Source organism: Carettochelys insculpta, chromosome 24, assembly GCF_033958435.1.
Source record: "Carettochelys insculpta isolate YL-2023 chromosome 24, ASM3395843v1, whole genome shotgun sequence".
NCBI classification, from domain to species: Eukaryota; Metazoa; Chordata; order Testudines; family Carettochelyidae; genus Carettochelys; species Carettochelys insculpta.
Window position 1 is genome coordinate 5575247 of NC_134160.1, and position 141231 is coordinate 5716477.

Sequence of the window (141231 nt, forward strand, 5' to 3'; positions counted from 1 at the left end):
ATATTCACTGTCTAGCCATCCCCAACCTTTGAGACAGCAACCCATTTTAACAATTCAGTAAGACTTTGTGACTCAAGGTAATTCAAAACTGGGTGGCAGGGAGAGGTTGTCCCCCAGGGATTTTGATTCTCCCCCGCCAGGCTTAAACCCCTTGCAGCACCAGACCTTCCCCACATGAGTGTCACTGCTCCCACTGGCCAGTAAACCAATTAACCTGAGCTTTATTTCAGTGCAGCAGGGCAGGGACAGGGAGCCAGAGAAGTGAACAGCAGCAGCACCTGCAAATGGCTCCTTAAAGAGCCACATGCAGCTCAGCTCAGAGCTGCCCAGCTGGTGATCCTCAGACAATCTAATGGTGACCCATGTTTGGAAATCTCTGTAGATACTTTATCTTGTCCTCATCCGAGTTCTTATTGCTACAACAGCTCGCTGAGACAGCCTCCCTCTATGTTGGGCCTTCAGTATCAGAAGCAACTCTGTCATCTTGGCCCAAGAGCCCAGTTGGCCATCAGCACTTGAAGGCCTCGGCAAGTCTTGGTGGTGGGTTTCCTCACTCAGAGCCATGGGGCAACCTGCCTCTCTCCAAGGCGTGTTTAGAATTTTCCCAGGCTGTCCCTGAGGGATGAAGAAACATAGGGAAAAAGACAACCACTGCCTCTCTCACTCCAGCCTCTAAACTCATCAGTGCATAAATATGTTTAATAAAGGAGCACTTAGGGCTTAATGGAAATTTTCTCTTCTCTTAGGATTAGTTCTGGGTCAGTGAAGTACCATTCACAGCTCCCAGAGACTGATCAGGCCTGACAGGGTGGGTTCCTTGGTTGAAGTTGGATTTATAAATAAGTCTGGGAAACAGCCCAGGAGGCTGGGAGGAGTTGGTGCTGCACACAAGAAGCCATTTACTAATGGATCAAAGTTTCCTAGCTCTGAGGGATGGAGCATGGGGGAGTGACCCCCAGTGCCCTGCCGTGTTGGGTTGCATTAACGCCACCTCTGCCTCCATGTGTCATGGGGGTTTCTATGCTGTGATGAGCTAGGCAGGGAGTGGACGCCAGCCTTCCCCTGGAATGCTGGTTGGCCCTTTGGAGGTACAGGAGTCTGAATGGACAACTCAGTGTAGCCCAAGGAGATACTTTCCCTTTCCAAGGTTGAGTTAGGCTGTGGGAGAGGGCTCCCTGCAAGCTGAGCACTGGGGCAGCCGCCCAGGAGAGATTCTGGTGCTGCCCAGCTGATTAGCGAAGTGCCCACAGCAGGCAGCCAGTGATATTATTTGTGGTGCACATGCCCATGTGTCTTGGTGCACATAAAATTTATTCCACCCACAAATGGCAAAAATAAGCATGACCCCTAGTGAGATGGCCTCCGCTTGTGCCTCACTCCTCTGGCAGTTCCCCTTCCTCTGGAATCCCACAGACACAAGAGCCACAGGGGCCTCCCCACTGAGTCCCGCCTCTTGCAGGGCTACTGGCCCTCCATGGTGAAACCAAACCCAGCTGAATGAACACAGGGCAGGGCCCTCATGCTTCCAAGAGCCACAGGGGGCTGCAGCCCAGCCTGGTGCCCACAGGCAAGTCTCCACTAGTGGCCTAGTGTCAGGGCCTCTTTTTTCTCTCACCACCACAGTGGGCTCTCTCCCTTCTGGGCCCTCAGCAGGTCATTAACCCCAGAGGGGCCAGTGTGGGTTTTATACCCCATCCCCAGGCTCCAAGGGGCTGCCTTGCTTCTCCCCTTTGGCATGACTCCTCCATGCCTCACACTGGAGACATGGGGACCCTTCCCCTGCTGGAATGACCCAGGAGCACCAGCAGCCAAACTGCAAAGAAAGGAAATTACACCAGCCAATAGAAACTCTGCCTCCTCCGGCTCCTGCCTGTAACACCCAACTAAAGGAGGGCCCTGAGCCAACCCTTGGAGCCACGCAGACCTGCAGCTGGGCTGGGGCATTTGAGAATCCAGGGGCCAGGCTTCCAAGTGGATCAAAAAAAAAAAAACCACCTCCCATATTTCCACCCATTGTGTCCCATCCAAGGGACAGAGCTGACACTGCTTAGCTTGGGAAGGCCTCTTTGAATCCAGCTGTATCCTATGAGATGCAGGACAGAGCATGCAGCACAGGGGAGGGCATGCAATGCTCAGGCTGTGGGGATGCAGAAGGAAGGTGGCTCCATGCCCACTGACAGAGTTGTCCTACAGCTGCAGCTGTGCCAGCCAGGATGCCAATCTCAGCTAAGCACTTTTGCGAGACCTGCCTGAGTAGTGAGCTTGGAAAGACGCTTCCCTGCCCTGCCAGCCTCTCTGGTCCATGAGAACCAGGCAAAGGTTTGTACAAAGACAGATCTCAGATCACTCGTCTGGGTCACACTTCTTGGGAAGGTGGCGCTGGCTGATACCAGGCAAAGCCACAATTCCTGGAGCCCTGTTACAAGCCTGAAGGATGTGCACTAGAGACGGGTTGGAGCAGCAGGCAGGAAGTGGGGTAGGAGCTGTAGTGGGAAGCAGACAGTTGAGCTCCAGGACAATCAAGAACACTGAATAACCAAACACTCCTATGACAAATGGATAAAGGCAACCGCAGCATGGGACCAACCCTCCCTCCCCACTAGGGAGCCCTCTGCTTTGGCCAACCCCTGTCAGGCCTGACATCTACCAGAGAGCTCGCCAAGGGGGGTGTCAGACAGGAGGTGTCTGGGGGCACCACAGAGAAGGTCAAATCAGGGCAAGTTGCTTAGCAACAGGGCTACTTACTGCCCAAGACTGGGGTCCTCCTCCCTACGGCAGCTCCATGCCCACCTCCACAGAAGGGAGGGAATTAACCAAGCCTTGGGCAGCAGCCAGGTGAAATGCAACCCGGAAGGCTGGGATGGTTTTGGAGGCTCCGTTCCCTGTCCGCCCACCCACCGGCCTGGACACAAGCGGCAGGGACCTGTGAGAACAAAGTTCCCCTCCAAGGTGAAGCTTCTGCAGCAGCAGCCCCAGGACCCACAGCTCAAGCCCCTGCCAATCTGGCTTGGATGCAGAGAGACTTCACGCCCAATGCTGGCACAACCTGATCTCTTGGGGCGTCTCTTTGCCAGTACAAACTGGACACGGTTGGCTCAGCTGGCGACGCCCCTTCAAACTGCTCCGTGGCTCTAACCCGCCTCCAGGGAGTCGCTCCGGCCAGCCACTTGGACCCAGCCTGTGCCAGGCCCCCAGCTCCTCTCTCCAAAGTCACTCGTTTACAAGCTGATTAATTACCACGTAACCGGCTGTGGGTAGCCATGGTGAGCAGGCTGCTATTTACATGGCACAAGTCACCACCCAGCTCCTTCCCACTAGCACAGCCTCAGCCCAGGGACCCTTTGCCCTGGCTGGGAAGTGAAGCGATAATGGTCCAACGAAGGGCCAGCCTTAATTGGGTTAAAAGCAGCTGCAGCAACACTGGGCTGGGGCGTTTGCTAGGCTTTGCTGAAGTCAGCAGAGTTGTGCCCTTTCCACCACAGAGCAGCATTACCCAGGCCATGGGGCAGCAATGGGGGTCCTGTCTGAACACTGGGGGGAACCTGAGCTCTCAGGATCACTGCAGATTAAGCAGTCAAACCCCAGCCCAGCTGTGGCATTGTCCAGTCTGGAAACCTCTTGGGTGTCTCCAAAGACACCCCAGGCCAGGAGAACACAGCAGCCAAGATGGGTTGGGAATCTACCCCTCCCACCCAGGGAAGGACCAGCCAGGTTCTCTAATGGGCTGTTTACCTTCCCCCTCTCAACAGAGCTGTGGCCTGCACCCTCCTGAGTTTGGAAGGGAGCCAGGGGTGTGGGGAGGGGTCTTTGAGAGCTGAAGCTTTGTGCAAGGAGGGGAGAGTTAGTCAGCTGCTCCTGTGAGCAAGACTGTGCATTTGAGGGCAAGGGGAGCTCAGAGAGCTGGTGCCTGGGGCTTGGGCATGTAACTTAGCCCTGAGCCCATGGTGAGATGCTCGGATACTACAGTGACTGGAGCCAGCTCCTGACACCTCCACGTGGCAACTGGGGTAGCGCGAGGCTCTGCAGGTTGACCTCCCTCCCAGGGTCTCCTGCAGCTCTGCAGGCAAATCCCTTCACTTTGTTCAAAAGGAAGAGCCCAACACAAGCAGCACGCCTGGGCTGGCTGCAGACAGCTCACCCCTTCCTACTCCCAGCCCCTCTGCAATATTAAACAATGCAAGTGCAGCTCAAGGCACAAAATGCACTTATGTTTTAGTTCGGGACCTGGGCTGAGGGCTCTCCCCCGCCCCAGAGCCGACCTGTCCATTACAGCGGAGATGGAGCTGCTCACTCCTCAGCAGTTTGAGAGGGGTCAGTGCATTCCCTGGGCAGTGACCCACACCTGCGCTCGGCAGGCACAGCACTCAGCCTGGCTCTGTGGTTTGATGGGAACTGCCAGCCCTGCAAGGGCCCTAGGGCAAGGGGGGCCGGAGATGGGAAGTTAAATGCTGGGAGGAAAAAGGAATGGAGGAGGAGGGGCAGGCCGAGAGCTGGCTGAGGGGCTGAACCAGCAAAGTTAGCCTGACTTTGTGCAAGAGAGATTGTAACAGCAGAGGCTGCAGCCCAGGGCCATGGGGCTAACCCCTGTACAGGTGGCTGGCTGGCAGAGCTCTCTTTAGTGTTTTTTTTCCATTCATGTGGAGTAAATTTTATTTCATGCACCCAGGTATGCATGGGTGTGCACCACCAGTAGAAACACTGGCTGCCCCCGCCTGTGGGCACTCTGCTAATCAGCCAGGCAGCATTTGAATCTCTCCTGGGCGGCCACCCAAGGGCTCAGCTCAGAGAGAGGCCTGCTGGCCAAACCCACCTAGAGGCTACTGCAGTTGGGTATCTTCTGAAATCCTGGCACCTGGACCAGAACCGGGCCTCACTGAAGTGAGCTTGTTTGTCTGGCAGAGGGGAGTCCAGAGCTGAGGCCTGCAGAGATGGGACCTGTGCATCAGTCTGGGACCCGCTGCAGCTGAGAGCTGCGGAGGGGGAAGGCGGGGGGGGGGGGGTAGAACCTCAGGTCCCCCTCCCCCCTGCCCACACAGAAGACACATTTCTCCAGGGAGCTGCCGAAGCTGCTCTGGAGACCTCAGGACAGCTGGCCCGGGTCAGTTCTGGGGTTGCCAAGCCCCATCTCCCAGCAGGCAAAGTCCCCCGCAGCTCCTGTCAGCCACAGAGCTGGAGATCAGAACTAGCCCTGGCCCCGGTTCATACACTTGGCCTTTTGCTCCAGGCTGGCAAAGTGGGTGCGGCTGGAACAGAAGCACCTACCAAGCACAGCCAGCTGATGGGCGACCAAGAAACCCTTCTGGCAGGTCTCCGACCCCCCTGGGCAGGGCAGGTATCCCCAGGAAGTACTAGAGACTACACAAGCTGCAGGGAGCGGCTAACTCTAATGTCTTGGGGAGAGGAGGAGCATGTTGCTGCTGAGCCAGGCTCTGGCTAGACAGCTCCAGAGATGCCAGGCTGGCATGGAAAGCCCCAGCTGGTGAGCAGAGGGCACATGGCACCTTCTGCATGGGCCCAGGCTGAAGCACAGAGACTGGATTCCATGAGAAGTGGGGCCCACTGATGGCCCTGCTACTGTAACAGGGCCCCTGGGTGTTCCCTCCTCCCGTGCAGGGGTCTCCCCAGCTGGCATCAGCCCTGGGTCCACCACCAGGGCCATGCCCAGAGCACTTTGCAGCAGGATTGTCCTTGCTCAGGGAGCAGCACCACATCAGGAAATTGGATGAACCCTGCTGCGCTCTTCAGGAACAGGGAAACCCACCCGGCTGAGTTAGGTCGTTGGGCTGAACTAATTTCCCGCAGAGACAGCGCTATGGGGATGGACGAACTCTTCAGGCAGCCTAGCTCCAGCCTCTCAGGGAGGAGCATTAACTCCAGCGAAGGGAGAACCCCTCCCGGCTCCTTCGTGAATGAAACATGTCCTCTGACAGGGCCCTGTGCTTCCTTGGTAATTAGCACTGCCGTGGTGCTTGGCTGGGCGACTGCTCCCCCTGCTCCAGGCCTTTTGTCAGCACTCCACGGCCCCGCTCTGCAGGGGATGCGATCGGGCCTGCGTGGGGTGGGGATGCTCCTTAGGCTCCCATTGCACTGGGAGGACCAGGGAGCTGAGAATAAGGCAGCAGCGTCAGGGGTGGAGCACGGGAAGTCCCTGCATTTAGCAGAGGGGAGGTTTGGCTAGTGTCTGAAATCAGCATGCACTAGCAACACCCCTAGCGCCTGGTAGGTGCACATTGGAGCCAAGCCCCCGCGCCCCCTTCCTGCACAGACACCCTTGGAAAAGTAATCCACTGCTGCTGTGTGACCAGGCACCAGCCCCACCCTGCCACCCATCTTTCACGAGTCCCTGACTGAGGACAGATGGGCTGCCTGGCACCTTGGCTCAGCCATGCAGAGCAGGGTTCTCTGGCAGCTGAGTGCCTGGGCGGCTGCCCAGGAGAAATTCAGGTGCTGCCCAACTGATTAGCGGGGGGCCCACAGCGTTTCTACCAGTGGTGCACATAAAATTTATTCCAGCCTGTCAGGGAAAAAAATTAGAGGGAATTCTAGATGGGAGCCCCCAGCACCAGCAGCTCGTGCTTTGTCTGGGAGCCAGGCTGCCTTTCCCATTGCACTGGGAAAGTAACTTCATGCACCCGTCAGTGCTTTCAGGGGTCTGTCTTGTAATGTGTGACTGATGGTCCCCACCGGGGGGAGGATAAAAGCCCTATTACTGCTAACAGCCCGGGGAGCATCCTTAGCTCTCGTGACAGGGACTCTGGACTCCTGGGTTCTATGGCCAGTTCCGCAGTTGACTCGCCTTGAGGATTTGATTGGGCCACCAAACCCTCCCTCTGTGCCTCAGTTTCCTCAGCTGCAGAATGAGACCCTTACGGCTTGATTCAGCCCAGAGGCACGTGGAGTCGGTACCCCACTGCTGCAGAAAAGCCCCTGCAATTCACCAGTGTTTGGCCATCACGCTGAGTGGGGAATGTTTGTAAGGGGGCACAAAGGACTCAAGCACCATTTCAGCCAGAGGCACCCACCTGCGGTGGGACGCAAGACCCACCCTTCGTAAGCCGTAAGTAATGGCTCAGCCAGGCTGGCATGAGCTGTCTCCCGTCTCGGCCAGCCAGAGTGAAACAGACCATGTCCTTTGCTCTAGCCCTGGTCCTAGGGCAAGCACCAAGGAGCCCTTCCACGTGCAGCCCTATGAGGTGGTACTGCCAGCTGCAGCTAGCCTAACCCTTGCGTTCCCCTATCCAGCTGCTTCGCAGGTTAGCTGAGCATTGGCAGGCTCTCTCCCCGGTCCAGCGAGGCCTGGCCACGCCCAGCGTGAGGGCCTCCAGCCATCATCACAGCAAAAAGGGATGACACATGGAAACCGAATAAGGCACCAAACTAGAGTGAGACCTAATCTGAATTGTTTTTTATTTAACAAGTGCTTTTCCAGCCTTTGTGGGTGCAAATGCGCTGATCAGCAAGGGCTGGGCATACAACCAAGTCACCAACATTCCCAAGCGTCTGAGATCAAGGCCCCCTTGGAGCTGGAGGCCCGCGCCCAATTCATAGAGGGGAAATGATAGTGAGTAGTGGCAGGCGCACCACAATCCTGGGCTATACGGTACTCGTGACCACGGAGGGATAGCGAAGCATCACTGTGGCAGCTAATAGTGGGGAAACTGAGGCACAGTCAGGTGACGTGCCCTGGCCAAAGTCACCGATGGAGCAGAGCTAGAACCCAGGAGTCCTGGCCCCCCGCTTGACTCATGCGGGCACATGCCCAGGCAGGTGTTTCCCTGGGGCAGCACCGCCATGCCCGGCACTCCAGATGCACGCAGGGAATTGTGCCTAAAACCGGCTCCACAAGCAGGTCGGGGCGGGGGTGGTGCCGGTGCCGCTAGAGGCCCAAAGCTCTCAGCTAGATGCCTGCTTATGTCCCACCCAGCAAGTGCCACCCACATTGCCTCTTGCTCCCACCCACCCAGAGGCAGGACAGCAACAACTGGCTTATTCTACATGCTCCATTTCCCACGAGGTCGGCTGGTGGCTGCAGACCTCAATGCGCTTCTGACCTCTCTAAGCCGCAGAGAGCTGCCCTGCCCCGTTCTCCACAGACATGCGGGCGCGGGCAGCATGGCACACTTTTTGCTAATGGGGAAACTGAGGCAGGCCAGCGACCAGCCCAAGGGCACAGAAGATGGCGATGGGCAGGGCCCCAACAGGAAGAATCCCTCAGAGATTCCCGGGGCTCAGATGGATGCTCACAGCATCAGGCTAAGCCCTCCCATGCCCGGGCAGGCCTTGCGTCGAGGACGGCTCTGGGCTCGGCTGGCACGACAGCTCTGGCGCAGTGCCAGCATTTCAAGGGCCCGTCTGAGTCAAACCACATTGATGTGGGGCAGGTGGATGCACCCACAGATATCAGGCTTCGGCAGGGCGTGGCCCAAGGGGACCTCGCTATGGGAGAGCGGAGGGAGACAGACATGCACAGAGCCTGGTATCATGGAGTAAGGGCGGGGGGGGGGCCATGGTAGGGGGCACATTGAATGTCTGACATGGGGGGGGGACTTGGGTAGGAGGCCAGCCAGGCCGAGGGAAACTCGCAAATGGGGCACAGCACACAGCCCCTGAGGAGGGAAAAACCAGGGGAAGGACAATAGAGACACTGGAGGAGTTGCAGGCAGCCCCCGCAAGAGGTGAACCAGGCAGGGAGCTCCCAGGGGAATGGAGTCCAGGCCTGGTGCACCAGCTCAGCCAGCAGCAGCTACTGCAGCCTGTCCTCCCCTCCTACCTCACCTGGCAGGAAACTTCTCCTGCACTTCCAGCCCAACCGCTGACTTACCTGCATCTTACACCCAGCCTAGCTGCTCCGCTGGAGCATTTCCCTGGCTCCCGCTGGCTGGCGCCCAAGGCACTCTCCAGACACAACTTGCTCAGCACACGCCTTCCGGGAAGGATGGGTAACTTCTGCCCTTTTATAGACACTGCCAGCACTAGCTCCACCTGCTAGGGTGGAGCTTGGAGCAGTCCACCAATAGAAAATGAAAACTGGCAGCTCCTTTGACCCTATTGGCTAGGAAGGGCAGGGAGGGCTACCCACCCTATTTAAAAGGCACAGGTGGGCAAGCCTGGGGTGCTGTGCAGCTGCACTGTCAGGGGAGGGTGGCTCAGCTGGCTTTGAGGCAGTCAGATCTGATTCACCCCAGTGGACCTGAGGTCAGAGACCAGCCAACAGCCTTCAAGGGACAGCAGCGCATCTACAGCTCTGGGGCCGGAGGGTCTCCGTGTGGGGGTGTGGCTCTGGAGGGCTGCTGGCTGTGGCTGCTTTGCTAATCACCTGACTCCCTCCTGGGCAGCCGCTTACAGGGAACACTGGCTGCCAGTGCATTATGGGCCACCACTGGGAGGACTACTTGTGTCACTGCAGTGCATGCGGGGAGATTTAGCATGGCTACCTGTAGCGGCAGCTGGACTCCATGGCCACCCGGCCCATTGTACTGGCGATGCCCTGGGTGGGTGACATTGGTGAACAGGGCCCTGTTAGAACCAGTTACTGGCCCAGAGAGTGGAAGGGCAGGGCAGAGAGGGCTGCTGGGTGCAGACACAAGCGCTGTCCAGTTTGAGGTCCCCAGCCGCCTTCCCCTGGGATTTAGGCAGGGCAAAGGGCCCAACGCCTTTGAAATAACCTTTCTCCAGAGCCCCCAGCCCCCAGGAACAGCCACTCAGAGACTCCAAGTCCAGGCACTGCACCCACAGCATGTTCCCCATCTGACCCCCTTCTCCCTGACCTCCATGCCCTGCACCCCCAGGCCCCAATCAGCCAGCGGGTTCCCCTGCACAGGGCAGCCTCCTCGGGCTCAGCCCCCAGGGGAGGGGCAGAGTTCTGGGCACTGCTTCCATGATGCAGGGCTTGGGCCGGGCACCTCGCAGCCATCCTGGACGCTGCAATGGGAGCTGGTGAGCCAGGGCCAGGCTATTTCCCCCTTGCACCACTGGGGAATGGCACAGCCGTGGGGGTGACCCCCCTGAGGGGGCTGGGACCGGGTGTTCCTGGGGCTGGGGCCTGTGCTCACCCCACTTCTGAGCTGGGTGGTGCGTTGCCCTGCCTCACCCTCCCTGGGGGGCGCCGGCTGGGTGTGGATGGAGCAATCACATGACACCACCAGGAACATGCATCTTCAGGGGTGCAAACAGCCCAGCACCCGCAGGGAACCCCAGAAAGGCCCATGTAGGTTTAAGACCATGCCCATGGCGATTGCCCTGCTGCTGGAGACGTAGCAAAGGGCTCAACCCCATAGCGTGGGGCTCAGCCGCAATCCCCACCCCCATCCCTGCCAGGACCTAGTACCCCCAGCCACAGCCCTCACCTTGCACGTTTGTGCTCCTTGCATGCAGCACTGCAGAGCTGAGCACCCCCAAGGCCCTCGCCCGCCCTGAGCCCATTCACCTCCGTTTCATGCCGCCCCACAGACCTGCCCCGCTCCGGGCTCGTTGCCCGGGCTTGCAGCTGGCGTGGGGAAGGTGGCTTGAGCCCAGCATGTGCACGACGGGCAGCCTTGCAGCCGTCTTCCCCTGCCAGGTGCCAGCAGCGGCTTCGCAGACAACAGAGGCTGCTGCCGAGTGGGGCCGCCGGTGGGGCGGAAAAGCCCTTCTGGGAGCAGAGCTGCACAGTGGCTGACTGCTACTGTGCCCCTTCGGTGCCAGCCCGCACCACGGCCAGTCACAGAGCAAATGCGCCGGGGGCGGGGGCGGAAGGGGGGCCATGAAGCCAGCTCATTCTGGCCCCTGAAACTGCAAGCGGCAGTGGAGTGGGACCAGTGAGGGGAATGTGGGTGTGCGCAGGCAGCCAGCAACACGAAGAGCAGCTGCTCCTGTCTCCTGTGCCCGCTGCAGGCGATGGGGCCCTGGGGCCGCCACGCGCCAGCAGTGGGGAGCATGAACCCCCCCCCACACACACACCCTCCGCGCTCAGCTTGCCCAGTTGGCCATGTGGGAAAGACACAGGTCAGGGTGCTGGGCCCGGCTTGGCCATTGCCTCCACGTGGCCCCCTTGCAAGTTGCTACTTTCTGCCTCAGTTTCCCCACCTATCCAACAGCTGCCTGGCTTGCCCCAGGACCAGGAGGGCTCATCACCTCATGCAGATGAGATATGCTAACGAGTGGCTCCAGGGTGACCCCCCAGTGCCCATGAACCCATAGGATCTGCAGCCCTAGAGCGAGGGCAGACGGAAGGTCCCCGTGTTCAGCCGCCCCAGGAGGTGTTGCCTCTCCCCGGCCCAGAATAGGAGCACTTCACAGCAAGGAGAAAATCAGTGGTTCCGGGAGGTGACAGACACAGCCCTGGGGCCTGCGCTGCCTGCTGTCCCAGCCAGCAGCAATAGCTTCAGCTCTGTGTCACCCAGCCCAGCTGCTGCGCTCCACAACCCAGCAAAGGGGACGGCGGAGGAGTCGGGGGTGGCGCACAGCCCCCCCCGGTACCAGAGGGAAGGAGGGTGTGAGGCAGGGCTGAGCCCTCCCCCATCCCGCCCAGCACCAACGCTGCAGGGGGGCTTCCGTGTTCCTCGTATGACAATACCGCCGTTACACCCCACCAGCCCGCGAGCGTCTCCCCCCCCACGCCTCGGAAAGCAGGTGGGGAGGCTGTGGCACAAGGGAACCTCGCCCGTGCTGCAGGGAGCGGGCTGGGGCTGAGGGGCACTCCCCCACCCCCGGGTCAGGCCTGACCCCCAATGCCCCCTGCCCCACAGTGCTGCACTGAGGGGCGAAGGCTCAGTTGGGGGGCGCTCTCCTGTCAGCACTGAGCCCCGAGCTCCAGGGCAGTGCTGGCTGGTGCAGGTGCAGGTGCAACTGACGATTCAGCAGGGGGTGCCCTCCCCCCCCCCAGGCGGCACCAGCCCCACTGCCCCCACCTAACAGCAGCAGGGCCCCAGCCCAGCACTGGACGCACCAGCTTTCCTGCTCCTGGCCAGCCTTGGGGCAGCACTCCTGCGAAGGAAGCAATGCGCTCACAGCTCACTGGCCATGCTGGGGGGCATCCCACAATGGGGCTCCGGTGGGGCAGGAGTGGGGCGTCAAGGACAGCATCCCTCTGCCCCCGTTTCCCCCAACAGAGCTCCATGCCCCGGGAAGCTGGGGGTTGCCTCACTCTCCCCTTTGGCGCGTCCAATGGCACATCCAGCACGACCCTCACGCCCACCCTCCCCAGCCGGGGCTGGATGCACCTGGGCAGCCTAGATTGAGCCCCAGCCTAGACAACTGCAAAGGGACGGCGGCTACAAGGGCACACTCGTTTCCTGCCAGGCTAGGCCTGCAGAAAGCACCTGCCACCCTCTCTGCAGAGCGCCAGGGCACCTCCCCTTCCTACGCCAGCCCTTGCGACTTTACAGAGGGAGAGACTGGGGTGGGTGTTACCCACACAAATGTCTTTCTCCCTCCTGCACTTCAGGGACACACACCCCTTTACCCAATTCCTGTTCGGGAAAGTTGGTGGAGAATACGGGCAGCCAAAGGTGGTTTGGATTGAACTGATCTAGCCTAACACAGCAAGAGCAGCAGACAGGTGGCACTGGGACAGCGGGTAAAATGCTCAGCCTGAAGCAACAGGAGGGAATGGAAACCCAGCCCTGGGACCAGCAGGGGTGGGTGTTCGCTGAAGAGCCCCCTCTCCTTGCTAAATGGGTAGTGGAATGGGGCCCCTACCAATGGGGACAAGATTCTTGCCAGAGGAGGGATGCTCTTGATCCTGCTCGCAAGGGGCTTGAACCATTCGGTAAGGACATGAAACCAAAACCAAAGAAACAGGCTGTCAAAGCAGCTGCCCCCGGGCCTTGGGGAAGACTGTGGCTAACCTCTCCAGCTGGGTAGCGCACCGGGGAAGGCACCTGGAGGGCTATAAAATCAATTTGGCCATAATGAAGGACAACCTGGCTCACGGGGCAATGCAGAGCAGCCTGAGGCAGCAGCAGGGGCACCCCCGGCTGGGTCACAGGCCAGGGGCATATGCAGGCTCTCTCCACCCAAGCAGCAGGAATTGGCTGCCTGGGGCTCTGCTTCCCCCCAGGCTCACCTGGCACTGCATAACGCTGGCAAGGTGCAGGAAGGATTCTCGTGGCAGCAGCAGCAGCACCCACTCCAGCCCTGCGCCGAGCCCAGTGCTGCCCTGCAGGCGATGACCCCATCCCTGAGCCCAGCAGACTCTGCCCCTTGCCCTGCAAAGGAGGCCAGTTCCCCCCGGCAGCCAAGATCCACAGAGTGAACTTTTATTTGCAACAAAGACAGCGCCTGCCCCCGGGACGGAAAAGGGGGAGCAGGGAAGGGAGGGCCCCTCCCAAGGCGGGAGAGAGCCCCGTCCCGCCTGGGGGAGCAGGACAAGCGGAGGTCAGAAGGGGAAGGACAATCGGAGGAGCAGCACAGGGTCCGGCGGGCAGGAGGTGGGGCGGCTTCGAGGGACAGGGGCGTCGTTCCCAGGTGCACACGGTGCCCTGTGTGAAGAGATGCCCAGGTACAAAAGAGTTCGGCGCCGGCACCCCTGTGCCCACAGCAGCACTGCCCAGAAGTCAGGGCCCGCCAGCGCCCGCAGCCGGCCGGGCAGGGCGGGAGCGGGCGGGAGGCCGGCCGGCGTGCGCGTGCGTGTCCCATGTCCCGGGCGTGTGCCCCTAGATCCGTGGGGGTGGGTGTGTCTCCTGGTGGGCGCGTCCCCTCGGTGGGGACGGCAGGAGGGGAGAGAAAAGAAAACCCACAAGAAAAGGCGCAGGGAGGTCGAGGTGCGGGGGCGGGGGCCCGCCCGGCAGAGGGAGCCGAGTCCCACGGCCGAAGGAGGACAAACTCCCACCCCAGGGAACCAAAATCCTCTGGTCCTTTCCTCTGATTCGCCGGGGCCGGGCGTGGCTCCGCCCAGCTCACACCTCCGTCTGGAAGTCCCCTTCCACCACCTCCAGGCTCAGGCGGGGGGGCTCCCAGCTGGCGCAGTGCAGCTCCAGCGTGTCCCGCCGCTTGGGGGGCAGCGAGCTCAGCGTCATGGACTTGAGGGTGCTCCAGCTCCTCTGCTTCTGCTGCTGCTCCTCGGCCCTGGTCACCTCCTAGGAAGGGCGGAGGCAGGAGAAGCAGCTCAGAGGGGACAGAGCCACAGGGCTGGTCCCTCTGGGGCTTCGCTTCCCCCCAGGCCTGGTGGGGAAAGGGGTCCCCGCTCGCCCACCCTGGGGCTGGCCAGCCGGGTCTCTGGCACCGCCTGTGATACGGTCGGACTAGGAGAGTTTGGCTACTCAGCCTGGCAGTGAAGTGCGGGGGGTGGGAGGGCAGCCCCCTATGCCAGCCTGGGAGTGCGAAGGGGCTTTGGACCGGGCGGGAACCTGGACGCGGCCGGTGTAAGGGCTCTGCCTAGGGCTGACCCAAGCGTGCACCGCATGGCAGCCCCGGCAGGCAGCACGGCCCCGGCAGAGAGGGAGCAAAAGGCTGCCAGCGGGACGTCTTGCTCCCCCTTCACGCAGCCCCGGGAGCCAGGGCCGGGCAGGAGGGGGCTGGAAAGTGCTCCACCCTGCCCTGCCCCCTGCGCTGCCTGGACGGGAGGCCTGGCCAGGCCGGAGGGATAGACAGGACAGGGGCGTGCTGGGGGGCAGGTGGGCAGCCCCGGCGGAACACCCTCGGGCAGGGCAGGCAGATGGGGGGGCTGTGCCTAAGGATTGGCACACAGGCCGGGGGGTGCCCCAGAGCCGGCCGGGGGCGACGCACACGAGATGAAGGAGCAAGCCTGGCAGTGGCAGGACGGCCTGGGAGGGGTGAGGGCACAGGACACTGGCGAGGAGGGCGGCTGAGGGGGTCGCGGGCGGCAGTGCCATGGGAGGCCTTCCTCCGCACGGGACGGAGCGAGGCCGAGGATGGGGATGATGACATGCCGGGGTCCCTAGGACAGGGTCCGAGGGCAGCAGCTGAGCGCGAGCGCCCTGGCCCAGGGACGGGAGTGGGGCAGCCGGACGCGCGACGGGGATGGCCAGACACTTACGCTGGACGTGTTCTTTTCCCCGGCGCCCGAGGAGACGCTCCACCGCTTCTCTCTCTGGGGAGACACAGGACAGGCAGCGGGCGTCAGATGCCCCAAACACCACCCGCTCCCCTCGGCTCGGCCCCAGGCCACCGGCTACTCCCCGCAGCAGGTGCCTGGCAGGTGGGACAAGCCCCCAGGGAGTCCCCCCCGCCTGGGGAGAGGGGCGGCTGTGAAGCACAATAGCCACCTCTCGACTGGACCCTCTGCCTAAGCCCAGCCCGACGGGGTCCCTCCGGCTGAGGGAGAGGGAGGGACCGGGGCGAGCCTGCTCCAGAAAAACACCCCAGCCCTGCATCCCGGCCTCCCCGAACGCAATGGCCTGGGAGCGCTGGCTGAGCAGAGCCCTGGCTCTCCAGCTGGGGTCGGGGCCCCACAGGGGGTGGAAGGCCGGCGTGGGACTTGTTGGGACCAGTGTCCAAGTCTGAGTTCCAAGCCCAAGGGTTCACCCCTGGGCAGCGGGGCTCAGGTTACAGTCTCCCCTCCTGCAGGGCCAACCCCTTGGGCTTCCCTTTGGCCCCTGGCCTGGGGCATCGGGGCTTGGGAAGCCTCAGGCTTCATCCCCCCTGCAGGGCCGCTGCAGGGAGAGGGGCGGAATCGCTGTCTGTGGGGAGCTCCCAGGGACACCAGCCCCAGCTTCCCCCAGCAGGGGGTGCCGGACGGCACAGCTCACCGTGCACCAGCCAGGTACAGTTGGCAGCACGGTGCAGACTGGGGTCTGCCGTCTCGCACGAACAGGGGGCCACAGCCGAGGGCTTCCACCACGGACAGCCACTGGCAGCTGCCCAGGTCGGCAACGCATCCCTGGGCCCACCCCGCCTGCTGCTCTGTGGGGCTGTGGGACCAGAGCTGCCCCCCCGGCCCTACCTTGGAAGCATTGGTGGCCGGCGCCCGGTACCGGTCCATCGTGTGGAATTTCTGGTTCAGCTCGTGATAGAGTTCGGAGTGGCGCTTCCTCGTGTGCATGACTTTCTGCAAAGGCAGAGGGGGGGGGACGTACGCAGCCTCGTCAGCGCCGTTCCTTGAGACGCAGCACCCTCCCGGCCCCCGGCCCACCCCCTGCTACGGGAACAACAGCTGCAACTTGGCTCGCTCCAGCAGGGGCAGCTCGCGCGCTGGATTGCCGCCGGGCCCACGCAAAACGGTAGTTCTCGCTGGCGTGTGGCTGACACTCCTTGGCACCGGGGTGGCCAGAGGCGCTCCAGTGCCCCCCACCCTTGGGACTCCCTGCCCCGCACCCAGCAGATGGGAACAGTCACATGTGTGCAGTGAGTCCAAATCGCAGGGCGTAAATTACTCCCCTGAAGCGACAGTGCCTGATTGGAGGCAGCAGCTCTCCCCATGAACCCGGCTAAAATATTCCCAGCACCCCGCTGGCGTTTTAATCAGCCGTGAGTGCTTTTTATTGCCTGGTATAAAAGGCCTTGGAGCTCAGCTTCTCTTCCATCAGCGTCTGCTCAAATCAGGCAGGGCTGCGGCGTGCGAGGGAAACAAATAAGGAGATTTGATTTCCCAAGTTCAAGTGAACTCCTTGCTGGGCTCCTCCCCAGCCCCCATCTCTTGGTGGAGACCAAGCACCAGCCGCCTCGATGCCCCTGGCTGCTTGGGGCAGGGCGGCGCCCGCCAGGGAAATGCTGCCCCGAGAGCGCAGGCGGCGATGGCGCTTACCTCGAAATCCAGGTCGGAGTATCGTAACCTCTTCCTCTGGGGGTGAAAGAGACGCGCCGGCCAAGCCGAGCCAGGGAGAGTGGGAAAGAGAAAGATCTTTATTGGTTTATCCGGCATGGGTGGGGAAGGGCCCACGTCGCGGCCCGGCCCAGCCCGGAGGCCAGGAGAAAGAGACTAGTTTAGACCTGCCCAAAGGGGACGCTGTTCTCCCTGCCTGCAGCAGGAGACCCCCGCTGGTGAGAGCTCGGTCCCAGGAGTGGAGGGCAGCAAAAACTTCCCCTCTTGGTGGGACAGTGACTCCCTCTGCCCTTGTCTGCAGGGATGGACCTTCCCCGCTGTGCTATCTAGGCTCCTCCCCTACCTTCCTTTGCATATGGTAGTTAGCCACACAGCCTAGCTGACACCTGTGATGCCCAAAGTCTTAGGGGGTGGGTACCACTGCCATGGCAACCGTTACTATAGCGCCTGTCCATCTTTGAATGCACTTTGCCTTCCAACCCCCCTAGGACGTGGGTAACGGTGGGCTGTTGCCCCATGATAGCGCTGGGACTTAGGGACTCGCCCCCCCATTGCATCCTGGGAATCAGAGCCAGAGTTCCCACCACCCAGTTGAGAGCCCCAAGTGTCGGGCCACAGCAGTAGCATCTTGTTGGGGTGAGGATCCTTCCAGCCCTCGGGGCTTTGTGATTCCTTATGAGCAACTGGGAGGGATGTTTGGCGCCTGGGAAGGCCCCAGATTGGATCTGCTTTAGAAGAGAATCCAGCAGGGGAATGTTCGGGCTCTGTCACCAAGAAGGTTAAAGTGATACTAACCGGTGACTAACACCTGTCACCGGAGGAAGTCCAAGCACCGGCCAACTGCTAACTAAATCTCCCCAGCCAGTCCAGAAGCCTCATCCCCAGCTTGCAGTGGGGTAAACTGAGGCACGGCGTAGCAACGTGACTGGTGCAGAAACGAGTGGCGGAGCCGGGAAGAGACTCCCAATGGACCCTGCCCCCAACAGCAAACCCTTCGCCACCCTTTCGACGTGTCACACGGACACAGGGTGTGCAAACATCCCCCTGGAACTTCACAGCCAGCAGTTAATTAATACACACTATTCCCAGAGTGGGCTGCTGGCCACGGGGTGACAGCGGGCGGGGGCGGGGCCCAGCCAGGGGAAGGCTCCCCTGGGTGCAGCGGGAAGTTGGGAAAAGGACTGAGCTAAAGGGAAGGGAAATCCCACAAGTGCAGCACCCTGGCTCCTCCCAAGGGGTGAGATGCCCCAGAGCTGGCAAGCGACGGCTCCAAGCTGGTCACCGCACAGATGTGCCGGGGTGGGAGGGAGACAGTCCTGGGCACAAACAGATCCCAGGTCCCTGGCACCTCACAGCACAAGCAGCCCTGAGACGCAGCTTCACAGGCCCTGCAGGAGAGAGAGCGCTGTGCACACACCCATGCTCACACCCCTCTGCTTGTGGCCTCGCACACGCGTGCATGCGGTCATAGCATTTGCTCAACCGTCCGCTGTCCCTCTCATGTGCTCGCTGCTGCCTTGGGCATGCGCATCCCTCCTGTGCACTCAAACACCCACTGGCACACGTGCATTCACTTGCACAAACACACACTTGTGCAGTCCCTTGCACGCACGCACCCTCCTGCTCTTCCCTCCCCCCAGGAGCGGCAGCCTCTTGGCCCGGGGCGGGGGAGGGGAGGGGGAGCTCACCTCGAGCGACCCCACTTTCATGGCGGAGCCTGGCACAGTGCGGGGCATGGTGCGGCTGCGCTCTGTGAGCTCTGAGGCCAGGATCTGCCGCACGGTGGGGTGCTGCTTGAACTGCAGGCTGTAGGGGTGCTTCACCGTGCTGTAGGGCTGGTTCAAGTTCACATTGATGCGGTCCACCGAGACGAAGCCGGGGTAGGCCTCCGCCTCAGCCGCCCGGTGCCCTTTGCCCACGCGCGCCGCCTCCTCCACCTTGATGTTCAGCTTGCCCTCGTCCCGGCCGAAGGGCTTGAGGCTCACCGTCCGGCGGGGCAGCACCATGTAGTCGCTCTCCAGCGCCGGCTCCGGCGGCTGCATCCAGCCGTAATCCGCCTGCCGCAGGTTGCTGTCCGTGCACAGGTAGACGGGCCCCCGGCTGTCCAGGTTGACGTCCTTGGCAGGCGGGTCGCTGAGCTCGTTCAGCCCCTTGTGCGCCAGTTTGGGCACCTGCACCAGGATGCTGGTGGGAGGGATGTTCCCGGGCAGGCTGGAGAAGCCCAGGCTGCCCTCGGAGCCGGGGTGGAGCTTGGGGTCCTCGTCGCCGTCCAGGGAGATGCGCGACAAGGCGCCTGTGATGGTGGCGGGGTTGCACGCGTTCACCTCCTTGAAAAGGACTAGTGGGATGGCGAGAGGAGGCGGACACGGCTCAGCCGCCGACAGGCAATGTGCAATATATCTGCCCACCCCTGGGGTTCCTGGAGGGGGCTGGCTCTGCTTTAAGTGGTATTAATACCCGGCTGTTACCCCACAGCACCCCGCTGGCACAGCTCCACTTAGCTCCTCCCCCTTAATAAGGCCCTCCCCTTCTTGCTTAAAGGGGTGTGCAGCTCTGGGGCCCTGTCCTCCCACGTCCCCCTCCCAAGCCCTGCCCCCGGGAGCAGACCCGGGCCTCACCTGTCTGACACGCCAGGTCAACGTCCTTTTCAAAGTCTGTCTATAAGAACAGAGAAAAGGGGCAGGAGGGAGACCCAGAGGGATTAATGCACCGCAGGCAGCGAGCGGGGCTGAAGGAGCCATGCAGCAGGGCTTCGGGGGTCCGTCTGCACTGCAGCCAGGAGGGCTGACTCCCAGACCAATGCACACTCACAGTGTAACCACGCTGGCCAGCCACTGAGTCCAAGCCCACCTGGGCTGAGGGCGAGTGCATCGCGTGGCCAGGCTGAGCTACCCCACCGCCAGGGCCGCAGGGTTCCCATTGCTCCAGCTGCGCTAGCCTGGCCAGTCTGCATGGGCCCCAGGCTGCCCAGCAGGGTTCCTGATAACTTTTTCCATCCATGGGTGGAATAAATCTTGTTCTGTGCACCGAGGCATGTGCAGACGAACACCACCAATAGAAACACAGGCTGCCAGCTGTGGACACTCTGCTAATCAGCTGGGTGGCACCTGACTCTCTCTTGGGCAACTGCCCAGGTGCACAGCTTAGAGGGAACACAGCTGCACAGTTGCCTGGACCCGGTCCCCCGGTGTCTGCTCACCCCATTCCACCACAGCCCCGGCCCTGGGCCGCCCATTTGCCCCACAGAATCTGCCCACCCCGGGTCACCCCTGCCCAGGTCTTCTGCTATCTGTTCACCCTGTACCACCCCAGGCCAGCCCCTGCGCTGCCCACTCCTCCCAAGCTGCCCGGCCCTGGCCCTGCGCTCCCGGCCGATCGTTCACTCACCATGATCTGCAGCTGGCCGTTCTTGCAGGAGTCGGGCGAGTTCTCATTCTCGTTGCTCTTGCACACGCCCATCTGGCACTTTACCACGTCCTGCACCTGGTGAGGCAGGGGCTGTGGTTGCTGCCCCATCTGGCCAATCCTCACCCTCTGCCAGATCCCCCCTGTCCCCAGCCAACCCCGGTGCCCTGCCAAGATCCACCCGCCAAGCCTCATTGCCTGCCTGGGTCTGCCCCTCTGCGCCCAGCCTGGTGCTAGACAGTAACTGGGGAGAGGGGCAGCCGGGACCCTGGGCCGGGCTTGACAACCCAGTGCCAGCTGGAGCTCTGGGGGAGTGGAGGTTTGCCCGCAGGCCACTGACCTAGTGCAAAGGCAGCGCCCCCTGTATTCCCCCTACCCAGGGGGAATTTCATCCCCGGGCCACCGCAGAGCCGCCTCTCCCTCCCCTGCCCTTGTGTCACCTCTGCCCTGCAATGCCATAAGCACCTTTCCCACGCCCCACTGTGGAGCACCAGTGCCTGGGTGGGACCCTTCCACCAGCCACGAGCTAGCCAGCTCGCCCTCCACCCAGACACCACACAGCTCCTGCTGCCGGGGGAGCTGCTCCCTTGCAGGTATTTATAGACCAGCCTCATCTCTTCAGAGACGCCTCTTTACTAGACTCTATAAACCCTGACCCCCTGCCCGGCTTGGTATTCCACCAGGAGGCTGCTGCGGGTAACCTCCCCAGGCGGTCACAAGGACAGAGCCGTTCGGAGCTCCTGGCTGGTGACCGGCTGGGCTGGAAGCTCGCAAAGAAGGACCTCGCTCTCAGGCTGGGTTGACAGAGCTGCCGCTCACAGCGCAGCGGGGAAGAGGGAGATCCGGGCCGCAGAGGGACAGGCTGGGAAGGACACAGTGCTCTCCGGAGGGAGGGAGGATGGGCAGAAATCCATCCCCGCCCACCCCCGGAGCTGGGCAGCACCAGCAGGCTGCGTTCCACTCTGGGCTGGGCTGTCACAGCTGCCCGCAGCCGGGTTACGCGAGGCAGGTGTTTGGCTGGCTGCCTCCACAACAGCAAGTCGCACGCTGCACACCAAGGGCCTCCTTCCCACCACCCTGCCCCTGCACTCCCACCACGGCTTTGCACAGGAGGCCAAGCCAGCCCCCGCCCTGGCAACAACGGGCGCCTGGTTCCACGGAGGCCATCCTAGATCTTCGGGTGCCCTATGCAGCCTGAGCACCTGAACCTTCTGGGCTGGGGAGCAGGGCGGCAACTCTGCCATGGCAGGGCTGTGCTCGGGCTCGGGGGCAGGCGCAGGGCAGGGAGGCGGTGGATGGGGGAGCAGTGCCCCACCGGAGCTGCAGGCTGGGAAGCAGCCAGAGCAGTGGGTGCAGGACTGGGGGATTTGGCCATTGGGGCTGTGGGCACAGTGTGTGTATGAGCGGGGAAGGCTGAGGGGCTGGAAGATTGGGCCAGGAAGCAGGCAGACGGGAGGCCAGGGAACCGGAGCTGCTTGAGGCAGCATTGTCCTCCGGCTGTGCTCGATGTACATGGGCGAGCACGGGGCTAAGTGGTACCCCAGATCCAGTGGTGCCCTACACAGCTGCGCATGCTGCGGCTGCTGAGGGACGGCTCTGGGGTCAGGCCCAGGGAGCACCTTTTGCTGCACAAGGCGTGACACCCAGTAGTGCAGGCTCCCACGTGTGCAAGGCCGGGCGGTCGCACGTGCAAATCTACATGTGCACGTCTAGAGGCAGGCTGAGCCACGGGTGGAGAGGGAGGAGGGATGGGAGCCCAGTCCCTGCTCAGACAGGAGTTAGAACAACTTGGCTGCATGTGTGCCCTGATGGCAGGGTGGGGCGGCATGGAGCAGGGCAGGGTGGAGCAGAGCAGGGCAGGGCGGAGCAGGGCAGGGAAGCGCAGGGCTTGCAGCCGGGCCCCACCTCTCGGCGCAGGAAGCAGTGCACCGTGATGATGACGAAGCCCTGCACTGAGTTGAAGACGGCGAAGAGGACCTGGAAGAGGATGGAGCGCCGGTCGGTCATGGCGAGCACGGCCGACATCCAGGTGAGCGCCAGCAGGGGCAGAACCACGCAGGAGCTCCACAGCGACGCCCTGGGCGGGGAGAGGGAGGGACGGGGGTGCAGTGTTATTGGATTCGAAAACAAACGCGCAAAACATTATTGCAACCACCGTCCTCGGTTTGCACCAAACCCTGGGCCACAGGAGGCGTCTCAGGAAAGCTGATGAGTCACTGAGGCTGCTGCCTTTAAATCGTTTTCACATGGGGAGTTGTATGTATTGGCTCTGGGCTTGTAGCTGAAATTTCCGTCTCTGGGACTTCTTGTGAAAGGTTCCAGGTCTGGTGAAGCCAAACTTGCTTCCAGTCCACCCGTGAGCAGACACACAATGGCAGCTTGCCCAAGAGGACACAGACGGGTGCTTCCACCCAGGGTGGACCAATGGAATTCCCTCCACATGGGCCAGGGTATAAAGGTGACCCCGAGAGTTCCTCCATCTGCCTTCACTCCAGCTCCTCACTTCAGGAACATCTCGGCTACGCAGAGCCCAGGAGAATGGCCGACCCATCCTAACAAAGGACGTACTCCAGAGCCTGCCAAGATAGCAGCCTGCTCCTCTGCTGCGAACCTGCCCCAAGAACTTTGTGACAGGGGTCTGAAATTTAATTGCATTAATGATTTTACTCTCCCCCGACTCTTTCTTTTGATTAATAAACATTCTCATTCCAAAGGACAGGCCCAGCGTGCTCTTTTGGGTGGGATCTGAGATCTCCATTGACCTGGGAACGTGGCTGCTCCTTTGGGACTGGAAGAACCCGTGTGGATTTGGTGAGACTGGTTTTCAGACCCTCGCATCGGTGCGAGGAGGGGACGGGTTGTGGCACAAGGGATGCTGGAGTGAGCCAGAGAATGGCTTGTGCCACTGACTTCTCGCTGGCCAGGGTGGCAAGTGAAGTGGTGGGTTTGGTGCCTGAGAGGGGAGAACCCCCTGGCTCTGGGGCTGTACATAGCTCTGTTTGACACAACGTGCCCTGGTTTGGGTGCCTGGGGAAAACTCCAGCATTGCAGAGGGTGAGACAGACACGCGCCAGGGCCAATCGCCGGGGCGGGCGCTGCTGAGAAAGAACAGCGGCTCTTCCCAACGGAGCTGGAGGAGCCCCAGGGTTGGTGCTCCGGGGGCACAGCCAGTGTCCACAGCGCTAGGAAAACCAAGTGCCTTCCGCCTGCCCTCACTGCGGCGCCGCTGGAGAGATCCTGCCGGTCACACCTGGCGGTGCCAGTAGGATGGCACAACCGTGGCAGTCCAGCTGGTTTGGGGCCTCTCTGCCAAGGCTGCCAAAAGGGCGCCAGCTCCCCCCAGGGGGGCATGGAGAGACCCAGCAGGCTCCTCCCAGGTAGGCCAACACCGCTGCTCCCACACCGACCTGCATTGGACCAGGCTCTGGATCCCGGAGCCGTTCAGTGCTGCCTTCCCGAGCGGCATTCAAGCCCAGACTGCTAAAGGGATTTAGCTCTAAATCGACCAAAGGGACTTGAACTCCTAAGTGCCTAATCCCCTTCTAGAAAGGAGCCTGAGGGTCCTAAATCCATTAGGCGCTGCAATGCTGAAATCCAGGCCAAAGAGCCCTGCCCCTTCTTGCACGGAGGAAGACGGGGAAGCTTAACGTCCGTCGGGTGACCCAAGCACGCGAGCTCCTGCAGAGAGGCAGGGCGCACAGCTCACGAGCTTCAACAACCTCCTCCTTCTAAGGGCTCTGCTCGGGAAGTGCCTCTTGGAGATGGAAGAGGGAGAAGGCGCCGGGTTTGGATGGGAGAGCCTGGCTGCCCATGCTCGGGGCTCAGCTCTAGGTGCACATGGCACAAGCCAGTCACGCCAGGGCTTGGATTGCAGCTGAACAGTCCTCTCCCTGCTCCCTTCTGCCTTGGGGAAGTTGTGAGCTGGCTTGGGTCTCACACTGAGCCCCACTTCTGCACCGCGCTGCCAGATTTACGAGGCAGAGCTCGGCCCGCGTCATTTGTGAGCTCACCATCTCCCCCCGTGCGAAAGGAGTGCCACGAGGCCTTTTGCACGGGTGCGAAACCTTGGGCCAAGGGCAGGGTTGGAGGAGGCCCGTTGCATCTACACGGGTGTGGCTACTCGCGTGCGTGAAGTCACTCCGGATTGGCACCGTGCGAGAGAGAATCGGGCCCCCGGGCGATACCACCAGGAGGGTATTCCTCCGCATTTCTGGTGCCTGTTTGTCCTTCTTCCCCTGAGCCCTGTATGCCTGGGACAAGCCCCAGCGGGCGGCTGCTGTTAGCCAAGCGCCATTCAATTAGCCCGAGGATGCCGCCGCACCCGCATCTCTCGCCGAATAACCAGAAACGGTTCTGGGCCGGACGGGGGGAACAAGATGACGTATCACAGACGGCCGAACCAGGAGAGCGGCCTGGGCTGTGGAGGTGGCTGGCCAGCCCCTCTCCTGGTCGTGGACTGCAGGGCGCAGAGCATGGCCCCAGGCGGGGGCTGCAGGGGAGGCTCACTCCAGGCCTCTCCTCAAAGGCTGCAAGGGGGCCAGGGGGTGGGGTGAGGAAGGGGCAGGGTGCGTGCAGTGAGGCTGGGGGTGCCTGGTGCATGGGGCAGTGCGGGACACTCAGGGAGGTGTTTGGCAGGGGGGTGGCGTAGCCTGAATCCCCCCTTCCTGCATTCTCCAAACAAGCACAAGTACTTGGGGCTTTAAAGGAGGAGGATTCTCCAAACTGCTTCGGGGGGATTTCCCCAGCAACGTGAGGTAGGTCCAGCATGGCTGTGCCCCCCCCCGCCCCCCCCGCGTCTCCAGCTGCCACTGCCAGGAGCCCTGCGCCGAGATCGTCAGTGGCTGGGTTCTCCCACAGGCACGGCCAGAGCCAGCCCGCCACCCGCAGAGCCCAGGCCGGGACTAGAGTCAGCTTCCCTGGCTCCCTGCACGCTGCCCTGCCCCAGAGGGGAGCCAGGCCCCCGGGGGACATGCCCTCAGCCACCTTCCTGCTGGGACTGCCAAGGAAGGAGGCAGCATCACCCGGGCGGGTTCCAGTGCCAGAAACCACGTGGCCATGGACTGGGCCCCCCCAAACTCCACAGGTTCAGCCCCCAGGGACGGGACGGGCAGAGGGGGCAGCGGCTCTGTAGGGCACTGCCAGCCCTGCTGAGCCCCAGAGACGGCGCCCGGCCCAACTCCCCATCTCCCATCACCACGTGGGCCACAGGCTCCCTGCAACCAGGAGGGCACCCGGGCAGAGTCAGGCCCCCGGGGATTCAGCTCCTCTCTGCTGTCTTCCCACACCGGCTGCCCAGTCCCCACTCCCCAGCTGCTCTTCTCCCCACAGATCCTGCTCCCCCCCCATCCCCTGGGCCGGGAGCCCGCCCCTGGGATGCCCTGCGAGGTCTCCACATAGCAAACACTCAGGGAGCCCGTCGGGGGGGACACCACGGCTGCTAACGGCTACAGAGCCAGCGCTCCCTGGTTCTCACCCCCAGTGGGGAGAGGGGTGGGGAATGAGCCCCCCGGCCCGGCCCTAGGTGGCACGTTTTCTGATGAGCAGCAGGGAGCATGCAGAAGTGAGGCAGCCCGAGCCCCAACGCACAGGCAAAGCAGGGAGCAGCAGCCGCACAGGCAAAGCCCCCAGCTGGCCAGCCAAGCGTCCTGCGCGGGCAGGTCCCGGGGACTGCTGTGCGCGAGAGCGAGCGAGCGAGCGCGCGAGCAGAGAGGAGGCAGAGACTAACATGGCGCCGCCGGCCGTGGCGGAGGTCAGGGCCGTGCTGGACACCACGCCGCATTTGGTGCATTTCAGCAGCAGGCGGCCGCAGGCGGGCTGCTTCCAGCTGTGGGCCCCACCCCCCAGGAGAGCCGCGGGCCAGGGGGCGGGAGGCAGCGGGCCAGGCGGGAGGGGACGGACGGACACAGACAAAGCAAATGGGAGAAACAGAGAGAGAGAGAGAGAGAGACGATTAGTTGCAGGCCGGCAGGCTGGGTGGTTAGTGACTAGCGTGGGGCTGGCAGCTCTCACCAAGGGGCTCTGCGGTGGGCTCCCCGTTCCCTGTCTGAACGGCAGCCCCCCAGCGCTCCTGCTCCCCCCAGCCCAGCACAGCTCTCAGACAATGCCCGTTCCCACGGAGAGGCTCAGCCAGCTGCCCTGCTGGGAACAGGGGCAGGGACCGGGGCACTCAGGGTAGCAATTGGCACAAACAGCCCACCTGCTGCTGTCAGCTCTGTGCCAGTCTCCCCTGGCCCTGGTATTTCCCCAGCTGCTGGCTAAGCCTGCTGGGGTGCTGCTAGGCGGCTGGGACGTGTTTCACCTTCTGGGGGTGTCTTTCTGGATGTGGGGGGGATTATCTGCCAGGTGGGGATGGCACATCATTGGGGCCAAGGGGCAAAGGGCACCTCTTGGAAATCCATTCTCCACTCCCTGCTTTGCCAGCCGAGAAGGAATCCTGCTGAGCACTGGGCAGACTTCACTTCACTTGTGAGCAGCTGCAGCCGAGCCCAGGTGCAGTGACACAGCCCAGGGGGCTCTTAACCCCCCGACCTTTGGCTCCTCAACACAACAGGGACACGGACTGCCTGGCAGTGCCCCAGCTCCTCTGACTGCCCCTGGGCCGCCAAAGGAGAGAGAGCAGCAGCTCCGGGGTACTTACCCGGCTCGCTGCTTTTTGGACTTATCTGAAATGCCGTCGCGAGACATGAGCTTGTTGAAGACAATGATCCCAATGAGCATATTGACCTGGTTGGGAGAGAGGGAGAGCGACGGCGCTGCAGGGTGGTGACCCCACACGGGGGATGCAGAGCTGGGCAGCGTCCCCCACATGCTCCACCCCACCCCAGGGGCAGGGAGGGACCGGGCTGTGTGGGGAGCATGGGAGAGTCGAGAGAGGCTGCGAGGAGAACGCCACAGCTGGGGCTGGGCGGGGAATGGGGCCAGGGTTCCCTGTAAGCTGAGCGCTTGGGCAGCTGCCCAAGAGAGTCAATTATCACCCAGCTGATTAGCAGAGCGCCTGCAGCCGGCAGCCTGTGTTTCTATGGGTGGTGCACATCCGCTCACACCTCGGTGCACGTAACAAATTGTATTCTGCACATGGATGGAAAAAATTAGAGGGTGCGCTGAACGGGACCCTGGGGGAGGAGAAACAGGGTCGTAGGGGCCAAGGGGCCAGAGGTGTCAGAGCCCAAGTGGGGAGAGACAGAGAGACAAGACTCGGCTCTTCAGCCAAGGCTGTCGCTCACACCTACCAGCACGATGACAGCAGCAGGGCCCACGAAGGCATAGAGCAGCCCGCCTTCCAGGGAGAGCCAGCAGCTGCAGAGAGGGGGACAGGCAGACGGAATTACCCCACCCCATCCACACTCTGCTCCCCACCCTGACCCGGGGCACCCTGCCTGTGCCGCAGCCAGGGCTGTGTCCTTCCCAGCGCAGAGCCCCTTGTACGCCCCCCAGCTTCACTGCAACACTCACTAGCTCGCTGTGCCGTAGCCTTTGGTCCGTGTGAAGCCGACGGAGACCGCAACCACCAGGGCCGGCAAACCTACGGGGAGAGGAGACAATGGCCAGGAGCTGTAGGGGGGCTCAGCACCCACCTGCTCCCCGCACACCAATGGGGAGCCCCCTCCATAGCTTCCCCATGGACAGCTGTGCAGCATCCCACCCCGTGGCGAACAACGGAGTAGCACGAGTCGCTGGCAGCAGAGCATGGGGGAAGAAACGCCCCGGCCCCTACCTGACTACACACCCAAACCAGCAGGCGCGAGCAGGGTCAGCACGTGCGGTGGGTCTGTCTCTGAGGCACCCGCGGGGGCCCGAAAACACCCAGCAGCTCTGTGCGGCCCAGCACTAGCACAGCTAGACGCGCAAGAGCCCGGCAGCCCACAGCACCTCCGGGTTCACTCTGCCCCAGGGAGAGTCGCGGCTCGGGGGCCGGGGCCGGGCAGCTGTGTGCATGGTGCAGCACAGAAGAGGATGCTGCTAGAATTAGGTCCGAGTCACGCCCCAGTTTAGAACCTGGTACCAGTGTGGATCCAGGTCCGGACCAGGGTGCTGCTCTGGACTGCCTCCCCGCCCGCAGGAACATCCAGAGGCAGCCCAAATTGCTTGGACACGGCTTGTTCATTGGGCATTCAAGACTGGATGGGGTGATTAACTCCTGGGTGTAGAGTGCAGTTATCCCCTCAGTGGGGAAGGAACACAGTCCAGTCATCCCTGGAGGGAGGACGCCAGGCGGCCAGCCCCAGCTCTGCCTCTGATTAGCTGCATGGCCTTGGGCGAGCCACTTCCCCGCTCAGTGCCTCAGTTTCCCCACCTGTGACGGGACGGTGATACCGCTCACCCAGAGACAGAGTCTGAGCGTACCAGGTGCTTCCCTCCACCCTGGCCGTTAGACTCCGCCCCTTTCCCGAGGGGGACCCACAGCTGGTGGGGGACGGCGAGTGAGGCATCTTACCCCAGCCCAGGCACAGGAAGCGTTTCCTGACCAGGCGCGTCCGGATCCGGCCGATCACAGCCAGGTAGGACTGCCAGGCCTCGGTCAGCACCCAGCAGAAGGACGAGAGGAAGAAGAAATGCAGGAAGGCGGCCGTCATGGTGCACACGCCCTGTGAGGAGAGACAGAGACGCCAGTCACTTGGTGCTTCTCAGGGTCCAGCACTCCCTGCCACTGTTAACCTTGGGCTGGATACTCTCTGAACCCAACAGGAAGGAGCAGCATAAGCCAGCGGGGAGCCTGACGCAGAGCCTGGCAAGAGGCAGTGTTCCCTCTCATTTTTCCACCCATGTGTGGAATAAATTTTATGTGCACCAAAGCACGTGGAGGTGTGCACCACCCACAGAGCCAGGCCGCCGGCTGTAGGCGCCCTGTTAATCGGCTGGGTGGCAGCTGAATCTCTCCTGGGCGGCTGCCAAACACTCCGCTTCCAGGGAATGCAGGTAACAGGTATGATGCTGGCTGACCAGACGCCAGCTCCAGGCGAGGATCCTGTGCCGAACGCTGGAAACTGCGCAGCACGACTCAGTCTGGCTCGTGGGAGCATGGTTCAAGCTGGGACTCAACTGTAAGAAAGCTTGTGAGTCACAAACAACCTGAATCAATTCCACCGAAAATAACAGCCCCGGGGCTGATTTCTGAGTCTCTGAGATTGTGTAAATCACCAGCCAGGAGGGAGATATTAATTAGCAGAGCCCTGCAAATCTGCAGCTGTCTGCTCTGTACCCGCAGCCCTGGATGCAGCTCTCTGCAGAGCAGTTTTGCAGCTGCAGATGCAAACACCCGCTTTGCATCGCGAACCCTGCAAATTCACGCCTCCCCACAGGTCCTTTGTGCAACTGCCAATGTTGTATCTGTGCAGGACTCTAGTAATTAGGGTGACAAGAACTAGGCTGAAACTTTAAGGCTTTTGTCTGGGGTTTTATAGCTCTCCAGCCAAGCACCCTGAGTTTCAGACTCAGCTGATGGGAGAAATCTGCTTGCATCTGTGCAGGGAGCAGGAGGAGGGCAGGATAACAGAAGTGTTTTGCCCTCTTGCAGAGGGTCGGTAAGGAAACTCCAGATGCATCGCTCTCCGCTGGTCCAGCTGGAGCTTTCGTTTCAGGGAGATTAGCCCAGGGCACGGGGAGGCTGTCGATGGACGCACAGCCCCGTGGCAGTGCAGGACCCTGCGTGGGGGACAGTCACCCGCCCCCACCCTGCTGCAACATGCACTGGTATCTGTAGCAGCTCCTCAGACCAGGAGCTCCCGCCACGAAACCATCCTACGAGGGCCTGGCTGCCCTTAGGTTTGCTGTGGCATTCTGGGTATTGGCTCCCCACTTCACAATGTTCTCTAGCACTACTGCCTGGTGGCCCCGTCCTCCCATCTCTGTCACTCCCCTGCCTCGCGCCGGAGCCTGCTGGTGTGGGACCAGCCCGCAAAGGGCCCTGTCTCCAGAACACCAAGAGTCGCTGCCCTGAGGTGACCCGGCGGGTGCAGGAGGCTGCTGCTCATGGGCGTCCTGGAGGGCGCTGAGCTGCCTGGACCCGGCAGGGCAGGGAGAAGGGAATGCTGGGATGGCAGCTGGGCCATGCTGCCGGGAGCCTCCTTGCTGTAGGGCAGGTAGCGCAGAGACAGCCTGGGCAAGTGACTGGTGAGGGGTAAGAGGGTGCGAGCCAGGCCCGTGCCTGCGGCTGGAGAGCTCTGGGAAGGCACAGGAGGCTGCGACAGGTCTCAGGAGAGGTGGGTGGTCGTGTTCCCAGGGCCTGCTCAGTGAGCTCCCCCAGGGACAGGAGCCTGAATGTTCACAAGGAACCCACTGCTGCCTGTGGCGATGGGGAAAGGGCCAAGGGGAGACAGAGATGGAGCTGGTCCCAGGAGAAAGGCCCCCGGAGTGACCGAACGCAAGCCCTGCGCTGAGCAGGCCAGGGAAACCGAGACAGGCCTGGGACTGGAAATCAAGGGGCCCAGCCTGTGTCAGAAATTTGGGGCCTCTGCCATTTTCTCAATAGTTATATCCATGAATTCACCAATGCGGATTCACCTGGGGTGGCCAAGCAAGTGAGTGCATCCTCTGTGTCCCACGACAGCAGAGAGAGCTGTACCTAGAGCCCAGGGGATCCCAGAGCACTTCACTGGCTATATGGGTACAGGAGAGATTTCCGTCAGCACAGAAATGCAGCCACCTCTGGGGTGGAGCACAGCAGCGCACAGCAACACTGCAAAGCAATTGAGTCCAGGGAACTGCTCAGCCAAAACAGGAGGACGCAGCGAGGGAAAGGCCACATCCTGCCGCTCCAATCAGCTCTCTGGCTGTAACGCGGCAGGGAAATGTCTGTCAGGTGCCTCTCTAGCACTCTGCACGCCCCTCTTCAGGAACACAGCTTGTCCTCACTAGGCGCCCAGCCAAGCAATGCCCCCGGGCAGCTGCAGTGGAGACAGGAGCCCAGGAAGCCCTAGGCTGGACTCTAACCTTACTGAGCATATGGGACTGGCCCACCAGGATTAGCACATTGGAAGCCAGGATGGAGACACAGAAGTTCAGCAGGATGATGGAGCGCTCCGACTTGATGAACCTGCAGAGAAGGCAGAGGGAGACAGGCTGAAGGGATCCAGGGGCCAGGTCCCTGGCGAACACCCCGGCCTTGTTTCTCGACCCAAGGTGCAGAATGCAGGAGCTGCTATGACACAACAGACTACAACTGATGGCCTGGTCGTGGTGGTAGCTTGTCTCCAACAGCGGCCAACGGGGACCATAGTGAGTGGACTGTGTTAGCGGGCAGAAAATTCCTTCCTGACCCCCTGCTGGGGCTCAGGTTGTGCCCTGAAGCATGAGGATGGAGAGTTTATTTTATCCTAGGGTACGACTCCAGGGGCTACCTCATCCACATAGCCAATAGCAACGCTGGGATGAACCACCTGCAGTTCCACCTCCCTGCCCCCTCCCTTCCTCGGGAAGACAACATGCTATGCCAGCATGACCTCCCTAGGCCTTACAGCATCCCTGTGAGCTTCTCTTTCTGCTGCAAAATGAAAGTGTGACTGCAGTTCAGGTAGCAGACCTGTGCCTCCTTTAATCAAGCTGGTAGCCAGGGTCCCTGGTGGGTTGGTGCTCTAGTTACTCGCCTGGCTAACACGGGTACACCGGGCCCTGCTACAATCACACCGTCGCTGTGGAGTGCAGATGTACCCATGAGGGATATAGGCCCTGCTTCACCTCTGGCAGAACCACAGCTGCTTCTGGAATGTGACGTGGCAGCCATGGGAGGGTGCCCATCCCCACGGCCCACACGCAACGCAGGGAAGCAGCCTGTACAATCTCCCTGAACTGAGATGTAAAAACATTCTTGACTCACAGAATTCCAGGGCTGGAAGGGACCTCAGGAGGTCACCCAGTCCAGCCCCCTGCTTCAAGCAAGATCAACCCCCACTAAGTCATCCCAGCCAGGACCTGTTCCAGCCGGGACTTAAAAACCTCGAGGGATGGAGAATCCACCACCTCTCTAGGCAACGCATTCCAATGCTTCACCACCGCCTGGTGAAGAAGTTTTTCCTAATATCTAACCTACACCTCTCCCTCTTCAACTTCTGACCATTACTCCTTGTTCTGCCATCTGACACCACTGAGAACAGTTTCTCACCCTCCTTTTTAGAGCTCCCCTTCAGGAAGTTGAAGGCTGCTATTAAATCACCCCTCAGTCTTCTCTTCTGTAATCTAAACAAGCCCAAATCCCTCAGCCTCTCCTCATAGGTTTTGTGCTCCAGACCCTTAATCATTTTTGTTGCCCTTCGCTGAACCTGCTCCAGCAAATCCACATCCTTTTTATACTGTGGGGCCCAAAACTGGACACAATACTCCAGATGTGGTCTCACCAGTGCCGAATAAAGAGGAATAACTGCTTCTCTTGATCTGCTCGAAATGCTCCTCCTAATGCACCCGAGTATGCTGTTAGCTTTCTTGGCTACAAGGGCACACTGTTAACTCATATCCAAACTTTCATCCACCATAACCCCTAGGTCCCTTTCCAACGTACTGCTGCTGAGCCAGTTGGTCCCCAGCCTGTAACAATGCTTGGGATTCTTCCGCCCCAGGTGCAGGACTCTACCCTTCTCCTTATTGAACCGCATCAGATTTCTTTTGGCCCAGTTCTCCAATTTATCCAGGCCCCTCTGGATTCTCTCTCTACCCTCCAACAGATCCGCCACTCCCCCTAGTTTGGTGTCATCCGCAAACTTGCTGAGGGTGCAGCCCAGTCCCTCATCCAGGTCTTTAATAAAGATGTTGAATAACACCGGCCCCAGAACCAAGCCTTGCGGCACTCCGCTTGAAACAGACCGCCATCCAGATATTGAGCCATTGACCACTACCCGTTGGGCCCGACCATCAAGCCAGCTTCCTATCCATCTTATAGTCCAAAGATCCAATCCATATTTCCTTAACTTATGGACAAGAATGCCAGCGCCAGTGGCAAAGAGTCCCACAGGTGAACGGTCCGGCACAAGGTGGGGAAACTAGCTCCTCTTGGCCTCCTGTTGCAGAGGAGTCGAGCGCTTTTCCTGTCACTCCCAGGACAGAGCAGCGAGCCTCACAGATCTCCAGGCCAGGCATCTGCTGCTAAACCTTCACCCTGTCTCTTCCGCCCCACCACCGACAGACATAGCCGCACGCACTTCCGTATGCACCACCCCGGTCCCTTTGCAACCCTAGTGGGGTGGGAGTGTGTGGAAGGGAGCCTCGGGCCTGTACAGCCCCTAAGCGCTGTCTATGGTTTTTAGGCACCACCGTCCAGTAACCGCCCTCTGACCCTCCCTCCCATCGCTGTCGACTCCAGGAAGGGGATCTCAGGCCTTCCCATGCCTTAGCTGCAAAGCAGGGCCTGATTCTGCTGTCCCTCCTGTGGGCGTAAATTGGGAGTGGCACCAGGACTCCTCTCATGCAAGCCAGGCGGGATCAGGCCTGGCATAGCACCCCCTCCCTCGTCAGTGCCACGCGCAGGCAGCAGCACCAAAATAGCAGCTCCAGCAGGGCACGGCCAGGCCCACCCTTGTCTTTAATGAGCTAAGAGCTTTGTTCTTTTCCTGGAACAATACATTCAATCACGCGGCGGCTGGGCTGGGCGAGCGCTTGTCTCCCCACTCGCCATTTCCTCCTCCCTCCGCTCTCCGCACGCTCCCCAGCTGCCCCATGCTTCTCTCCTTCCCCTCCAGCTTTCCTGCCAAAAGGACCCTCTCCGCCTGCACAGCCCGGCACCCGCCAGCTGCCCACGGCCCTGCCGGAGGACACTGGCACACACCCTGGCTTTGCTCTGTTTCTGCCCAGTCCCCACCTTTGCCTGACGCTCAAACAGGCCACTTCCGAGTTCATTTGCTCCATGCACTGGTCCTACCAGAGACAGGTCACCCTCCCCGCCTTCCCGCCACTCTGTACACCCCTGAGTGTCTCTCTTTCCCCTCCATTCATTGAGGTGGCGGGTTTTACCCAGGAAAGCTTGTGTCCCAGCCCAGTGACTCGCACCTGGGATCTGTGGACCACCGGGTGTCCACGAGGGCATTGCAGGGGATCCATGAAAATATAAAAGAAATAAAAATGATCCAAGAAAATAAGTGTTAAATAAATGGCAACGTTACGCTCAATTGTTTTTAAATTAACCATCTGCCAAGAACGTTATTCATCGCTGTCCAAAAATCTCCGCGGCCGCTTCCTTTTTCATTTAATGGAGCGTGCGTAGCAGCTAGCATTGGCTTGGATGGGGGTCCGCGAACGGTTTGGGGGATGCCTGGGGGGGCCGCACTGGTGAAAAGGTTGGGACGTATCAGAGGGGTGGGCGTGTTAGTCTGTATCCACAAACACAACGAAAAGTCCTGTGGCACCTTATAGCCAGATGTTTCGGCGCATCAGCTTTCGCAGGCAAAGACAGCTGACAAAGTGGGTCTAGCGAAAAGGCTGGGAACCACCGGACTAGTCATAGAATCAGACCAGCTAATCAGACCAGTAAGTTGAAGGCTGTTATCAAGTCCCCCCTCAGTCTTCTCTTCTGCAGACTGAACAGTCCCAATTCCCTCAACCTTTCTTCACAGGTCGTGTGCTCCAGCCCCCTAATGAGTTTGGTCGCCCTCCGCTGTTTGTCTCTATGGAGCCAGAGGACTGCCTGTGATTTGCCCAAAGAGGGAGAAGGGGGGTGCAGAGCTGGGGCCGACCTACCTCCAGAAGGTGGCGTAGATCACCAGCAGGGTGAGCAGGGCCATGCAGGAGACAGCGCAGCCGATCACGAGCGGGACGGAGGGAGACGTGGAGGGGTCCATGGCCTGCTTGGGAGGAGAGAGGTGCTGAAGTCGGGGGGAGGGGAGGTTCCCCACTGGATCCGGGCTCAGAGGCTGGAAAGAGGGAGCTGCCCAGAGCCCCGGGGGCAGAGTGGGGTGGGAAGGATGGGTCTGCGGCTGCCAGAATAGCCGTGCTGCCCCAGCCAGCCTCCCCGGAGAGGGTCCCACAGGCTGCCCCCGCCCCCCGATCCCTGGCCAGCCCCATGTGCCCATCATATGCCCGAAAACCTCCTTCCCTGCAGTGAGTGGGGCAGAGCCCAGAGCCCCCCAGCCCCAGCCCTCTCTCCTCCACGCCCAGCCCAGAGGCCCACTGGTCTCCCCTGCACTGGGGCGTTGGGGCAGGGGCTGAGCCACAGCCTTTGGGCTGCCCTGGCCTGTTTCTGGGGGCACCCCTCTGTTGCCCTGCCACCGGGCACACTCCCAGCATGCCAATGGCTGGCGTGGCTGCAGGGCTCTGGGTGGCACTTGGCTTTGGCGGGGGAAGAGACCCTGTCTGTGAGAGCTGGAGGGGGTGTGGGGCTCCCAGACACAGGCCCAGATGGCTGCCCCTCCCCTCGTCACACATGGTGCTGCCTGGAAGGTCTACTAATGAGCCTGGGAAATCCCACCAGGACACACAGCTGGGACTGCAGCAGCTCTGATCTCAGCACTTGCTGCCGGTGACAGCTCCAGGGGCGGGGGGAGCTGGGAAGAGTGGGGTGTATCCCCACCCCCGCGCCCAGCCACCCACAGGGGTCTCTGAGTGTGGGGAGAGGGCTTGGCCTTGCTTGAGGGGAAGTCTCGAGGCAGCCCAGTGTGTGGCTTCACCAGAGCAGACCCCTCCCTCGCTAGCGCCCTCCCCATCGCAACAGGGCAATGCCCCTGATCTCCAGTGCCCCAGTGTCCTTGGCTTGCGTCTCTGTTTTCCAGGGCTTATGCTCCCCCGGCCAAGCAGAGAGGCCAACGTTCGGGGCCTCAGCTCGAGACACAGAGCGCATAGCTCTGGGGCTGGCAAAACCGCAACTGTATGTGGGCCAAGCTGGCCCCCACTGCCATGGGACCTGGAGCCCTAAAACATCCCTCAGCCTGCACACACAGCCAGAGTCCCCGCTGATTTGTTCCTTCTGGGGCAGAATAAATTTTGTTACATGCACCAAGGCGCGTACGGATATGCACCACCAATAGACACACAGGCTGCTGGCTGGGGGTGCTCTGCTAATCAGCTGGACGGCACCTGAATCTCTCCTGGGCAGCCGCCCAAACACTCAGCGTCCAGGGAAAGCTGCTCACACTGGGGGGCTGGGGGGAAGGGGACAGACACTGCCCTGCTCATGTGCCCATAATGCCAGGGGAGGACAGCTTCCATTCACCCCTTCCTGTAGGAGAAGAGGGGGCCGGACTGCACCTCCCCCCAGCTGCTGGACCCCTAACCCAGGGGAGGCTGAGCTGCAGCTGATGCAGCGCCCTGCCCCAGGGCATTCCCAGGGGCCCCACAGCTTGGCCCCATCACTCTTGGCAGTGGACACAGCAGCCCAGGTTGGGAACAGGCAGCCGCTCGCGGCGAGCCCAGAGCCCAGGCACAGCTTGCACGCCAGTTCTGGGGAGAAACCAGCGCTTGGCAGCGAGGGGGGCGGAAGCAGCCAGGGGAACTCGTCAGCGGAGGAGAGGCAGAGGGATGGAGGAGGGGGGCATAGGAGCGGGGGGGTCACAGCACAAGCACCATCCGTCCCCAGGCTACGCTCCTCCCACAGGCACAATCCCAGCCTGTTGCAAGGAAGGGGGGCCCCTCTCCAGCTCGCCCAGAGCCTCCCCTGGCAGACAGCCCCTCTGCCCCAGAGCCACCACCCTCTTGTCACCGTGTGGGGAGGCCGGCAGAGCCGCTGCCCGTCTCAGCCGCACCCTCCAAGCAGAGCCCCAGAGATCCGGGCTGGGTCCCAGCCTCCTGCACCGGATGCTGCTTTGGGACCAGCCTCTGCGCTCGGCCCCCCCAGCCCACAACCCAGCCGACGGCCCCCACCCTGCACTCCCACCTGGCTCCTGCTCGGCCCGGCTCCTGCAAGGGGGGCAGACGGGAAGGGAACCAGCAGGGCAGCGGTGCCACCTACCAGGTCCTTGGGCAGCTGGGCCAGCACGGCGTAGGTGGCCAGGGGGCTACACAGGCATTTGGTGTGAGCCGGGAGGGTTTCCAGCGTCTGGCAGCTCTCTGTGTCCCAGTTTCCTGCGCCGGCATCCCTGACGAATGGAATGGGCGAGCAGGCGAGGGAGCGATTTCAAATGATCCAACTCACAGAGCACCCCCAGCCCCTCAGCTCCTGTGCCGACTTAACCCTTCGCTGGCGCCGCCCCCCCCCCCAACAGCCGCCTGGGTCCTCGCGGGAGGGGCTGCTGCAGCTTATGACCCAGGCGCTGGGGCACAACCCTGCCCCGCCCCGCTCCTTGCCCTGGGCTCTGCTGACAAAAGCCCTCACCCTGCTCCTCGCCAGCCCCAAGCTGCAGCTCCCCAGGCGGCCGAACGCCGCGCACAGGCCTGAGCTCCGCTGGCTGGCGGGGGTCGGGGAGGCAGAACGGGCAGACGGGCCCCAGGAGGGGTGGAGAGAAGCCAGCAGGGCTCCGAGGCAGCTCTAGTCCATGCGCTCTCCCTGGGCACTGGGGTTGAGGAGAACAGAGGGGAATTCAGCGGCAGGTCAGGATGCCGGCGGCTGAGCCCTGAGCGAGGGGGGCGTGTGGGGGAGCGGTCGTGCAGCAAGGCGTGCAAGGGGACAGCTGCACCCCAGCGAGGCTGTGCACGTGCGCGACACGGGGCACGGCTCCCCGCACGCCTGGGCTCACGGCGGTGCGGCTGGCGGTGGCGTAGGCCAGAGGCGTGCACACCATACTGTGCAAAGCCCTGGGCGTGCAGGCAACCGTGCGAGGCCAAAGGCGGGTGAGCCTCCAGCCTGACAATGCCGGCGCCTAGGACTCCGGCCAGGTGAGGAGGGCCCCACAGGCACCGGCAGCAGGCTGGGAGTGAGAGCTGGCACCCCCCCAGCACAACTGCTTGCACTAGTGCAGGTGACCTTGCACCAGCGGAAATCCCCCCAACGCCGGGAGACTCCCCCATGCTAATCACCACAGACCCCACACGGGATGTGAGTCCCTGCCTGACCCCAGCGAGAGGGCAGGACGCGCCATAGCAAGTGACAGGCATTGCAGTGCCCATTAGCTCAGGTCCTGGCCCATCGCTTCGGATGCGCCAGCCGCCGCCATGAACCCTGCAGTGCTGCTGGGAACTCCCGCCGCCGAGGGGCAGGCGCGGCTCACCCACGGCCTCGGTGGATCAGCCCCCAGCAAGCGTCCCTGCGAAGGGGCAGCCGCACGCGGGCTGGGCCAGGCCGGCTCTGAGCCAGGGAGGCTGGAACAGAAAGCCCAGCTTCCGATACCGGGCTGCTCTCGCCTGGGGCCAGTAACGTCGGTGGGTGGGGGGCTCCTGCCTCTGTGCCAGGCCACTGGAAGCCCTCAGACCTGGGCAGTCCCTCTGCAGAGAGCAGCTGCAGTGTCCCAGCTGACCCGCCCTGTCAGCTGGAGGGGGCTGGACGGGGTTGTACAGGGGAGGAGCATGAACCGGGGCAGCTGCCACATCTCCCTGCTGACAGCTACAGCGAGGTTGCTCTGACAACCCGAAGCGAGGATGCAGGGCTGGGAGGCTGTGCCTGGCTACATGCAGGGAGTGCAAGTCCGGAAGAGGCCCCAGGGCTGGCGTGCCCATGGGACACCGGACTCCCCCCACGACCAGTCCTGCCGGGACAGAAAGGGGCAGACAATAGCAAGGGGCCCAGGACACGCCCCTCCTGGCACGGTTGCACCCCTCGTGCTCAGGCGTGCACGGCCAGGCTCACTAGAGGTCCCTGGCTCCCCTCATGCTTCGCTCCAGCCGGCACTCACACCCGGCCTCTGGAAAGCTGCCAGCCTCCATCTCCTGCCTGGCACGGGCCCGAATCGATACCGGCACTAGCGCCATTAACCCACGGCCATGGCGCGGCCGTTTTCCTCGCACTTCCCAGGGGACGTGGCACCCGGCAGGGCGGGGAGGCCAGCCGATCTCTCCTGGCTGTTGATGAACCCACGGGCCGAGGCTAACGGGGTGCGGGGGGTGCTCTGCCTGGGACAATGGGAGCTCAGAGAGTAGGGGGACAGCCAGCAGTGCATGGTCCCCCCCCTGCCAATTCTGGCTTGCTGGCTCCTTCCTGCCCGTGGTCAGTCCCCTCCAGTAGTGCCATGAGGCTGGGCCGGGGGACGCTGCATGAGAGCATAGGGACCCATAGCCCATTAACCCAACAAGCGCTGGGGTTTGTGGGTCCCCGTCTCATCCCCATCGCCATTGCCAAGAAACCACAGCCTCGCCTGGCTCCCCACGACCGCTCCGGCCCCCAGCCAGCCCCTGGGGGAGTGGGCAGTGCCGAGGGTGGCGTGGGGCCTGGGCAGTGGGTGGTGTGGGGAGGGTCGGCAGCTAACACCCTGCGGAGAACCCGGCCTCCAGCACCGGGAGGTCAGCTACCCAGGAAGGGCCCGAGGACGGGACAGGTGGGTGCAGGGAACCAGACCCCGAGGCAAGTGCCTGCCAGTGGCTTGTGAGCAGAGGCTGCCCCCTGGGCAGCCAAAGACAAGCAACCCCGAGGGGTTCCTGGACAGCCCAGGGCAGGCTGGCACACAGCCCAGCTGGCAGCAGCTGACGGGGAAAGAACAGCTTGGGCTGCTGCAATCTGTCCCCTCTGGCTGAGCAGAGTGGCAGACTCCTGTCTCCAGGCAGAGGACGCTATCCTGGAGCAGGCCAAGGAGGGAGGTACACAGGGCCCCTGTCCCATCACAAGAGCCACCCCCCACTCCGGAGCCCCAGCATGCCCAGGCCACAGCAGCACTCACGCTTTGGAGTAGTCCCAGGTGACGCACTGGGGGTGCGAGGTGCCCTGCAGACAGACAGAGCCGGGTTAGCAGGGATGCAGACCCTCCTTCTCCCTGGCTCCAGCCATGGCACATGGGAGGCACTCTCCCCTCTGAGCACAGCCTGCTACCCCCTCAGCCTGCCCGCTGCAGCAAGGGCCCCGGAGGGAGGGCACCAGCTGGGCTGGGACATCTGGTACCCTAGAAGCACTGAGGCCAGGCAGACTGGGGACGCACGGCCATGGCAAACTCCCCCTCCCTCCACCCACAGCTAGGGGAGCTCCCCAGCCCACAGACCACGCTCAAACCAGCCTCCTTGGGCCTCATGGGGGTGGTGAGCCGGGTTCCCTGTATGCTGAGCGCTTGGCAGCTGCCCAGGAGAGAGTCAGCTGAGTAGCAGAGCACTCACAGCCGGCAGCCTGCGTGTCTATGGGTGGTTCACAGCCGCGCACACCTCGGTGCGCAGAAAATTTATTCCGCCCAGGGATGGTTAAAAATTAGAGGGAGCCCTGCTGGCAAGAGACAGAGGAGCTGGGGGGCCCACAGCTGGAACACAGGGGGGAAGGAGCAGCCCCAGAGCCCCGTGCACACGCAAGGGAGCCTGGCATAGACAGATGAGGGCACAGCGGTGAGCTGACGCCCAGTCCCAGACCCGCTGGAGGTCTGTGGGGTGGGGTAGGGGGGGCTGAGGGGTATCAAGGGCTGGACTAGCAGGGCCCTTGCACAGCTGTGAGGGAGGGCGAGCACAGCAGGAAGGAGCAGTAGGAGGGCTGTAGGGTGCAGACCTGTAGGGTGGGTGACTGGCACACGACGGGGCCCCCCGGCTGCCACGGGAGCCCCCCGAGGGCACAGCACTTACGTTAAGCACGTGGGACAGCTCCACCGAGATGAGGGGCTCCGTGGGCTTGGTCGGCGGGCGCACAGTCACCGTGAGCACTCTGGAGGTGACAGCCAAGGGGCTCCTGCAGAGATGAGGGGACAGGCTGGAGCCAGGACACAGGGCAGGGCACGAGGGGTGCCGCTTGGCCTGCTGGTGGTCACACGTGTGTGGCATGAGTGTGAGCACTGGCTCTGCACACGCATGCAGGCCGTCAGCGGGGCACCCCTGGGCCAAGGCGGGGGGGGCCGGCTCTGCATCCCTGGGGGGGGGGCCCAAGGGCAATCAGCCCTTAGAGCCACTCAGACCCTGGTTCTTCCCTCCCCCCAGCCTCTCAGCCCTCGGGAGCAGTGCAGCAGAGCTGTTTCCAAGGGGCCCAGGACAACTCCCAGAAGAGGGAGAGACACCCTAGCAAGGGAGCAGTGCAGAAGGGGACCGAGGGGTCGTCGCGGACCACAAGCTGAGTCTGAGTCACCAGCGTGACACGGTTGCAAAAAAAGCAAAACGCAACTGGGCTGCCCTCACTGAACGTTGGGAGCAAAGCGCGACACATCGTTCTGCTCTGCTCTGCTCTGCTCTGCACCGGTTGGGCCTCAGCGGGAGTGCTGTGTCCCGTTCTGGGCCCCACGTTTCAAGAAAGATGCGGAGAAATTGGAGAAGGCCCAGAGAAGAGCAACAAGAATGATGAAGGGTCTGGAGACCACGAAGACTGAAAGAACTGGGCTTGCTCAGTTTAGAAACGAGAAGACCTGGAGGGGACGGGATAGCGGTTTACAAGGAGGAGGGAGAAAAACTATTCCCTTTGGCCTCTGGGGACAGGACAAGCAGCAAGGGGCTTAAACTGCAGCAAGGGAGGTTGAGGTTGGACATCAGGAAAAGCTCCTAACTGTCCGGGTGGTTAAACGCTGGAATAAATTGCCTGGGGAGATTGTGGAATCTCCATCGCTGGAGACATTTCAGAGCAGGTTAGACAGACATCTATGGGGGATGGTCTAGATGGTGCCTGGTCCTCCTGTGGGGGCAGGGGGCAGGACTCAATGACCTCTCGAGGTGCCTGCCAGTACTAATGTAAGACCTGGGTGTGCCTCTCCTTGCCGGTGATCGGTAGAACTGACAGCAAGCGGAGGGAGCATTGTGACCTGATCTCTGGCCATGGGACTTTCCTTCCTGTGTGTCCCAGAACGTATGTGTTGGGAGCCCTTCCCATCACGACTGAAACTCCCCCAGGCTGGAGAATCCAGCACCAGCCTAGTTAAGCCCTTAATTACCCTCCCTGCTAGATCGACAGGTTCTTTCCCGTCTGAAGTTGATAGCTTCAGCTTCCAGCCATGGGCCTCACTAGGCCTTCATGTGCCAGACGGACGGGCCCCTTGGCAGATTTCGGTCCCCCCCTTAAGGCAGTTCCCACTGCGGATGAGTCTCCCCGTCACGTTCTGTGGGTCCGGCTAATCGGCTCGAGCTCCCGAATCCAGCAGCATGACACACACTTTCCATCCTCGCGTGGGTGTGGGGCCCCGCCCAGCCCTGCTCACAAGGAGGTGGAGAGCGTGTGCCCGGACAGGTTTGATTGTGCACAGGTGAAGCGTGTGTGCACAGACACTCGTGTGTGCCCAGTAGTACATACAGCTGTCTTGGACTCCAGCCTGCCCCACACCATTCTCTGCCTCTCCCTCTCTCCTTCCGGTTCCCAGCTAGCGAGAGCAGAGGCAGGTCGGAGGAGCCCTCGTGCACGTGGCGCTGGCTGGGAGCCACCATCCTGCTCTGCAGCTCGAACAGCAGCAGGACACGAGCTGGGCTGCCGGACGCACTGCCTGGGGGCACTGGGCTGCCAAAATCCCAACAGGCGCCCGCTCTCAGCCCCTGCTCCGGCACCAGGAAGCAAAGCCTCCGCCCACACACGGCACCCCCTGTGCTGGCCTGTACCCTCCCCCAGCCTGGGGCCTGGAGGGAGCACCCTCTCCTTGCCCACGCTCAGTCCTGAACCCAGGAACCAGGGCTGCCCAGTGCTCGTGTCTCCCCCGAGCCCCGTCCCTCCCCGCACGCCATGCTCAGGACACGCAGCAGTAACTCCAGCGGGGTCGCAGCTCTGCCGCACGGCTGCAAGTCGGCCCCGTCAGGGCCCAGCCCTGTCCCACCCCCTGGGGCGTCATCCCCCGCTCCATGAGGAAGCCCAGGTTCCTGCCCCGGAGCCCCAGCCAGCCACCCACCTGGGGGGAGGTAAGATGAGGCCCAGCGTGCGGTACAGGATGGCCCCAATCACGAAGTACGACGACTCGTCCATTTCTGCAGAGGGGGAAGGGAACAGTGAAGGGGGCCGGCACCCGTCCCTTCCCAAGCCCCCAGCCTGGGAGGGGGGCATGGCTGGGCCTCCGAGTGATGTGCCCCCCACTTGCAGTGTGATTGGGGAACATGGACTGGCCCTTCGGAGCCTGGAGGTGGCCCCAGCCAGAAGAGGTTACAGCGGGCGAGGGCAGCTAGGACTCCTGGGTTCTATCTCCTCTCCTGTGACTCAGGGGAGTACACTGCTGAATAGCACCACACCTGCTTCCCCACCTGTACAAGGGGGGTCCCGGTACTGAGGGCGCAGCAAGGCACCGGGAAGGGGGAAGGGTTGGGGAGGCCCCCTACAGCACCGCCCTGCAGGGGGAACAGCAGCTGCCCTGACTCCCACGGTGAGTCCCTGGGGGCACTGGGCTACCTGGCTGTGGCGCTTACCACAGCACGGCCTGCAGGATCTGACAACCGAGTCCAGCCTGGGGCATATCCCTCGTGGGGAGAGAGAGGCCAAAGGTGACCCACTTACATGTCACAGGACGGCCCCAGTGCCCGGCTAGGGGGCAGCCTGTGTTCGCCCCCCAGCCGGGGCCCACTCAGGTTTTTAAATCAACATTAACAGGCAATGGAAAGATTGAAACCCCCTGCGGCTGCGTGTCCGGGGCTGGGCACCAGCGTGTGCTCCTTTAGCGCATTGGCAAACAATGCAGCAGCCCTGGGAGACCGGGTGCAAATCGATTCCCACTGCTTGTTTGCATCCACACGTATAGACCCAGCCAAACGCCAGTCACCAGGGCCAGGCCCAGCTCGTGCACACATTCGTGCAAAGGTACGCACACACGTGTGAGCACAAGTGAGCAAACAGGACACCTACAGGTGCTCACAAGTGCTTTGTGACTGTGCCTTCGCAAACGTACATGCATACACAGTCGCACACGAACAAGCACACCTGTGTTACACGCCTGTGCATGCGGACGCAGCCACTTACGTGCATTGCACAAGTGCCTACACAAACGCACACCTAGCACATGTAGACACACACATAATCACATGGGCATGGAGACACACAAATACACTGGCCCATTGCATGCAAGCACCCTGCACATGCGCATATACAAAGCACAACTATAATCGCTTGTGAACAAGTATGCACTAACCACTTGTAAATGTGCACACCTGCATTGCACATGTATATGCACATGGGAGGCACAGATGCATCGGCCCATGTGTGCCAGCACCTCACACACGTGCACACTAATCACTTGTGAACAAGCATGCACTAATCACTTGTGAACAAGCGTGCACTAATCGCTTGTGAACACGGGTGCACTAATCACTTGTGAACAAGCATGCACTAATCACTTGTGAACACGGGCGCACTAATCACTTGTGAACAAGCGCGCATACACGCACACGTGCGCGCCCCTGCTGCTCTCCTCCCCGCTGGCCCCGCCTACCCGAGGAGGAGAGGCTGAGCACCGCCTTGGGGATGAAGAGCTTGTCCTCCGAGTGGCGGGCCCAATCCTTCATGCCCCGGCGCCCCTTCATGGGGAAGTTGATGTCGCTGGAGACGGCCGAGACGGGCTCCCTCTGGATGCTGATCACTGCGGGGTGGGGCGGGGCGGGGAGAAAGGGTCACTTCCGGCTCACACGTGCCCAGGGACATCGGCCAACCTCAGGCGGCCCCGGCCCCCTGCTCACAGCCTTCTGTGAGCACACCTGGCACAGGCCTGCAGGGGCCATGTGCCTCCTGCTGCGCCCCCCCCGGCACAGGCTCCCAGCCTCGCCCACCCCACCACTGCACTGCCCAGCACAGGGCTGGAGCCCTCCCCCGGCCTGCAGGGGCTGCCCCAGCCCAGCCACTCACCCAGGTTGTCGGTGACCACGAGGGAGCTCTGGAAGGCCTTCAGCGCATCCCCCACCAGGTGGATGAAATCTTCCACCACCTTCATGAGGTGCACGGTGCCGGGGGACACCTGCGGGCACGGCGAGAGGGAGAACCTATCGCAGGCGTGCACATGTGTGGGGGAGAGGCCAGGTGCGGCGGGGAGAGGACAGGGACCCCCAAGACAGAGCGGGGAAGAGAGTAAGGGGGTCCCAGGGTCCCAGGTACAGCGAGCGGGTAGGTGGGTTACAGGACCCCGGGGCCGGCTCACCTGCTGGGCATCCTCCCACTTCTCCCGGTTCTCCGCATCCACCATGTAGCTGACCACCTGGAAGAAGCGCTGCGGGAGGGGAGGGGGCGTGAGGGGCGGCTCTGCGACGCACAGGGGCAGGGGCCTTTCTCGGGCACCTCGGGGAGCCTCGAAATGCCCCTGGCCCAAGAGCCGCCGCATGCGCATGCCCATCGCAGGCCCCACACGCGACCCCCACCCCGCCCTTCAGCTGGGGTTCTTCCTGGCCCTGCCTGCTCCCGGCCCCGGCTCCCCAGCTCCGGGTGCAGCTGCTGTTCACCAGGCAGCACCAGCCCGGGGCCGGGGGGGGGGACCCCAAAGCACAGGGAGACACCGACGGCAGGAGAAACTGCAGCACCAAAGGCACCGGGGAGCCCCCAGAGCGGCGCCCGGGAGGGCAGCACAGGCCGGGCCGCACCTGCACGTCGTCGGAGGAGGGGACGTAGGTGGCCCGTTTGAAGGTGTCGGTGACGTTGCGCAGGATCTCCACCGAGAAGAGCAGGTCCCCGCTGTAGTACGTCCGGCGGGACATCAGCTCCAGCAGGCTGCGCACCACCTGCGACATGCCCTCGCCCGCCAGCATGCGCTGCCCCTTGGCCAGGTGCTCCCGCAGCTTTCGGTGCAGGGGGCAGAGAGCAGGAGGGGAGAGATGAGCCTGCGCCAGGGGCTTCCCCAGCTGCCGTCCCCCACGCCCCCGAGACAGCAGCCGGGTCGGTTCTGTCTGGGAACAGCAGACACCCATGGGAACCAGCAGGGCTGCTCCCGGGCCCTGCCAGCACCCCGGTGTGGGGCCCATTCCCCACATCCCCCCGGCCTGGGCCCCTCCAAGGACCATTCCCTGGGCCCCAGTCCCACTGTGTGGTCTGTCAGGGGCAGGTCCCACTGCCCAGCCCCCTGCGATGCCCCCCAGCGGCTGCTCCTCACGCCCCACTCCATGGGCTTGGGACCCCAAAGCACAACCCCTCAGGAGACGCCCCTCAGGACGGCCGCTCTCTGGGTCCCCATCCCGCCACGCTGCCCGGCCGCCATGTCCGTGGGTGCCCAGCAGCTACAGGGACCCAGACAGGAGCTGGTACTTATCCCCCCCCGAGAGCGCTGCTTGTCTCTTGTCTCTGCAGGGGCACAGGCCAGGATGCGGCAAGGTGAGGGCCCTGGCACTGCCAGCCAGAGCCCCCAAGGGAAACGTCACCCCAGGGGCCATCACTGCAGGGCTTCTACCCCCGGCAGGAGGAGGCTAGACCCACACCAACCCTCTCCAACCCTCCTGGCCGCGCACCATAGGCCCCCTGCAGGTTAGTGGATGAGGGAAGGGGTCCAGGGTATCAGGAAAGCTGGACTGTATCTCAGCTTCACCCTGAGTCACTGCCCTGCTGTGTGCCTCAGTTTCCCCAAACCGGAATAATGCCAAATCAAGGCAGCTGTTTCATCCACCTCATTGGAGCGCAGGGCTCCACCGGGGGATGGGAGCAGCAACCGGAACGGGGAAGATGGCAATGCAAAGGGATAACCAACACCAGCCCCCTCCCCCGATCCCAGGTGGGCGGGGGAAGGAGCCAGGGGCTAGGATGCTAATTAGCTTCAATGGCAATGAAATATTCATGCAAAGAAGCTGCTTCGCTGGGGCGGGGGCAGGATTCGCCAGCCGCTCGGTAGCTTTGTCTTGGGGAGCGTTGGCCTGCCCATCCCGAGGGCTCCTGGCTTCCGAGTGCTCCAAGCCTGGCCGGTGGGGGGAATCGGATGAGGGGTGCGCAGCCTGCAAAGGGGGCCAGGGCTCGGCTGCCATCCCCCCGCCCCGCCCCCACTTCTGGAGAACGCTGGATCAAAGCCCCCCAGGCATTTGTAAACAGGGCTCGGGCCCCCCAGCCCCCACGGCACATGCACGGCTGCAAACCCAGAGAGGCCCCCGCCGGGGCCAAACGGCCCAGGAACCAGCATCCCCCCCAGAAACGGCCCCTGCAGCCTGGAGGCTGCCTGCGTGGGGTGGCCTGGGGGGCGCATGGCCCCTCCCCTCTTGCAGAGCAGCAGGGGGCCCAGAGCTGGCAGGGCAGGGGTCTGGCTGGCTCTACCCTTGTGCAGGGGAATCTTAAAGCAGCACAGCCGCTGAAGTCGCCCAGGCCGGCCAGGTGGATGGCAGAGCAGGCGGCACCAGCGTGCGGGGGTGCTGGCCAGAGCGTGCACCTACCGAGAGATGTAAGTATCTGTACTCGTGGGAGATGCACCGGGCAAAGCTGGGCGCGCCCCAGTAGGCCACCCCATGGGCATTCAGCAGGCACTGGCGGCTGGCGGATCCTGGACACAAGAGGGGAAAAGAAGGACGGAGCGTTCAGCCTGTGCCGTCCTAGTCCCAGCCCTGGCCCCCAGCTCCTCTCCACCAGCCCCAGGGCCCACAGAGCCCATGGGTCCCCAGTGTGCTAGCAGCCCGAGTCCCAGGCTCAGTTCCGGCCCCCAGCCGAGCTTCAGTGCCCGCAGCTCCCCAGAACCAGCATCCCTGCGCCCCCACATCTGCCCCCAGGCTCCCGTCCCCACCAGCAGCCTGCGGCCCCACCTCCTGCCCTGAAGCAGGTGCCATGGGAGCAGGGCCGGGAAGCCAGAGCTGCTATGCAGGAATCCTCGAGGCCACGCGGTGGAGGGCCAGGCTGCCACGCGAGGGTCCCGGGAACAGGCCGTGGGCCACGTGCCTCTCCTCCTCCGCGCCCAGCCCGGACACGAGCGGGGGCACGAGGCCTCAGCGCTCACCAGTGGCGTTGGGTGGGCACTTGTTGTAGGTGACCTCGCCGGCAGCTGTCTTCTTCCACGTCATGAGGAGCACGTGCTGGTCCCTGCACATCTCATGGTAGGCTGCCAAGGGAACGGGCGGTGAGCCGGGCCCCAGCCGCCCGTCGGGGGAGACGCCCGTCCCACAGGGACACGCCACCGGACGGGGACGCCGGGTGGAGGGAGAACGCGAGCCAGGCAGATTGGCGTGGGAGAGGCGGAAGGATGGACGGACAGAGATGGGGCAGATGGACAGGGAAGGGAGGGGAGGACAGACAGACAGCTGGAGGGGGTGGAGCAGGCAGAAGGACAGACAAACGCTGCTAGTGGGCCTCAGGGTGGATGGACAGAGGGAGACACAGCAAGCGGGTGGAAGGACAGACAGCTGGAGGGAGATCGGGGCCGGCCGGCCGGGAGAGGCAGAGTCTATGGGGCTCACAGAGGCGCCGGGCCAGGCCAGGGGGAACTGGTGCGCCGGGTGGGAGGCTGAGCAGGGCTCAGCCGCCCTCCGCCAAGTACCTGGGCACTTCTTCTCGTTGCATGTCTTGACCTCCTCCCCAGAGCCCTCGCACGGGTAGCCTTGCACGCCTGTGCCCTGGCACATGCGGAAGCGTCTCTGCCAGCCCGTGTCGCACGTCTTGGAGCACAAGCTCCAGTGGTTCCAGGGACCCCACTTGCCGTCGGCTGCCGGGGGAGCAAGAAAGGTGTGTCAGCACCGTGCAGCGGGCAAGGGACCACCCCCCCATGCCTGGTCCTCTGGCGGGCCGGGTGCTGGCCGGGGCACGGCTGAGCCAACCCGCAACAACTTTAACCAACTCTGAGGCGGATCACTCAGCCCATCCATCCCTCCAGTCGTTTCAGCCGCCTCGGGTGCCAGGTGTCCTGGGCTCATCCGCCCCACCCTCTTCAAGGCTTTCCGTCCTCAGGGCCCCAAGCCCTCCCCCCACCAAGGGCCCCATGTTCCTGCCCTGCCGGCCACCCCGGGGGCACCAGACAGAACCCCCCTGCCCCTCCACCCACTGCCGGGCCCCAGCCACCAAGAGCTCCCCAGCCCCACTCATCCCCTGCAGAAGCTCCCTTGTTCACTCTCTGTGTGGTACCCCCAGGAGCTCCTACCAGAGTCCAGGAAGCCAGCGCTGAGGTTCCAGGCATCAGTCTCCCGGCACTGCCCAACCGTGGGGCAGTGTCACTGCCCAGTGTGTGCAGAGGGGGAAACTGAGGCACAGAGCAGGGAAGCGACGTGCCCTGGGACTCAGCAGAGTGAGGGAGCGAAGCCCGGCAGCCACAGGTAACCGGCTCACCCCTCGCACCCGCGCCCAGGAGGTGGTGCTACAGCCCTTCGAACCGGCCTGGGCGGCGACCGCGTGACCACCCCAGGAGAGCTCAGCAGCCTGGCTCCGGTCCCTCCCTGGCTTGGCTCCCCCACTCCAAAGAGGCTGCCCAGCAGCCCGGGGGGCCACGCGCAACCTGCCAAAATCCAGCAGCCCCCGCGGGTGACAGCATCTGCTAGTGCTTTGCACAGGGCCGAGCACCAGGTGGGGAGGACTCAGGCCAAGGCAGGGCCGCCCTCAGGAGACCTGCCTGCCCAAGCCTGGATGATTGCAAAGGTCCACACGCACGCGCATGGCTCCCCGACACGACTGGGAGCGCTTGTGCGCTGACTCATTCCCAGAGCTGTGCGGGAGTCTGTGCATAGGCCTGCTAGCTCCCAGGGCCACGGGAGAGCTCGCACGAACCCTAGTGCCCAGGAGGGCATGACTGTCGTGCAAGGGGGCTAGCACCCGTGCCTAGCAGGGAGGTGCAGCCATCAGCACATGAGCAGGTGTGGATGGGCCGTGTTTAGCAGCAGCTTCCGGCTCAGGGATCTGCAGCATCCCGGCTTCCCCCCATCCCCGGGGGCAGCTCAGGGACGCTCGGGCACCGGGGAAGCACACCGGAGCCTGCAGCACCACAGCAGCCTGGCTGAGCTCCGATCACACAAGCTGGAGCCCCTGGGGCCCTGGAGAGGGTGCAGTCCCCACTCCAGCTCTGGCCATCCCCCGTCCTTCAGCTCCTCTGCTCAGCTCTCCCCTGAAAGCTGCTGGATCTGATGTACGGTGCGGGGAGGCAGCCAGGGCCCATCTGCCGCCCTTGCCCACAGCCAGGTGGTTTCTTCGGGATTCGCGTTCCTACGGAGCGCAGCTGGCGCCCCAGGCGGGTCCCGGGCCTGTCTGCAGCTCCATTTAAATGTGTCTGCAGCCAGGCTGGGCCCCAGCTCAGGGCCTGCCCTGGAGCAGAGGTCAGCTGCTGCAGTGGCCACTGCCTGAGAGGGACAGCCCCGGCCCCGGATGCAGACACCGAGAGAGCAGCTGAGACCAGGAGCAGAGACCCAGGACAGCACCGGCCACCTGGCCCAGGGAGCAGGATGGGGCCCGCGCCCCAGCGAGCAGCATGCTAACGGCGCCAAGGCGCAGACGGGCCAGGCACCAGCTCCTCCAACTGCACATCAGCAGTGAAGTGACCCCCACCCTCTGGGCAAACCACCCCAAGGGGGAAAGCAAAGAGACCTCTGTCCCTCCCCAGTATAGTGCCACTGCTCACACCCACAGTGACGCACGAGGATCTCCCACACCGCACCACGTCACCGCTCACACCCACAGTGATGCATGAGGATCCCCCACACCGCACCACGTCACCGCTCACATCCACAGTGACGCACGAGGATCCCCCACACAGCACGTCACCGCTCACACCCACAGTGACGCACGAGGATCTCCCACACCGCACCACGTCACCGCTCTCACCCACAGTGATGCACGAGGATCTCCCACACCACACCACGTCACCGCTCACACCCACAGTGATGCACGAGGATCTCCCACACCGCACCACGTCACCGCTCTCACCCACAGTGATGCACGAGGATCCCCCACACAGCACGTCACCGCTCACACCCACAGTGACGCACGAGGATCTCCCACACCGCACCACGTCACCGCTCACACCCACAGTGATGCACGAGGATCCCCCACACAGCACCACGTCACCGCTCTCACCCACAGTGATGCACGAGGATCCCCCACACCGCACCACGTCACCGCTCACACCCACAGTGATGCACGAGGATCTCCCACACCGTACCACGTCACCGCTGTCACCCACAGTGATGCACGAGGATCCCCACCACCACCCCCACACCGCACCACGTCACTGCTCACACTCAGTGATGCACGAGGATCTCCCACACCGCACCACGTCACCGCTCTCACCCACAGTGATGCACGAGGATCTCCCACACCACACCACGTCACCGCTCACACCCACAGTGACGCACGAGGATCTCCCACACCGCACCACGTCACCGCTCTCACCCACAGTGATGCACGAGGATCCCCCACACAGCACGTCACCGCTCACACCCACAGTGACGCATGAGGATCCCCCACACAGCACCACGTCACCGCTCTCACCCACAGTGACGCACGAGGATCTCCCACACCGCACCACGTCACCGCTCACACCCACAGTGATGCACGAGGATCTCCCACACCGCACCACGTCACCGCTCACACCCACAGTGACGCACAAGGATCCCCCACACAGCACGTCACCGCTCACACCCACAGTGACGCATGAGGATCCCCCACACAGCACCACGTCACCGCTCTCACCCACAGTGACGCACGAGGATCTCCCACACCGCACCACGTCACCGCTCACACCCACAGTGATGCACGAGGATCTCCCACACCGCACCACGTCACTGCTGTCACCCACAGTGACGCACGAGGATCCCCACCACCACCCCCACACCGCACCACGCCACTGCTCACACTCAGTGATGCACGAGGATCTCCCACACCGCACCACGTCACCGCTCTCACCCACAGTGATGCACGAGGATCTCCCACACCGCACCACGTCACCGCTCACACCCACAGTGACGCACGAGGATCTCCCACACCGCACCATGTCACCGCTCACACCCACAGTGACGCACGAGGATCTCCCACACCGCACCACGTCACCGCTCTCACCCACAGTGATGCACGAGGATCCCCCACACAGCACGTCACCGCTCACACCCACAGTGACGCACGAGGATCTCCCACACAGCACCACATCACCGCTCACACCCACAGTGACGCACGAGGATCCCCACCACCACCCCCACACCGCACCACGTCACTGCTCACACTCAGTGATGCACGAGGATCCCCCACACTGCACCACATCACCGTGCACACTCAGTGATGCACGAGGATCCCGCACACTGCACCACGTCACCGCTCACACTCACCAACTCACGAGGAGCCCCCACACTGCCCCACGTCACCACTCACACCCACAGTGACACATGAGGATCCCGCACGCCGCACCATGTCACCTCTCACACCCACAGTGATGCACGAGGCTCCCCGCACGCTGGCACAGCATCACTGCTCACACCCGCTCTCATCACTGCTCGCCTGTGCCCAGGGCTCACACCCAGGATGAGGCAGGGGGACCCCCAGCGCAGCCGCTTACACTCAGAGCAACGCGCTGGGATCCACTCCCTGCCGCAGCCCCGTGGCTCACACCTGGGGTCTGCAGGGGGCACTCCCCTCCCAGAGGCACCAGTCCTCTCCCTGCAGGGGTGGGGCCTGTGTGCCAGGACCTGCCCACACAGCAGCGATGCCCAGGACCATGGCCCTGCTGCTCTCTGGGCTCTGACCCCGTCCCCTTGACCCGACCCAGCCCCGCCGCGCCTGCTCCGCCCCCCCAGCCCGCGTCAGGCGCGAGCCTTACTCGGGCAGTCGGGGTTGGCGCACTCCCTGGCGTCAGCGTGGGCTCCTTTGCACTCTGTCCAGCCCTGGCCCGAGATGCTGCACTTGCGTGTGCGCTGCTGGGTCCCGTTGGAACACGACACCGAGCACCGGCTCCAGGCGCCCCACTCCAGCCACTGGCCTTCCACTGCGGGGGGAGCACAGGAGAGGAGGCGCTGAGTGCAACCAGCAGCAGGGGGCGGGGGACCGAGAGCAGGGCAGTTCCCACATCCAACCCTGAACCCTGGGCCTCAGCAACTGACTGGCACAACGTGCACCACGCCTCCTGCCGGCCAGCTCAGAAGGTAACAGCCTACTACTGCTGCTCCCAGACCTGAAACGCTGGCCACACGCGTTCTGGGCTCAGATCCCGCCTCCCCCTCAGCTGGCTACAGCAGCGCTGGTGACTCCCGTTTCTCAGTGTTACAGCCGTGCACGGTGCTGCCAGGTAACAGCAAACCCAGGCGGGAGGGGGCACCAGGCTGCTCGTGGGACCTAGGAGCCCAGCTGGGGGCAGGGGGCACCGCAAGGGGATTCTCTGCCCGGCCCCTGCATGGTCCCGGCTGCAGCGGCTCGGTGGACGGCAGGGCAGTCCCAAAGGGCAGCTTGCCCAGCTCTGGCGGGTGCCAGCAGCCCCTGCACAGGGACGCAGGCTGCAACGGGGGGTGTCTGCAGGCAGCGGCAGAGCTGGGCAGGGGCCCAGGGCTGAGCTCCGTGAGCACCTCTGCCGCACACGAAGTGGAGGGATCCTGCCCTGATAACACCCCTCCTGCTGGCCCTGCGCAGGGATCCTGGCCTGGACTCCCCTCCGCAGGCATCCGACTGGCCTGGTGAGCTCCACGCCAGCACGTATCTGCCCCCAGGGCGTCCTGCTGGGTGCACCCGGGCCAGAGCATCTCCAGTCCGGCCTGTGCTCCGCAGCGCCCAGGAGGGGACAGCCAGGAGCAGCAGGCTGGCTCTGCAGGCCCACAGGCAGCATCGCTAGGCCCCCGGGCGGGCGGGAGCACCCCATTCCCAGCGGGGTCCTAAACCCATCGCCTTGGCTGGAGCCAGGGTGGAACTAACCCAGGAGGGGCTGGGGATGGTCCAGGGGGCACAGGGCCCAGCTGCCGCAGGGCAGCACACACTTGGGACAAGCCAATGCATTTCCTCCCCATCGCTCTCGCCACACCCTGGCCCCAGCGCCCCTGGGGGACAACAGCTACTCGTCCGCTCACCGCTCCCAGCTGCCGGCCACCCGGCTGCCCGCCAGGAGTCACCTGCCTCTCTGCTGCTGCAAGCCCCGTAACCGAGCGCCAGGGGACCCATCTGCAGCGCGGGGGCACCACTGCTCGCCCGCTGCAGCCGCGCCCATCAACAGCAGCTGGGGCAGACTCTGCCTCCCCTCGCCCCTTTCCCGGCAGCACCCTGGGGCCCTAGGAGGGTTCCCAGACTGGGTCACTGCACCCCCTGCCCCCGGCTCTGCTCGGGCGGGAATTGCTCGTGAGCCGTGGACACAAAGCAACTTATGAACGACCCTTCCCCTGGGCCTGCAGCCTGCTGGGTGCCACTCGCCAGCGCCCTCCCCATCATGGTGGGTCCAAGGCCCCCCGATCCCAGGTACTGCAGGGGGCAGCAGTTCTCCGTCCTGGGCCTGGGAGCTAGGGAGGCGGGGTGCCGGGGGACCAGCCTTCACTTCCCCAGAAAGGTGGAACCCCTCGTCCTCTGCTCTCCCGCCAGCAGCAAGCGGGCGGGGGGGGCGCAGCACTGACGGAGGCAGCAGATGCCCCCCCCAAGCGACTTCGCACCCCCGCTACGTCTGTCTGCAGGTCCCACTGCTGGGGCTGACAGGGAACTAGCAGCCACATCCCCTGGCGCCCCCCACACCCAGCACTGCTCCCTGGGGCGTTCCTTACAACCTCAGCTGGCCCCCTATGGAGCCCGTCCCCGTTACCTCACACCCCAGAGCTCCTGCCCCAGGCCTACCGCCGCCCACCCCACAGCTGCCCTCTCCTCGCTTTGCGTTTCATGCCTCACCCAGCCCTGGCACGTCACCCTCCTCGGCCCCCCCACAGCCCCCCAGGGCTCAGCCGCAACCTCCCCAGCGCGCACAGGGCCCTGTGTGCTCCCTAGCCAGGCTAGGGCCTAGCGCTCTGCGCACCCCGACGTCCCACAGCCCCGTCTCGCTCCCTCTCCCCAACTGCCTGCACACCACGGGGGGGGGCTGGACTCACGACCACCTCCCCCAGCGCTGCGGCATAGCAGCCGCCTCCGGCGAGCCAGCGGCAGGCACCCGCCCCGTCGCCCCAGTCGTTCGGCCCCAGAGCCCCATGTCGTCTGTCTGTCTGTCTGAGCGGCAGCCACCTCTCCCCTCCCCTAGCTGCCCTCTCGCTCACCCAGGCACATCTCCCGTCTGAGTCCCCTTCTACACTGCTCCCAGAGCGCGGGGCGGGCGCAGACCGACGCCTCCTCTCCTCCTGACATCAGCCCTTCCGGGGCAGGCAGGGGCGGCTGCAACATCCGCATCTCCTGCCACGGCCTCCTGGGGCTCCCCCGGGACCTGACCCTGCCAGCCTGGGCCCGCATGCAGCCCAGCCGACAGCCAGGGGCACCCGCGGCAGTTTCTCTGGGCTGTCCCTAGGCATCCCACGGCCGGGAGCCCTCGGGCCCAGAACCCCTAAGCTGCGAGTTCGGTCCTAGCGAGGAGTCTCAATGCCTTTGAGGAGCGGGACCCAGGCGTCCTGAAGCCACCCAGCCAGGGGAGAGGCCTTTGCTGAGCGTGGCCTGGGGCTGCCTCGCCCGCGGGCTGGAGGGACGGACCCAGGGCCAGAGGGAACGCCGAGGGGAAGGTGGGGCGGAGGAGAGCCAAGGAGTGTGTTACTGACCCGGACAGATCGCGATATTGCAGGGCTTAGGCTGCACCTCAGGGCCCTCGCAGGCCTTCCCGCCGTGCTGAGGAGCTATGCACAGCCGCGTCCTCGTCCGGGCCCCTCGCCCGCAGGTCACGGAGCACAGACTCCACGGGGACCACTCCTCCCACAGGCCGTGCACTGCAATACAGCACACAGCGATCATGCCTTCAGCCCGGCCCGGCCCGGCCCGGCCCAGCCCGTACCGCGCACAGCCTAGGGCACGGGGGAGGAGGGGATAGGGAGGTGCAGGCCTGCACCTGAAGCAGCTGCCCCCCCGGTGGAGGGACGGGCTGTACTTCTGCGCCAAAGACCCCGAAGCGCTTGTGAACCGAGGCTCAAACCTGCCGCAGCCAGGGAGGCATCGCAACCCTCGGTCTGCGGGAGGGGAAACTGAGGCACGGTGGGTCCATGTCAGCGCTGGGAACCGAAGCCAGGAGTCCTGCTCTGACCGCCAGCCACCTGCTCCCTCCCCCGGGGGGCAGGTTGGGGGTTGCAGTGCCTAAATGCCCTAAGTCCCACTGCCAAATCGTGCCTCAGTTTCTCTAGCAGAGGCCAGAACTGACCCACATTCTCTGTGGATGGTGCACAGGGGTAAAGCTGCGATATGCCCACCGCCTGAATTACAGCACACGTCTAACACCCTCTGGACCTCGCCGCACAAGAAACACACAGAGGTGTGAACTGAAACCCCCTGAGCAGACACCCCCATGCAGAGCCCATAGTCCAGTTTCAATTACAGCCATTACGCACAGGTTTAGTTACACCACAACAATCTGCAACCAGAACCTCCTCCTGCATCTTTGCTGCTGTTTAAACTAACCTGATTTTAAAACCTGCTTAGATTAACAGTCGAAGCCCAGAGGGGATCTCTATGATCCGCAACTGGATGCAGCACCAACAGAGAAGAGGCATTTCCCCTGCAGACAAGCCATTGGCCCTCGAAAAATTGCACCCCAGGCCAGGCCTGTGCTGGGGGAGGAAAGTCGACTTAAGATACAGAATTCCAGCTTTGAGAAGAGCACACCTGGAGTCAACGTTCCTCGGGTCGAATTTCTCTGTCGTCCCCATAGTGAGAGACAGGGAGAAACTCCCCTGTCGACTTCCCTTACTGCTCACAACTGCAGGGACTGTTGGGGTGGATGTGGGGCACCCTCAGCATCCGATCTAATGAGTCCATACTAGACCGGCTATGTTGAACCCTGGAAGATCAACCTCCAGTGTGTGAACCTGGTTGTAAATATAGATAAGTCCTGACTCTCCAGCTGCCCTGTGCACTGTGCTGTCTTTAAAGCATGAACGTGGATCCCACAATCTCATCTGTGTGGCTGGATCCACGTGGGACCCCACAGGATACCCCAGGACCCCACCTGGCCGCGATGGACCAGCCACAGGCTCCAAGGGCAGGACCAGATACTAAGGGGGTGATAGGGACACGGGCCAGTTAGGAGCATTTAAAAACTGGCTGATTTCCAAAATTCCAATTCCTGATTTGTAAAAAGAACCCAGGTTTGTTTGTAAGGAAATAGTCATTAGAAGAAATATTGTAGCTGGGGCAGGGCCCCCCTCTACTGCTGACACTTACAGGGGTTGGCCAAGCACGGTGAAACTGACGAACCATGGAGGGGGACAAACACTGAAACTGACTAGATGCAAAAGGCCAAAAGGTCCACAGGTTCAGCCCTTGCAGTGGGAGCTGGATTTTCAAAAGCCCCCGGTCTTGTTCATTCTCCACTCACCATGTGACGTGCTTTCCAGAGTGCCCGGAAGGACGAGGGCGAGAGTCAGGGGGACGCACCGCTCCTGGCGGGAGCCTGATGTTAGTAAGTATTTCCTGGGGGGAAGTGGGGAGTTCTCCCACTCTGGAAACAGATGAAGGTGTTTCCTCCCAGGGCTCCACTGAGAGCTGGTCCCTTTGGAAAATCTGGCCTAACACGAGCAGTTAAACACACTGGGCTAGAGAGAGAGACGTGTCCATGCCCAGCGATTGCCAGTGTTCCCTGGGACCAGCAGGAGGCTCTCGTTCTCAGAGAGAAAGGGATTTTTTTCAGGTTGAGGCTGTCCCTTCACTGAGCAGCCACTGCCTGCACCCGGTGCTAAGAGCAACGCACTCGCGTCTGCCACCTCCCTGCTCTGCAGAACCGAGGAGTCATTTCATGCAAGCAGACTGAGCGGGCAGCTGGGGAAACGGAGTCACCACGAGGCCCGGTGGCTCACCCAAGGCCACAGAGGGAGCCAGTGGCAACGCTGCAAACAGAACCCAGGAGTCCTCACTCCTGCTCCCGGCAGAGGGGGGAAATAAGTACACCCCTCCCCTCCCCGGCTCTAATTATGAGGCAACGCTCTCCTATTTCTGCACGAGAGGAGGAACGCCGTGTGAGGACTGGGGGAGAGAGCGTTACATTTCCATGGCTCTGCCTCCAACTGCAACATCTGCCCCATCTACAAAGCCTTCGCGAAACATCCCTGGTCCCCTGGGGAAGCCCTGAGCTTTCCAACGGCGGCGCGGGGGGATAACCTGACAGCGCCGGGAAGAAGCTGCGGAGCCTTTGCGGAGATAAAAGCCTGCAGGTTGGAGGAAAAGAAGTCTCTTCCTACGTGCAGGGAGGGGTGATGGGGCCTAGTGGTTGGAGCAGGGTGGACCCCCCACCCCCCCACAAGCAGAGTCTCTGCCCACACTGTCGTTGTGAGACAATCTATATGCTCCCAAAGGGACTGGACAAGGCCAGATTAGACAGAGAGAGAACCCAGCGCCGCCGAAAAGGCCACAATCCTGTAATGATCTCAGCCTCTGGACCCTACCTGCAGCTCATCCTTGGCAACAAGGAGCGGCTCCCTCTTGCTTGTGGGGACAGGGCCCACAACAAGAGTCTGATGGAGCTGTAGTTCCCTAGCCCAGAAATCCTTGCAAAGAAATCCAGCCAGGCTTGACCATCAGACCGGGAAGACCAGGACGGGCCAGGAGGAGAGTGGGGAGGGAGGACCCGCTGGCATCGGTCATTGTCTTGCCTGCTGAGGATTCAAGGCATGGTGGTCACAAACACACGCTAACGCACCTGGCCATCGAGGGCAGCCAGCGCAAGTACCACCTCGCCCTACGGTATCACTATCCTCGTTGTATCGAGAGGGAAACTGAGGCACTGAGCTCTGGCATCGCTCAGGGGTGCTAAAAGAACCACAGTCTCTGATGTCTAAGCCCGGGGCTCTGACCACTAGACCACACAGGCTGATTGAATTAAAGACCACCTCTCTCCCCGGGGGCCCTCTTAATTTTTCCCACCCATGGGAGGAATACATTTTGTTATGTGCACCAACGCATGTACAGATGTGCACCACCCACAAACACACAGGCTGCCAGCTATGGGCACTCTGTAAATCAGCTGGGCCACACCTGAATTTCTCCTGGGCCGCTGCCCAAGCATTCAGCTTACAGAAACACTGGTCTAGACTCCCCCGCTGGCAGCAGCAGCCTCTCCGCAGAGCATCCTGCCCCTGCACGTGCCTGACAGAGGGTGGGCACCAGCTCTCCTGGCCTCTGCAGTCCCCACACACACACACTCCTGCTGTGAGCGATCCACAACGCCCTGGCGATCACACATCCCCACTCGGACCGACCCACAAGTGGCAATGCCCCACCTAGCCAGGCGCCAGCACGGCCTTGCCTTTCCCCAGTGCCCCTCTCGCCCTGCGGGGACAGCAGCTGCTGCAGTAATCAACTGGGAGCCGGGGGCTCGGAAAAATCACTGGCTGAGTGCAGGGCCATGCAGGTGCTGGGCCAAGACCTACCCCACGCAGGAGAAGCTGCCTGTCTCTCTCCAAGCGCAGAAAGGCAACAGAGCCCTAGGCAGTGGCTAGGCGAGCCCAGGACACACATGGGGGGCGGGGCAGTGGCTAGGCGAGCCCAGGACACACATGGGGGGCAGGGCGGTGGCTAGGTGAGCCCAGGACACACATGGGGGGCAGGGCGGTGGCTAGGCGAGCCCAGGACACACATGGGGGGCAGGGCGGTGGCTAGGCGAGCCCAGGACACACATGGGGGGCAGGGCGGTGGCTAGGCGAGCCCAGGACACACATGGGGGGCGGGGCAGTGGCTAGGCGAGCCCAGGACACACATGGGGGGCAGGGCGGTGGCTAGGCGAGCCCAGGACACACATGGGGGGCGGGGCGGTGGCTGGGCGAGCCCAGGACACAGCCGGGGGAGGGGGCCGCACTCGACAGCCAGCCTGAGCCACAGCAGAGGCGCTGGTTTTCCCACGCTAGCCCAAGCGGAGTTGGGGAAATCTCCCTCCCAGCTGCCGTGCAGACCTGCCCTGACCCCTCCCAAAGCCACACCACCCCCGGCAGCTCAGGCCCCTGCTTCCAACCTGCTGGCCGCCCACGCCCAACGCGCCAGGCTTGGCTCCGGCTCGCAGGCTGCTGGCATGTGCCGGGGCCGCACATTCTGCCCTTCCGCAGCTCTGCGGGCGCCACACCTCGACGAGATCCCGGCACGCGCCATCCTGCCACGAGTGAACCCCTGAGCTCTGCCACCCTCCTGGCACCCAGCAAACACTCGCCCCTCCCGTACAACGCCTCCCTCCCTGCGGGCGCCGTGCACAGCACTCCACGCAGCGGTGAGACACGGCCTGGCAGGGCGCTGCTGAGCACCAGGGACCATCAAGATGCCGGAGGACAGGTTGCTGGGAGTTGCAGTCCGGGGCCAGGCTCAGCGAGGGAGGCTCTGGGCGCACTTGGGGGCTACGGCCCTGTCCCATAGCACTGCCTGAGCCAGCGAGAGAGGCCTCGGAACTGTTCTGATGAGCGCCTGTCTCACCAGGAGCTGGGCTGAGAACCCACCGAACTCATCGCACCGACGTCCCCACCACAGTCGGCCCTTTAGGAGAGCCGTGCGCCCGGCTGGCCAGCGTCACACGAGCGATAAACACACCCCGCACACACATCAGAGCCCGCGCATGATGCCAACACCACCCAATGGGGCACCCCCAGGCTACCTCCCACGCCCAGCATGTCCCTCGCTCAGGCCACAAGGGCCGGATGCATTACATGAGCGTAAATGAGAAACACAACCAAGTATCGGAGAGGGAGCTGTGTTAGTCTGTATCTTCGAGTACAACAAGAAGTCCTGTGGCACCTTATAGACTAACAGATCCTTTGGAGCATAAGCTTTCGTGGGCAAAGACCTGCGTTGTCAGATGACAACCAAGTCACTCGGGATTCAGGCCTGGTTCTGCCACCCCTTGGGCAGCTGGATTGCGATCTCCCCCCAGCCCCACGCTGCGCTGCCCTGACAGAATCCCCCCCAGCCCCCGAAGGAACGAGTGGGTGATCCCAGAGCAGGAAATGAGGGGTATCAAGGACCGGTGCTTCCCACTTGTTCCTTAGGGCATCCTGCCTGGGCTCCCCCAGGCAGGACAGGAGCAGCCCCTGGGTCCCCCACGCCAGCAGTGTGGAGGCTGGGAGGAAGGCAGAGAAGCCTCAGGCTGCCCCACTCCTGCCACCCAGCATCCTGCTCCCCCCAGCTCACACACCCCCAAACCAGCAGCGTGCGAGCCCTGGGCTCACCCTGCAGCCTGCGGGGGGTGGCTGTGCACCTCTAGCGCGGCAGCATCTCTGCATGTCCAGTGTGGGCGAGGCCCGGGCCTGGGTGGGTGCAGAGGACCTTGGGCGTGAATCTGAACAAGGTGCCGCCCGCCCCGCACGCAGACACCCTGCCTGCCCCCGATGCCCCGTACCTGGGCAGGTGGCGGTGTTATTGCACATCCGTGTCTCCCGCAGCAGCCCGCTGCACAGCGTCCCGTAGGGAGAGGAGACGCAGGAGCGCGTCCGCACCTGGGAGCCCTGCCCGCACGTGAGGGAGCAGACGCTCCACTGGGACCACTCCTCCGCCGCGGGGTCTCCTGAGGGGAGAGAGGGAGAGACACGGGTTGGCCAGCCGGCCTCCTTCCCAACGCAGCCGGGGACCTGCCCTCGGCACGCACATGCCAGGCACGACTGGCCTGCGGACTGCCCTGCTCCCTGATGTCCCCGAGCTCAAGAGGGTTGGAAATAAAGGGACCAGACCTTCATCTGGGCAGCAAGAGACTGGGAAGGCTTCAGAGAGCACAGGAGGTTGGGGACCTACCAGCAAACAGTTCTAATGGGGCTCAGGAGGGAATTCCCCAGGGCCCGGTGACCCGGACGCTGCACCTTCCTCTGAACATGGGCTGCTGATGGGATCCACTCGGGCTCAGCTCCTAGCAGAGCTCTAGGGCTGATACCGGCAGGCCCCCGGGCTGTTTGGCTGTGGGGACTCAGGGCTCCAGCTCTCTTTAGCCCGTGAGCAGGTAAGACACTGACATTCGCAACAATCCAGCCACTACTAAGCTTGATGGTCCGTGTGAAGTTCTGGCACAGGCCAGCTGCCGGGATATCCCTTTAAATTAAGGAGGAGAGTAGGCAGGAGGCAAAGGAAGAGGGGTATTTATCGCTGGCGGCAGAGAGAGCGGAGATCAATGTTCCCGCTAACCTTGTGCGGCTGTGCGTGGCGTTTTTCTCCATCCGTGTGCAGAATAAATTTTATGCACCCCGGGGCACGTGCGAATGCACACCACCAGGAAAACCACCTACACGGGGGGGAAGCTGCTCATCAGCCTGGCAGCGCTGGATTCTCTCCAGGGCAGCCGCACAAGTGCGCTGCTCACAGGGAACGCTGGGGGATATGAGCTGCAGCAGGGCCCCTGGCGAGGCATGGACGTACGCAGCCAAAAATGAAAGGGCGAGAGAACTTGGGGCTGTTATTCATTGCGGGCTGGCTTCTGGGCTCGGCTTCGCTGGTGCAAATCAGGAGGAACGTTGTGGCAGCCAATGGGCTTGGCTGGTTTACACCAAGTGGGGATCTGGCCCACTGACTTCAAGAGAGTTAGGCCCGTGGATGGTGGTGGGGATCTGGCTCCTTAGATGCAGGACAGCATGGCAACCATGTTTGTTCCGTGGTGCGTGCGCTCCAGAATTCCCTTCAATTTCTTCCATCCGTGGGAGGAATAAATTTTGTTATGTGCACCAACGCATTTGCAGGTGTGCACCACCCATAGAGACAGGCTGCTGGCTGTTGGCGCTCTGCTAATCATCTGGGCAGCACCTGAATCTCTCCTGGGCATCCTCCCAAGTGCTCGGCTTCCAGGGACACTGTCCCCAGGGCCTGATATTGCCCCCAGAAAACTCAGCGGAAGTTTGGCTACTGCATTCCAAGGTGACAGGCTCGAAAGGGATAGGGAGGGGTCTGTCATAGGGCACCAGAGCTCTGCTGCAGGCCCAGTCTGCTCTGGGCAGAGAGGGGATGGGGTTTGCTAGCACCAACCTGGAAACAAGGAAAACCAGCAAAAGCCAGGACAGGGGAAGTCCTGCCAGGAAAAGCAGATTCTGCCCACTCCCAAAGCCTGCTGCAAACCCCGCTGGCATTTGGGGGCAGTATCTGAGATCCACACGCCAGACACCAACCCTGATCCCTCTTGCTCATTCAGGCTCCATCCAACTCGCTAGGCACAGGGCAGCCCACAGCCCATACATCAGGGTGTGAAGAACAAGTGGGACTCAAATTACCCAGGAAAATTAATCTGAACGAAACAGATTTTTTATATATCTAATCCTCTAAGGAAGGTGCAAAGCAAATACACACTTGGAACAAATTAAGTGGCCACCCAGGCTGGGAATAAAGGAACGTGTCCATCTCCTTGGCCAGTGCTGCTCCAGAGGCCGTGCAGGGCACTTGCAAATGGAAAGCAGACAGTTTAAAATAAATTATCAGGGTTTGCTTCTTAATTAAAATGTACAAAACTTCCTAATTAAAATGCACAAAGCCAGGTGGATTTATGGGAGAGCCCAGAGGAGAACTGGCTTTCCATCACACATAGACTGCTGCAGAGCTAGGAAACTGAGCCTCTCTTCCACCCCAGAGGTGGCTGCCTTATAATGCTTGGCATTTGGAAAGCACTTTAATGTTCACAGAGCCGTGCAGATGTGAGCTAATTATACCTCAGCACATCCCTGAGAGGGAGGACGGGAAACTGGTGATGGGGAACTGAGAGACAAAGGGGTAGCAGCCCAAATCCTCAAAGATATTGAGACACCTGACTCCCAGAGTGACATGACAAGGCCACCCATGAGGTCAGCGGCAGAGGCGGGATTAGAACTGAGGGCTTCCTGCTTTTATGGAGCCACTGCCAGGCCCCAAGCAACAACAAGGCCTCATCACACTACATGTCCATGATGTCTGCCCCAACCTGTGGGCAGAGTTGCTGCTTCCAAGAATCAATGCAAGTCTGTTCTCTGCAGTCTCCCTGGGGAAAGCACATTCCCACCAGCGCCTAGACACAGAATCACAGATGTGGAAGGGAGCTCGAGAGGCCACCAAGTCCAGTTCCCTGCATGGGCCATGCACCGTCTCGACCTTCGACTGCAAACGTCTGTCTCCCCTGCTCTTAACCGTCTCCAGGGATGGAGATTCCACAACCTCCCCAGGCAATTTATTCCAGGGCTCAACCACCCTGACAGGAACTTTTTCCTATTGTCCAACCTAAACCTCCCTTGCTGCAGTTTAAGCCCATCATTCCTTGTCCTGTTCTCAGAGGTTAACGAGAACAATTTTTCTCCCTCTTCCCTTTAACACTCTTTGAGGAACTTGAAAGCTATTACATCTATTCTCAGCCATCTCTTTGCTAAACTAACCAACCCCAGTTCTTTCCGTCTTCCATGCTCTCGAGGCCTTTAATCATTTCTGTTGCTCTGCTCCAGACCTTCTCCAATCTGGCCGCATCTTTCCTGAAATGTGGCACTCGGAACGGGACACGCTACTCCAGCCGCGGCCTAATCAGTGCAGAGCAGAAGAACAACTTCACGTGTCTTGCTCACCACCCTCCTGTTAATGCAGCCCACCATGAGGTTTGCTTTTTATTTTCTCTGAAGACGTGACACCCTCCAGCAGGCAGCACTGTGCAGGGTGGGTACTGCCCCCTAGGGCTCACACCCTGGTTCCCAGCTCCAGTTTTAATTACAGCCTCACCCCCAAGCCCTGCACCCAGCCCCTGCCAGTCCCATTACCTGTCTGGGCCATATAAACCCCAGGCTCGTCCGCAGACCTCGGCCACTGAGTTTTCACTTTCTGATTCTCTTCCACCTCATCGCCTGAAAGGAGAAGAGGGAGACAGTGGTGAGAAGGGGGGTGGAGGTCTGTGCCCTGGCCAACAGGAATCCCTGATCCACCTCCCAGCCATTATGAGCCCTTAACGCCATTGGACTGGGGGCCAGAACTGTATTATTAAGCCCATTTGTACCAGGAGAGATGCAGGTGCTGGGAGGTTTCCAGAATACGGCCACCGTGCTGGGCAGAGAACCCAGGCGTCCTGGCTGCCAGGCTGTGCTCTTGCCGCCGGACCAAAGCCCCACACGTCCAGTCAGTGACCTTGGGTCTCCCACCCTTTTCCCATCTTTTCCCACTTCCCCCCATCCAGCTCCTCCCTCCCCGGCACAGACCTCCCTGGATTTCCAGCCAAGTGAACAAGTCTCTCTAGCGATGCAAAGTCCAGGTGCTGGGCTGGAGAAGGCAGACAGGCAAGGAGCAGGCCAACCCCCTCCAGAGGGCTCAGGGACCATTCCTGTCCCCATCACAGGTCTCACAGCATTTGCCCTGGCAGAAGAACTGCACTGATGTGCGAGCCGCTGATATGCAGTAGCACACTGCCCCCTGCTGCAGTGTCACTGCACTCAGCTTCTCACTGCACTGCCCTCTGCTGGAACATCACTGCACTCAGCCTCCAACCACATTGCCTCACCGCAGAGCACTGCCCCCTGCTGCAGTGTCATTATGCCTGGCCACTGACTGCACTGCCCCCGGCTGCAGCATCACTGCACTGGGCCTCCAGCCTCACTGCAGGGCACTGCTGTCTGCTGCAGGGTCACTGTGCTCAGCCTCTGACCACTTTGCCTCACTGGAGGGAGCTGCTCCCTGCTGCAGGGTCACCGTGCTTGGCCACTGACTGCACTGCCCCCTGCTACACTGTGCCTTCAAGAGTGCTGCCCCGTTTCAGAAACACTGCACTCGACCTCCAACCACACTGCACTCGGCAGGACCCTATCGCCTGCTGCAGTATCACAGAACTCAGCCTCTGACTGCCCTGCCCCACTGCAGAACACTGACCCTCTGCTCCAGCATCATTGCTCTCAGCCTCCAACGGCTTTGCCTCACTGCAGGGCACTGCTCCCGGCTGCAGCAGCACTGCACTCTGCCTCTGACCACACTGCCCCACTGCAGGGCACCGCCCCAGCTGCCCCAGGCCTACAGCCAGAATCTCAGCATGCTACCCACTTCCCCTAGTTCCTGTTGAGCAGCATTTGCTGCATCCCCATCAGTCCCATTACTGCAGAAGCCTACTGCATGCTGCCCGCTGGCACAACGGCACTCGGTCCCGCTCAGAGCTGGCACACAGGGCGTGTTCAGGCAGGGCCAGGCTGGATTACATGGGTGCAGCCGTGGAACTGGTGTGGGGGGAGTTGGCAGAGATGCAGTGGCGGGCGGGGGCCTGGAACAGCTGGGGAAGCAGAAGGACCAAACTGGCCGAGCTGCTCCAGGGAGGTTGGAGATGCACAGACGAGCCACATGGGGCAGGAAGGAAGGAGTCATTTGCTCGGCCCCTGAACTACCACACCTGACTGCAGGCAGCAGCGTTAGCCCGTCGCTCAGGAGACCCCACATTAAAATACACCCGCCAAGAGAAGGCAGCTCGTGCCCGGGCCCCTGGGGGTGATTCAACCCCTTGCACCGTCGAGCTCTTTGCTAAATCCCTGGGCAGTTCTCGGCGAGTGCACCGGCTTTGCCCAGGTCCCCCTGGAGCCCAGGCAGCTGCCGTTGCTCATTTCTGCAGCGGGCAGTGCCACTATGACTCAGCGCCCCGGGCCCTGGATGTGAAGCGCTCCTGTGAGCACGTCCGCACTGCTGCCCGTGCACCAACCCCGGTTCTCAGGGCACCAACGACACAGCCGGCCTGCTACCCACACGCTGGCTACATCACCCGCTGGCTCCTGGGAGAGCCTCTGCTCTAGGCGCTGCACATTGCACAGCAAGAAACAGTGCCAGCCCTGAAGAGCTCAATGTGCCGCCAGGGAGGCACAACAACAGGAAGATGGCAGGAGTCCTGAGGGCCAAGCCCTGCCCTGAGCCGGGGCAGCCTGCGTAAGGGGCAGGGCCAAAGATGCCCTGCAGCTGAGTTCTGCAGTACGGCGCACAACGAGGATAAAGGCAGGCGCGCGCGCACCAAGCACCTTCCTCCTGCCACGGCCTCGGGCACCCAGAGCACATGCCAGGAGAGCGCCCGCCAGCCACAGAGAGCAGACCAGCACGTGGCTCAGCCTAGCCAAGCTGGCGGGTCGCACATCCAGCCACCGGCACACGAGGGAGACGGCAGCGTCCACGTGAAAAGCCGGCGCGAGGCGGAGGACTTTGCAGCCACCAAGGCCTTAGCAATCTGCCTCCCGCCCCAGCCAGCAGAACACAGCACGCCCGCCAGAGCGGCACCTGACCTGGGGGCCTTGCATCTCACCAGCAGCTGGCACTGCCCAGAGCTGTGTGCAGCTAACCTTCTCCTTTGCCCCGGTTCCTCTCCTGGCCCCACTGGAGCATGGGTTTCCTCTACCCCACCCGCCCCTGGAACAGCTGTGCCACTGCGAGGACGTTAGCCAGAGAACAATGGAGGGGCTGCCCTCTGCACGTCAGCTTGGGTACGCTGGGGAGCCCAGGCGGAGGGGCCCCACTCCCAAAGGCTGTGCTGTGGATCTCGCCAGCTGCCTACCCTTGGGCTGGGCTGAGTGTCTCGAGAAGGCAGAGGCAGCTGGGGCTGGACAGAGGGGGAAAGATGGGGAGCTGCAGCCTCAGCTGGTACCTCTGGGAGAGAGGAGCCATAGCTAGGAGGAGGCAGGAGCTGTGCTCTCGGTGAGGATAGGGAGTGGCAGGTAGCAAGTGATGCACCAGCCTGACTCCCCTGGTTCTCCTCCGCAGATGTCGGCCCCTGGCTCTGCCCTGCAGCAGTGCTCTACGAGCGCAGGTCGGTGAGCAAGGAGTGCCGCGTTCCTGCCTTGCAAAGGCCGCCTGCCCCCTTTGTGCAGCACCCCGGCTCCGCCACTCGCGTCCCCCGCCTGCCCCCTCGCCGAGGACGGGGCCCGGGCTCGATTTGCTGGAGGCGTTCTTTGCTCGCCGCCGAACAGACTGGGGCCACGAATGGCTGGCTCAGCGCACCGAGAACAACCAGAGATCCATCAAGGGTGCGTAGCGTGAAATTAACCGGCAGGGGGATCTGCTCATCAAAGAGGCATGCCAGCTGCAGGCCAGGGGAGGGGTTCCTCTGACTCCGGCCCCTCCCCCAGCTCCATCCTTAACACCGCTCATCTTGGGGAAAGACTCAGCGTGGGACCTCCTCCTTGCACCCCGGCGGGTGGGTCCCTGCACCAGCCTGGCAAAGGGAAGCACGGACACAACAGCATTCCCACTGTAAGGCTCCCTCCGCAGGCCCAGCCTCGGTGCCCAGCGCGCTCCACTGAGCCGAGTCCCTCAGCTACCACGTGACAGCACCTCCGGCAGCAATAGTGAGCGGAGACGCAGGGCTCCTTCCTGCACCAGGCAGCAGAGAGCCACAGCACGCAGCCAGCAGCTGACAGGGATATGGGGCAATCCAAGCCCCCCAGCTTCTCGGAGCAGGGCCTCCCCCGGGCGTGCGCAGTGGGGAGGGGCTGTTAAGCGGGGAGGACAGACAGGGACACACAAACACAAAGCTCACACGCAGGCACGCACACGGACGTGCACGAGCATCGTTCACGTACGGACACGTGCCTGCATGGACCAACATGCACACGTGCCCTTGCACATGGAAATGCACGAGCACTCCCGTGAACATGCACTGGTGCACACGTGCACTCACACGTGCACTCACCCAAGCACGTGCGTGCACGTGGCCACATGGGCGCGCACACGGCCATGCTCACACAGGAACACGTCCACATGTGCACACGCATGAACCTGCCCAGGCACGTGCGCAGGCTGCCGGGTAGGCTCTGACGATCTCCCCCACCCAGAACAGACAGGCTGAGGGTTGCACGGCTCTTCCCGGCAGTCCCCAGCCCCAGGAGCTTTCACTCTGGGCACCAAGCTTTGCGGATCCCCCTTGGTCACTTGCTCCTCTCCTGTTACTCCAGCGGCCCAGTGGGGGGCGCTGGGTGAGGCTCTCCAGCTCTTGCTTTCTGCTCGGTGCAGCTGCCCTTCAGTGGTGCCACCTGCACTCGGCAGTCGCTGGCCGGCCGATGTGTCCCGCTGCTGGACGCAAAGGGCGGCGGGGATACTGCCCAACCCAACATCACAGACACTGGTCCTGGGCAGAGCCGACTGGGAAGCGGAAGGAAACCGCCTGCAGGACTGTTGCAGGGCTCCTGGCTTCCAGCAGTGAGAAAGTCCCCACAGCAGTGCCCTGGCAGGGCCAGCCAGGAGCAGAACGCCCGAGCAGCTGGGCCCTGGGGGAGCAAGGTGGCGGTGGAGGTCAGTGTTAAGAGCGAATCCCTTGCAGAGCCTCCTCTGCGACGCAGTGGGGGAGTGAGGGTTTTACTCCCCTGCTTGGGCTGCGCATGTTTCCCGATGCCCTGCAGTTACCCGAGGTGGGTGCCTCACTTTCCCCAGGCATAATGGGGAGGGGAGCTTCGGTGCGAGGACTTCAGACGACAAAGGAGGAGGAGGGGCCTGGCTGGTGTGAATTGGAACTGGGCTGGGGCAGTCTGGGCTGGCTGGGGAGGGAGGAAGGGGGCCAGGGCCCGGCTCAGGGACCCCCTCTGGGCCCCTCTCCCCAGGATGGATGGTACTGACGGCTTCTGGATCCTGTGCTGACGAATCTGTTCTATGCTGTGTCCCTGTCGCCTCGTAACCTCCTGTTCTGCCTGCGCAGTGGGAGCCACATCTGCCTGCGGATGGGGGCACCTCCCTAACCACCCCAGCAAAACAGAGCTGACCAGCCGCTCACTCTGGGGCCTGCCCTATTCCCTCAGGGGAAGGAGCCCCGTCCTCCCCGGAGGGGTCCGACGCTGCCGCTGGCTGGATTAGACCCCTGCCCTGTCACTCTCTCTGTGGCGCACGAAATACACGCGGGCCAAGGACCTGAACGCTGCCTGTGCCAACACTTATTGGCACCATAAAAGGGCTCCAAATTTACTGACTGCGGCTTCCGACTCCATTGAATCCGTGCCCCAGCCTGTCCCTTTGGAAGAGCTGCTGGAGAGTGGGGCAGGGGGTCTCCGAGGGTCTCCCCAGCCCCAGGGCGCCAGGAGCAGCAGAGGGGGCTGAGACGGTGGATGCAGCCAGCAGCTGAGAGAAGGTCCGTCACGTCGCCGGGAAGCGTCAGAGCCTCCCGCCTCCCAACGCTCCGGAATTATGACCGGCCCCGGGAGCGCCCAGAACCAATCGTAAATCCGCAGGATATACGAGGGCACTTTCCCCACTTACGTTCAACAAAGAAACCCAATTCAATTTCCTCTGCAAGGCACTAAATCCTGGGCCTTAGCTCTGTGGGGTCTCCCGCGCCAGGCAGCCGGCCCACCCTGCCTTCCCCTGCTCGGGTCCCTCCCTGCCACAGCCTGGCTCAGCTCGCTCAGCCTCCAGCCAGCACAACTCTGCCGCTCGAGTCTCCGAGGAAGGGCTGCCTATGGAGCCGCCTCTCTCCTCCGCCCATGGGATTGCAGCAGGGCCTGTGCCAAGGACAGCACTGGCAGGGGAGGGAGGAGGTGAGGAAGGAGGAAGGTCAGAAAAAAAATGGGCCCTTCCTAGCGTCATCTCCTGGGGCCCTCGGGGGGTGAGCGGCACCCAGGGACTCCCATGCACCCAGGAAGCTGGAGGGATGTGCAGAGCCCAGAACAACCCCCCAGCAGAGCCCTTCTCCGTGGGCAGGACAAGGCAAGGCGCCATAGGTGCTCTACCCCACAGGAGATGATTTGCGCCCAAGCTGGGAAGCCGCAGCAGACTGTGCCCCCAAATCCCGGCTGACGGGACCCAGCCATCTCCTCTCTGCCAGGGCTGGCGCCCCAGCTTAGCAGCAGCCGCCCAAGCACTGTGCATTGGGACCACCGGCCCAGCACTGCTCAGCTACCAGGGCTCCGTCTTCATGATGTAGCAAACTTAACATGCAGGAAAATCGTCTCCCCGCCAGCGAGCTCGGCTAAGGTCAACCCGTCGCCCAAATCCCCCTAGCAGGTCCCGCTGGATACCTGGACTCTCTGTGTCCTAGCCTAAAGCAATAGCTGGACAGGTGTCGCCTTCCACCCCAGCCTTTCGCTGGTCGTTGGCTTCCAGAAAAGTCAGCTCACCCATCACCTCCTGCATGAGGGGCGTGTGCTTGTGCACGAGGAGGAGGAACTGCACACGAGGGGGTGTGATCGCGCACATGGGGGCGGGGCCGCGCATGAGGGGACGGGATTACTGCACAATGGTACATTTAGCAGGGAGGCCAGCAGGACCCCTTCCCACCCTACTGACCAGCTGTGTGACTCGGATCAACAGAGAGGGGTCCAGCCGAAGAGCTCAGCTGCCCCGACCCCTCTCCACTCAGATGAAGGCAGAGAAAGAGGGGAGGGGGAAAGTCAACCCCCCACTGGGGCTGTCCGCCCTGATGCCCTAGAGAGGGAGCTTAGAAACTGCCCAGCCACGAAACGACCTGCTGTCTTGGGTGCCCCAGCGAATAAGGGCAAAGGCCTGATGGCTCAGATAATCTAGGCAGGCACCCGGGGGGCACAGACCAGGCACCCGCCGCCCAGCAATGACCTCCTGTAGCGACGGGCAGAGCTCCATGCCGCTGCCCCGCCTGGCTGGAAATCCATCCACCACCTTATCCACCCCACCACGGGGTATCAGCGCTCCCACCCAGCCTGGCAACCGGCCTCCCAGCCCCTCGGGGATGAGCCAGGAGCAATGACAAGCCTCTATTTTACAGAGGGGGAAACTGAGGCAGACGTCAAGACAGGAGCCTGGGTCACATGCGTCTGTCAAGGAGCGCGGGGTCCCCAGGCCCTGCCCCCACCCGCAGGCAGACGTGACTCTCACTGGGCAGGGAGAGCAGCCGGGTTATTGGTCGACAGGGACACAGCGTAGAACAGACTTGTCAGCACAGGGACCAGAAGCTGCCAGCACCATCCATCCTGGGGAGAGGGACCCAGAGGGGGTCCCTGAGCCAGGCCCTGGCCCCCTTCCTCCCTCTCCAGCCAGCCCAGACTGCCCCACTCCACAGCCCAGTTCCAATTCACACCAGCCAGGCCCCTCCTCCTCCTCCATCCTCTTTGCCAGGGAAGAAAGGTGCCACCTGGTTGCCCAGGTTACAAAGCGCAGGGAGGGCCTGGCCTACGGGTGAGAAGTTGTCACACCGAAATTCCCCTCCCCACGATGCACTGATGCTGGGCCCAGGGAAACTGAGGCACAACAAGGGACTAAAACCCTCACAGCCCGCACATCGTCCCAGCCTCCCAGCCCCTGGCTTCGCCTGCCCGGCTGGCCTTCCTCTATGGGAAGCACAGAGCTGGCCACTCCCCCCGGAACTGCCTCTAGCATGCGCCAGCCGGGTCCATCTCCCTATGGTCTGTTCCAGGCCCCAGGCCTGGCCACCCCCTGCCCGAATCCAGCCCCACTGCTCACCCCCTACCTCCAAAGTCAACACCCCAGCAGCTTGGAGCCCCCTGGGTGGCAGCCTTGTGGTCCCCCAGGCAGGCGATGGGGATGGGGGTGCGGGGGCCTTTTCCAGCCAGCTGGTGGGATAGCACCCAGCAGGATTCGCACTCAAAGCCACCCCCAGCAGGCTGGCTCAGGCCGTCTCCCTCTGAGACGAAGAGCCCCGCAGAGGCAGGCAGGGAGCCAGGACCAGCAGAGGAGGCAGCTGGGAGGTGGCTGAGACCCTGTCCTGAGCCTGCTCCCTCCTGCAGCCAGCAGTGTCTCCCCCAGTCCACCAGCTTCTCCCTCCCGCCTCCCTGCCCCTGCCACCCACGCCTCCGGGTCGGCCTCCCAGTATCACCTGTCGGGGAACCCGAAAATTCAGAGCAAACCCACACGGAAAGTGCCTCACTCTGCTGGCTGCAGCCGGATCCGTCAGCAACATTCTGGTGCACGGGGCTGGGTGGCCAGACAGAGGCCCAGACTTGCTCTGTGGGGCCCTGGCCCATGGACCAGCCCAGCTGCCATTGTGCCTGGGCTCAGCTTCCCTCCAGAAAGCCTCTGCTGGGCCGGACACACGGCCCCCGCCTCAGCTGGGCTGATGCCCTTCCGAGGCATTGAGGGCCCCTGGCTCGGCTTGGCTTGGGCCCAGTTTCAGCTCCTCTGGGGCCTCTCCAGCACCGCCCTGCCCACTGCAATGCTCCCTTTGCAAGCACCCGTCATCACTCGGCGCGGTGACTGCGCGCCGGAAGGAGCCAGCTCCGTGCAGCTCCACGAGAGGTCACCGCTCAGACGCCCCCCGCCCCACACACACACCCAGCTTCTCCTCCAGCCTCCCACCTCCCCAGCTGGCGCGGAATCTGCCAGGCTCCTGGGGAGGACAAAGCAGCGCAGCGTGTGTGGGTCTGCGTGTGCGCTCACAGCACAGGCAAACAGACAGCAGAGTAAGGGCAGGTGGGAGGGTTGAAGCAGGCGTGCACACCCACGTGCGAGGAAGACTGGCAGAGCGCACGTGCACCTGTGCGAGCGTGTGTCTTTGCGCACACCCCGGACGCGAAGGCCTGCGGCAGATCCTCCACAGAGTCTTCTGCCCTCACACGACAGCCCAGACCAGTGCGAGGATGGCACACAAGCAGCGTTCCCTGTAAGCGGAGCACTTGGCCGGCCTCCCAGCAGAGATCCAAATGCCACCCAGCAGATCAGCAGAGCACCCTCAGCTGTCAGCGTGTGTTTCCACTGGTGGTGCACTCCTGACCATGCCTTGGCGCACATAACGAAATTTATTCTGCCCATGGATGGAAAAAATTAGCGGGAACCCTGGCTGTAACCAAGTCCTAACTCGAGAGGCAGCTGCACTGCTCACCAGTGGGCACCGCCCCAAGAGCTCCTCCCGGCTCCCTGCATGGCTGATGCTCCAAGACGCCCGGTGGCTGGCTGCCAGGGTGATGTCTCCAAAGCTCTGGGAGCTGCTTTCAACCCCCTGCCCCTGACTGAGCCCTGGAGGACAATACTGGCCCCGTCGGGAACAAGCAGGACTGGGGGATGATCCTTCTGCAGCCTCAGCTCCGATGGCCAGCCAGCCCCAGGGGGACCAGCGGCAATGTGTGACCTGATGAGATCACGGCTGGTTGCCTGCCAAGGCTGAATCAAAGGCCCAGCATTCAGGCCACAGCCCCGCCTGCCGCGGCGAACCCAAACGGCGAACAGGGGGCTATTCTTAGTGGTGGCTCTGTGCAACCGGGACCTGGGGGGATGCCAGGAGCGAGGCCTGGCTAGGGCAGGCTACCAGCTCCCTTCCCCCCGCTTCATCTCCAGCCCAGTGCTTGGGAACATGAACCGCTCGATCCTCCCGCCAGCCACTGCTCCGACAGGGAGCAGACAGTCTGCCCCCGGCAGAGCACCGGAGTGGGACCAGCACCTCTATTGCCAGCTGTGGCCGCGGATACACATGCATCATTTTCATCCCGGCTGACGCTCTGCTGGAGTTCATCGGGCCTCGCACTACAGCCACTGTTCTCGCTCCAGATTAACCCTCGCCTCCGTTGGTCCCTGAATCTGCTGCCCCTACTTTCCAATGGTGCATTTAGGTGCGTGTCCAGCTGCGTGCCCAAGTGCAGAAGACACACACACGGCCACGAGCGTCTGAGTGCACAAGGCCATGCACAAGCAGACAGCCAGGAAAGGAAAACGCAGAAGGTGGAGGAGAATATGCACAAGCCCGTGGGAGTAAAGATACATGCAGAAGTGAGCAGAAGAACACACAGAGGCAAGCTAGAAAGTGCACAATCATGCAGCTATGCAAGGCTGAAGAACGTGCGTGACAGCGGAAGAGCACAAGTGTGCAAATGTGCAAAATTGTGCATGGCATGCAAGCGTGCAAAGGTGAAGGATGTGCATGGGAGCATGCTGCGCCATGCAAAGGCGTACAAATGTCGACACGTGCCAGTGTGCGAAAAAGGACAAGGGTGCAAAAATGAGTGAGAGAGCAAGCACACAGCACATGGGATTGTGCAGGAATGTGCAGCGCTCCTAGAAAGGTGGTTGCACTAACCTCCCCTGAGCCCTGCAGAGCAGAGGGTTGCTGAGTTACACGAAAGAGGAGGCCAGGCTCACAACCGGGGGCTTCAAGACAGGCGTGCAAGAGACTCGCTCAAGGGCAGTGGCACGACATGCCAGTCCCCAGCAACATGCCAGTCCCAGCCCGGCCCAAATCTACCAGCTGATCCCGTGAGCAAAGCTGATTGGTCTGTGCGCCACCTGCTAACCCCCCAGCCCAGGCCAGGCTGTTGTGCGAGCCGTCAGCGCGTCTCCAGCTATCCCCGCCAGCCCTGGCCATGATGATCCTGCCAATAAAATAAATTACCCCTGCGACTTCATCTCTACAATAACATTTTACATCCAGGTGCCTGGCGGGTTTAATTGAATGTCAAACATAATTTGGCAAAGGTAACGGAGTTCAGGCAACTGTCCTTCCAGAACAATCAGAGGCACAGGGCCCCTGCTCGGAGCAGCAGCCTCGGGGGGCCCCAGGGAGACCGCGCAGGGGACAGGAGGGGCCCTGGTGCGCCACACGGGCGATCCTCCCCTTGCAGCTGCCCAGTTGCACTTGGCCTGGGACAGTACAGGCTGCTGGGGAGCTGGCGTGCAGCGAGTCTGGGGAGGTCTCTGTGCCCACAGCCGCACTGCAAGAGCCACAGAGAAACCATGGGCGGACCGCACTGTGGAGGTGCCCTATCCCCTAGAGCTGGCCCAGGGATCCGGAGAGCGGCACGTTACCCCCTGTATTACAGCAATGGCTAGAGCAGGTGCCCTGTGCCAGGCCCAACAGCAATGGCCAGCCCTGCCCAGCTTTCGTGATGTGCACAAGACAACCCATGGGAGGGGGAAGGGGCATCTCCTCCCTCCTGAGACGTGGAAAATGAACCCTGAAAGGTGTGATGACTTCCCCTTCCCTGGTCCCTCCCCACCGCCGGAAGCCTGAACTTTTACCACCTCAACAGCACCTGCTGGGAGATAAGCACTGCCAGACACCACGTCCCACCACGGCGAACGCTGCTGGTAACACGTGTCCGTCCAACCCCGCTTACCAACAAACAGACGTTCTCCACCGAAAGCACCAACACACGCCCATGGAATCCTGCCCAAGCCAACTGCCTGGCGGGACAGCCAGAGCCCTGCAGCCTCTTCGCAGGGCACTGAAGGACACCTCTGTGCTGGAAAAATTGCTAACAGGTACACTCCGCAGCAGCAAGTCTCCGTACCTACATCAAGTGAGCGGGGCTTGTGGTCCAGGGCCGAGCCTAACCATGGAGACGCCTCCCTCCCCACCTGGCTGGGTGCAGAGCTCTGCTGGAACTTCTACGCCTCTTTGTAGCTCTAGAACGCAAGCCTGAGTCGGAATCCAGCTGCTGGGACCTGCAAAGGTGGTTTTCTTTCTGCAGTGTACACGCACCCCTAGAAGACGGCCTCGCATATCTCCAGCTCCTCCCTCGGAAACCCACGCTGTCCTGGAGCTGCACAAAGCCGATCGTGGCATCACTGCACAGTCAGTCTATGGAACCCTGTGCTCACACAGAGGTCAAGGCAGCCTGGACTACATGGGACTCTGCTTCTCTGAAGCCCTGTGGGGCCCTGTGCCCATCCCAGGGGCTCTGCAGAGCTCAAATGCGGTGTCTGCAGCAGGCAGCAGGTCCGAACTTGCCACGTAATTTGCATTTGGAAAAAGCAAAAGGACAGTGCCCCCAGAACGCAGCGGTTTATCCCCCAGGGCTGGAAGAGAACAGGGACTGGCCCCAGGGATTTGCCCAGGAAATCTTAGCTGAAGCCCAATAAAGAGCAGCCAGGAACGCCCCAAGCCTGAGCGGATGAGAACAGCAGGAAATAGTCATTGCCGAACCTCTCCCACTCCTGCCTGCGTTCACGCAGCCTCAGCCGGGCCGGGGACGGAGGTGGGAGAGAACAGCTGGTGAACTGTGATTCACAGCATGCCCCCCGGGGTGGCTTCACCTGGCCACGGCTCCCAATTCCGGCCCCAAGGCAGCACGGCTCTAGCACGATTTGATAGACATAACGTCACTGCTGCCCTCCAAACTCATAGAGGTCTTGTTGGCCCGACGGTTGTGCAAGGGGCCCGACAGTCGTGCAAGGGGCCCGACTGAGCTGAGCACATGGGCCAGCAGGGATTTTCTGGCTACTGGCCAGAGGGCTCCGGGGCCCAACAGGCTGGTGCACCAGCCAGCTGTTGCTGAACAGCCTGGTGGGGAAATGAAGAGCTCACATGGCAAACCAAACACAGGCAGCAGCCCAAGGGGCCCCTGGCTCAGGTCTAGAAACCACAGCCCATGAATGCCGGGCACGGGGACCAGGGCCGGAGGAGCAGGGCAGCTCCGGGTCCAGACTGATGGAGGTAGCATCACACTGTGGGGTGGAGCTGGCCCCGGGCTGGCAGAGCAGAGGGAGGTGGCCCAGGGCTGGGCGAGCAGGGAGCCCTGGGGGTCCGGACTGCGTCACACTGGCGGAGCTGCCCCAGCCTGGACCCCCAGAGGCTGACTCTGCAGAATGGCTCAACGGAGCAGCCACTGCAGAGCCAGGGGACTCAGCCCCACAGTGCCAGGGCTGTGGGCACCAGCCCAGCCAAGCCGCAGGGAAGTTCCGAAGCTTTAATTTCCCGTTAGGTTCGTGAGACTCTCTAACGAGTGAATGGCCTCATTCCGCCCTCTTAACAGCCCGCAGAGCTCCGCCGCACGCCTCTATGTCCTGCCTGGAATAACAGGCACCTGGCCTGCTGCCCTCAAGGGTAATTTGTCACAGCAGAGGCTCATTCGACCTGCCAATTGTTCACTGCATCTCCACTAGTGTGGGATGACAGAGCCTCCTGCCCGAGGCCATCAGCCAGTGCCGCAGCAGCCGGGAGCGGGGCAGAGGCCGGCAGCCCCGGGAGGGGGCACAGGGGCCATGCTGGAGGGCCAGGGCTGTGGGGCAGAATCCACCGGGAAAGGCACCAAAAGGGGAGAAATCTCGGTGGCTGGCGTTTGCCTGCCCCACAGGTACAGCGAGTGGGGGCAGAGCTGGAACCCGCCCCCCCACCACAGCTACCCAGCGCATGAGCCCCTCCACCCCTCCGCTCCTTTCATGCCTCAGCGTGTCACAGCAACCACGAGCCCCGATGCCCAGATCCAGCCCAGCCTGGGGAGCAGAGGAGAGATGAGCAGCTCCCTCCTTGGCCACAGCTTCCCCCTTGTGCCCTTCGCTCCTCCCCGTAGCTGTGCGCCCGCTTCCAGCCTTCGGCCAGCGCCACCGGGACGGCCATTGGGATGGGGCCGGGGGACCCAGGCTTGGAATGTGGGGGCTGGGGGGCCGCTGGGTCCGGGCTGGGTGCGCACATCAGCCCGGCGGCGGGTGGGCTGAGGGTCTGAGTGCAGCAGAGACAGCTGGGCAATCAGCTGCAGATAGCTCCCCTGCCCAACACCGCCCAGGCCATGGATTTAAGGGTACAATCCCATGGCACGCCCCTCCCCACCCAGCCATCTGCAAGGGCCTCCCAGGAGAGCCTCCATTCTGACCCTGACGCAGCATGGCCTGCCCCCTGCCACCGCCCCTCAACCATCCCAGAGTCCTGGGGCCCACGGGGCCCAGAGAGCAGCTCCCCTCCCTGCTCTCCAATGGCAGGTGCTGTGCACTCATGGGCCTCGGGAAGGAGCCTGGGGTCCGTCTGGCCTAAGCAGCTTTGGGGTTGGGGCATCCTGTGAGCCTTGGGGGGACGAGCTGAACGCTAGCGTGCTCGGAGCAGCCCACCCACGTGACCCCTCTCCTGCGCCAGCCTGACGCCGGGCCGGAGGCTGCTACCGGACGCCCCAGGGCACCCCAAAGCTGCCAGGTCCCCTCACGCCACAACCCCGCAGCCCTCCAGGGCATCATAAAGCAACACATCACCCCGGCTTGCACTGCCACGGCCCCACCCAGCTGGAACAGGAGTCGAGACGCGTTCCTTCCAGGTCAGGCAGCAACTCACAGCCAGTCCAGGGCAGGGTCCTAACGGGCTGAACTCCACTGGGAGCATCATGCGGGTGGGTTGGGATCCAGCACCCTGGATGGAGGAAGGACTGCCCACGGGTGTTCACGGGCACCGCTGCCTTCTGCTGGATGGCGGTAGGACCGCCCACGAGCATTCACGGGCACCGTTGCCCTGTGCTGGATGGCGGTAGGACCGCCCATGGGTGTTCACGGGCACCGCTGCCTTCTGCTGGATGGTGGTAGGACCGCCCACGAGCATTCACGGGCACCACTGCCCTGTACTGGATGGCGGTAGGACCGCCCACGGGCGTTCACGGGCACCGCTGCCTTCTGCTGGATGGCGGTAGGACCGCCCACGGGCGTTCACGGGCACCGCTGCCTTCTGCTGGATGGCGGTAGGACCGCCCACGGGCGTTCACGGGCACCGCTGCCCTGTGCTGGATGGCGGTAGGACCGCCCACGGGCGTTCACGGGCACCGCTGCCCTGTGCTGGATGGCGGTAGGACCGCCCACGGGCGTTCACGGGCACCGCTGCCCTCTGCTGGATGGCATTGGGACACCAGTGCAGGACATCCCAGACCCCGGAGCGCTAACAGCGAAAATCATTTCCCCACACACTGAATTCCATCCCCCCCACGACCAAACAGAGCCCGGGCCGGCTACAGTTCTCATGCCGATCCCTCCCCTTCCGCCAGGCCCCGGCGCCCTCTTACCGTATTTAATCTCCGGCGCATATAAATCATTCGCATTCCCAGAATGCAGCTCGGTCATGCAGCACTGGCTGCTGCTCGTGGCGGCTGGGGCGCCGGCCGGCGGCAGGGCGTTGGAGAGCGTCTCGTTGTGCTGGGGCGCCGGCGGGGGCTGGGCCTGGCAGCTGCAGCCCGCCTGGGTGAGGCCGCAGGGCTGGGCCCCCCGCTGGCCCAGCCTCAGGCACTCTTCCACCCAGCGGCACAGCACGCCGCAGGTGAACTGGCTGGAGTTGTTGTTATTGATGAGCAGCACCTCCACAAAGCGGAACTCCAGGGCGGCGGGGGCCAGCAGCCGGGGGGCCGCCTCGGGCTCGGCCGCCAGGCACAGCTGCACAAAGTTCTTGTCGAAGTGTAGGAAGGCGATGGGGCCGGCGCCTTGGCACAGCTCCAGCCGGGCCTCCCCTTCCTCCTCCTCCTGGCCCGGCGGGGGCGGCCCTAGCTCCCCCGGGGGGCCGCAGGTGTAATTGGCGAGGTAATGGTCGAGGGGCAGCACCATGGGGGAGAAGTGGGTGCACACCTGCTCCTCCCGGGTGAACTTGAGGTACAGGGAGTACTTGGTCGGGTCGGGGTTCTCCAGGGTCCACGAGCAGCCGGTGGCAATGGTGGGGAAGAGGTCCTGGAGCGAGAAGGAGCCGTAGAGAACCCCGGAGGCCAGAGCGGAGCAGGCGCTGGGAGCCGGGTCGAAGCCCCGCGTGAGCCACAAGAGAGAAGATATCACAGACAGTAAGAGGGGACCAGCAGGGGTCATCCTATGTCATTGGCCCTGCGGGAGAGAGAGAGAGAGAGACAGACTGAGCCTGGAACGGAGCTGGCGGGGGGCTGTTACTTCACCAGTCGCTCCCCCAGGCTCTCGAACCCCCTGCTCAGCTGCACTGCTTTGAAATGTGGGGCGCCTCGGGGGCACATGGGGAAGGGCCGGTGGGGTCATTTCAGCAAGTGATTCGGGAGATCAACCCCCTCCCCAAAGGCGTAGGCCGCTGTAGCCTGAGCCCGAGGTGACAGCCGGGGGGTTAGCTGTGTGGCTGACGGCAGCCGGGCTCCGAGAGGGGCTGGCCGGGACAGCTGCGGCTCAGTGGGGCCGAGCTGCCGAGGGCGTCAGCCCAGGTGAACGCACACAGATGCCCACGCGACCAGAGGACGATGCAGTGACTCGCTCCGAGTCACCTGGCCTGGGCGCGCCGGCTCTGTGCAGGGTCTGGTGAGGTCTGGGGCAGATCTCCCAGGGCAGAGCTGCCAGACAGGCAAAGAGGAGGACCCAGGTCCTGACACTGCAGGGAGGGCAAGGAAGAAACTGGGAGGGGCTGATACACGCACCTGCCCCACAACCAACCCCGGACCAGCCACGGCCAGGGTCACCCCCGCTCCAGACCCTGCTGCAGCCTCAAGCAGGGCTGGGACAGCCTCCTCCTTCTGTTTGCCTTAAGGCTGCTCCCTGTCGCTCTGCCCAAGCAGAGGGCACCCTGGCTCCTGCTCACAGCCCCTCCCATGCACGGAAAAGAGCAGCGCCCCCCACGTGCCCTCCAGGCACAGCCCCTCCTCCACGCCTCTCGGTCCAGTTGCAACAGCTGGTCCCTGCCCCACGTGCTCTGAGGCTTCTGCTTGCTCCCCTGCACCCCACCAGCCCAGGGCCAAGGTAGGGCCAGTCCCTGGTCTGGCGCCAGCACGGGAAAGGCGCGGAGCCGTTCCAGTCAGCCGGTCTAGGGGGGAAAACAAACCTCTGAGCACACCCAACGGGTCACAGAGCTGTCACCGCCTGTCCATCCAGCCATCACGATGGCACCACGGCCAGCCCCCTGCCCCAAGCAGGCCCAACCCTAACGGAATCATCCCAGGCAGGGCTGTGTCAAGGGCGAACCCCTCAGGCTCCCCGGTAAGCCATGTGCTCCAGCCCCCGATTGTTCTGGCTGCCCCTCGCTGGACCAGCTCCAATGCATCCAAGCCCTTTCTATTCCGGGGGGTCCGGAATGGGACACAGTACTCCAGATGGGGCCTCCCCGGTGCCGAACAAAGGGGAATAACAACTTCCCCAGAGCTGCTGGAAATGCTCCTCCTAATGCACCCCAGTACGCCTTTAGCCTGCTTGGCTACAAGGGCCCACTGTCAGTACCAGAGCCACAGGGCTACAAGGGCACCCAGGTATGGTCAGGGAATTGCTGGGCCTGGGGAAAGGGAGGGAGAGGGATGAGCCGAGAACAGCTCCCCCCAAATCGGAGACCAAAGGCATGTCCCCCTGCTAACTACTGGACACAGGAGGCAGCGTCTGCTTGGCACAGGAACAAGCCATGATGTGGGCTGCCGAAACCCTTCCTCCCCTCGCCTCTGGGACCACCAGGTACTGGGTCAGCAGGACAGCTCGGGGTCAGTCCCTCCGCAGAGGCTGGGACCGTGGCAATACGAGTTGCACGCACATGTACTCCCTTGCACTTGTGCACCCCCACACACGTGCGTGCACCCCCCGCATGTACGCACGCATGCACGCACCCCACCCAGTCCCGGTCACACATCCAACCCAGGGTCACAAACACACGTCCGTGGAAGGACAGCAGAAAAGGCCCCTCCCACCAGCCCTTGGCCTAAGTGCCGCAGCTTTCGAACGGTCGCAGGGTGCTGTAAATTCTGATGGCTTTGGAGGGCGTTTTGCTGGCCCTGTCCAACGCCCCCCGGGAGAGCGCTCAGAAATGACGGCGACAGGCCGGCCGTGTCTCTCCGGCTCTGGCCCCCTCGGCCCCTGCAAAGCTCACAGGCAACGGGTAATGCGGGGTGAGAAGCGAGCACCCCTAGTCCCGTTCAGCAACTCACCAAAGCAGGTCAAGGGCCCTTTTCATTCATAGCTGACAAATGCCGGGCTGGGGAGGCCGTGGTGAGCTTCTTATCCTGAGCTGCCACCACGGCAGTGCAGAAGGAACCAGGCAAACTCACCCCACCCCACCCCCCACGCCCCCAGCCATCCCAGCAGTCTGCTCTTGCTAGGTCGCCAGTTCAAATCTATTCCAGGGCAGCAGGGTTACTGGTGAGTGTCCCATGCGGCTCTCAGGCCTGTTTGCATCACAGCTGATGTATCTTCCCTGCCTTCATGGCGAGCTCAGCGGAGTTGGCCAAGCCCTGGGTGAGCTGGAGAGACCTGAACTCCTGCTAGCTGAATACGGCAGGGACCCAACGGGCACCTGAGCCCCCTCCCCATGGGAAAGCAGAAAGAGGACTCTGACGGGAGTAGAGGAGAGGCTTGCGGAGCTGGTGGCGGGAACGCAGCCACTGTCCCCATCACGGGGAGCCACCGCCGGCTTTTGCTGAGCAGGGGACCATCCCCCTGGCTGCTTCCCGAGCGCGCGCAGGGGTGCCTGACAGATTGGCGACCTAACAGAGGAGATCCAAGAAAGACCCCGGGGTCTGGACGGCACAGGGGCACCCCGGCGGCTGGAGGACAGGAGTTGCAGCCAGAGGTACTCATTGCACATGAGCTAGGAACCAACCCATCCTGAAAGGCTTATTTCTGGAGAATGATCCCAGAGCCGGAGCTGCTTCGCCTCTAAGGGGATTTTAATAATTTGGTCACCCACAAGGGCTGGCAGCTGCCTTATTAAACTGGAGGGGGGGCTTGGCTTGACAGACGGGCTGCAACCTCGGAGTCAAAGGCAGCAGCAGCAGCGGCCCAAGCGACAGCGGAGCCAACTGGAGCAGCGGGGAAGATGCTAGAGGTGGCAGATCCGGGAGGGGATCCGATGTGTAACAAATACGGTTTTTCTGTAACCACACCGAAAGGCCTCCCTGGCAGCAGCCGCTGTAGGAGACACATACTCACATTCCAGCTACATTTCATTGTAACAGTGCAGGGGCACCCCGGAGGTTGGAGGACAGGACAGTCCAGACTGGGACCAGCAGGTTGTTAAGAAGGAGACCCCCATCTGAGTGCCACCCACTGCCACCAGACAAAACCAGGTCAAGACCCACCCGGCATGCTCAAGACCCCGGCTCGCGGGGAGAGGGGAAGAGTAGGTCTGATTGGTGGCAGGAGGGTGTGGGACGATGCCCTGGAAGGCTGGCTGGTCTGGGAATGCTCTGCAGAAGGATACGAGACTCGTGACTTCATGGCACAACCAGTGGGCAGGATGGGGACCAAAACAGGTGAGAGTTTTGCAGTATCAGGATCTCTTCCTGCAAGGTGCTGGCCCCATCGGCTACCGGTGATTTCAAAAAGGGGGGCACAGAGCACCACCCAGGATAGGACCCGGGGGCTGCAAAAACACCAGCAGGGGAGGTCCGGAGCTGGCTCCCAGGGGATCCAAGCCCCCCCAGCATGAAGAGAACAGACGTATGGATTAAGGGGCCCCTAGGGAATCTGTCAAGGTCCCACCAGCAGCAGCCACCTGAATGCTGGAGGTGCTGTGCTTTGGAGGTCCCCAGCCACCCCATCCTTTGCATTCCTGCAGCTCAGCCATTCCCCGCAAGACAGGGACCCTGCATGGGGAAAAGGATCCCGACCTCCAAGACACAATGCTTGGGGGCTGCCAGAGCTGAGCCAACTTGCCCATGTTTGCAGCCCTTCCTGCTGGAAATCAGCTTTACTGCAGCCGAACACATGGGGAAACTGAGGCATGGAGGGGCCAAGTGATTCCTCCCCCTCCCCCCCAGCTCGGGGCAAGTGAACTCAAGAATCTCTTTGATGCTAATGTCCATATGCCCCCCCAAACAACCCCAGCCCCGCCCTCTGAGACCTAGGCCGCTCCCAGCCGCGTGGATAACAGGCCTAAGGGAAATGAGCTAACGAGCGCAGGGCACGGTCCTGGCACAGTGACACTGCTATGAATTATTTGCATTGCCGGAGCACATCACGGAGATTGTCACTGGCCAGGAGCCTGTGGTGCTCGGCTTTGGACACACACCAAACACAGATGGGCCGTGCCCCGAAAAAAACAGAACCCAGGCGTCCTGGCTCAAACCTCCCCACAGTGACGTCTCGGGAGACACACAGAACCCAGGCGTCCTGGCTCAAACCTCCCCACAGAGATGTCCAGGGAGAGACACAGAATCCAGGTGTCCTGACTCAAACCGCCCCGCAGTGACGTCTCAGGAGACACACAGAACCCAGGCATCCTGGCTCGAACCGCCCCACAGGGACGTACACGGAGACTCACAGAACCCAGGCATCCTGGCTCGAACCGCCCCACAGGGACGTACACGGAGACTCACAGAACCCAGGCATCCTGGCTCGAACCGCCCCACAGGGACGTACACGGAGACTCACAGAACCCAGGCATCCTGGCTCGAACCGCCCCACAGGGACGTACACGGAGACTCACAGAACCCAGGCATCTTGGCTCACAACCCTGCATGCCAGCCCCTAATCGCACATCTCCCAGAGAGCAGAGCAGCCCAGCCCAGCCCAGCCCACGCTCCTGCGGAGCTGAGCGTTCAGCTGTGCATGACAGAACCCCGCTCCCCACCAGCCCAGGTGCACGCCCTCCTCCGACTCCACACAGCTCTGACGGCAACTTCCCCGCAGCCGTTTCCACAGGAACAAAACCCTTTTGTTCTCCGGTGTCATCTTCACTGGCGCTGCGCCAGCCGGGAACGGGGGGGCGGGAGGGAGTCAGCGCCATCTCCAGGGAGCAAATAACTCCGTTCCCTGGCCTGGCCTCACTGCCGGGTGGGCAGACGCCAGCCAGCCCTCGCCAGCTCCTTCCCCCACCCGTCCCCTAGGCCTAATTCCCTGTAAGCTGAGCGTTCAGGCCGTGGCAAGGGGGAGAGTGAAGTGCCGCCCAGCAGATCAGCAGAGCGCCCCCAGCTGGCAGCCCATGTTTCAACTGGTGGTGCGCATCCGCACATGCCTTGGCTCACATAAAATGTATTCCACCCTTTGCTGCCCATTTCACCAGGCCAGCCTTCTGCTAGCTCCTCCCTCCCAGCTGGATCCTGGGGCAGGGACACACCTGCAGTGAGTACCCGTTGCTTGGCCATGGGGACAGGAAAGATCCCCCGCTTCCTCGCAGAAAAACACACTGGAATCAGCCAGGCGCTAAGGGGCTCCAGCCAGTGCCCACTCTCCCAGTGAAGAAGCCAACCCGCCCAGGGAGTGGCAAGACCCTGGAACGCCTGCGTGGGGAGGAGGGGGGTGTGATGGGGTTCAGGGGTCCCCCTGCACTGCACCCCGTCCGCTGGCAGGAGTGACTCTCACTCAGCAGGTACAACAGAAGGTTTATTAGGCGACAGATGCCCAGTTTCTCACAGAAGCGACAGCACAGCAGCCAGAGACAGTCCTTCCAACCTGTCCTGGGGAGAAGACCCCGAGGGGTGTCCCTCTGGGGTGTAGCTTTCCCCCTCCTCAGGCTGGCTGCCTTCCAGCTCTCTCTTCCCCCAGCCTCTAACTGCCGCCCCCGATTCAAAACAGCTCAGCTCCTCCCTGCTCTTTGTTCAGGCAGAGGTGTTACCTGCCAGTTGTAGCCCCAGCGTCATCCTTAGCCACTGGGAGCTGCTCTGCTTGCCTCAGACATCCAGCCTGACTCACACATGCCCTCCCCACACTCCATCACAGGGGGTGGTACAGGCTGCTGCAGGAAGAGGTCTGTAACCAAACCCAGCGCAGGGTGAAGCCACGATCTGCCAGTGCACGCCCCTCGGTGAGAGCTCTGCCCCCGCGACGAACAGGCAGATGCTCGTGTCACCACCAGGACGCAGCCTCGTGCTCCCCCGACGCCGCGCCAGGTGTCCCTGCCTCGTGTGACATGCAGGTGCCGCATCGCCCGACCCCTTCCCAGCTCCCCAAGGCCCTGCCAGGCCAAGCTGCCAGGTCATGACACGAGGCGGCTCCCGCATGCCACGCCACTATGGCGGCCCACGTGCAAGACGACGTGGCACGGTGTTGGTGCCCCGTGCGAGGCGGAGGCCGGGCCGGCCCTGACGCACTGCACCCATCAGGTCTTTGTCCACCAGGCAATGGCGGGGTAGACCCCTCACCACCCCGGATGGCTGGGGCTTACAGAACTGCTTCGAATGGGCAGAGGGGCAGGGCCCCGGCTGCTCCTTGGAGGCCCTGTGTCCCTGGCCATTCCCTAGGCCTGGGGAACCTGGATGCGAGCGCTAACGAGGCAGTGATGGAGCCCGTTCTTCATCGATCAGGCAGGCCGGTGCTCAGCCCCATGTGCCAGGGGAAGTGCTCCCTTGGGGGGATACATCTCCAGCTTCCCAGCTCTTCGTTTTCATTAGTTCCAGCAGAGCGGGCCTTGACATTCATTCTTCCTGACAGCTCCGTATTGGCGCTGCCAGCATCGATTCTGCAGCCCCCACGCGAGGCCTGGGACTGGGGGGGCCTCTCCATTGGATATGGGAAGGAGAAGGAGGGAGCTGGCCACGCTGGAAGCAGACTTCCCTGTAAGCTGAGCCCTCGGGCAGCTACTCAGGGGAGGTTTAGGCATTGCCCAGCCGATGAGCAGCCTGCCAGCATGTGCTGCTAGGTGGTGCACATTTGCATGTGCCTCGGTGCACATAACAAAATTTATTCCACGCGGATGGCAAACATTAGCAGGAATGTTCGCGAGAAAAACAGGCACCAGCAGGGTCACTAGGTGACAGCAGCAGCTGGAGAGCTACTGAGCGCCCCTCCCAGGGGACCATGTGCCCAAATGCTCGTCCTGCGAACACTCTGCTGCCTCTAGCGGGGAAGGGCTCCAGCAAGGGGCACACTCCCCTCTGGCAGTGCCGGCCCCCAGACCTCAGCTCTTCCCTTGGAGCTAGAGCTGACCCAATCCTCCTGAGGAGCAGTAGGGGGTGCTGTGCTGATGGACGCGCCATCTCTCCAGGAAGCACGCCCACGCTCTGGGGTCCGGGGAGGTCCTTGGAGACCCTGCAGCGCAGTGCGGCACGGCACGGCACGGCACGGCACAGGGCAGCACAAACAGGCCCCATGCAGAGGGTGGGGCAGCAGGAAAGGAGACAGGCCAGGCAGGCCGGGAGAACACACAGCCATCACCCGGGATCCTGGCCCCGTATTCGGAGCCTTCCCCTTCGCTGGCACAGAGGAGGCAGGGCAGATATTAACCGAGTCACTGGCCAGTGCCTGATCGGAGGGCTCAGCAAAGAGCATGATGCAGCAACCCAGGCCCCTCCTTGATGGGAGATGGGACTTGAGCACCACGCCCAGGGGGGTTTCACTGAACCAGCCTGGAGCAAATCTCTCATCCCCACCTGGTGTCTCTGCTGGGAAAAAAGCGGCAGGAGGTGCTGGCGGTGACCTGGTGGCTCTCCTGCACCTGCTGGGAAGTCACCCTCCAGCCCTCCCTGCTGTCCGGCAGCACCTGGCTGACCACCTCCAGGCCACGGGAGTGGGGACGGGGACAGGGAGATGAGGCTGGCTGAGGCAAGGCGCATCGCCCAGGGAGGGAGCAGGGCAGTCAAGGCAGGAGGGCATTTCTCTGGAGAGTCCCCATAGGCACCGTGTGCGTCTAAACATTACCCGGCTCTCAAGCACCTGACTCTCGGGGTGAGCGTCAATCCTCGTTAGCGGAGTTGGGGCGGCAGTTGTCAGCACAAGCATGCACTCCACCAGGTGACAGCAGCAACTGAGAGAGGCGACCCAGTACGAACAGCAGCCTGCGGTCAAGTCCCACCTCCAGAGGGGAGATTCAAACCCAGGACTCTCCCTCTGAGAGGAAAGACCCAGGCCCAGGGCTGAAGGTTTTCAGGCAGCGCTTCCGACTTTGCTCCGGGACTCTGGCCTGGGAGGCTTTGGGTGGCAATATCAAAACGGGTCGTTTCCTCCGGGCGGAAACACTTTCTCGCTTCATTTCAGCCAAAACCGTTTGGTGAAATCGACCCTGGCTCGTGAAATGATTCGCCAACCCCCGTGTGTCTTTTGCAACGACAAACTTTTAAATATGGTTTTGGCCCCCAAAATGCGCCCACCTCTAGTGCGGAGCACAGCGTAAGAACCCCTGAGGAATACAACATGCACCATTCCAACCGCCCTCACCCGAACACACTTCTCCCCCCACCTGCTAAAAACACTCACAGAAGAGCCCCTCCACTACCCCTACAACGCACTCCTGAGCACACACACCTGTGTGATCTCTCCAACACTACACCCAGTGCAACACTATCCGTCAGCCCACTCTACGTCTGCAGCCAACACAACCACGCAGGAGGCGCTCTGCCATGACTCTCGGACCATCCGCTCACAGCTGAGTTGGCCCCAGCGCTTTAAAACGCAGCATTTACTTTAATCCCTTTTTGGAGTTGCCAGTTCCTGGGATTTTAGCATGAGAACGCAAATCCTTCCCAGCCTAGCCTGACTCAAGCAGAATCAAGCTCTCCCTTGGAGCTGCCAGTAATGGAGCAGCCTATTTTGTCCAATGCACCAGCATTTACTGTCGGCACCAGGCACACTGGGGTCTTGTACACACAGCCGCTTGCATGAAAGGGGACGGAGGGCAGCGCCACCCACAACTGGAGGCTTGGTTAAAGAAGGACTCCAACTCTAGTAGAACAAGCTATTCTGGAAGAGCACCCACATGGGGAACTCTGTTCCCCAATAATCACCAGGCTACTTAATTATTATATAGTCATTATTTGCCACCCACAGTCGATCTCCAAGGAGAGGGAAGGAAAAATGCGTTCACACGATCTCCCTCTGCAGCAGCCAGCTCCTGTGATATTTGGCGTGTTTCTTCAAGCCCCAGCTCCCGGAGCCCCAGGATCACATCAGCATCTGAGCTCGCATTCACGAGGCAACAAACTAACCAAGTTTGACATGTGGGTTATTCCCAGCTGGGGAACTCGTTAGGCACCTCCAGCTGCCGCGCTGGCTGACGGGGAGCTAGGCGGGTGGGAAGCTGGTTGGGGGCTGTCGACTCTTCGGGGCATTGTCTGTGCTCAGTACAATGGAGCTCCGCAGGGCTGGCACCCATGATTCCCTGTGAGCTGCGGGCTTGGACGGCTGCTCAGGAGAGATTGCTCATCAGCTGGGCAGCGCTGGAGAGCGCCCCAGCCTGGTTTGGGCTCTACTGGCGATGCCCATCCACACGTTGCTCTTTTGGTGGAGGGGCGCCAGTGCTTTGTGGCCACCATTCTGATATTTGCCTTGGAGGCTGCTGGCTCCTGCTCCCTGGAAAAAGGCAGGAAAAGAATCTGCTCTGTACTAGCAGAGCTCACAAGGGGCTTTCGCCTGTCCCGCGGGGCTCTCTGCGCGCTGACTGCGACTCTGGGGCTGGAGCTGAGGCTTGACCGGGAGCCCCTCGGGCAGCTGGGGCGGGCCGTCAGCTTGCTAGACCACAAGAGGCAGGAGCCCGGTTGCTGCTTACCCTGAGACACAGGGGTTCTCGAGCCTGCTGCAGTCCCCCAGCGAAGCAACCCAGATCCCCACCTCCAGCAGCAGTTGTTGGCACAGAGCATGTGTTTATTTAGGACAGGGTGACAGTAGTGGGGCTAAGACAGTTGGATCCTTCAGGCACGTTCACACACACTTTCCTCGCTTGCTCTCTCCACTGGCCGAGAACAGAGGGATGACCATCCCGACGGCCTGAGTGCCTGCGGCTGACCTGCCTTCCCAAGCTCCTTACCTGCAGCGTCTCCTGTGGCATCCTGCCGCCCCCTCTCCGTCCCCCGAGAACACAGCAGTATGATCCCCTCCCTATTGCATTTTGCCCAGGTGTTCTTTGTCTTTGGGGTTCTGGCTTCCCACCATGGTTTGTTTTGCCACCTGGAATTTTGGGCTTCGTTTGCTCGTCTAAGGTGTCCTGTTAGTTAGGCCTGGGGCTGCGTAAGAGAAAGCGGTTTGTCGGACCCGGTCGCCGTGCTGCGTCCATCCTCGTTGACTGACAGCCGGTGACAAAGATACGGTAGAGGTGGAGAACATGAGCCTGGGTCCTGCTGAAACCGATGCCACATTAGTGAGATCAAATCTCTGCCCAACACCTTGCTGCAGCTCAAAACAACGCACTCGGCACACGGATGGAAAAGATTAGCGGCCACGCTGACTGGCGCCTCGCAGCACGCTAGAGCCCAACACCTGCGTGAAATGAAACTGCCCCACAAACCCCTCAGCCAGGCCAGCTGCAGGAGTCTAGCTGCTGTGCAGACAAACCCTGCATCAGCTGCAGCCACAAGGCACTATGGCAACACCTACCAGAAAGAGCAGGTCAGAGAGGCCTCAATGGGATTTGCACACTCCTGCCCATGCATGGCCATGCCCCCGGCCCCCAGGGTGGTACGGAGAATACAACTGCCGCCGGGGTGTGCGAAAGCTGCTGCCACAGTGTCCTGCACGCACGTCCTCTGCCACCTAGCCGCGGGGGCAGGTCGGGAGGCTGGAGATGTGATCCCTTGCAGCGGGGCATCTGCAGTTCAACCTCAAAGGCAGCTTCCCTCCTCATTCCCTTCCTACACGCCCTGCTCTCCCTTAACCCTCCGCCTCTCTGGATCTGCCATTAGCAGCAGGCAAGGGAGCGGGAGCCTGGCCCGGCTCAGCTCGGCTCAGCAAGCTCCCGCTTTGTAGCGATAATGGGAAACTAACTCACAGGATGGAATGTGGGACACCGGAGACTCATTTTCTGTTGATATGTATAAAGAATCCATTAAGGACCCGGGCCTGCCGGCAGGACGGCTTCTCATCTCTGCGCTGCGGAGGGGCAGAGAGCCTACGGAGAAGCAGGTCAGGTGGAGACAATTCTCTTTGCTTTGCACAGGGCTCCCTGGGGGGCCCAGTACTGCACAGAGCCATTCCTGCCCGCAGGCTGGCAGGAGCACCCGGTGCAGCCCCCTCCCCGGCCCAGGTGCCCCCTTTTCAGAGTAACATGGAGGTACAGTGTGGAGCAGACACATATTTGCCCCTCCCAGAAATGCAGCAACCTCTGGGGCGGGTGGAAGCAGCTCTAACAGCACACAGCAACCTCACCCAACCCTGTCAGGAAGGGAGCAGGGTAACCATCTCTCTTTGAAACCACGCTGGCCATTTGGAAAACCAGGGTGTAATTATCCAAATCGCCCATTCACACAAAAACTCCCAGTCCCGCAGAATCCATCGGGGCCTCTCTGAATTACCTTGCCATAACCTTGGTTTTAGGACTCCGGAAACTACAGCGCCTTCTCTCCACGCAAGAGGCTGGGAGGTTGGATCTGCAATGACGCACAGGAGAGCGACCCCTACTGGCCCCACTCCCCTGCAGCAGAGCTCCCCCAGCACCGCAACAGGGCGCAGCGGTCCAGACGGACTCAGAGGGGCCAAGCCAGACACCCACCCCATCGTTGCAGTAGCCGGTTCTCCCAGGTCAAAACCCTCTGCAACAGCTTTGCTTATGACATCAGAGGACGCTGCAGCTGGAGGCGGAACGGTAGCAGGGGAAGATCGAAGATTAAAAAGCCCAAGTGGGGCAGGTGGATTTCAGCCCATCAAGGGAGGTGATGCCCATGCCACAGCCAGGGCCCTGGGAAGACCCTTACAAGGCTGCAGGAGATGTGGAGGATCCCTGTGTCCCCAAGCTGTGTCCTGTTTCTGGGGTTTCCTCAGCAGCCCCACAGCATGTGCACGGTGATGCTGGAAAGCTCACGAGCAGTCAACCAGAGGGCCTGGCTGGAAGATGGGGGCAGCTGGGGCTGGGTACTACGTGGCTATGACAATCCACGGGGCTTTAGCAGCCTGGAGTTTTACGAGGCGACGCCACGAACTGTAATGAGAGACTATCCATTAACGGCTGCAGAAAACGCAGCTCTGCCGTAACCTGGAGATGCAGCCCTGCGCCTGGGCAGGAAGGAAGCGAGGCGCTGTAGGAAGGAAGGCCGGGGCAGGCAAGATCCAGCCGGCCAAGCCCTTTAAAACTGCTGCCAAGGGGGGAGAACTTGGGGAGCAGCCCCACCCCCCACAAAACCTCTCAGTGCCTATCATCCAGTTTCCAGCCAATAGGAGCTGAGAGATTTTGCTGGGGGACAGGGACAGCCCCTGAAGTGCTCCCCCGCACCAGCATGGCGAACCCCATGGAACAGCCGGTGGGCTGGGGCTGCTGGCAGGCAGGGGAGTCTATCAGACAGCTGCTGGCCAGCAACTGTCTCTGACACTGCACCTCAACTCCCTCCCAACCCCTGCACCCCCTCTAGGCTCGTCCCACCAGCCACAATCCCCTCTTGCTCCCATACGCTCCCTGAACCCTTCCCCACAGGCCGCTGCCCCAGTTCACAACCTCTCCTTCAGCCAAACGCTCTCACAGACCCCACACTATCTCCTGCACCCCAGTCCTTCCGCCGCGCTCCCTTGTGCGCCCAACCCTCGTCCCGGACCCACACCTCCTGCACCCCAGTCCTTGCACTGAGCTCCCTTGTGCACCCAACCCTCGTCCCAGACCCACACCGCCTGCACCCCAGTCCTTCCGCCGAGTTCCCTTGTGCACCCAACCCTCGTCCCAGACCCACACCGCCTGCACCCCAGTCCTTCCGCCGAGTTCCCTTGTGCACCCAACCCTCGTCCCAGACCCACACCGCCTGCACCCCAGTCCTTCCGCCGAGTTCCCTTGTGCACCCAACCCTTGTCCCAGACCCACACCGCCTGCACCCCAGTCCTTCCGCCAAGTTCCCTTGTGCACCCAACCCTCGTCCCAGACCCACACCTCCTGCACCCCAGTCCTTCCGCCGAGTTCCCTTGTGCACCCAACCCTCGTCCCAGACCCACACCGCCTGCACCCCAGTCCTTCCGCCGAGTTCCCTTGTGCACCCAACCCTCGTCCCAGACCCACACCGCCTGCACCCCAGTCCTTCCACTGAGCTCCCTTGTGCACCCAACCCTCGTCCCAGACCCACACCGCCTGCACCCCAGTCCTTCCGCCGAGTTCCCTTGTGCACCCAACCCTCGTCCCAGACCCACACCGCCTGCACCCCAGTCCTTCCGCCGCGCTCCCTTTTGCACCCAACCCTTGTCCTGGACCCACACCTCCTGCACCCCAGTCCTTGCACTGAGCTCCCTTGTGCACCCAACCCTCGCCCCAGACCCACACCACCTGCACCCCAGTCCTTCCACTGAGCTCCCTTGTGCACCCAACCCTCGTCCCAGACCCACACCGCCTGCACCCCAGTCCTTCCGCCGAGCTCCCTTGTGCACCCAACCCTCGTCCCAGACCCACACCGCCTGCACCCCAGTCCTTCCACTGAGCTCCCTTGTGCACCCAAACCTCGTCCCAGACCCACACCTCCAGCACCCCAGTCCTTCCGCCGAGTTCCCTTGTGCACCCAACCCTCGTCCCAGACCCACACCGCCTGCACCCCAGTCCTTCCGCCGAGTTCCCTTGTGCACCCAACCCTCGTCCCAGACCCACACCGCCTGCACCCCAGTCCTTCCGCCGAGTTCCCTTGTGCACCCAGCCCTCGTCCCGGACCCAAACCTCCTGCACCCCAGTCCTTCCGCCGAGTTCCCTTGTGCACCTAACCCTTGTCCCAGACTCACACCTCCTGCACCCCAGTCCTCCCACCGAGGTCCCTTGTGCACCCAACCCTCGTCCCACACCTACTTCTCCGCCATGGAAAAGCGCAGCCCTTGACCACTTACCAAACTCCTGGAGTGACCAACCATCAAAAATTATTGCCCGCCCCTGCTTCATGGTGTCCAAAGCACAAGGCCAAAGCACAAAGCCCTTCCCCCAACCACTCCCCAGGGAAAGCCGCCAGCAATCAACACAGGCTGCGTGAACATTCCCCGTCACCTCCAAGCGTGCCACTCCCGGCAGATTGCAGCTGGGTGTAAGTGGATGCAAGTCAGCCGAGCTTCAGGAGCCAGCTCCCCAGCTGGCGCAACTCAGGGGTACCCCAGCTGCGGATCCCAATCAGGCCCACTGGGTAAAGTGCCGGCCCACTTGAGAAATACAGCTGTGTGCAAAGCCGTCTATTAAAGCCCAGCCCGCAGATGGGCTGGAGCAGCAAGTCTCATGCCACAGCCAGCCTGACCGACCTTCCACATCCCAGCAGCTTGAAAATTGATGCGTCTTTGACTCCACAGGCTGTAATGCCGAGCAGCTCAGCCAGTCACCAAACCTGGCTCCTTCCTGGAACGGGGGGATTCCCAAACACCCGGGGCTCCTCGCAGACGCACCGGTAACCTTGCTGGCTGCCCTCCCAGTTGCAATTCTTCTGCTTCAGTTCCTTTAATTTCCCATTGTGCTACAGAGCCAGTTTAGGGTCTGGGCTTTTTTAAATTTCAATGGCATTTAAAGAGCCTCTCCAAAGCCAAGGAAGCGATTGTGTGATACTGGCTTCGTGGGGTTCCCGCTTTTATCCTCATGCTTTGGCAATTTCAGAGCAAATCGGCAGCGCGCGGTCTGCAGCTCAACAAGGTGATTTTGTTGTTGCTGTTGCAAGCTCAGCTGGACGCCTGGGTTCTTCATACCTCCGACGGTGTCGTCACTGACAGAGGTTCTGCTGTCAGAAGCTGGCTGCTCCTCCTTCCGTGGGGCACAGAGCAAAGGCCCAAAAACCACGCTGTGGCATCGCAGCATGAGCAGGGAGACCAGGTTGGCTGCCCAAAGTTTATTCATATGAATGATTTGTATTAGCAAAGGATCTAGGGCCTTCAAGGTCCCATCATGATGGGCAGAGTTCCCTGTAAGCTGAGCGTTTGGGCAGACACCCAGGCGAGATTCCGGTGCCACCCAGCTGATAAGCAAAGCGCCCACAGCTGTCAGCCTGTGGTTCTACTTGGGTGCACATCCACACATGCCTTCGTGCACATAACAAAATTTATTCTGCACATGGATGGAAAAAAAATTAGCGGGACCTCTGGCACGCATCCTCTCCTCAGAGCCTGCGGGGAACACAAGTCTTCTGTGGGAGTGAATTAGGAGACAAGACACTGAGCTGGAATCTCAGCAGCAGGGTCAAACCATCAGAGGGAATTTGTGTTTTCTCACAAGTCTCTTGGATACAGGCTGAACCTCCCCAAACCAGCGCTCTCTGGTCTGGCAACACCCAGGCCACGGATCCTACTAGACCAGAGACCTTGGGTTGGGAGGGCAGCCGGGGGAGACTGGCCACCTTGGTCAGGGAAGCCCAGTAGGGCTTGTGTCCCCAGCCAGAGGAGACAGCCGGCTGGGACCAGAGCCGGCCTCTGTGGGGCCAGGACCACACTGGCAGCCCGGCTGGGGCTGGCACCCGCAGGGCCAGAGCAGTAAATGGCATCCCGGCCAGGGCTGGAGCCAGCATTTGCAGCCAGCAACCAGAGAATGGCCAGGTCAGTGTCAGCCCAGCAGGTGCTGAGGTCCGGGTAGGAGGCAAGGGGGCCCCGGGCTGGGGGGAGGGGCAAAAGCAGAGGCGGCAGCAGGGAGGGGCAGCAGACTGGGTAACCAGAGCAGGGGACCTCCCTTCATCTGGCAAATTCCCTTAGTTGGGACCAGTCAGGTCCCGAGGGTGCTGGATGAGGGAGACGCAACACGTATTAGCCCTAACAGGAAACACATGGGATATTTTAGTAGTCTACCCCTGGCACTATGAGACCCATATGAAGAAGGAGAGAGAAATAAGACTGGTATTTTTCAGGCTGGGAAAGAAATGCCTAAGGGGGGATGTGAGAGAGGTCTATAAAATCCTTACTGGGGTGGAGAAAGCAAATAAAGAAGAGTTACCACTTCCCACAAGGCAAGAACGAGGGCTCACCCCATGAAATGACTCGGCAGAAGGTTTAACGCAAACAAAAGTATGTACTTCTGCACAAACACACAGCTGACCTGCGGAACTCCTCGCCACAGGATGTTGTGAAGGCCAAGACTAGAACAGGGCTCAAACAAGAGCTAAAGGAGTGCAAGTAGGACAGGTCCATCAATGGCTACTAGCCAGGATGGGCAGGGATGGCGTCCTTAAACCTCCAACAGCCAAAACCTGGGCCTCAAGGACAGAGGATCAATCGCTTGACAATTACTCGGTCTGTTCATCCCCTCTGGGACACCTGGCCTTGGCCATTGTCAGAAAACAGAACACTGGGCTACATGGATCTTTGCTCTGAGCCAGTCTGGCTGTTTTATGTAGGAGATGCCATAGAATATTTCAATAGTCTACCACTGGTAACATTACATTGGTATAAATCTAGAGTTATTCTACTGACATCCATGGAGGTTTAGCAGTGTAAGTCAGATCAGAAGCTGACCCTTGATCTTTTAATTACATAATATAATTATCTTTAGTCATACAGTATCTTACATCCCATTGCTCCTTTAAAACTAAGGAATTTCATCACCTGTCCTGAAAATGCAACCACCTCTGGGGCAGAATGCAACCACTGTTTTATAACCATGCACGGAGGCTCATCAAGGCTTTAGGATAGAAAGTGCAAAAGAGACTATTCATCTGACATTGCGTGGTGACTTCACAGAGGCCCAATATAGTTACCTAAGTGGGCAAAAACCCCAACACCTGCAAAAAGTGTCATTGGATCCTTTAACATCTACAAATGGTCAGACGGGCCCTACAGATCTTATTTAAAAAAAAAAATAACCACAATTCCAGCAGCATCACGCAGGGCTGATTCAGACAGGAGAATGCATCACCAAACTATTTGTCATGCAGGTGCATTAATTCTCCAGAGATCCCGCTCCAGGAGGCGAGAAACCCAGCCCTTCAGAAACCAGTTAAAGTCTCTTGGGTTCATCTCCCTCCAGGGAAGATGTTAAATACCTGTCTTGTGCATGATTATCCCCAGCTGCAGCAGACAGCTTGCACAGGGGTTCCCTAACATTTCCCAGTAAATGAGGACGGCCTTCCTCTCACGTAAGGGTGGTTGTGACTACAGCCAGGAGTTCATTATTCACTATTACTCACTATTCACCAAGGTGGGATTTTTTTGGGGGGCGGGGGGAGGCAGGTGGAAAAAATCCACAGTACATCAAAAGTTAACTCAGCAGCAGCAAACCTTCAACTTGTTAGAATCCCCCAACCCTTTGGAGCGTGCTGCACACCCATGGGGTTCATTTACACTTCTCTGCACTAGAGGACACACACAGCACTCTGGGTGCTTCTGACAGCCTTTGTAAAAAAAAAAAAAAGAGCCGGGTACAAACAGGTCCATCAAAATCAAATCACCGCCCTATGGAAAAGCTGCTGAGTATCTGCAAGGACCAGCTGTTATCCTAAGGAAACCATCATCCAGCAGAGTCCATCAAGCTCTGAAATGCAACCTGCAAGGGAAACGCAAAAGAGAAAAACCTCGCACAATGTGGAGAAGATCTGCTGAGACTGAAAGACAACAACTGGGGGATTCCTGGGGTCAGCTAGAAGTTTCGTGCCGAGACAGAGTGAGGTGAAGGATGCTTGTAGATGACCTGTCCTCCACCTGGTGTACATGGGGCTAAGTCAAATTTCATGCCCATCACCCAAGCTACACATCTCTAAGCAAACTGAAGACCAACAGAAAGGTGCCCAGGACGTGTTGCTTTAAAAGTGTCCAGCGTGCAAGTCTAGAAACTGTGTGTGTCTCCGCTTGTCCTCAGTGATTTCAGAGAGAGAGAAAATCCAGGTAGGGCAACTCTCTCTCAGGGGTGTTTACTTGCGTGCTGGGCAGATCGTTTTACAATACAGGTTGAATCTCTGTCATTCGAAATTTCACACCCCGGCAACACAGCTGGGTCCAGCATCGTCAGTGACCCCACGGATGCTCCAAGGATGCAGCGCTCATGGGGAAAAACCATTTGGCTGGGAGCAGAAGTGTTGCTGGACTAGGGAAAAACGGACCCCAAGAACAGGGGAGCTGAGCCCCATGGGCTGGTGGCCAACACAGCAGTGCTCCAGGAGCCAGCAGATGGAAGAGCAGAACACCACAGAAGCCAGAGCAGACAGAGTGGAGGGGCCGGCATTGACTTTTCCTAGTCTAGCAAATTCCCTGGTTCGGGGCTGGTCAGGTCCCAAGAGTGCTGGACCAGAGAGGTTCAACATAGTCAAATTCACTGGACACTCTCCAAGTCAGCAAACAATGGGAGCATTTGAGTAAGAAGCTTCTTGTGGTACCGGACACTCCTCCAAGGTATCTGTATGATCGAGGTCACGGCTAGCTAGAGTGGGAGACCTGAATAACAAAAGGCCCACGTAACCATCTCCAAGGGGAGCTGAAAAACCTACTTTTATAAAACTGAAGGATTTTTATGTTTTAATTCAGGACAGCCTGTATCACACAGGTTGTGTAAGACACTCGGATTTTTTTTTTTTTTAGGTGAGTCAATTTTGGAAAAAGAAAACCCAACACTTATTTCAATGGTGACCCTTGAAATCAAATACTGGCCTGCAGTCACTGTAATCACACTGCATTATTATTATTATTACTTGTTATTATTTTGTATTGTGGTAGCACCCGAGAGGCCCCCGCTTGGGCCAGGTCTCCTTTGTGCAAGGAGCTACGCAAACACAGAACGCAAAGATGGTCTCTGCCCCCAGAAGCGAAAGGCCCAGTAAGTCAGCAGGGGCCTTTCCAAAGATTTCCCTGGAGAGGTACTGGATCCTAGAGCAAACAGAGGAGAACCGTGAAACTGACTAGAAACAAATGTGAAACTGACCACTAGGGTCTCCCTCCTTCAGCAAAGCAAAACACTTTCAACCTGCTCCTGTTCGTTTAAAAGTTCACATAAAATACAGGGCACGAGGAACAATGACATAAATAGCAGGAAACACTGATTAGCCCTTTTACACTCACACAGAGCCTTCTATCTCGATGGATCCCAAACGGCTGGGACAAAAATTGTTTTGCTCTCCTCACTGAGTGCGGCCAGTCACTGAGGGTGGAGCGCATGGAGCCACAGCACCACGGAAGACCGTCCCACTCAGGGTCGATTTTCCGGGGTTTTGTTTCACATGTGCATGAAACGGCGCTTTTGGGGGGTCAAAGTCGACCCCGGAACTCCTCATGAGCAGCGGGGATTGAGGAAGGTCAAAGGGAGAAATCGTCCATTGGACTTTCTCCTGATAAGTCGATTTTAGCTAAGCATTCGGTGTAGCCGAAAATTCCTTATTAGCAGTCGACTGCTAATAGCCAGTTTAGATGTAGCCTGACACTAGGCAACACCACAAGACGGGAAGCGTGTGTGATCTCTGTGGACAAGCGGTGGAACTCCTGGGGTGTTTGGAAAGCACCTGGCACATTATGAGCACCAATAATATTGCCATCATCTCGGCGGTGCAAAGGTAACAGCAGGGAGACAAAGGGGCTCCATCCAGCCCTTACAACCCCCTGATATTCCCTTCCTCCTCAGTGTAAAAAAATCCCCCTGCCCAACTCCGGAACTTGCCCAGATGCACCTCAGAAGTCGCTGCCCAGAGCCGATGAGGTCTGCCACCTTTACATCTATGCCTCACCCCTGCGTACGGTCAATCCAGCCCCCATTCTGCACACATCTCCACCCTCCTTGCTCCAAGGTCAAGCCAATTCTGCCTGAAAGCAGTCCATGCATCAGATCCTTCTGCGGAATCAGGACCCTCAGCTGAAAGCTGCTGTGCACCTCACAATGCAGTCTGTCTGGAGAGCCTGGCAGCCTGCTGGCATCACACCAACAATCGTAACACACTGTATGAAGTAATTACGGCTCCTGCGCTCCATGCACCAATTCCATCGCTGGTGCGAGTGACTCTGGGGAAACCAGCGGCAAACCTGGCCCAGCACATTCTATTCTCACCCCCTGAAGCCACCCCCAGAACTGCAACACCCCTCTCTGGCGAGAGCGTGAGCATGCGGAAGGGAACACCTGCTGTATGGTGCCTTGAGACAAGTTCATGTTTCTCTCTCTTTCATCCCTTGCTCTCTCAACTCCCTCTGGCTTCCCAGGCACACTGCCACCACCTTTCCTGAGCAACACATCCCAGCTGTGAAGCCAAGCGGTAATTAATGGCGCTGTTTTGCCAATCGCCGGATCTGACTCCCTAGCCCTGGCAAGCACCGGCCTTTGTATTTATTTTACTTAATGGCTGTTGGTAAAACTCGACTCCCAGCACGAGGCCAGGAGCGGGAACAACAAAATCCTCTCTGGGCTTATGGAGCACTCCATCCCTGCCTCCCGCCCTGGGTAATTCATAGGAGACAGGCAGGAGGTTCATTTAACCAAGGGTCTGTAGCAGAGATACAGGCTAGCAGGAACTGGAGAACATGTGGGTCTCGTCTTTACTACACAGGAAACCTCAACCTGATAACCCAGGGAAAGGAATTCCAGGGAGACAAAAAGAGGGGTGATCTGCCCAGCCTTCATCACAGCAACAGGAGCGTATATTACAGTCCTGAAGGCCTGTCTCAAAGCCCACACACACTGATGGAGAGACACCCATTGGCTTTCAGCCCCAGGACAGCGAAACCTGCCTGCTGCCCCAGAGCTATTCCCAAGCTACTCATCGATTTTGGGACCAACCGCTCCTGGAGCTGACCGATACCTGAACAGACCCACAGAAAAGTGCCCACAGCACCTCTCAGATTCAGCTGCTGTTTATTGTGTAGAAGACACCACATTCCAATTTGATTGTGATACTGACCAAAACCCCTTCACTTTGCTCTTTGGGTGGCCTGCATGAAACAAGTCACCCCCAGCCTGGGCAATTTCTGCCAAGACATCAAAAAAGCACAAGCGGGAGAAGGGACAACCTGGTAAGGCTGAATACCCTTGGACAAGTCATTTTGCCACTCTGTGCCTCAGCTTCCCTGCCTGTAAAATGGGGGTAACTGTAGCTGTTTGGTAAGTGCTACAGCTGTAAAGCACTCTGTAAGGAGTAGGTATTGTTACCATCATTGAGTTGATAGCTCAGATGCAGTCCTGTTCCCATTAAATGTTTGCCCAATGGCTGATGTGAAATGAGTTTGCTCAGCCTCAATCCACATTCCCCATGGAGAGATGTTTGCATCAGAAAAAACACCCCCACAAGAGACCAATGGTCAAATAAGACAGGGAGGCGGCACCGCCCCAGAATGGGGTCCCCCATGCAGAGAAGCAGGAGGGCAGGCTCAGGTTGCAAAAGAGCCTCATTAGTTGTAGGAATTAACCCCTAAAACCACCCCTGGGGTGCAGGGGGAGAGACCGTCACTCTCCCGCCCAGGACCAACTCACCCACACTTCCGAGGTCATTCTTCTCACCCCAAAATCACACCCTCAAGGCCATGCCCTGCCAGGGGCTCACAGGCTCATTTTCCTTGCAGGTTTCTCCAAGGGCCAGATGCCAAGGTGATGGGCACATGCCCACAGGATACTCAGGTGGGTGTGGCGAGTGAGTGATACACTCCTCCGTCATACCTTGTCAGCCAAACAAGCCCCCAGATCAGGGAAATAAACACACCCATCCACACCCACACACACACACCCCTCTTTAGGACAGCCTCACACTGGGCCACGATGGGAGCCAACACTCAAAGCCAGGGGTCGGTTACCAGGAGGTGCTGCCACCAGGCTCCAGTCAAATCCACCCCACGGGAAGGACAGCCAGCCAGCCAGGTCCCAGATGGTTCCAGTCACCCCAGCCAGCAGGGGTAGGAACCCCATCCTGCATGCCCACACTCCAAGCGAGCTGTCTGCCCTCCTGGATCCCAGCTGCGCTGTGTGTACACCCCACTCCTCCGGATGCCCGCAAGAATCCAATTCCCTCAACACAATCGACTCCGAAAACACGCTGCACAGATGGTGCCTTTCAACAAGGAGGGAGGGGTCGGTTTAAAATAGTCCTCGCACGCCCACCCCAAACCTTCCCCACACTCTGCCAGTGCACTTGAGCTGGGCTGCGTGATCCACAAGGCACAGGATCAGCCGGGAAGAGCAAAACGATCGAAGCACCAGGCAGGAGTCCCAAGGCGAGTAAAGAACTGCCTTTGCCTACGGCAGAATCCTTCCCCCACCAGGTGGAGGGGAGTCCTCTCCAAGAGCAACACCGCGATGCACACACGTCCTTTCCCTGACTGCACAATTCCACCGCACATCCCACAACGCAGGAGGGACTCAGTGTGTTCACAGCAGGCTGGGAACAGAGGGCACAGACAGTGCTCAGCTCTGACCTAGAAAACCAAAGATGTCCCCACGCAGGATGCTAGGGAGCATCCCCCCCCCCAAGCAAGTCGGTGCGGCGAACTGGCCCCGTGCTTGCCGGCGGACCTCAGGTCTGGCTCGGGCGGGAGGGAATGAAACCATGGGACGGTGCAACAAGTTACAGCCTTGAAAACCAACAGCCATGGATCCGCACTCATGTCCCACGCACGGCTCCCTGCTGCTCCTGAGAAGGAAACTTGTTCTCTGCAGCCCACTCCGCCTCATCTGTACACAGTTCACACAAACCCACCCCACGTGCACGCTCCCGCACGTGGCCCATGTTTGCACGTGTGGCCCTCACGTATGCCTGGCAACATGCCCACAGCCCCAGTCACACCCAGGCCCCCGGTGCCAAAACAGAGGGACCCAGCTTCGCCGATCCAGAGCTCATCAGGCCAGGACGACGTGCCCACGCCACAGGTGGCTCCCACGCCCACACACCAGCCAGGCCTACAGGCACCTGCCGCATGCACCACCAGAAAGCCTGTATGCACATTCTACGCCACACACAGACCAGATCAACCTGCCCCCTGGTGCTAGTGCAAAGACCCTGCACAGCACGCTGACACACTTCAGCCGTGCAAAGAGCCCCAGCCGCGCACCTGCTGCTCCTGGAGAACGACCGCACCACACAATACAGCCGCCTGTCAATGCCCACGCGCTCATTACACATGCATGAGAGCAGAACCCACTAATCCCCCAGCCAGCTCCCCGACGAGCCCCGGCATTGCAAAGCTGTTCCCCGCAGACCAAGAATTAATTGCATGGGCTAATTCGGCCCTGACTGGATGCACGTGTCTCTCGGCCTGCGTTTCAGTTCCTTACACCAAGTCTGCCCTTGGCTCATCTTGGGCCAGCGCGTTCGGACCTGCGTGCAACACACCAAAGCACGCCTGACCCGCGCATGCTGTGCAAGTGCACACCCATGCACAAGTAACTCCGGATCCAAATTGTGCTCTCTCCTGTGCGGGGCCCAAGGCCGGACCAGCTGTTCCCTCTGTCCCATCTGCCTGGGTCTGGGAGCAGAAATGCGTCCGGTGAATGGGCAGCCAGGAAGAAAGCCCCAATCCCCAGGCAGGAGGGCTCGGGCTCTCTCGGGGCTGGCCGCTAGCAGGCGCCAGAGCGCCCTTTCCCAAAGCCCGGTCCTCCAACGCATTTTTTGCCTGTGCTGGATGGTGATGGGCTGTGAGCCTCTCCTGCACCGTCCATGCGATCTGCTCCCCCACCTCTCTTCCAAGCGGGCCCCGCCGCGTCCTGGGAAAACCCCAGTGAGGGCGGGAGGGGAAACCATCGGCTCGGTGGCACCGGTTGCTTCCTCGGCCAACGCCAGCCGGGCTCTGTCCGCCTGCGACGCCAGCCAATTACACTCCCCTGGCTGCTTAATCCAATTAAAACTTAGCCGGCTAATGAGGCCCTCTCGGCCCTGGGTGAGGGAGAAACACGGTCGCTGAGCAACGCGCTAAACCAGGCGCCTTTCTCGCCTCCCCGCGGCGCAGAAACTGGCCGGAGCCAGCAGCTCAGCCGCCCGGGCAGCTCGGCGAGGCGAGTGCGCGGCGCTGCGACCCGCTCGGGGCGGACTCGCGCTTGCACGGGAAGATCGAGGCCCCCCTTCCCGGGCATTGCAAATACAAATCGCCTTGCACTGAAGCGGGAGAGGCCGCCGCAAAGAGCGGAGCAGCGCCCCGGCTCCGGGGAAAGGGAGCCCCGAGCCGCTGTCACCAAGCCGGGGGGGGGGGGGGCGGACAGACACGGGGGGTGTTTCTTGCCCCCTGCTCGGGCCGCGCTGCAGGCAGCGGTTTTTTCCCGTCCGGGGGGGGCGATCCCGGGCGCAGGGAATTTTGCAACCCCCCGGCTCCCCGCGAGCTCCGGTTAGCCCGGCCGGCGGGCGGGGGCGTTGTTCAAATACCCCCCCCGCGTTAATTGCGCGCCTCTCCCAGCGGAGGAGCAGGGCGCTGGCGGAGGCCTGGCATGGCATGGCATGGCATGGCATGGCGTGGCTGGGGGGGGGCCGCACTGGGGCGAACTCTTGGCAGCCCGCGGCGCTCTCACCTGGTCGCTGCTAGCAGCACTTTCAGCCCTTGCAAGCCGAGGCGCCGGAGCCGCTGAAGTTTGCCATGGCGGGGAGCCGGCCGGCGGCGGGGGGGAGGGTCCCTCCGTGCTCTGCAGTTGCTCCGATCTGGAGGGTGCAATGGGCGGGGGAAGCAATGCAAAAACACCCCCCCCCTCCGGACCGAGCCGCCCCCCCCCCCCGCACCCAGCTAGTGGCGGCGAGTCCCCCCCGTCCCGGGGGCCCCGCGCTGGAGGTGGCGGCTGCAGCCGGCGCCCAGAGCCCGCCAGCGGCGGGGGTGCATCCTCCGGGGGGGGACGGGCGAGCGGGCTCCGGCCCTGCTGCGCCCCCGGCTGCCCGTGCGCGCTGCAGCAGGGCTGGGTCGGCTGGCGCTCGCGGGCGCTTGCGGCATGCAGCTCGCGCCGGGCATGGGGCTGGGGAGCCTGCGCGGAGGAGATGGCGGGGGGAGGGGGGGTCCCAGGGTTTAAGGAGGCCCCGGGCTGCTCACTGCAGGGGCGGGGGGCGACGGCTGGGCCCGGCTGCTGCGTCTCGGCTCGCTCTGCTCCTCGGCGGCTGCAGCCCCGGCCCCGCCGGGGGCGACGCGCGCAGGGAGCAGGATTTAAGGTGACCCCGGCAGGTTCGCAGCAGGGGGGCCGGACCTAGCGTGGCGGGGCCTTTCCCCCTCCCTCGCCAGCCCGGGGTCTGCGCCTCCTTCTGCCTAGATGCGTGGGTGCACACTGGGGTGGGGTGGGGTGGGGGGTGGCCCGGGGGCGTGCCCAGGTGTGAGCCGTGGAGGTCTGTGCCCATGAAGATGATGTGCCCGGGTTTGAAGTGCCTGAGTGTGTGTGCACGGAGCTGTGCCTAGGCGTGCAGAGGTTTGAAGTGCGCAAGTGTGTGTGCACACGGGGCTGTGCCTAGGTGTGCAGAGGTTTGAAGTGCACAAGTGTGTGTGTGTGCGTGCATGTGCACAGAGCTGTGCCTAGGTGTGCAGAGGTTTGACGTGCACAAGTGTGTGTGTGTGCACAGAGCTGTGCCTAGGCGTGCAGAGGTTTGAAGTGCACAGGTGTGTGTGTGCATGGGGCTGTGCCTAGGCATGCAGAGGTTTGAAGTGCCCACATGTGAGGGTGTGCAAGGAGCTGTGCCTAGGCGTGCAAGGGTTTGAAGTGCACATGGAGCTGTGCCTAGGTGTGAGTGGGTGTGCATGGTTGTAGTGTGTGCACACAGTGGTGTGTCTGCATGTGTGTTGGCGAAGAGACGGAGGGAGGGTCAGCATAAACCTGCTGACTGTCCAGCTCACACCATGCATGGGAACGAGTCTGGAGCAAGCGGAGAGCACACAGGATGCGTGTGCCCTTCATGTTGTGGGGTGAGGTGTCGGGGGCAGGGGTGCTGTGTGAAACATGCAGTGGACATGTGCTGAGTGCTTAGGCGTAACATGGGTGTCATTGTGCACAGAGTGCACCAGTCTGGCAAGTGTGCACAGGCTCAGAGATACGCGCTCCTGCGCTGAGCATCTCCGTGTGCCTCATGTGACAGCCAGCCGCACACAGGTGCCGGGGAGTCATTCGAAATTCAATCTCTTAACCAAGGCTTGGCCCGCGGACCCAGGCCACCGAGCTCTGCCCGCCTGGAATTAGCCTGGCCCCGGGCAGCCTGGACCTCAGCCTGGACTGGTCAGCACAGACACGAGAGAGTGACAAGCTGCAGCAGAGCCCAGGACGGCGTCTCCCCATCTTCACGCAGGCCGCCACAGTGGCACAGGGGAACAGCTTGGGGCTAACCTAGACCGACGGCCATTCCCTATCCCCAGCATCTCTAGGGCTGCCCTGGGCTGGCAGCTCGCCAGCCCTCCATCTCCTCTGCGGGGGTTGCTACCCAGCCGAGGCTATTCGAACCCTGTTGATATTCACAGCGCGCAGCTGGGTGGTTTTGCAGCGTGGGCAGTTCTCCACCAGCAAATTGGAACAGCTTCCACTTGTGACCCCGGCCCCCACGGCAAGCGGTGACTCAGAGAGAAGGGGAAATGCAGCGTCATGTCACACTGGGAGAGGATGCCCAAGAAAACTGCACTCCCTTCGTGGCCTGGCACGCCCGGTGCACAGATCTTAAGGCATCATGTACAGACACACCTGGGATGTCTGCGCATTGCTGCCCTCTACTGGCGACTATTCAAACTGATCAATAGTATCATAGTCCCTGTAGTGTTTACATTGCATGGAAAGACGGCTGCTGGAGACAGCGTGGGTCAGTGGTTAGAGTGCTAGCCAAGGACCAGGGTCCCCTTTAAATTATTTTCCATCCATGGGCAAAATAAATCTTGTTACGTGCACTGAGGCATGCGTGGATGTGCACCACCCATGGGAAACACATGCTGCTTCCTGTGGGTGGCTGGGGGCGCTTTGCTAATCAGCTGGGCAGCATCTGAATCTCTCCTGGTGGTTGGCCAAGTGCTCAGCTTACAGGCAACACTGTCATATTCTTTTTTTCCCTCCACCAGGTTCCTGATCATGAGCCAGCCAGGCTCTGCACCCCAGCTCCAGCCTGCGTGAAAGATCCGAATCCTTCAGCTATTGATTAGGGCAGGAAAAAGGCTTCACCTCCCACCAACCTGCTGACTGGTCCCCTTGGTGGGTTTCTGTAACTTCGTATTTTGACAGCAAGAGGTTCTTGGCCTGTTGTCCAACCCGCCCCCATGACCCCGCAGAGGACTGTCTACACCTGATCCCCACCCTTGGAGGTGTCCAGCTTGGGTGGCTGTACCCAGAGTCCAGCTTTTCTCAACATCTGCTCCCTCTGAAGGGTCACCATCAGCCAGGGAAAAAGAGGGCAGCCCATTCTCACCAAGGATACGTGACCCGGTCTGATGCTGAACACAGCTGCATCACGGGTCATTAGAAACCCCCCATTTAAAGAGTGGCCACACAGCTGCCCTGGCACCGGGTCAGAGACTTCCACACTGCTGGCGTGTCAGCTGCAGAGACCAGCATCCTCTTTTCCTGCAGAGCCAGGGAAGCACAGGCAGCAAGGAAAACACCCTGGCACCTCCTCCTAACCTCTCTGCCTGCAGCCCGCCTGGCGTGAGTAGCTTGGCGAGTGCTCCTGTTTATGGTGGGTGACTGGAACCAGGATCCCTGTAGGCTGAGCACTTGGGCGGCAACCAGCATTCCCGCTAACTTTTTCTACCCCCCGGGCAGAATAAATTATTACACGCACCGAGGCATGTGTGGATGTGCGCCACCCAATGAAACACAGGCTGCTGGCTGTGGGCGTTCTGCTAATCAGCTGGGCAGCACCTGAATCTTTCCTGGGCGGATGTCCAAGTGCTCAGCTCACAGGAAACACTGGCAGCCACCCAGCAGAGATTCAGGTGCTGCCTAGCTGATTAGCAGAGTGCCCACAATCATCTGCCTGTGTTTCTATGGGTGGTGCACATCTGCACGTGTCTTGGTGCACATAACAAAATTTATTCCAGCCATGCATGGAAAGTATCAGAGGGAACACTGGCTGGGACTCCACAAATGCATCTCCTAGAAGCCACTGGTCATGCAGCTAGTTGGACAGCCACAACATCCATCAGCTGCATGTGTCTACCCAGCTCACTGTCTTGCCTCGGACTCTGGGCAGCCTCAGGAAATCTCCCCAAAATGGAGCAATATCCTGTCCGGAGGGAGAACTCCGCTCACCCCCACCGCTGTGGTCTGACAGCAGCCGCTTGGCGTCCCACCAGCTGCTTGCAGAAGGAAAGCACGTGAACCTCTTCCCAGCCCCGTCCTCGCTTCCACTCGCCTCCTCTCCGACAGGAAAGTTCACAGCAGCGCCTGCTGAACAAATGAATGCAAACTGCCAGGTACTGTACCAGAGGTGGAACCCGAGTGGCGCAAAGGGCATCATTACAGCAGCAGCAGAGATTATGGGGGTTGTAAGAAGGGGGCTTTGTGGGACTAATGAAAATTATTACTGCCTTAATGGACAGGTCTAACCAGCCAGGTTTACACAGGTCCCCTCACCGCCCAGGCATTTATTATTTACTGTTTATTCAGCACCCCCCGTTTCTAAACCACCCCTCCCTGTGCCACTTCCTTCCCCCATCCCCACCCAAATCCCTTCGTATTCCGTGCTGCTTACTGGCACCTTGGGGGCATTCCGACAGAGGCAGAGGGACAGGAGCAGGATGTTTTCGATGTGAGAAAGCGCTGCTTGGTTGAAACCCAACCCTCCTCGATTCACTAGCACTCCTATGGGGAAGGCTTCATGGATCCGAGGTAGAATTTGTGGTCAAAACCCAGAGAGCAACCAGCCCCTGATAACCACCTGCACAGAGGTCCCTGCACCTGCCTGCCTGCTGGACAGCCAGCTTCACAAGCACTGGTCTGAATCACACAGTCTTGGACCTGGACTGCCTACTCTGCAGGGAAGTGGCCAGCCTGATGGGCTAGGGCTGGGGCCACTCTGTTTTTTCCTGACTGCTTTCAGAATGCCGCGGTTTCCTCCTCCGGCAAGCTGGAATTTTTCAAAATCTCAGCCAGGACGGGAACCCTATCACTCACCCTCTTGCTCTGATCAGCTCCCAGGACAGGGACAGGTGTTCCTTGTGCTCAGCATGCTGGGTGCCAAGTTCTTTTCACCAATCCAACCTGCATTGACCTGCCTCGAGGGGAGCTGAGCAGGTGGAAATCCTGAGTGGTTTGGGTCCTGTTTCCAGAAACTCAGATCCACATTGGTGGGAAGGCTCCTAACTTCCACGAGTACTTCAGCCCCTCCTTCACGCACTGTAATAAGCAGCTACGTTTTCAGAAGAGTTCAGCCAAATGGGGTCTTGATCTCTGAGGGGCTTTCTCTGGGCTCTTCTGCATGGCAAGAGGAAAGCATCATAATAAAAGGAGCAGGTGAGAAACTCGCAACCCGCTAATAATTGCAGCTTCCCTCTCCTGGAGTCTCTTCATAAACTTTGCTCTGCAGAGCGCTGCTGAAGAAACAAAAGCAGCAATAAAAGGGAGATTTGTTTTGCAAGATTATCTGTTTTAATGGAAAAAGGTAATAAGGCCCCAATGAAGGTGTCATACACAGCACCTTAAAGAAATTTACGACGCCCGGGCACTACCGCTGCCCTGCCTGTCGGTGCATACAAATCGGTGCATCTCTTGCATGCTGCGCAGTACGCTACAGGCCACAATTCAGCTGAAAGGCATTAAAAGCTTTGGGTTTGGTTTTTGGTTTTTTGGGAGAGGGGTGATAGGAAGGCGAACAAAGGAGCTGAAAAGTGCAGCATGCACTAAATGGAGGAGCAGTCATATGAAAATGCCCTAGAATAAATTTCAGTGTATGGGTTTGTCGAGGATCGAGGAACGCTGCTGCGGTTCTCGATCTAACAGCTGCATCCCTGGTGGGTCCATAACAACATAAATACCGTCATTTAAGCCAGGAAAGTACATTTCAGCTGGTTTTTTTTATTTTATTTTTATCTCCTTTCCAAGTACTCTGACGAACCAGCCGCCACTAAGGTTCCCTCCTTCGGTGCAGAAAGGGCAAGAAATGAACAGGCTGCGGGGAATTATTCGTGCCCCAAAGCTGGATCTTCTGCTGGTGGAAATCAGCCATGCTCTGCTGTAGCCAGTGCTGTGCTGGGGCCCGAAAGTCACAGCTGTGCCGACTGACATCCGTGGAGAGATTGGGCCCCTCGCTTGCTGTCATACGCTTGCTTAGGTAGGATAAAATATCAGCCACAACACGCATTTCTGCAGCACCTTTGGCTGCAGCACTTCCCAAGTGGCTCGCCTCACTCGGGAGGTCAGCGGGCTGAGCGAGTGGCTGGCGAAGATAAGAATAATAACTCATGTAGCAATAACGGAATGTGTGTTGTAGGCCCTTTGGCACAGACGATCTAAAGGGGTTGGGAAACTTTGAACAACTAGACACACAAATGCACAGAGCAGTCCTGTAAGGCAGCTGCGGGGGTGCCTCTCCCTCTGGCAGGAAGGCGGACAGCTGGTGAAGGTGCCAGTTCAGAAAGCCCTGATAGCCATGGGACTTAAGCACACGAAAGGAGTTGAGTCCTTTTCCTGAGCTCTGCGAGCAGGTGGCAATAGTACAAGAGAATACTGCACGCAAGGAAACTTGCATAAGACACGAGACGTCGTTCTTCCGCTGTACTCTGCACTAATTAGGCCTCAGTTGGAGCATTGTGGCTGTTCGGGGCCCCACATTTCAAGAAAGATGTGAAGAAATTGGAGACGGCCCAGAGAAGAGCAACAAGAATGAGGAAGGGTCAAGAGAACATGAAGACTGAAAGAACTGGGTTTGTTTAGTTTAGAAATGAGAAGACGGAGGGGACGTGATAGTGGTTTACAAGCACCTAAAAGAGGGTTACAAGGAGGAGGGAGAAAAATTGTTCTCCTTGGCCTCTGAGGACAGGACAAGAAGCAATGGGCTTAAACTGCACCTTAGAATCGTAGAATAATAGAACGCTGGAACTGGAAGGGACCTTGAGAGGTCATTGACTCCAGTCCCCTGTCCTCATGGCAGGACCAGGCACAATCTAGAACATCCCTGATAGGTGTCTGTCTAACCTGCTCTGAAATATCTCCAGCGATGGAGATTCCACAACCTCCCCAGGCAATTTATTCCAGTGTTTAACCACCCGGGCAGTTAAGAGCTTTTCCTGATGTCCAACCTCAATCTCCCTTGCTGCAGTTTAAGCCCATTGCTGCTTGTCCTGTCCTCAGAGGCCAGGGAGAACCATTTTCCTCCCTACGCCTTGTAACCCCCTTTTAGGTACTTGTAAACTGCTATCACATCCCCTCGGTATTTATGTTATTATGAGAAGACTGTCATTTAAGCCAGGAAAGTACATTTCAGCTGTTTGGGTTTTGTTTTTTTTTATTTTTATTTCCTTTCCAAGTACTCTGATGAACTGGCCGCCACTAACATTCCCTCTACAGAACCACAACCGTGCTCACCACTCCTGGCTGATGTCACAGTGTCTCAGCAGCCCAGTGATTAGCAGACTCCCTACAGCCAGCAGCACACATCACTATGGTGGTGCACACTCATATGTATTGGTGCACATAACAAAATTTATTCTGCACATAGATGGGGAAAATAGAGGCTAATGGCTATCACCCCATTTTACAGAGGGGAAAACTGAGGCATAGAGGAGTGATACAAGTCAGTGATGGAGTCCTGATATCTGTTTCTCTGCTCTAATACCCTAGCAATCCCTATTCCTTTTATTGTGACACCCTTTCTGCCTCTGCAGTGCCTTTTCTAGCTCCTTTGCTTCTCTCCATCTTCTCCCCCAGCCACAACACGCCAATTTCCAGTGGTCCAAAATGCAACAGACCTCTGAGCGTGAAGAAATCCAACCTTGCATCCAGACACCTGAGACTTCCTCTCACCCATGCTATGAACAACTGCTCAGGAGCAGGAAATGTTGCATAAATATTCATCTCAATTAATATACATGAAAGCTGCAGCAAGCGCCACTTAAGTCTTCGGAGGGAGTGTTATCTTTTCAGCTCTGCTTTGTCAGAGCTGCACATTTAAGGCAGAAATCCAACAGATTTCCAAAGCAAGGAACCAAAGCCATAGCTGCTCCAACATTTGGAGGAAGGAGCCTTTCCTGTCCCCCGCCAGTGCATTTCTTACAGGTGGGGGAAGAAGCACCTTTAGGTCTCTAAGGGAAGGGACTTCCTTCAAAGACACCTTTCCATGACCATCTCCCAGGGATATCAAAGCCCAGATTCTTTCCTGCTCTGTTCCAGCCAGCATCAAACTGGGATATGCCGGATGTGTCAGCTGGCTGGGAAGCTGAGTTGTAATAGAAGCCACTGCTGATTTCCCTCGTGAATCTCCCATTATTGTCAGTGTGGGGCTGTATCACCTTGTGGCTGGATCATGGACTGACTCTATGGGCCAGACTCTGAAAGGTGCTGGGCAGTGTTCCCTGCAAACGGAGGGCTTGGGTGGCCACCCACAAGAGAGTCAACTGCTGCCCAGCTGCTTGGCAGTTCCCATGACCTTCCACAGCAGGCAGCCTGTGTTTCTATTGGTGGTGCACATTTGCGCATGCCTTGGTGCACATAACAAAATTTATTCCACACGGGGGGGAAGTCAGAGGAAATGCCACAGAGATACTCCCACCAGTGCGAAGAGGGCATAAAAACCCACCCGATTTGGATGCACGCTACAGACAAGGCACAAAGCAAAGGAGAATCAGGTCCTCGTGAGCCTGCCATTCCATTGAAAGGCTTGTCTAGATGTTAAGTTACGCGCACCAAGGAGAGGGGTAAATCTAGCGACGCCAGAACCCTGCAGTGTAGGTACAACTTAATCAGACATTAGGGAGGTTTCTGTCGCTGCAGGAATACCACCTCCCCAAGCCCTGGTAGCTTCGGTGACGGAACCATTCTGCCACGGACACAGTTGCATCTGAGCTCCAGTGGTTAGGGGCGTGGGGTTTTTGCACCCCTGAACACAGCTTCTTTTTCAGTGCAACCCAGGCCCCAGGGAAATTAATCCAAATTAAATACAGGTATGAATTCAAAGTGGATTAGTGAAACTGCATTAAACCTCTCGGCGGAGTACCTCACGCAGGATTAAAGTGCCCTTCTTTTAGTTTATCTTCTTAATTTATTTCCAAATTCTGAATTAGTGCCCAGGCAGGGGGTTCATGTGGTTTCACTAATCTTTTTAAGTTCATTCAAAGTCATTGTCTCGAGTGGCCCCATGTGAACATGCCCGAAGGGACTAACCCAAGATCATACAGGGGTCTATGGCAGAGCTCAGAGCGGAAATCCGGTCGCAGGCAGTGCTGGCCCTGAGCTCCCTCTGCAGCGCGTTGGTAGCCCGGAGCTGACACAACTGGCTCCAGGACCCCCTGCCTGGAGTGGGCCCTTAACCATTGAGATGTTATTGGATTCTGAGATGAACATGCAAAACATTATTGCAGCCACTGTCCTATGTTTGTACCAAATCTTCTACACAGGGGGCCAACTGGCACCTTATAGACTAACAGATTTATTGGAGCATAAGCTTTTATGGGCAAAGACCCACTTTGTCATGTGCATCTGATGAAGCAGGTCTTTTCCCGCGAAAGCTTATGCTCCAATAAATCTGTTAGTCTATAAGGTGCCGTGGGACTTCTTGCTGGTTTTGCGGATACAGACGAACATGGCTACCCCTCTGATAATAGTGGGCCAATTGAGATGTCTATTGAAAGCTCCTGATTCTGTGTATCTGGCTCCTTTGGGACTGGAAGAACCCGTGTGGATTTGGTGAGACTGGTTTTCAGACCCTCGCATCGGTGCAAGGAGGGGACGGGTTGTGGCACGAGGGAAGCTGGAGTGTGCCCCGGAATTGCTTGTGCCACTTCTCGCGGGCCAGGGTGGCAACACAAGTGCTCTTTGTATCTGGTTTGGTGCCTTAGAGTGGAGGACCCCTGATCTTGGGCTGGAAGAAGCCCTGTTTTAAGCAATGTGCCCTGATTTGGCTGTCTCAGCGGTGCCAGGAAAACCTCCCATATTACCCCTTCCTGTTTGTACATAGCCTGTCGCCCAGCCCCGAGCCTCGCTCACTACCGCCTGTGCACAGTGACTGTAACCGGCGTGAGTGCAGTGCTCTAACAGAGGAGCATTTCACACCCACGTGGCACAGTGTGACCACCAGCCACGCACATCCCTGGGGCCAGGTGGGGAAAGTCAACGCCTCCTTGGCTCCAGGCACCCTGCCTGTGGCAGAGCCCGGCAATGTTCCCTGGCTGCCCCAGAGAGATTCAGGTGCCACCCAGCTGATTAGCAGAGAGCCTGCCACCGGCAGCCTGTGTTTCTATTTGTGGTGCACATCCGCACATGCCTCAGTGTGCAGAAAATTTGTTCTGTACATGGATGGGAAAATTTAGCGGGACTGTTGGAGCCAGACACAGGGCTTTGTTCCGTCCCTGCCCCTGGGCTGGCCTGAAATGCACAGTGCAGGACTCTCACCCTTCATCTCTTACATGCCCACTCAGCTGGCCTCGCTGCCCCTTCCCTGGATCTCCAACCAGCCAGAAAGGCTTCTGCTCTTTGCCAGCTCCCCTCCCCTCCTCTAAGTTAATTGCATTACAAGATCAAAGGGGCCAGAGGGGCTGAGATGGAAAAGTACACAGGGACTGGGCTCTCCCCCGCACTCCCCCCTGCACCCCTGCCCCCAAGAGGAGCAGCGAGGGGACAAAGCAGATATTAAAGCATCACGACACTTGATTGCCATCAAAGGCTGCATCAGCTCCAGACAGCACTTCTTGAAAAGACGTCGCACGCAACGGCGTCCTTTCAGGCTGCAGCAGCCCTGGGGGACAGGCTGGCGTGCGCACTTGGGTTGGGTTTTCATCTAGTGCCTTGGGAGCTCTCTCCGCATCACAGGCCTAACAGGTTTGCAAAAGCATTACAGACCCCTGCAATGCCCTCGACTCATGCAGGCACAGTAACTGCAGAGACCTACACAGTGGTCCTGGGGGCTAGCTCGGCACTGTTTCCATCACCTGGCCTACGGCTGACTGAACTTCCCAGAGGCAACTGGGAAGGTGGCATTGCTCTGACCTTCAAGGCTTCTAATTAAACATTTTGCAATAGAAACATCATCACAAGTGTCCTTCAACCTGGCAAAATTTCCTGGCCTGTGTTATACAAGGGTCAGACAGGATGGTCGTAATGGTCTTTTCCAGCCTTAGGCTCTTGGAAAAAAAGACGATTGTGCTGCCTTAAATGCCCCTCACTCCTGAAAAGTTTCCAACACAAATGTTGCAAGCGAGGTGGGGAAGGCTGCTCTTGCGGCTAGGAGTCAGGGGGCTGGATTTAATTCCTGCTACCTCCACATACTTGGGGTGAGTCACTTCCTGGCTCAGTGCCTCAGTTTCCCCACCAGGCCTATTGCTCTCCTAACTGGACAAGAGAAATGCACCTCTTTGTTTATATTTCTGATAGCATGCAGGCCCAGGTCGTCAAAGGTATTTAGGTGGCAGCAGGGTTCAGCAAGGCCGGCCTTTGTTAGGCCAGGCCAATGGCAGGACAAGAGGCCCTAGCATGGAGTGTGGTGGGGTTGGCGACAGGAGAACTTCTGGGGTCAGGGAACACTTCATCACACCTTCCCATTCCCCCCACCCAAGAGAGACTGATCCCTGAATGAAGCTAAAGAGGTGCAACAGGGGAACCCCCCCACTTCCAAGGGGCCCCCACACAAGCACCACCCCTAGAGTCTTACACAGCCCTTCCCACTCCCATGTCCTCCGCAGGGCAGCACCCTGCACCAAAGAGACGGGGTGTGGAAAGACAGCTGGCTCCGAGGCAGTTTAAGGCACAGGGATTATATCCAGGCAGGCTCTCGTGGAGCAGTACTGAGAGGACCTAATTCAGGACACACTGCTTACAGCCAGGGCTATTTACAGCCCAAGATGGGAGGCCTGCACTGACAATTCCTGCCAAACCCGTCAAAAAGAAAACTTCTGTTTCACCACCACAAGAGATCATACAAATAATTCCCTCAAAGACTCCAGTTCCCCTGTACCATCACCAGTTCCCTCCCTTAGGGGAATGAGTGGTTATGAAAACCAGTCTCATCAAATAAAAGTTTCTTCCAATCCCATATGAACAAAACCACCCAGGTTAATACAGAATTCAAAAATCACACTGTTGCCAATCCTTTAGTATCTCAAATCTAGAAGAAAGAAAGAGAAAGAAAGTTGAAATTAGCTAAAGGAATGCTTACACAGAATAAATCTCCATCCCGAGAGGTTTTGAAGTCCCAGCTTTTCAAAGCCCTGGCTGGGATGATTTAGTTGGGGTTGGCCCTGCTTTGAGCAAGGAGCTGGACTTGATGAGCTGCTGAGCTCTCTTCCAACCCTATGATTCTATGAAATGCAAATGGGGTAGCCGTGTGAGTCTGTAGCTGCAGAAACAACCGCAGACAATTAGAATCCGAATCTGAAGAAGTGGGTCTTACCCACGAAAGCTCATTAATAAATAAATAAATAAATAAATAAATCTGTTCATCTTTAAGGTGCTACAGGACTGCTCATTATTAATCAATGAAAAGTTCTTGGCACAAGCTTGTAGCATTGATGGAATAATCTGCCAGCTCAAGTCAAAACTCTGGCTGCTTCCAAGTCATTGGAGGGACCTTGGGCCCTTTTTACAATGTTCCCACTGGGGAGGGTCCATAGTCCAGAGGCTAGAGCAGGAAAGAACGAAACTGGTGGAGTTCCCAGGGCCTTTTATAGCTTCTTCCATGTGGAACAACTCCCATTGCTCTTGCTGTTGCTGTATTTTCCCACAAAATGAAGTCCAGGCACACGGGCAAATCCCCTGTCCACGCGTGACTCATTTACACTGCTCACATGCTGGTCTGAAAAGCCCAGGAAAGTTCATCAGATGTGGACTGGCACCTCCTAAGGCCCCTTGTCAGTCAAATACGTCTATTCCCCTGGACTAGGCCCTTCATAATATATTGGCCACACCTCCCACCAGTGTTTCCCAGCAGCTAACCTTTGAAATCGGGGTAGAGCCAATACCCAGAACTTCAAACACAAAAATGATACACGCCCACAGAGAGCGTCGTCATAGCCAGCAAATAGTAAGCTCTTCACAAATAGCCATCGGACACACTTTGTGCAAGACTGGCTGCAACGACGACCTATATGGTCCTAGTTTACTTAGATAACGTTACAGGAGGCTCTGTGGACGGGAGGTGCAGAGATGGCCTCTTCCTGGAGTGGGAGAGGTACTAACCCACCCCAGAATGAAGTAACAGGGACAGAACAGAGACAGGCACCTTTGAGGGTAGTTTGTGGGGGACAAAAGTAATAGAAACAGAGGGAGTGAACAGAATAAGTAATCATCAAGTGGTCCATCCTGTCCTTCACCCCCAGCTTTTGGCAGCTGGCAGTTTAGGCGCACCCAGCGCATCCTTGACCACGGTGGCTAACACCTGTCAATAGACCTATTCTCCGTCCGTTTATCAGATTCTTTATAGACCCCAACTGTGCTGTTGGCGGTCACGACGCCCATCGGCAAGGAGTGCCACTGACGGACTGGGTGTTGGGTGAGGTCTTCCTTCTGCTGCCCCCCTACTGCTGGTGTCTGGCCGGCCGTGTGCCCCATTTCCATCCCATGAGATTCTGGTGGGAAGAGAGGAGATAGCAGCACTCCCCAGGGCAGGACAGAGTGAACGAAGCATGAACAATGGCAGATTCCACCCTGGCAAGGGTCCCCTGCCCCGTCAGCGCCAGGCATGGAGAAAGAGGGATGCCCTGGCTCCGAGGAAGAAATGACGAATGGTATTTAACACTCCATCAGGAGCCCAGACATGGCACGGCTCCGCCCCCTCGAAGGGCAGTGCCTCCTGTGACTAATGAGACCATTCCAAACCACGCGTCGGAGCGAATTTGCATGCAGCTTATTAGGTTCCCTGCAAATACAGACAAACCTAATTCAAACACATTTTAGTGATAAAATGATATTGACTCCGAGTAATTAAAAATCATTTCCATATTCAAATAGGCTGATTGAGGAGAAACGGCTTCGCCTTAATTGCTTGAAGGGGAATTATCGACGTGCCACGGTAGCAGCCCAGCAAACAACTCTTCACTCACTGGTGAGGAATGGGAAGAGGAGAGGGGTGGGGAGGAAGGGTAGCTGGGGAGAGAAGGCAGAGGGGTATCGGGGATGATGTTGGGGTGGGGCACTGCAGGGGCGGAGGTGTAAATGAAAAGCAGAGATGGGAATGAACATGAAATTTCCCTTCCCACGTAGGCAGACGGAATTAGAGCAGGGATCTCTCCTGAGCGGGAAGGAGAGCACAGCCACCGGAGCCTGCAGAAAACTGATTTCAGGTACAGTCAATGCCACATGCAGACCTGAGCCACAGCTAACCCCAGCGTGGGCCTGGCTTCCCATCGCTTCTCTGTGGTATTTGCCTGCTCTCATTATTGCAGTAGTTGAGCAGCTTCCAAACTTGAACATACCCATCTGTGAGGCAGGGCAGTGCTACTATTCCCATTTTACAGGTGGGGAACTGAGCCAGGGGGAGGTTAAATGATTTGCCCATGGTCTCCAAAACGTCAGTGGCAGAGCAGAGAATCTAACCCATGTCTGCCTAATGCCCTAAGTGATGGACCAGCCTTCCTCTCCTGATCTCATCTGGCTTTGGATCAGAGAATGTTTAACTGGCGATATTAAATCAATACACAGGGCTCTTCTGCCATGGCTCTAACAGCGTTTGCCAGGGAGGACTACATGGTGCCCTCCCCATTGGAGAGGACTGAGGCACACAACGGGGGCGAGTGCCAGACTACAACTCCACTGAAATGTCAGTCATCCAACCACAAGCCATCCTGGAGCAGGACTCCAGGCTGCAGGTAGCACTCATAGACAGCGCTCGAACAGTCCGTACCCAAAGATGTTAGTTTTACATAAAGGGGAAAAACTCAACCATCACAGAATCTAAGATCAACAGCAAATCAGGTGGCGGGGGAAGCGGCAGGGGGACCTACCCCATCTCTGCTCTCTCTCTCTCTCACACACACACACACACACCCCTCTTTCCAGGAGCTACTAACGCACTGGAAAACTCTAGTTTTTTGGCCGACAACTTAGCAGTTAGCTAACAGGAGCACTGTATCTAATCCCTATATAAGGCTGTATCTATTCAAGGCAAAGTAAGTCAACCACAGATGTGCAATTCTAAGCTGCGGCAATTGCAGAGCTAGAATTGATGTATCTGCACTCAGCTTACTTGGCTGTCCACATTGAACAAGTGTTTTTCCGTGGCCCTCCCGTACTTCGTGTGTGACACAAGGAGTTCAGAGGTTGACTGAGACCCCTCAGAGGTCAATTTCATGAAATCGAATCCCAGAAGATCGACCCTCAACGGGTTGATTTTTTGGGTTAGTGTAGATGTAGCCAAAAAGAAAGAAAATTAAATAAACATTAGGTCCATTCAGCTCTAACACTAACATGCGGTAACATCTTGTGGCAGGTTACGACAGGGACCCGGGTTAGACTTAGCATTTTAATATCTATTTTTACTTTGTAACTAACTCTGCAAAAAGAGAGAGAGAGAGAGAGATACTGTCAGGACTCCTGGGCTCTCCCTCAGCTCTGGAAGGGGAGTAGGGTTTGGTAGGTGACAGTAGGGGGCAAATGCATTTGAGCTTCACATAAGAGCAGTTTTACTGAGTCAGACCAATGGTCCACCTAGCCCGGTGTCCCATCTCCTGACAGCGGCCAATGCCAGGTGCCCCAGAGGGAATGAACAGAAGAGGGAATCATCAAGTGATCCATCCCATTGCCCATTTCCAGCTTCTAGCAAACAGAGGCTATGGACAGCCCCCGTCCCCCTCCTGGCTAGTATCCATTGATAGACGTGTCCTTGAGGAATGAACTAATTCTGTTCTTACTGGAACCTGGTATAATCTGGGACTTTCTCCCATCCCCTGGCAACGCCTCCTTGAAGTTGACTACAAAGAAATAATTCTTTTGTTTGTTTTAAATCTGCTGCCTATAAATTCCATTGGGTGAGCTTCTTGTGTTATGCTAGGGAAGAAGTAAATAACATTTCCATATTCTAGCCGCACCATTCATGATTTTCTAGAACTCTAACATATCTCCCCAACCTTTAGTCATTTCTCCTCCAAGCTGAAAGTCCCAGTCTTTTTAATCTCTCCTCATATGGAAGCTGTTCCTTACCCCTCATCCTTTCTGTTATCCTCTCTGTACCTTTTCCAAAGCCATTAGCTCTCTTTTGAGATGGGGCGGCCAGCTCTGCATGCAGTAATCAAGACGCGAGCACACCATGACTTTATATAGAGGCAATATGGTATTTTCTGTCTTATTATCTGTTCTTGCCTAATGAAGCCCAGTATTCCAATAGCTCTTTAGTCTGCCACTGCACACTGAGCAGATGTTTTCAGGGAGCTAGCCACAGTGATTCCAAGATCCCTTTCTTGCATGGTAACTTCTAATTTAGACCTCATCATTTTAATATGGGATTATGCTTCCCCATGTGCACTACTTTGCATTTATCAGCAGAGAATTCCATCTGCCCTCGTGTTGTCCAATCGCCCAGTTTTGTGCGAGCCCTTTATAACTCTTTGCAATCAGCCTTTTCCCTGACTATTTTGAGTAATTTGGTAACATCTGCAAATTTTGCCACTTCACAGTTTACTCCTTTTCTGAGAATATTTATGAATAAGTTGAACAGCAGTGGTCCCAATGCAGACTTCCGGAGCACACAGATATTTATTCCTATTCTTTATTTCCCCTATCTTTTAAGTGGAGTACTTGGCAATGTTTTCATGATCATCTAATGATCCTTCACTTACTTGAATGAAAAGCAAACTCCCGGTCCCCAGGCAAAGCAGGGAACACTGCAAGCTGGGTTGTGGTTAAAAGCTGCCTCTGGAGCTAGGGCACCCATTTTAAGCAGGCCTCAAGCATGAAATCCAGAGGTTCAAATTTGAGGGGGGTACAGACCCTCCTGGCCCCCTCCTTAATGACTCCCTTGCTCTTCCCCACACTCTTTCAGTGTTTGTAGCCCAAACCTTGCAGCATCAGGCCTATGAGTTTCTGGGCACTCTCAACTTCCATTTAAGCCAAGGAGAACTGACCACCTTGCAGGGCTGGGGACAGAGATCCAAAAAGTGGCATCGACTAGAAATAAGAGCAAAACTGACCTGCCTGAGGCTACTCTCTGACGTGAAAGAAACTCACAAAAAACCTCCAGTACAGTAGAATAAGTGTTGGAAAGCAAATTAGCTTCTAAAATGTCTTTCCGTTTGAATGGCTTAAGGGCAGATATAGCTCACAGTGACACTGGTGTCAATCCAAACAAAAAAGCAGTCCAGTAGCACTTTAAAGGTTAACAAAATAATTTATTACCTGATGACCTTTCGTGGGACAGACACACGTCTTCAGACCATAGCCAGACCAGAACAGACTCCATATTTAAGGCACAGAGAACCAACAATAGTAATCAAGGTTGCCAAACCAGAAAAATATTATCCAGGTGAGCAAATCAGAGAGTGGAGAGGCAGAAGGGGGTGGGGAGTCAGGAATTAGATTAAGCCCCTATAATGACCTAAAAAATTCCCATCCCAGTTCAAACCACGTGTTAGTGGGTCTAATTCTGGCATGGCTGTGACCTGAAGAAGTGGGTCTGTCTCACGAAATCTCATCACCTAATAAATTATTTTATTAGTCTTTAAAGTGCCACTGGACTGCTTTTTTGTTTTGACAGTATATAGACTAGCCCGGCTTTCTCTCTGGTGTCACTCCAGTGGGACTCCACTGGCATTTCTCTGGATTGAAGTTTCACTGGGGTAGCCGTGTGGGTCTGTATCTGCAAAACCAACAAGGAGGCCTGTCACACCTGAAAGACCAATAGCTTTATCTGGGCATAAGCTTTCCTGGGTAAAACACACTTCGTCAGATGCACCTGACAAAGTGGTTTTTGCCCATGAAAGCTAATGCCCAAATAAATCTGTTGGTCTTTCAGGTGCCCCAGGACTCCTCGGTATTGTCAGTGGATTGAGGCAGGGGTAAACGGAAATCATGGAAATAGTGCTTTGGAGAGGACAAAGTCCACCTCCCTGCACTGAGGAAGGAGTCAGGAGATCAACCCCGTCAGGGTCAATCTTCCAGGGTTTGATTTTGCGAGCCTAGTGGGGATACACAATAGTTTCCAGGAAGCTTTTCCTAATATCTAACCTAGATCATCCTTGCTACAGATTAATTCCCTTGCCCTACCTTCAGCAGACACAGAGAATAATCAACCACTGTCCTCTTTATAAAAGCCCTTTACGTACTGGAAGACTTAGCAGGTCATCCCTCAGTTGTCTTTTCTCCCGGCTAAGCCTATTTTTACCTTTGCTCCCAGGTCAATTTTATCAGTCTGTCCCCTGGACTCTCCAAACAACACACCTGCTAACACACTCCAGAGAGTGATATTACCATTTTTGTAATGGCATCAGTTGGTCGACTTCTATTTAAGATCCACCGCAGTCTCCAAATCCTTCTCAGCAGCACTCCTGTCTTTTTGTCCACTTATCTCCCATTTTACAGTAGCCTATCTGATTTTTCCTTCCAAAGCAAACTACTTTGCACGTGTCATTATTGGATTTCATCTTGTTGAAATAAGACCAAATGCTCCAATTTGTCGTGGTCATTTTGAATTCTAATCTTGTCCTCCAACATGTTGGCAAACCTTTCCAATTTCATCCACAAATTGTATATGCATATTCTCTGCTCCATTATCCAAATCATTTATGAAAATATTAAACACTACCCGAGCCAGGACTCGCCCCGTGCAGCCCTTCCAGATTGTTGTCCAACTGAGATGGCCTAACCATTAAAAACTCCTCTCGTGTTTGGACTTTCAACCAATGCGCATCCATTTTATTATAACTTCATCTAGACCACATTTCCCTGGTTTGTTTACAAGAATGCCAAATGGGTCCGTGATCAATGGGAGAGGTAATGTCCTTTTCAGGACATTCCAGCCATCCAGTTAACGTCTTTTCACAGTGGCTAACTCTTGAAATCGAATCCTAATTCTTTTGCCTCTTGGGGCTAAAACCGTAGACAGTGGGTCCAGAGATTCTCCAGGAATGCAAAGGAAGAAGCAAGTGAGTTGGCCAAAAGCCAGGAGGGCCAATGGAAACAGAGTGTAGGCTTTTGAATTGGGAGCAGTAACTTTCCTGTTTCAAGTATCAGAGAGGGAGCTGTGTTAGTCTGTAGCTTCGAGAACAACAAGAAGTCTTGTGGCACCTAAGGGTGACAGTCCTGAAACAAAAAAAGTCAAAAATCAAATAGAGAGAGAAATCTCTGAGCTGCAATTTATTTGCAAATTTGACTCCATTAACCATGGATTAAACAGAGACTGGGAGTGGCTCGCAGCTTACAAAGGCAGCTTCTCTGCTCTGGGTGCTAATATCTCCCCATTAGACTCTGACAAAGGCTCATATCCCCCTGTCTGATCTGACTTGTTTTTTCCTCTTTTTATAAGTGCTGCTGATACTGGGCCATTTCCACCTTGCTGAATAGACCTTGTCACCTCTGGCCCTCCCTCTTACTGGGACCCCACTCTTTAAATACCCCTCTGAACTGCCCCCCACTCATGCATCTGACGAAGCGGGTCTTTGCCCACGAAAGCTTATGCTCCAAAATATCTGTTCGTCTATAAGGTGCCACAAGACTTCTTGTTGTTTCCTGTTCCAGTCTTTGTGTGACCAGAGGAGTGCCTGGGAGACAGAAGACCAGGCACGGAATATCGACCAACATCCCTCCCCATCAGCAGCAGCAGCAACCGCCATGGGCTCAACGCTCGTTGGTGTCTGATGCTTCTCTCGCTATTTCCTTCCATATCCATTCCTAGGAAAGGGCTAAATGTTGGACCAACAGATATGTCAGTGGACCAGAGAATGTTTGGTCAGATGCAATCAAGTTATTTTCTTTAATTTTGGGTTTGCAGGACTTCTTTGTGCTGTGTACAGGTAATTACCATCCTTACGCTGTAACTCTCACAGGCCGAGGGCCGGTGATACTTTTTAAAGTCGCTAAGAGTCCTATTTAAAACAGCTTCATTCATAAATGTAGATGCAGAGCTTTACTGGTCAGCTGGTGGTGGGGCTCACTCAGTGATTTGAGCTTAGGCTGACTGAATCCAGGGTTGTGAGTTCACTCCTTGAGGGGGCCGTTTAGGGATCAGGGCAAATAGATGTCAGGGATGGTGCTAGGTCCTGCCAAGAGGGCAGGGGACTGGAGTAGATGACCTCCCAAGGTCCCTTCCAGCTCTCTGAGATGTGTATCTGTATTAACCTGAATCCCAGGGAAGCAATTCTCTGTATGTTAATCATTCGTTTTTCAGCACCTCTGTAACACCTAGCAACAAAGTAAGGTTTCCCCAAGTATGTTTTCCTTGGTTCACAAAGATCACCATTGTTTTTAAAATCTTGCTCAGATTCCCATGTTGTAGAAAGCAGGAGGTTCTGTGTGTACAGGCCTAAGACTGCAAGGCCAGCGGTTAAGAAAAATAAGTTTTTTTCAGACTCTCTCCAGAGGGAGGGTACAAGAGCTTCAGCTACGAGCTAATTGGAGGGGTAAAAAGTTTGCTCACCCTTGATCTAGAGTAAGTCATTCATGGTGATAAAATGGCCAGCTGGTAGCTTGACAGAGTGTGTTGGATACCTGGCTCTGCCCTAGGCTGCCTGCATGGGCTGGGGCGCAGAGCAGTATTCCTGTGCTTCCACCTGCAAAATGGGGACCTCATCCCATTCTGTGTCTGCCTTGTCTATTTAGCCCGTGAGCTCTCGGGAGCAGGGGTTGCCTCCTGAGTGCCTGCGTGGCTCCTAGCCCATATCTCAGCTGGGGCCTGCTGGCATTCCTCTGGGAGAAATAACATACTGCAGCTACGGTTTTAACACGAAAGCATAATGGGGGTGTTTTCAAAAGGACTAAGCAGCCGAGGAGCACAAGTCACTGACCTGCTTTGTAAGTGGAGAGATGGAGATTATTAAAGCTTGTCGACGCCATTGGACTGACTTCTCAAAAGGCATCCCAGTGACTTTACAGTAGAATCCTAGAACACTAGAACTGGAAGGGACCTCAAGAGGTCACCAAGTCCAGGGCTCTGCACTCAGGGCAGGACCAAGCACCCTCTAGATCACCTTAGCAGCCTTTCCGAGGCACGTGCCGAAATGTGACCTTTTGACTTCTATGAACAGGCCAAGGGCCGGTGATACTTTTTAAAGTCACTAACAGTCCTACTGACAACAGCTTCATTCATAAAGGAAGGTGCAGAGCTTTACTGGTCAGGTGGTGGTTGGTCGCATGAGCTGGTCTTTTGTTACTCCACAGGCAGCCTGGCTTTGAGCAAGCTCCCAGCTGCATGGGGCAGGAGGGGCAGGGCTGGGCTCCTCCCTTGCGTGCTGATGAAAATTGGTTTGCATGCCACTCTTGGCACCCGTGCCGGGGGCTGCTGATCCCTGATCTATATCATCCCTATTAGAGATTTATCCAAACTGCCCTTAAATATCTCCAAAGATGGAGATTCTACAACAACCCTAGGCAACTTATTCCAGTAATTAACCACCCTGACAGGAAATTTTTCCTAATGTCCAGTCTAAACCGTCCTTGCTGCAATTTAAGCCCATTGTTCCTTGTCCTACTTTTAGAGGCTAAGGAGAATAATTTTTCTCCCTCGTCCTTGTAACACCCTTTTATGCACCTGAAAGCTGATATCAGGTCCCCACTCAGCCTTCTCTCTTCCAAACTAAACAAACCCAATTCTTTCAATCTTCTCCCATAGGTCAGATTTTCTAGACCTTTAGTTATTTCAGTTGCTCTTCTCTGGACCCTCCCCAATTTCTCCACATCTTTCCTAAAATGCGGGGCTCAGAACTGGACACAGGACTCCAGCTGAGGTCTCATCAGTACAGAGTAGAGCGGATGAATTACTTCTCCTGTGATACCGCCCTCTGCTTTAGCACTTGTCATTGACAGATCTCAAAGCACTCAACAGAGAGGCCACTATTAAGTGCACAAAGCCTGCGAGTTCGACTCATGCTCTTAAATCACTTTGGGACTTTTTGACAATTCTACCCACTACGGTCTCTGAGAGCAAGGTTGCACCTTGCTTAGAGCTAAAATTGCCTATTCTGTGAGCCTACAGCTACACAGCAATGTTGTTTTGAAATAAGCCATTCCGGAATAGCTATTTCAAAATAGTTTATTTTGAAATAACACAGCTACACACAAGGGCTACGTCTACACTAGCATTCCTCTTTCGAAAGAGGCATGCAAATGGAAGAATTTGAAAATGCAAACGAGGCACAGGTTTACATATTCGGCACCTCATTTTCACATTCTTCTTTCAAAACAGCTTCGTTTGAAAGAAGAAAAGCGGTGTAGACAGGGCTCTTTCAAAAGCAGCCGCATCTTCAGAAGAACCCTTCTGCCATTTTTTTTTTTTTTTTTTTTTTTTTTTTTTAGGAACAAGGGTTCTTTCGAAGATGGGGCTTACTTTGGAAAAAGTTGCATCCACACTGAGCTTCTGCTTTCAAAAGAAGCTCTTTCAAACGAGTGTGTAAATGTGGTGCCAGATATGTAAACCTGTGCCTCGTTTGCATTTTTGATTTCCTTCATTTGCATGCCCCTTTTGAAAGAGGAATGCTAGTGCAGAGGTAGCCGAGGATGCATTTCGAAATAGCATGTCCGGACACACAAGGCCTATTTCAAAATAGTGCCATTGGATGCCGTTATGGCTTATTTCAAAATAGTGCTATTCCGTGTCTTAACAGCAACTATTTCAAACTACACTAAACTCTTTCATATCCGGCAGCGCCAGGACAAGGAGGTTGCTGGATATTCAAATATTCTGGATAACAGAGAGGGACACCTAGCAATGCACAACACTAAAGAAAAACAAGATTTGATATTAAGAAACAAACAAAAATGTATGCAGAGTACTTTATGGACCAACCACAGTAGTATTGTACACTGTAAACTTCTACTGTATTTGCTGTATTTATTTGTATTTACTCTCACTATATTGTACTAACAGAAAATGAAACTAAAATTTACCTATGGTTAAAATGCCAGTTATTTGAGAGTTCTGGATGACAGAATGCCAGATATGAACAGTTTATTTACTGTAGCCGTTTCAAAATAGGCACTATTCTTCCTGCAATGAGGTTTAAGAAATTCAAAATAACGTGCCTGCTATTTCGAATTTATTTTGAAATAGTTTGTACGTAGTATAGACGCTCACAAAGGTATTTCGAAATAGCAACTCCCAGCTCCAATTAGCTTTGCCGTGTGGCTGTCGCCTGGCTGACCGCTTTCAATCCATACGTTGATAGAGCACAGGACACTCAGCCAGTCCCAGCTACTGCCTCTACACAGCTCTTGAGCTGGTGAATTATATCTAGGTCAGATCATTTTAATGTAACTTCCACATCCCCCTTTCCCCGCCCCCTCGTAGCTGGTCTCGTTAGGTTTCCATTTATGTGTAATTTAGATTTATGCAACAGGCTGCTGAGCAGGGAATGCACAAACTAAAAAATCTGACCTCCCGTACAACTGTCATCACCCAACCTTGCAAAATCTAATTCAACAGCACCCGGAAGAGGCTCAAAAGGTAAGAAAGTGCAGGGCGCTGTGGCGACCTGCAGGGCTACAAAAAAGCCTGTCCCTTGCACTGCAAAAATCATGAGTTTTAGTTTAAAAAAAAAAAGTCCTTGGGAATGTTTTTCTTTCCCTTTTGCACCCGGGGCTTTAAAACCCCCAAGTATCACAGGCCACACAATAAACCCATGAGTGTTGGGGTCGCAGAGGGGCCCTGTAAGAGGAAAGAGGCCAGTTACCTGTGACAGCTGAGCCATCCCCCTGCCCCTTCCCTTAGAGGGCACCAGACCGGCTGGGGTACTGACGGAGTGTCTGACATGCTGGTGGAGTTGGGAGATTGCTATGTGTGAGCTACCAGCAATCGGGAGACTAGGGAATATCTCCCTGGGGCAATCTACACAGAGCAAAAACCTCTTCAGGCCCTCTCTGGAAAAGAGGAGAAGACTGCTAAAGCAGACCCCAAGGATCAGAGATAGCTGGAGGCTCGGGATGCAGCACCATGGGTGGGACATGTTACAATTTATATGGATGGTACATGATAACCCCACAAGGATATCTAGTCATCCACCCACGAGAAAGCACCATTTCTGGGGACATGGAACGAGAAACTGAGGCAGACGTACCTGTCATGCTGCAGCCACTGAATGGTGCTCCCAGCAAGGCTACCGTATACATATCCCAGAGCTGGACGAGACCTTAAGAGGTCATCAAGTCTACTTCCCTGCCTTCCCAGCAGAAGCAACCACCACCACCCCAACAGATTTCCCCCCACCCCCAATCTATTTGCCCCCCATGGCCTCCTCAAGGCCTGAACTCACAACACCAGGTTTACAAGGCCAACGATCAAACTGCTGAGCTACCCCTATAGACAACTGTGAGTGCTCAGAAAAGCCCTTCTGAGATTTCTGATCTCTGGCCTGCCTCTCTCCCAGCCTTGTACTCCTTGTTGATTTGGAGCATTAAGTGCTTTAAAGCAAGAACTGTCTTGCATGCAGCACCTAGCACGATGGGGCTGGACTCTTGAGTAGGGGCTGTGAGCATGGCTGTAAGGAATGGCATTCTGGCTCCTTTGTGCAGCACCAAATACAAATAGTGGGGCAAAGGAAACAAAATATTATTCAAGACTAAGTCTAATTCTAAGGCATTATAAAAACAGAGCCGGAGACAGCGTTGCTGCGTGTTCATGACAGAATATGATCATTGTATTTGCCTCCCACGTTCCAGATGGATTCATGAGCATTGCCATCAAAGTAGGAGGGTATATGTACAGGAGGAGTGTGAAAGAGAACGGGAGACCAGGGATGTGTGTGAGGAGAAATTGAATTTTTTATCTGTTTCTATGTAGATTGTGTTTATTCATCTGTCTCCTATCCATCTCCCCTCCTGCCTCTCGCTGGATCTTTTACAAAATTACTTTCCTCCTTTGCTCTAATTTTGTTTGTACAGCTAGCAGCTGCTTTCTTCCATTTCAGCATAAAAATATCATCCTCAATGAAGTGCTATACATCCCTGGTAGAAGTTTTAGCACCTACCCAGCGAACATTAGCCTTTTGTTCCCGCCTGGCTGCACTTCCACCAGAAAGAGCTAATGTCTTCTGTCTCTCCTTGCGGAAGAGGCTGCGGATATGTTCGCCAGAGTTTGTGGAGGATTGTGAGTGGGCAGCAAGAATAGCCCCTCGGGTCATTATGCAAGGGATGCATCACACACAGCCTCTGGGTCGGGGTGGCTCTTCAGAAGTTAGTATGTGGCTCCTTGCATCGGTGCCAGCTCGGGCCAGAGCTACAAAAGCCGGCTTTCCAATGGGCTAGGAGTGCCCCCAGCTCTGCCCCAGCTCTTCCCCTCCTGATCGAGATCCGTGGTGTCCAACGCACTAACCACTTGCCCCATGTGGCTGTTTGGCCGATGGAGTGTGGCTGGTTGGCTTGAACAATTAATATGGTTTCAGAACAATGTGGCTGGTTCTCCATAGCAGTAGCTGCTGCAGTGGTCACCAGTTCAGAACTAGTTGGACACCACCGTCTGGTCATGAGGGCAGGAGACTGGACTTGATGACACCTTGAGGTTCCTTTCTGTTCTATGATTCTGTAATTCCCCAAATCCCCCCCCTTCCTGTCCTCACCTCTGAGGCAGCCACATCCTCTCTCCTCCCTCCTTCTCTAGAACCTCCGGCAGGCCATGAAACAGCTGATCACAGTCGGGAGCAGGCCCAGGGAGGGAGAGGGAAGCACTGATGGGCAGGAGCTGTGGGCTGATAGGAGCTGCTGACACATTAGTGTGGCTCTTTGGTAACATACACTGGTAAATTCTGTCTCCTTCTCATACTCAGCTTGGCCACCGCGCTGTAGGTGGACATCAGCAGGCCCAGGGACTGGAAAGTAAAGGTCTCTCAGTCTTCATCTGGCCAACTTGAGATGCCTTAAAGGTCCCTGATTCTCCAGCGGACAGAGGCCCAGCACTTTCCCAGCCCTTTGAAGTGTCTCCCTGATACCACTCCCCCTATTAATGACTTTGCCCATCGGGGGAGGGCTGAGAATTTCCCTCTCTAGAGCACAGGTTCTCAACCTGGGGTCATGACCAATGTTTCCTCTAATGTTTTTCCATCCATGTGCAGAATAAATGTTATTGTGGACACCAAGGCATGTGTGGATGTGCACCACCAAGGGAAGCACATGCTTCCGGCTGTGGGCACTTTGCTTATCAGCTGGATGGCTCCTGAATTTCTCCTCGGCGGCCACCAGTGTTGCCTGTAAGCTGAGCGCTTAGGCCGCTGCCCAGGAGAGATTCAAATGCCGCCGGGCTGATTAGCAGAGCTCCCACAGCTGGCAGCATGTTTCTACTGGTGGTGCATTTCCATACATCCCTCAGTGCACAGAACAAAATTTATCCCGCACAATCATTCACCTTCCCTGCTCCTCTCCAGCCCTTCCAGACTCACAATGGGCTTGATTGGCATTCCATCCCCGCTCATTCCCCTCCCTCCCAGAGCTGGAACATGGCAAACAGCTGACTCACAGCGTTCCAGCTCTGGAAGGGAGGGGAAGGAGCCCAAATCGGGCAATCCACATCTCCTCCGAAAGTGCTGGGCGGGAGGGGGGAAGCGGAGGGGGTGCGGGGCTCCACTGCCCCAGTACGTGAGAGGCGCATGAGGAAGGGAGCAGCCAGGGGGTCTGTGGGCCACAGGTGGGGCCCCACTGAGCCCACATGTGGCCCACGAGCCACAGGCTGCCCACCACTGCCCTAAGGATCCTGGAGTTTGGCTAGGTGCTGAAGAGGGGCCACGTTCCCAATGCCGGCTGAGAGTGCTGACGCAGACAGTCGTGATCTTACCACCATGTGGGCCTAGGACAGGTAAAACTGAGGCACCCCAATGTTTTTTGGCCATTTAAAGGGGGATTTCTCATCGGAGTTGATGACGTTAAACCCAGGGAGCCTGGGCCTAGTGGCAGTTCCAGCCTGTCCCGAGCACTTTGCCTTGCCTCCAATGACTTCCTGCAACATAGCGTTCGTGCGGGCTGTTACGCAGCACCTCCGCTCTACCCCAGAGGTGTCCGCTTTCCCGTGCGGCAACAAAAGCCACGCTCCGTACACATCACGTCCCTCTCACCGTGGGCATCTCGAGGCTTAGCTAATACTTATTAAGTGCTCTGGCGCCCTGACGTGACTGGAGCCAGCCGCGTGCAGAATACCAATCACTGTGTTTCCAAGGCTGTTCCTAGAAACCCCAGTCACTGCCTCGCTCGCTCCAGAGGTAGCCGATGGACATTTGGGCAGCATTTCAGGCCAGGCTTTGATTTAGCTGCCAATTGCAAACCATTCCAGCCTCGTGGGGAATCAAAAGCTCCCGGTGTCTCACTGTCACAAGGGCCAGACTGAAACTGGATCCAGGCCCATTCAGTGATGGTTACGGCCAGATGAGACCTAACACAGGCCAGAGAGGGGCTGAGAGTCTTCTACCGCAGGGCCAATGCTTTGGGGCTGAGGCAAGGCTGATTTTTTTTAGAAGAAGGTGGCATTCAGGCAGAGGACTCATGGTAGAAATAATAGACCTGCGTTCAAATCCCTGCTTTGCCCAAGTTGGAACACAGGCTTAAACCTGCATCTCCCACATCACAGAATCCTAGAACTGGAAGGGACCTCAAGAGGTCATCAAATCCAGTCCCCTGCCCTCATGGCAGGACCAAGCACCATCATTCCAGATCATCCTTGATAGGTTTAACCTGCTCTTAAATATCCCCAGCGATGGAGATTCCACAACCTCCCCAGGCAATTTATTCCAGCGTTTAACCACCGACAGGACGTTTTTCCTAATGTCCAAACCAAAGCTCCCTTGCTGCAATTTAAGCCCATTGCTTCTTGTCCTATCCTCAGAGGTGGAGGAGGATGGTTTTCACTGTCCTCTTGTGACATCCTTTTAGGTACAGGTTACACCTGGTGCCCTGGGACATGACCGGTGCCAAACGAGAGAATTTACTGGACCACGGGAGGTCAATATTGTCTAGCTCATCACCAACCCTTCCACTCCTGAATGGACTCATAGAAGACATTTGGGGTAAATCACAGCTAAATAACAGCACAGAACACTGAGAGCCAGGACTGGTGGCTGCAAATAAACTTTATGGGATTGCAGGAAGCTTGGCCACACCCAGGATAAGTGGCAATTCGGCTAACTCCAATGATGCCGGATTGCAGCCGTTGCCAGAGGAGAGTGTGTGGGATTAGAGAAGCGCAACATGCACTTGAAACCTGCCATCGTGTGCCCTCTGAGTCTTCTCTTCTCAGAACTAAACAAGCCCACTTCTTTCAGTCCTCCCTCATAGGTCATGATCGCCACGCAGTTAATCATTTGTGCTGCTCTTCTCTGGACCTTCGCCAATTTCCCCACATCTTCCTTGGAAGGTGATATCCAGAACTGGACACAACACTCCAGTAGAGGCCTAATCAGCGCAGAGTAGAATAGAGGGATAACTTCTGTCTCACTCACAACACTGCTGATAATGCGTCCCAGAATCACATCTGATTTTTGGTTTTCTTGCAAGTGTCACACTATTGTTGACTCATGGTAGGCCTATGATCCCTGGACCCCCTTCTGCAGTAGGCAAGTCCTAGGAAATGCCTGGGTGAGCTGGCAACAGACTCAGTCTCTGTGCCAGATAATGTTAAATGATTTATACAAAGCTCAACAGTTCTGATGAATCAGCGTTTCCCAACAACAACAAAAGTTTAACTGAAAAACTTTCAACCAGAGAGACTGATTTCTCCCAGACAGGCCCACTGACCCGGGGGGCGGGGGGGGCGGAGAAAGGGGGGGTAGTTGTCACCAGGCCCAGCATCTCAAAGGGGCCCAGAGCAGAGCCCTATGTCAATGTTCTGTGTAGTGAGGGGCGGAGCTGACTTCTCAAAGCCCCACCCCTTCCATCCTTGGCCCCTCCCCTTCTGGGGCCAAGGAGCCAGACCCCCTCCTCCCACCTGGCCCCAGTGGCTGTTGGCAACCAGTGCTTCCAGCTGTGCTTCCCAGGCTGGAGTTGCCCAGCCTCTGATGGACAGCACAAACACCCCCTGCCTCTAGGCTGCTGGTAACCTGTTCTTCCATCAGCCACTCCCTCCCCACTGGCTTCTGAGCCTGACTGTATCTCCCGTCCCCCACTCGACACCCCTCTTGCACCACTGACAGCCCCCGGCCTTGGGGAGCGGCTGTTCTGAACACCATGTTCTCAATGAAATCGCATCATGTTCAGGCAACTCAAAGGCCTGGCGTGATTGATTTTGCTCTAGGGGCTGCTATTAAAAATGTATAGAATTACTCATGCAAAAGCTCGCTTACCCATGGGGCTTGCAGGAGGAGATTAAAATCCCATCGTTTGTCTGTCGCTTCCCCTCCGATTGCCATTCGCTCCATTATTATAGTGAGCAAAGTGGCATCGGGTCTGTGTTTGACTCCTCAGGGCTCATGCCGGGGAAGCGTATGCTCGAGACGGCACAACTTAGACCTACTCTCAGCTCTGCCACTGACCTGCCATGGGACCCCCGGGTAAGTCATTGGCTCACACGGTGCCTCAGTTTCCCCATCTAACATCAGGCTAATGTTACACACCCGGGGGAAGGGGGAAGAGGTTGCCAAAAGCAAATGGGAAGAAGGGGCTTTCGAAGTCCAGAGGGTCCTTCCGAAAGGCCCCTGTCTACATCAGCAGCGTGAGTTTCAAAAGCGGCACTTTCGAAATGCATGTAGCCGCCATTATGCTAATGAGGCACTGCATATTCATGGTAGAATATCATTAACATCTGCCGAAGTGGCTCATTAGCATGCCCCTTCCGAAAGGCAGGGGCTACTGCAGCCAAGGCCATGGCCTCGCATTCTTGCTTGGCAGGGAAAGACTGGCTTTCGGGGGCAAAGACCCACTTCTGTCAGATACACCTCGTTGTTTTGGCGGATACAGACTAACACGGCTACCCCTCTGATACTTGTCAACATGACTATATTTTCCGTTATTAAAACCAGTACAAAGTTACTCCTTCATTGCTGTGACACCTGATCAAATGGCTTCATTTTGGTTTTGCTGGATATGTTGTTGCTTGGGGTTTTGGGGTTTTTTTTGGCAAGACAATTTTTTTTTTGGATGAAAATTTTCATAGGTGTTCAGCATAAAATCCTTGGTTGGTGCTCCGTGGTCTGAGAAAGGTTAAGAGGCTGTTCCTGAGCATCTCATGGAGTCCATGGAGCAAACTCCCCAAACCTGATCAGGTCCATGGCTTCCCAGTCGAGATACTGGCCATGCTCCCAAAATGCCTACAGCCTTATAGCAAACTCTGCACTCTTACACCCGTCTACCTACCTGCTGCCCAATGGATGTTGGCATTTTTATTAGCTGCCGCTCCTGGTTACAACAGCGCAACTCCAGACCAGCTCCACTGACAATACAGGGATTTAGCCAGAACCTACTGGAATCCAGGGGATTCTTTATATTCCACAAATACCCAAAGGCCCAGCTGCGATCAGGGCATGATTGGCCAACAGCCGTACAAACTTCGTGTGAGCCTCTGCCCCCAGAGTGTCCATCTACCAGGGCACTCATGGGATTATAGCGTTGCCAAGTTTTATGATATTCGGTTTTGATCCTCAAGTCTCAGGCTTCTGCAGTCATGTGGCTACGTCCGGTTGTTACATGCAAGGCAAAATCTTAAGTGTGTGTTTCTGGCCCTAGCGATGGCAGAAAAAAACCCCTGGAAAACATGAACCTGAAGTCTTGAAAAACAGAAGTCGTGTTTTCGTAAAAATTAACATTTTAAAGTCTTGGGAGGTTAAGCCAATTGCCATTTCAGGGGATCCTGGCATGTGATTTCAGAGGGGCTTGACTTCAATCTCCGTGCCTTGGGCCTTTGTCAAAGGTTGTATGTGGTCTCAGCGGTGGAGCCCGGCTCTCTGAATCTTGTCTTCACAACAGGCTGGATCAACGGTACGTGACTGATCCACCAGGGGATCCCTTGATCAAGTCTGATATAGACTCAGTAGAGGCAATAAATCGACTGCAGTTGCTCTCCTGTCAACCCTGTTTTGCCACCAAAACGAGGAGAGTAAGAGGAGCCGAGGGGAGAGTTTGTCGGCCTGCCCAGCACGGTGTAGATCCCGAAGCAGGTAAATCTAAGCTTCATCGATTGGAGTTACACTATTTACGTAACTCAAACTGCAGAGCTTAGATCAGCAGTTCCCAACCTTTTCTGCAAAATGACACACTTCAGTGAGAGAAACCATTTTTTCACCCGCTTTTTTCAGCTGAATCAATTGCTCATAAAACATCCCATTTCCTTACATTTGCTCTGGCTGCAGCCTTACTGGAGAGGCTTGCGACACAGCAGCGCCTACAACAAGCTAAACAAGGATCAAACGCATCCATGTTTCAAATCTGCCGCAGAACACGCTGCCTTTGACAGCGAGCACAGACATCTTTTCAAGATCTGCCCAACGCCAGGCTAGAGATGTCGAGTAAACAAGTAACCGCTGAAGGCAGCTCCCTTCCCCGCCAGCCTGTTGGAGCCAGGATGCGGCATATAAACAGCATCCCGGCTCCAACAGGCTCCATCCCTCCCCCTTGCCACAGCAGGGTGTCGGGGTGGGCTCCCCGCCAGCTCCTTTGGGCCAGGAAGCAGGATTTCAACTGCTACCGGACGTGAATGGGGTTGGCGTTTCCCCTCATGGTAGCTGCCCCGTGCCAGCTGGGATTCAGGCAGCCTTGCTGTTTGAGGCTCAGCTGGTGCAGGATTGTCAATTTCTCCCCCACCGTGGCTCAGCAGAGAGCCACAGCGAGGGGAAATGGATGAAATTTCATGGCATGCTAGGACAGTTCTCGTGGCACACCAGTGTGTCACGGCACACCTGTAGAAAACTGCTGACTGAGATCAATCATCTTGTAGAGACACGAGACGCGATCAACCCTTCCTCTCAACACAGCCCTGGGGATGCACTCAGAGGCAGGCTCACGCATATAGACACCGGCATGGCCCTATTGCCTTTGTATCATGCCTCGAGGCTTGCTGCAGTAAGGCAGGATTCCAACCACAAGGCGTGAGTCTCGTAAGCAGGGCTCAGACCTCCAGTCAAACGACAGCTCCATCAATGGGTTCCACGGGACACCAGGACGGGGCTGTCCAAGGCCGGTTCTTGGCGTCAACACGCAGAAGTCGCACGTTCCACCACACTGGCTGGTAGCTCCCAGACAGGGAATTCCCACGCAACCGGCTCTGCGGCTGAACCCGACCCTTATTTATTTATTTATTTATTTACCCTGTAATGAGGTGGCAAGCTCGGCAGATTCCCCTGACGCCACGGCGTGTTGCTCAACGCGTAATTAAACAGCCGTCCCTCACTGCTGCTGGCCTGCCGTGCGTCTCTCACCTCTGAGAAAGATCGCAGGACAGCCAGCAGCTGAACAGCCGGAAGATGCATGAGGTTGAGGCCATCAGGGTGGCAGAGTGTTTAGCTGATAATTAGACCTCAGGGAGAGCACCGAGATTGTTGTCCGTCACTGCCAGCTCGCTGTCAGGGCTGAAATGGATCATTTTGCCCAGGAACTCTTTCACAGGGATTATTTTCATTTAATGAGTGCCAGTCTGGGCAGAACATTTGAGGCCCTACAGCTCTAATGGCCAGAGCAGCCAGCACAGTGAGCTGGAGAAGTAGCCAGCAGCAGCACATGGGCGGGAGTTGCCAAGATCTCGCCTGTGGCCGCTGCCCCCGCCCTATTACTCGACAGCTCGGGTCTGGCAATTAGTCCAGAGTGCTGCAGTCCACTGGGATGCGCTCGGGACGAGGACCTCAGCTAAGGAAAGGTTAATTTGAAACACTCTCTCTCACTCATCCAACGGCAGCTGAAGCTGTTCAGGAGGAGGGTGCGATCCAGAGTTTGGATTTCTCCCAGCAGAAAAAGCCTGAGCACCGTGTAACTTTCATGCCTTATTAACCCAGCCGAGCGAGCTACGACACCTCAAGAAAAGCAGAAGGTGCATCAACTCAGCCTCGGGAGGGGAGAGCAGAGGTGGTGGATTTGCAATTACCTCGGAGTTGGCCAGGGAGCCTTTCCAACCGAAATGGGCCCAACCCTCCTCCTCTGCTAAACCTGAGATGTCAGTGGACAGCCTCACTGTGGTCTTTGGACTAGCAACTTCTGTTCTCAATCAGAGGAGACGCTGGGGAACCACTTGCTCAGTTAGTGCCTCAGTTTCCCCTCCCACCTTTTGTCCATCGAAAACAATCCAAGGCAAGGCCCGGGGTCTCCATGCTTCTTTTTACAGATTGTTTTCAATTGTTTTTAAAATGATCAACAAAATACTAAATTTATCATTTGAAAATAATCATTACAAATAAGTCTCATCACAAACGCGGCTACCCCTACATTTGCAGTCTCATAAGAAGGAATGAATGGCTCGAAGTCTGTCCAGCCTGACTACTGTCTCCTGCTTCTTGAAAGTTCTGGGCTTTCAGTTTCTGTTTCCCAGCAGACTGCGAAACAGAGTGTGTGAAGAAAAACACAAGCTGGATAGGGTTGTTTTTGTTCTGCGCTTATGTGGTGGTAGACCTTGGCCAAGCACGGCAAAGCTAGCTATGATGCTGCCTTGGGGAAGAGGTCTGCAACCTGCAGCTCCAGAGCCACATGTGCCTCTTTAAGGATTTCTTTGTGGCTCCTGATGCTATAATTGCAAAGTAAAACAAAAAACAAAATAAAAAAACCCCACAACCCTCCTGGCTATTTTCAGTAAACAGTAAAAGTCAACAGCCCAACAATGAACAATCCATATCTAAATAGCAAATAATATGTGATCTCCAAAACTGGGACAACACCCCCATAATATGTGCAGTGCATTTTGGGACATGATACTATATCTGTGTTTTGATTGTGTTGCTAATAAAGGCTTATTCATATGCATCGCGGCTCTTGAATTATTGCGGCTTTTTTTTTTTTTTACCAGATTTGGGAAAAAATGGCTTTCTTTGCTATTTTGGTTGCCGATCCCTGTCTTAGGGTATGTCTCTACTTACCAGGAGATCGACTCCTTCAGGGTTGATCTTCTGGCATTCAATTTCGCATGCCTAATGGAGGACATGCTAAATCAAACCATCAGGGCTCTACAGTCAGCCCTGGTACTCCTCATTCTTGCGAGGAACAAGAGAGGTTGATGGGAGAGCTTCTCCCATTGACCTCCTTATGTGCGGACGGCCAGAAAAAATGATCTAAGATACGTCGATACCAGCTATGCAATTGACATAACTGGTATTGCATGTGTGAGATCGATTTTTCGATTTAGTGTAGAACTGGCCTTAAAGAGAGGGGCAATATCCAGGAAAGGATGGAGGCAGTGGAGAAAGATACAGTGGAATGGACTGGAAAGAAAACGGGGAAGGCATTGTTCAGCGCACACACAGCTTCCTATATTCCCTCCCTGCTTTTGCCACAGTAAAAACTGTCCTGGCTTCTGGGCATAAGAGAGACCCTCTCTGGGAGTATTTGGAAGACATTCACTCCCTGGGTGAAAAAGGAAAACGTGTTACATGTAAGCAGGGCAAGGAGATGCAGAGCCTCGCTGCAAGAATGAAATGGTTACTAACATAAATAATTCACGTTGCCATGCATCCTTCTTCAAGGCTCTCTCGGTGCCTTTTAAGAGAAGTGTGATTTGACAAGTCAATTCCCAAGCTGTGTTGGATGTTGCTAGAAAAAAAGTTTATCTTAGCTAATCTTTATGGCTTGTTTAATTCGTTAACTAGGTTTAGAAGCTATAGCTCAAGTGTCCAACACAGAGCGCTTCAGTAAGAGAAATCTAGAGTGGTACTTTCTTATTTTATGTAGGTTGCACCTCCAAAAACAGATTCTCTGGTCTGGACCCTGGATGTTACTGGATGAGAGAGCCTGGGCTGGGAGGCTGTTAGGAGCTGGCAGCTGGAAGCCCAGCCAGATGGGAGCCCAGCAACAGGTGACCCTCTGCAAGGGAGCCCAGTGGAGTTTGCCAGAAGGGTGACTTCCAGCAACGTGCGTCATCAGAAAATTCCCAACCACCTCTCTTCGCTGTCTCATCACATCTTCCATCCACGCCCCTCAAAGCACCGTGCAGACATTCGCTCGCCTCCCCAGACCAAGGCGAGCATTCCCTTCCAGTCTTGGGCCAGGTCACCTACTAGTCAGCCACACGAGAAGCCAGGTCAGGGCCCTGACCTGCTCACCTTCCCGCGATAACCCATTGCAATTCAGCACCGATTAAATATCTGCCTGTTTAAAACATCCACCACCCTTTCGCCCGCAGCCTGTGTCAGCCAGAGCTCTCCCGGCTCTAGACACTCAGATTTATTGGTTTGTTTGCATGTCCATTGCTGCCTTCGACTGGAAAAATGACAGGCCCACTCAGGCGTGACATTCCACCCAGCCAGCTGCTGCCTACGGAGCTGCTTTTTCTGCTTACACCAGGTATTACTGGCTTCCTCGGGCTGGACCTGTAAACTTGCAGGATTAGATTCTGGCCTTTATTTTGGCCACTTACAGCGAGCGTTTGTTAAAGAGCTGTGGTTGCAGCTACACAGCAAGACCTTCCGTGCTCCCTGCACTCCCAGGACTTCACCCCGCCAAACTCAGAGCGAGGAAAAGCTCAATTAAGCTCTCATCACTGGTTCTGGAAGACATGAGGGGCACCGCCAACTTCTCCACTATTGATGTAGCCTCCAAGGTGCTGCTGCATCCATAGCCACCCTAATGCAACAAGCAAAACCAAACCTGGGACCTCCAGAGCCCAGGTCGGCAACCCCAGCACGGGCGCCAAGAACGGCACACCAACCGCTGATTTGCATCGTCACACGAGGCGGGAGCTCAGCCCCCCCCCATGCAGCCGGGGGCTTGCTCAAAGCCAGGCCACCTGTGGAGTAACAAAAGCCCAGCTAATGCTACCAACCACCACCCAACCAGTAAAGCCCTGCACCTTCATTTATTAAAGAAGCCGTTTTAAGGAGGATTATTTGGCTTCGTCTACAGGGTGGTTTTTTTCTAAATTTTTTACCCAATTTGCGCTACACAAATTAACTCAATTATTTCAAAATACCTTCCTCCAAACTTGGTGCTGAAGTTTGGCACATGGGGCTATTTCGAACGTTCCATTACCCCTCGTACAAAGAGGGATACCGGAACCGGAATAGCAGCGCTATTTTAGGCACTGCGAAAAGCTGCGGCGTTGCCATTTCGGGATAGGCTTTGTAGGCTGAAACGGCACCTGCCATGTAGCCGTAGCCTTAGGGACGTCAAAAAGCATGACCAGCACTCGGACCGCACGTGCAGGTCAAAGGATCAAATTTCAGCACTCCGCCTTGGAAAGGTTGCTGACCCCTCCTTTACAGCCCAGTGCAAGAGCCTCTAATGCTTGAGCTAAAAGCCAGCTAGCTCAGCTAAGGCTGTGGAGGAGACTCATTTACTCTTTCTGTAAGGGGTCTAGGTGGCACAACATGGGACAGCGAACCACACCCCATAGGAGTACATTATGGGTTACACCTACACCTGCCAGCATCTCGCCATGCTGTCTTTCAGGAGCGCAGAACACTTGCTTGAACTGAGCTGTTCTTCCTAGGAAATCCTCCAACCTCTGTAATTGTGACGGTGCATTTCGGAGCACGGAAGAGAGACAGCAAGTTCCACACGAGCTCGTAACCCTTCTGGCTTTATTTACGAAATCCTAGTGTCACAGAGCATGCGCCTTGCCTGCTGGAATGGCTGAGCGCTCCAGGGAACTTCTTGCAATGAACAAATAACTTGGAGCATCATGATATACTGAGCAGAGCCGTTCAGGAACATGGAACTTGCATCCCCTGGGAAATTAGATGGCAGCTAAATGTGTTTTCCTTCCTCATCCAAAAGTCATCCTTTTTCACCAATGGAAAAAGAAAATCTGGAAAGTTTGGCACCGGAAACGTCAAAAGCAGAAAGCGGCTGAGATTTATTTATTTTTTTTAAACACAGCGAAACAATTCAAGCTGTCAACCCAGAAAACATCTCTGTGAAGTCATCGCAAAACAGTACTGTTCACTTTGATCCTTCTGATTG

General features: G+C 58.6%; 1 protein-coding gene across 1 annotated transcript; it reads right to left on the reverse strand.

Annotated features, from left to right (window-relative positions):
- Positions 1–13743: 13743 nt before the first annotated feature.
- On the reverse strand, positions 13744–84661 carry ADGRB2 (adhesion G protein-coupled receptor B2). Its single transcript, XM_074976124.1, has 31 exons — positions 84607–84661; positions 79451–80249; positions 64607–64690; positions 61264–61428; positions 55508–55672; positions 52627–52791; positions 48379–48543; positions 47842–47943; positions 47288–47394; positions 45524–45718; positions 45088–45156; positions 44799–44907; positions 44389–44535; positions 42865–42940; positions 40640–40742; positions 39763–39806; positions 36969–37095; positions 34766–34869; positions 31037–31139; positions 28542–28692; positions 27560–27629; positions 27337–27403; positions 26745–26830; positions 22013–22184; positions 20090–20185; positions 19321–19360; positions 18391–19040; positions 16685–16720; positions 15884–15988; positions 14978–15031; positions 13744–14057 (listed from the first exon to the last, which is right to left on the reverse strand). Exons 2-31 carry the CDS (start codon positions 80232–80234, stop codon positions 13878–13880), a joined length of 4521 nt encoding a protein of 1506 aa, XP_074832225.1. The 5' UTR covers positions 80235–80249; positions 84607–84661; the 3' UTR covers positions 13744–13877.
- Between the last annotated feature and the right edge of the window lie 56570 nt (positions 84662–141231).

Excerpts from the sequence above, each read along its gene's own strand:
- ADGRB2 (XM_074976124.1), bottom strand. The coding sequence starts at position 80,234 with ATGACCCCTGCTGGTCCCCTCTTACTGTCTGTGATATCTTCTCTCTTG. Across the intron at positions 45,157-45,523 it reads CCTCCTCCGACGACGTGCAG|CGCTTCTTCCAGGTGGTCAG; the intron begins GTGCGGCCCGGC and ends CCCCTCCCGCAG. Across the intron at positions 37,096-39,762 it reads ACCTGGGACTACTCCAAAGC|GGATGCCGGCGCAGGAAACT; the intron begins GTGAGTGCTGCT and ends TCCATTCGTCAG.